General features: G+C 39.2%; 5 protein-coding genes across 8 annotated transcripts; all 5 read right to left on the bottom strand.

Moving 5' to 3' along the window:
• Positions 1–34,368: 34,368 nt before the first annotated feature.
• Positions 34,369–40,250, bottom strand: lmo4lb (LIM domain only 4-like b). Its single transcript, XM_084729287.1, has 5 exons — positions 39,872–40,250; positions 37,955–38,186; positions 37,735–37,831; positions 37,238–37,396; positions 34,369–35,051 (listed from the first exon to the last, which is right to left on the bottom strand). Exons 2-5 carry the CDS (start codon positions 38,167–38,169, stop codon positions 35,043–35,045), a joined length of 480 nt encoding a protein of 159 aa, XP_084585413.1. The 5' UTR covers positions 38,170–38,186; positions 39,872–40,250; the 3' UTR covers positions 34,369–35,042.
• A 9,573-nt stretch (positions 40,251–49,823) lies between these two features.
• ccn1l2 (cellular communication network factor 1, like 2) lies at positions 49,824–56,711 on the bottom strand. The gene is made up of 5 exons (XM_084729286.1): positions 55,705–56,711; positions 55,330–55,543; positions 53,466–53,828; positions 51,927–52,129; positions 49,824–51,037 (listed from the first exon to the last, which is right to left on the bottom strand). The coding sequence occupies exons 1-5, from the start codon at positions 55,771–55,773 to the stop codon at positions 50,735–50,737; spliced, it is 1,152 nt and encodes a 383-aa protein (XP_084585412.1). The 5' UTR covers positions 55,774–56,711; the 3' UTR covers positions 49,824–50,734.
• A 13,698-nt stretch (positions 56,712–70,409) lies between these two features.
• LOC146320864 (uncharacterized) lies at positions 70,410–76,916 on the bottom strand. Its single transcript, XM_084729652.1, has 7 exons — positions 76,740–76,916; positions 76,440–76,618; positions 75,586–75,664; positions 74,627–74,745; positions 73,102–73,180; positions 72,639–73,007; positions 70,410–70,863 (listed from the first exon to the last, which is right to left on the bottom strand). Exons 1-7 carry the CDS (start codon positions 76,914–76,916, stop codon positions 70,588–70,590), a joined length of 1,278 nt encoding a protein of 425 aa, XP_084585778.1. The 3' UTR covers positions 70,410–70,587.
• Positions 76,917–83,060: 6,144 nt separating this feature from the next.
• On the bottom strand, positions 83,061–111,153 carry fkbp15b (FKBP prolyl isomerase family member 15b). 3 transcript variants are annotated; one of them, XM_084729284.1, is made up of 30 exons: positions 110,969–111,153; positions 106,464–106,567; positions 104,678–104,756; positions 104,361–104,430; positions 104,199–104,273; positions 102,681–102,779; positions 102,331–102,480; positions 102,152–102,220; positions 100,948–101,091; positions 100,609–100,763; positions 100,463–100,511; positions 100,267–100,383; positions 98,574–98,658; positions 98,352–98,452; positions 98,167–98,254; positions 97,862–97,971; positions 97,671–97,769; positions 97,440–97,534; positions 97,156–97,258; positions 95,804–95,836; positions 94,900–95,071; positions 91,130–91,266; positions 90,699–90,854; positions 90,388–90,540; positions 88,836–88,928; positions 88,561–88,674; positions 88,109–88,216; positions 85,354–86,006; positions 83,412–83,520; positions 83,061–83,242 (listed from the first exon to the last, which is right to left on the bottom strand). In XM_084729284.1, exons 1-30 carry the CDS (start codon positions 111,016–111,018, stop codon positions 83,165–83,167), a joined length of 3,648 nt encoding a protein of 1,215 aa, XP_084585410.1. In that variant the 5' UTR covers positions 111,019–111,153; the 3' UTR covers positions 83,061–83,164. The 3 variants fall into 3 exon arrangements, with proteins under 3 accessions (XP_084585410.1, XP_084585411.1, XP_084585409.1); XM_084729285.1 differs by lacking the exon at positions 95,804–95,836; XM_084729283.1 differs by lacking the exons at positions 83,412–83,520; positions 104,361–104,430; positions 104,678–104,756; positions 106,464–106,567; positions 110,969–111,153 and having other exon boundaries at positions 104,199–104,313.
• A 4,385-nt stretch (positions 111,154–115,538) lies between these two features.
• On the bottom strand, positions 115,539–123,393 carry fgf17 (fibroblast growth factor 17). Of its 2 annotated transcripts, none has more exons than XM_084729281.1 (5): positions 122,754–123,393; positions 122,628–122,664; positions 122,192–122,336; positions 120,160–120,266; positions 115,539–116,010 (listed from the first exon to the last, which is right to left on the bottom strand). In XM_084729281.1, the coding sequence occupies exons 1-5, from the start codon at positions 122,783–122,785 to the stop codon at positions 115,720–115,722; spliced, it is 612 nt and encodes a 203-aa protein (XP_084585407.1). In that variant the 5' UTR covers positions 122,786–123,393; the 3' UTR covers positions 115,539–115,719. The 2 variants fall into 2 exon arrangements, with proteins under 2 accessions (XP_084585407.1, XP_084585406.1); XM_084729280.1 differs by having other exon boundaries at positions 122,192–122,369; positions 122,754–123,392.
• Between the last annotated feature and the right edge of the window lie 20,786 nt (positions 123,394–144,179).

The raw sequence follows: 144,179 nt of genomic DNA, 5'->3' as shown, positions 1-144,179 counted from the left end.
GAACCGTGAATATAAGCCTCACAACCTGACCTGCACTCACTCTGCCCAATAAAGGTGAAAAATGCCTTAAATATCTTAAAATATTTTATTACCAAGTCTCTAATTCAGCCTAAATTGTGAACAGAGCTCAGCTGACTCACTCAGGAGGTGAATCTAGAACAGGAAAACAACGTGTTTGTGCCAGTTTCATATGGTATACGTCTGTGCACTGCACTAGTGTTGAAGTATGCACAATGCTACAAACTTAAAAACAGCACAAACAGCTTTAGATTGTGTTTTAGAGTGATTTTTGGATGAATGTTGGCAGTGTAGCCTACAGGTACACAAGCATACTTCTTGTTGTCAGTTTTAAGTGTGAACGTACAGCTCTGCCAACACAGGGTGAGAATTAGAGCACAGTATGTGAATGAGACACACAGTAACCATGCTACAATTAAAGTCTGTGTAAAGGAAAAGGGAGTTTTTCTTCTTAACACCTTCTACATGTTAGAACATAGTTGCTAAAAAGGTGAAAACACTGAGAACTACGTAGTACTGAATTGTGGACAGTTAAACTGTTGTTCATGGTTCCTGTGTTCAGTATTTTTTGGGATGGACCTGAAACATGGCTTGGTGATGTGCCGGAGCCATGGTCCCCCAACACTACGAGCCCCGTCCTCTGGCTCTGCTGGCTCAAAGATGTCCAACAAGGGCTTGATTCCACCAGACACGACTGTGTCTCCGTCAGAGCTGATCACAGTCATGTTACACAATTCTTATGATTCCACCAGCAGCTTCAAATATGAGTCAAGTCTATTTTTGACAGATGCTGCATCAAGTTGCACAAAGCAGACTGAGTAGGCAGGACATCAGACACTGAACCCCCATAAAGAAATTTGTGCATTTTCAAAATAAAAGACCCTGTGCAGACTTGATAGAAGAAACTGTTTAACTAAGTCCATGGCAGAGGACCAAATCAACAGAATCTGAATTGGGTGGGCAAAATGCAATGCTGCTGAAATGCGTCAAACACTGATACAACCTGCAGCCGTGTGGAGGACGGATCAAAACCACGGTGCAGTGCTCGACAGAATGTCCATTTTTTCAGCTGGTGTTTGACACTGAGACAGCAGAGCAGACACACCCCAGCATTTCATTTCATTCCATTTTTTTTCACAATTTTGAGGCCTAATTTTATGTACTTAGTGATTTTTTTAAGCATTTAATCTGGCTGGGCGGGCATATTTCTGTGGTGTGACATACTCAGAACACACATTAATTGTTGCTTTACACGATCTTTAAAGTGCTTTATAGAATATTTTTGGCTTGTTTGTAGCAAAGAAATCTGTTACAAACTAACAGAGTGACCTGTTGCAGCAGCTTCTTGTTTTTTTTAAGTCAGTCATCAGTGATTCAGTGGAATCTACGTCTGATATGATGATGTTAACACAACTACAGCCAGTGAATATTTTTTATTCACTTTGAGCTTTCATTTCATTCTAGTGTGGTGTGGGAGGATTTACTCCCCCGTTTAACTGCTCATTAGGGCTTTTATTATAATATAATGATATAATTAATGTAGTCATTCATTTAAAGGTGCTACAAGTCATTCTGGAGAAAGATAGTTGATTGCTGAGTCTCATTCCTCAGCTGTCAAACTGATGCTTGACTCAAGTCAAGGCAAATAAATCTCTGGAGCACTGATTATGTGATGACATGAGAAACACAGCTATAGTGTAAGTGTCCATTGTTGGCCACCCAGTCAGTTAACATCACTAACATCAGTTGATCCAAACTTTAAAGTCCATTCAGATCCAGTGGTGATCATCACAAAGCCGCCAGGTTCAGCAGCTGCAGCCTCCTCACATTATGACAGGTTGTGATAGTTTGTTCTGCTTTGAGGTAATGTATTGTATTAGTATGAGCATTGGGCAGCAAGCTGTGCAAACAGAGCGGGCAGGATGTGCTGGGATTGATCTGAGGCTAAAGGTGGGGAAGTGGTGCCAACAGGTCTGGACCCCACAGAGTGGAACCAGTCAAATTTGCAGTTATTTGAGTTTAAACTAAGCAAAGGTTAATGGAGTTTGTGACTTTGGGAACGTAACTTTATTGTTATGTTCGATAATAAAGAGAGAATTGGTGGGAAAAATCCAGTAATTGCTGCATTCTCTCTCTGTGTTGCTGTTTTTAACCCACTACTTTATTGTTATACAGGCCCTTCTCACACACCCGTCCTTTATAATCTCATGTGACACATGAAAGTTTGTTGGCAGGCAAAATATCTGCATCATGTATATTTACATGCCTGCAAATATTATTTTGATATTACAGTATGTGAACTGCACAAAAAACAACAATTCCATTAACAAGAGTTGTGAAGAGTCGTTTTTGTGAATTCTCAATTGTGATTGGTTGATCGTGGCACGCTACAGTCTGTTATTTCTGAATAATAGTTGCAATGGATATAGTTCTGATCGTTGACCTAGTGCAATCAGTCAATTCAATTCAATTTTAAATCAACATTTTATGTCAAATATTTGATTTTTTAGTAAGTAGCCATGAAATATACAGAATAATGTACAGTGAGCGGGTCATTATTGCACAAATAAACTTCTTCCAGGGGGGATTCAAGATCTGCAGTATCCTGTCAGGATTTATTTCTGTTAAGGGCAAACAAAGTGGAGGACGCAAATTGCAGACAACTTGGGGGAACCAGTTCAAAAAAAGTTTCATGAAATGAAACAAAGGCTTACAAAAACACAGGGAGGTAAAAATCCACAAAAAAGGGCAAACACAAAAACAGTCCAGGAAAAAAATAACACAGGAGACGCAGGAAGACATGCACGGGTAACAAATGAACTGACAAAGAAACAGAGAAAACACAGGGACTAAATAGACAGAACCAAATTAGACACAGGTGGACAGACAGGTGAAACTAATGACAATCAAAAAGGGCAGGAAAAGAACAAAGACAGGAAGTAAAGACAAGACACGTGAGGGAGGACCAGGACTACAACAATAAAACAGGAAATGACGAACAAAAACCAAAACCATGACAATTTCACCATAATTATCTGTCTTCTGTACATTATTGTCCTCAGGGCTGTGTGTTGGCAACAATTTGATGATACTATACATGTCGCAGGGGTTACAATTCAATATATTGTGATATATTGTTATACTATAAGCAAGATGATATTTTGCGATTTATTTCATCTAATATCATTCTATAAAGAACAAACCATCATATGTATAACACTGAAGTTTTTCTTGCAATCAGAACAGTGAAGATAGGTGATAGCACTGCTATCTATCAGTCAGCAATTTAAACACAACACAAAATGAACCACTGCCACCAATATTTGTGGGTGTCATGATATCATGAAGCAGTGTTTTGAGAATATAAAAAATTATATTATCAATATTGTCAATATTTTGTCACATTCTGACTTGTCCATGGCTTAAGAAAACGTGGAGATAATGTGGACTTCATATACCAGGTGTAGTCTTCTGGCTCACTCACTAGTCACGACTTGCACTATCATAGCATCCTATTTAATATTGATAAAGGAGATCAGTGTGAATCTTATGGGGCTCAAATGGTAGTTTTTACCACTAACACAGGGTATCATGTGCAAACAACTGAATTCCATTTGTTATCTCCAGGTCAAGAGACAGAGGAAAATATTGTCAGTCTTTAAAAAAGAATCAGAAAGGCACAGCCCTCAATAGTGCAAGAGATTATCTCTGATAGGTGAGATTAATAGTGAGGGGCTATTTTTCCTCTTTGGATATATACAAAAATTTAACTGAAAGATTTGTTCTCTCGTTCTTATGACCATTTCAGACCAAACATGGCAGTTAAAGTTGCTGATCTATGTGAAGCAGAAATAGATAAGTTAATATCCTGATGAGGATTATGACAACAACAACAATATACTACTACTAATAATAATAATAATAACAACAACAACAACAACAACAACAACAACAACAACAACAACAACAACAACAACAACAACAACAACAACAACAACAACAACAACAATAATAATAATAATAATAAGAAGAAGAAGAAGAAGAAGAAGAAGAAGAAGAAGAAGAAGAATGCTGTGTAACAGGCAGTCAATTAGCCTATTTTTATGCCCATTGAAAAAAAAATGTTGGATGAAGCAGAGAAGTTTAAGCTCTTCTTCAAGAAAAGTGGCAGCAAATGAGTGTGTGTCATTTTTAACAACCATACATAACAACCAACCTTACTGGACATGACATGATATATGATGATATATGATATTAAATGTGTTAAAAGGCATTTACCTATGTTTTAAATTTGATTGTTTTTTTTCTAATGAAAATTGGGCCTTTTAAAGGTTTCTGTCAAATCCATCAGATTTGTACAAAAACATAATTTAATCAGGCATGAAAAGGGTTAGCTATACCCTAAGGACCCTTTAATTGAGAACAGTTAATTGCAATAACTTGTCCTGTTTAAGTCTCTGACTCAGCCTGTACACACAGCTCCATGCCACCTATCAGGCTGAGCAGTCCTGAGTCTTTCACACTGATCAAAAAAACGTCCATCCTCGTTCCATCATGTTCCTCTGTGGGAAAGTGGAACCTTCCTGACCGCACTTTCATTTTCTTCAGGCACTGTCTGAGGTTTCTCTTCACTCTTTCATTTTCCTGATCTCAGGCATGAACGTTGCACACAACGTCTCAAATGAAGGCCTTAGTCGGGGGTTTAGTTATAATGCAGCCATTAAGGGAAGGCTTAGCAGTAAGCTGCACCGACAGTGTTTTATGTGTTGGTGTAGAGAGGTGTAGTTTAGGTTTCATGTTATGAGTTCAGCTTAGGTGGTCTCGGGTGTTAGTGGGGCCGTGGGCTGAGCAGGCAGCTCGGGGAGCTTAGCTGGGAGGGAGCTGCTCTCCTGCTGCAAATCAAACCAGATGGGCTCATTTATGGACAATTAGCAGTGTGCTGTGAATGGAGCGCCACTGACTCACCTAGCGTTGTTATTATTACAGCTTTTATCTGAGCTCACGAGAAACCTGGCGGCTCCTAAATTGGCGTTTTGATGCATGTTTGACCCCAGATGCGTGAGGAAATTGGAGACCTGGTCCTGAGAATGGGAGCAGAGGCGGGGCTCAATGAATAGCTCCGGGAATGTTGACGGTTATCTGTTCTGTGCTGTATGACTGAAGCACAGATCAGGTTTGGAGACGGGCTGAAAACTTCACACATTAAGAGCAGATGTGAAAACTCTGCACTTCCAGATTATCACTGAAGAACAGGAAAACACCACAGCAAAGGAAGCAGGGCTGCTTCTAACCTGGCTTTTCTCATCGATGCCCCACTCTTAGACATAAGTGCTCCAGTAGGGTTCTTCCTGAGCTTCTACACTGAACCATTTGCTTCTCAAGAATACATTTTGAAGAAAAGGTTCATCAAGGGATCTTTTTCATCCAAAGAATGATCTTTGGAAGTTCCTCAAAAATGTGGAAATGAAGAACTCTTTTTGTCGGCAGTTTGTCAAGGGTTCTTTGTAGAACCCCCTTGATGGGTTCTAGATAAAACCCATGGAATATTTAAGGGTTCTTGGTTGAACTCTTGGTGGGTTCTAGATAATACCTCTTTGAATATAAAGGGGTTCTAGGGTGGCTTCTGGATGACACGTTTAGAGTATAAAAAGGTTCTTGTCAGAACCCCCTGGTTGGATTCTTCTAAGCACCATTAGAAGGTGAAAAGGTTGGACCCATTTCACAATAGAAGGATCCTCTGTTGAAGCTCTGGTTCTAGGTATAACCCTTGATGTTGGGTTCTAGGTAGAACTCTCTAAAATGGTCCCAACCTTTATAAAAGGTTACACCTTTTACCTTTTATAAAGGTTCCACCCCTTCAACCCCCTTTGGAGAAAGGGTTTGTCAAGGGTTTTTTGTAAGACCAAGGGTTCTACTAAGAATCATTTTCATCCAAATAACCCCGTTTGGAAGAAGGCTTTTTTTAAAGCACCCCTTTGGTTGGTTTTAGATAAAACTCTTGGAATATAAGAGGGTTCTTGGCAGGAGTCCCTGGGTTTGGGCATTAGATGGTTCTAGATATAACCATTTATGTTGGTTTCTAGGTAGAACTCCCTCAAAGTGTTTCCTCCTTTATAAAAGGTTACACTTTTTATCTTTCACAACGTTTCCACCCCTTCAACCCCTTTTGTGGAAAGTATTTGTCAATGGTTCTTTGTAAGACTAAGGGTTCCATTAAGAGTTCTTTTCATTCAAAGTACCCTTTTTGGAAGAACAATATTGTTGTTCTTTGTAGCTTAATAAATAAGGTCCCTTTCACTGGTTTTCATTAAAACCCTTGGAATATAAAGGGGTTCTTGGTAGAAGTTCTTGGGTGGGTTCTAGGTAGCACTACTGGAATACAAAAAGGTTTTTGACAGAGCCCCAGAGAATGTTCTGGATGGAACTATTACACTCTAGAAGGGTTCTCTGTGGAACATCTCATACAGTGGCATGAGACGGTTCTAGGTATAACCCTTTATGTTGGGTTCTACATAAAACTCTCTGAAAGGGTTCTGACTTTTATAAAAGATTCCTTCTTCCCTTTCATAATGGTTCCACCTCGAACCCTTTCATAGGCCTTTTCCACCAACAAGGACCCTTCCCAATTCCGGTCCATGTGCCAAATGTTTTCTACCTTGACTAGAATGGTTCCATTCAAAACTGCTGGAAACATGGGCTGGCTTACTAGATACCACCACAGTTCAAAGACTTTTGAACGGAACCAGTTCAAGAACCAGAGCTAGTTTGGTGGAAAAGGGCTTTCTTCCATAGAACCCAACATGGAAAAAAGTTCTACCAGGAAGGAAAAAAGCATTCTTCTACTGGGACCGATGAACCCTTTATGGTTCTAGGTTCTCTATGGTTCTAGTCGGTGCCTTCATTTCTCAGAGTGTTCCCTGCAGAGACAGGAGTGTCCTGTTACTGAAGGGGGGATCGAGTCCTATGCAGGAATGTTGCTCGTGCCTCCCCCCTCTTTCATCCCCCCTCTCACTCTCCTCTAATCGTTCCCTCCATCACTTCCTTGGCCTTTGCTTGACTCCCTGTGTGATGGTCCACTTCACTCTGCTCATAAACAATGCCCCCAGCCCCTTCCACACCTTCATATTTCTGCCTGCCTGCGAGCTGCAGCCTCTCACTGCCTTCCACCTCAAAGTCATATCAGACCTTTTAACAGTAATTAGTTGAGGGACTGCAGCACAGCGAGATATTTCCCTAATTCATGCCCATCTCTGGGAGAAGGAGAAAGGTAAGGTAAAGCTGTGTTGGTTGGAGCCTGCTGAGATAATGACAGGCTCATCATACACATCCAAACAAAGCCAACACTTGGTGGAAAAAAAAGCCTTTTTGTTGTCTTTATTGTGTGCAACCGGCCTCACAGGAGAAAAGGAACAAAAAGGAATCAAACCAGCTGCTGCACACATCTATTGTCTGAGTACATACGCTGCTCAGATCAATGCAATTACAACTATGAAAAGACTGTGCTTCTCTGGGAAGGTTGTTTCTGCACCCAAACACTGGACTTTACCTCTGAGCGGGGGTGTTCTTTCCTCTCACTGAGGAGGGAGTCATGTTCAGCGCAATGGTACGTCCCGAGGGGTATCAGCCACCAATGACAGCTCAGCGTCGTTTGAAAGCCTCTCAATGAAAACTCCTACCTCTAATTGTCCCTGCAATGCTTATCAACGCTGCCAATCCCAACTAGAGCGGAAAGACAGAGCAATTTTCCCATTACAGCGGGAGCAGAAAATGGAGGAGAGATGAGGGAGCCCGGTGTCTCCAGAGAGCAGTGCAGATGGCTTCATCTCGAAGTTCAAAAACACAGACAGGAGGGATGGGATGGGGGGGGGGGGGCGAGAGACGCTGAGCATGCACGCTCACAGTCGCTTGTAATGTCCTTGTGCGTGCACAGCCCATGCGCTCTGACAACATGCAATCAATTAGCTTTTAACCTCGTTTCTTCAGTTCCCTTCAAGGCCACAGTCGCACAATGCGGCCGCGGAGGGTTCATGTCAATGAGTGCTGAGATCATAGCTGTTTTAAGCTCACTGACCCCCCACCACAGTGACTGGAGAAGCCCCGCTTCAACAGTGTCTGTCCCGGGCTTTGATCCCCCACGATCCAGGCAGAGGCTCCACAGACACTCACATGTTTAGACTTCCTGTCCCATTATGGACTTTTACATTAAAGGCTCTTGAAAAATGCATATAAGATATTAAAGTGTCTCATTAAGCATCCACTAAGATAGGAGTGAAAATTAACTATTAGATAACCTAGTTAAAAAACTCATTTTGATGTTTAGCATGCAATTTCCAAGACTGTGTAGGTGTAGATGTTTTTTTTCACTGGAGAAATCATAAATGATTGTGTAGCATTTTTAACATCTATATCTGCTAATACAGTAATATCAAGCCTAACCATCCAGCAGAACTTTATTGTGAATGTCTATAACACAACCTGTAACCCCACATCCTGCCAAACACTGGGACATCACTGACAGCAATGACAGTTTTCTAACAGCTAAAACTGACGACATAAAGGCAAAAAGAGTCAGCGGAGACCAAATTATGGACAATACATCGTCAAAGGCAGTGTCGGACCTCTGGGAGGATTTTGTTACACTGAAATACTGTGAGAATAACTTAGTCAGTGGCTTTGCTGCTCATAAAAAGTTTCAAAAGTATTAGTTTTTGATGGCTGCAAGCTCGGCTCATCGTCACCATGGAAACACATGGACAGCTGCAGCAGCACAGGAGCTGCGCCAGTTAAGAACACAAATAAGTGACAAGTGAGTGACTGTAAGGGAATTTGATCACGGGTGCGGGTTGGGTTGTGGGGCAGATTTGACTCAGACAGTAAATGTGGGAAATGGGTCGGTTGTGATGCTCTGCTTTGGTGATGGTGATTTTGGTGTGAACTGTCCCTTTAAAGCTATAATATGTAACATTTCTACATTAAAATGTCTAAAACTATATAATCTATATTTTACTGAGTTGTGTACTTGCATTATCCCAAATGTTTCCAGCAATGTACAAACCCAGAGAAATCCATAATTTATTCAAGATAACAGTGTGTTTCCTACTAGCCAGTAGTTGCAATAACTTCTGGTAAAACACAGGATACATCAAATACGTAAGAGAGTGAGGAAGGAAGTCAGCAATTATAACTAAACATAACACAAATAAAACTTCAAAGCATTACCTCGACCAATACATGATTTCTGACATGCCAGATAGATTGCGATGATCCCTATGCTACTTCAAGATGTCATTAAACTGTCTTTTTTTCTTGTTCTAATGTGAGAGAGACACCTTGAAGCAGAACTTACATATTGTGTATTTAATGTTGATTTGTGAAAAGTAAAATTGCTGGTTTTTTTCAAAGGAGTCCGGAGTGATACGCCTTCACATTCTCTGTTGTTGAGTGAAGTGTACAAAAACCTATGCTTAACATTTGCTCACTGTTATGTAACTGAGACCCTAAACCATATAGTTTGAAGGCTGCCGCGGATTTCCAGCTGCTTTAAACTCAAAGGACGAGCCAGATTTCCTCTTCAGTCTGCGTCCATCGGAGCACAAGAATGCAGCGCCACTGTGCTCGGATGGTTATGACAACAAATGGCGTCCTGATAACATCACATGGTCCAGGATTCAACTTGAGCTTTACCCGCCATCCCAGCAGTGATGAGATTAATCTGTTTACCTGCTCTCTTGAAGGAATGTTTATTCAGACACATGCAACTGTGTATACAGTTCACCACAGCAGCCCAGGTTAAAAATGGTACAGAGTGTGTGCGTGTGCGTGAGAGAGAGAGAGAGAGAGTGTGTGTGTGTGTGTGTGGAGAAGAAGTTGCCTATACTAAACTCTCCCTTTATTATCAATGCAGACATCTTTAAGTGTCTGCCGTCTGGCTCCACCAGGCTTATCAGTTCCTCATTGGCTTACGCAATTACAGAAAACACACACAAAAGTGTGTAGCTGCTCATACACACTCAAAGCCATGCTTGTGTGCACACATACACACACATGCAAAGAAGCATTTAGCAGCCCACTTAAATCCAAAATAGATCAACGTAACCTCCTCGAGGCAGCGGAGTGGTTGCACAGACCGTTACAGCAGAAGTCTCACAGGCCAAACGGACAGCTACATGCAACGCTGCTCGTTTTATTGCAGAGAATTGTCAGAGCGTCGACCTACCAGCCCAGAAATGGAGCTCCGTCTCAGCTCCCTCCCGTTCCTGAGGTCACGACCAGCAGCATATACAAACAGAGCAGAAGATGGGGCCAGAGATTGGTGGAGGATGTTGGCCTGATCTTTTATCTACAGCACCTTCACTGAGAATAGAAAGTTCAGTTTAACAGCAGAGACACTCAGAGGCACACTGACTCTGCAAACCTCAAACTGTCAGGCCTGTTTCTCTGAAAAGATGTGAGAGTAACAAAGTACATTTACTCAAGTACTATACTTAAGTATGAATTTGACATACTTTTCTGCTACTTTATACTTCTGCTTCACTACATCTCAGAGGCAAATATGTAAGGCATAATGTACAGTGAGGTGTTTATTTGGTAATAATGACCCACTGACTGTATATTATCCTGCTCATAGCTACTTTTTCAAAAAAAAATAATAATTGAATTATCAAGTATTGAATCAAGCATTTAACATGCCCAAGTAGTAATGTACTTTTTTAAAGCTTTTTTTTTTATAGATTCAGATTACTGAAACGAAATATAATCAATACATACATTCTGATGTGATCATATGATCAAAGCATTACATTATAACATTTACTGGCTGCAACATTAAAGCAATGAACACATCAATACATCAATCCAATAATTTTATTCTGAAAAGGTCGACTAGTGCTTTTACTTTGGTCATTTTTTGATGTTAAAGGGGCAGTTCAGATTTTTCTTTAGGTGTATTTATTGATAGTAGGTGTATTAAGTATAGTAGATGCCAGATGACCCGTCCCCAGTTTAGCGAAGCAGAATGGGGCATTTGGATGGACACTTAGCCATTAACTGTGGACAGGCTTAGCAGCAAAACTTAGGTAAAATGATTGATTTTGCCTATGGAGTTGGTTTGGAGAGAATAATGTTTGTTTGATATAACTACAATTTCCCATCAGAAGTGGCTGTCTGACTGCAAAGTAAAATAAATAAAGTGCACATTTTCTTCATATTTGTACCAAATTATGAGGGAAAAAAATTAGGCAGATGGGTCCAGTAGTATGAAAGATTAGCTACAGGTAAGCTGCAGGTCTAACCAATCCCTTTCGTACTTTTGTTCTTTTACTTAAGTAGCATTTTTAAGGCAGAAGCTCTGCTTGTAAAATAGTGTAGTATTATTTTTAAAAGATAAAAAAAGTAAAAGATTAAAGCACTTCTTCTACAGCTGTCCTTCACACAGCCTAGACTTGAACAAAACAGTATGAGGCCACCTTGTCTACCAGGCCTTCCTCAGTGTGTCCATCTGCCTACTTCCCACACAACTACCAGCACACAGACACACACCCATGGCCTCCCTTTGTGGTAGCTGTGCAGGTGTATGGGTGCTGATAAGAAGCACGGGTGCCCCATGGTTCATTGAGGTGAGGCCGCGTTGGGCGAGCTCTGCCCTTGGCCCTATGCTGGCATTTCCAACCGGGGGAGGTTCCACCGAAGGGGGCAAGAGTGATGCTGCTTATCAAGGTGGGGACTGAGGACCAGGCGCCCAGCAGAGCCACGGGGACTTGAACTTGAAGCCCGAATCCCAGCATCTCGCCCAACGTCGTCTGGCAGCAGGGCCCTTCTCGAGTCAGGAAACCCACAGTTCACCACTCTCACATACCCCTCCCTCTGTGAATCAGCACTGAGCACCTCTCACCCCGCTCTGCTATGATATCTCTGGCTGAAATGCCAAGCCTCATACACACACTCACACACACACACACATACAGTGAAACCACACAGTGACATTTCAGCTGCACCTCCTCTGATCAGCATCCTCCCCTGCTTGCACTCAGCTCTTCAGGATTGTATAGATGGTTGAGTGGTTGTAGGTTGCAGGTGGAGTGTTAACTTATCCGTGCATCAAATGTGTAACCAGAAAAATGGGGTCGCACTTGTCAACAAAAGGACATTTTTAAGTGATATTTATTTTATAAAGGGCAAAATGCCTGTGGCACTCCAGGCTTTATCAGTGTGGATAAGTAGTCCACTCCTGTCTTGTATAAAGTACGTGCTGATTGTAGACTGAGTAAAGTGAACTACATCAAATTGTGTTTAGAGGCATTTTAACCCAGCCAGTAACATTTGGTTTAAAAATGGCTTTGATGCTAATCTAAGGAACATTTGACTTTCATTGAAAGGTGAATGATGAAAGCCCACTTTTTTCATGTTGTTAACAAGAGAATTATTCCAACCCCCATCTATGTCTAGGCTTGATTGAAGGTGAAAGGATGTCTTTTTCATGTCGACAATCAGACAGACAAAAGTCAGAATATATTTGAATCAAATCTAATGGACTAAACATGGCCCAAATTTTACTGGGGGAGTCTATCTTTGGGCCAAAACGGGCAGATTAAACACAGTCCAAATTTCAACTTCTTATTTTTGGTTACATTTAACGAAATCAGACAACACGGTAAAGTGTTTTTAGACTTTAATTTAAAGATGGTAGAATTGCTTACAAAGTCGATGTGAAGACCTAAGTGGAATGCAAATAACTGTAGACAAGAGGTGCACAGACATTAGCTGTTTGTGAAGCAGCTCTGACGGCTGGTCTGATCTTGAAACTTATGTGAAACTAGTTCAGGCAGAGATAAGAAAGAACTTTTTATAACACATGATCATGCTGTATGATTTAATTGTTTGAGGGAAGTCTCAAAGATTTGGAGCAGCCATGATGATACTGCTGAGAGACCTAATCCTTCTGATAAATAGATGCATGAGTATTAGATCTATTCTTAGTGAAATCAACAATACCAGACATTGTATAATTAAGTATTAGCCAAATTTTTGTGAATAAGTAAAGGTGAATATTTTCCTTGTGTTCAGTCAGACTTCACCTTAAGGGCCTGTGTCCACCAAAGCATTGTTTCCCAGCTGGAAACACCAGATGTTCCTCTGAAAAAACGTAGCTGAGATGCTTTGATTGCTATTGTATAGAATATCCATGGAAGTAACAGCTAATCTGTGGGCTGCAAGTGTGTGTTAACACATACTGAATGTAAAAATGTTGGTACAGAGTCGAGTTCTTGCTCTGTTCCTTGCAGGGAGGGATGAGGGGAAGGCTGAAGCATGTAGGGAAAGAGGACAGACCCACCAGCCTATGCAGGTCTATATTACAAAGGCGACCACTTTTCAACTCTCAGTGACTAGAAAAAAAATGCCAAACTCATACAGTATATATTTTCAGTTTACCTCATCCAAACTAGCAATTAAGGAAAGATGTACTGACTAAATTAAAGGGTAACTTCAATATTGTTTTTAACCTGGACCCTATTTTCCCATGTTTTCATGTGTCAGTGACTAATATTGACAACAATTTTTGAAATTGGTCCAGTACTGAGGGAGAGCGCTGCAAAACTAAGCTGCAATGTGCAATTGTCGTCACAGCACATTTGCTAAAAGTACCTTTTGTCAATTTTGTCAAAGTCTGTTTGCTTTGAACTGAGCAATAAAACAGCAGTTAAGAAAACTTATCTTATCTTATCTTATCTTATCTTATCTTATCTTATCTTATCTTACAAAAAGGTCTATTTCTGTAGGGTTTCTTTCCATAATATTGAATGACAGAATGATGATCTGAGCCTAGTCCTAGCACACCGGATGTACACTGTGGGTATAAGTCCTGCCACTGGCCACAGTATTGCAGCGTATGCTCATCTATCTAAGTCCTCAGGAAACAAGAACAACCTCCGTGCTGCAGCCTACAAGCTAAGGTAACAGCTGTTAGCTTTTCTTTTGTAGTAATGTACTAATTTTAATGCCAGAAGTCACCTCCTGATGTTCAAACGTTACACCAAAACAAGTTTCCCCTCGACACTATTTTGCTGCAGCGCCGTTGCCGCATGGTGGGCTTATCTCTGCCCAAGACTTGTTGATTGGTTTAAAGAAATGCAAACAAGGCGAGACGTTTTTTTCCCCTATAGCAGCACGTGAACGTGTGGAACCAGACGTCTCTCCAGCACGGAGTGTTGTGGAGAGAGCTTTGGATATGGGAGACTAATCTGAGCCTCTTGCTGGCGAAACAAGCACTTTTACTGGACACACTGATGGTGCACAGGTACTGCGTGGGAACACAACTCAAATTTTGCTACAGACACCAGTAGCCTTCCTCAATACTGGACCCATTTCAAAAATTGTTTTCCCCATCAGTCCCTTAGACACAAAAACATGGGAAAATTTGATCCAGGCTGAAAAATACTTACACTTTAAGATGGTTACTTTAAGTTAAACACAGCAGCTCAGCAGTACTGTATATAGGCATTAGTGCTCCTCAATACTGTCCACTGATTTCCCTCATCACACTTCTATTTTCAGCCCATACACCACCACATTGATTTCTTATATAATGAAACACATTTTAAAATGTGATTTGGCAGTTATAAATGAACCATTGGGTGTCAGCTTTCTAACTGGTCCCCAGTCGATGTAACGGTGTTAAGTTATGAAATTCACTGTGAACTTTAAAGCTGCTGAGGTTAAGACTTCATTTGACATGCTCATTGTTTGAAAATTCACGTTTCCGTATCAAAATTGAGTAAATATAACCAGGAAGTCATTTACAGGTGAAAAGAGGCTCTGTTAAACTTGCTATAATATTTCCAGGTTGACAGAGATCTAATTAAGGTCAATTCATGTGCATGTATTGAAGTTTCTATTGCAGCATCCCATGTATTATTTCTCCTGCTATGTTTTGCTGATGCTTCAGCTAGCTTAGCTCAGGGGGTGTCTGCAACCCCATGCTGAGTCGAAACACAACGTGGCAGTCCGAACCCCACCTGCTCCCTCAGTTCATAGGCCTCAATTAGGGAACAAGGCTGGGATGTTGTGAGTTAACTTTAATGGGCAATAAGGGGATAGTGGCTTTAAAGCCTGGCCCTCTGGTTGAGAGCTGTCGGGGTTGGAGAACTCACGTGGTGGTGGTTTCTAGACAAAACAACCGACTAGTTTAGAAAACAGATGTGTTTAGAGAAGGTTTGTGTCTGTAACAGTGTGGTTTCTACATTTGCTGATTTACATATTCCAGATGCAAGCTGGGCTGAGATAAGAGTCATGAAACTCTTTCAGATGTTGCTCTGTTACCCTCTATCATGCAAATAATTATTGTGTTTGCCTGTTTGGAGATTGAAAATTTTTACTGGAGAGAAAGAAACAAACAAAAAATCAGTAATCAAAACTATAATTCCGATATTCACTTTTCAATGTCACTCTGTCCAATAGTGAAATGAGAAGATCAATCTACTGCCTGTATGGTACAGAGCTGATGTAAGGAAACCGTTAGCCTAGCTTAGCATAAAGACTGGAAACAGTTAGCAAAGCTCTATTTAATACCTCAAAATCTCACTTATTAACATTTCATTTCATTAACACTTAATTTGTTTAACACAAACGGTATTAACACTACTTAAAAATGGCAATTTCTCATCCCGTGCTGGAACTGTTATTTGACAAACAATAGATCGTCATCCACCCAGAGCTTCTGCCACGTCTTCAGCTACCCCGGGCATCGCCTTAGATTCACATACACTCAGCAATGGAAGTAGACAAAAAATGGGCTACAGCAACTGAATGGAGGGATATGTGAACTTGTCAGCCAAGTATTCCACACCGAAATGTCTCAACAACATTTGCATAGATTTCCATGAAATCTGGTACACACATGATTGTAATAACTTTTCATCTTGCACAGCCATCATTTAAAATTTTTAATTTGACCTATCTTATGACCAAATTCCTACAGAACTGATGACATACCCATCAGCCTCAGCCTACTGTTTTTTTTATTGTGCTAATATGCAAATGTTAGCATGCTAAGCTCAACATTAAATAAAGATAGTGAACATGGCCAACAATATACCTGTTTAACACTAGCAGTGTTCCCAGTGGGAATATGTTAGCATTTAGACTGTCAATCTTGTTGAGATGTTGTGAGATGTTTCCCTCTGCCTCCAGTCTGAGGTGAAGTCAGGGTGAATCTGAAGATGCTGAGCTACTTCTTGAAGTTGAGCTGAGTTTGGTGAACTAAAATAATCTATAAGATTATAATATGTACTGCCTCTACTTGCCTTTTTCATCTAAAACATATTCATTCTTGAGAACTGGGACAAAAACAGTGATTGATTTGATTAAATGTGGATGTCAGCTCAGATTTTCCATCTGATGGAGCTGACATCTTACTGAGCTGACAAAATGTAATTTTTTTTTTTTTTTAAAGTTTCTCAGAGTTCTCTTAATGCTAATCAAAATATACATTTTTAACCATAATTCTTATGTAGCTTTGATTCAGAAGTGCTACAGAGTTGATATGTTATGGTTGAGACACATCTGATAGAAATATTATTTAATGAACTTGTTGAAAAATAGAAAAGTTTACCAGTGCTTGAGCAGGATTCCCACCTTTTTTAAACTAGGAAGTGAGGTGGGGATCCTTTTGGTATAGCTAACCCCTTTTATGCCTGATTAAATCATGTTTTTGTACAAATTTGACTGAGTTGATGGAAATCGGGGGCCCAACTTTGTTTTCATAGAACACTAAATTTTGAAACAAAGATGATTATAACTGCACAGTGTTATACCTATGTTATCAGTAGGTTGTTAGTTTTAGATTTTGAAGCTTTTAGCACTTTTTTAAATTGAAGTTGTGAATTTCTGTATGAGACTTCTGGCACAGATGAAATTTAGAAATTAATTTGAATTACATGAATTACATATATTTCATATAGATAGATCAATTCCAAAAAAATGAACAGTGTTGGTAATCATAATTTTTTTAACGTTTTTTAGGGGTGAGACATAATTTGTCCTACTTCTCAAGAATGAACAGATTTACTGGCTTTGGTAAATATTCAAAGCATGAACTTTGAATATTTGCCAAACAATTTAGGCATTACATGAATTTCCCCCCTCAGGCTCAAAGAGGCTGCTCTAACATAAAGTGGTAACAACAACAGCCAATATGTCCGTCAGCAGTTTGTGCATGTTTCCTTCAGTGAGACACTGAACCCCCATCTGCTTTTGTTGTCAATGAGAAGTTGAGCCTCTCACACCAGTAAAAGCTCAACCCAGATCCACAGATGGGGCAGTTTTTCTGGCTCCTGCAGCTCGCTTGCATCGACTTCCTCCGAGATAAAAATAGTCTGACATAAGGGGAATGATATATGATCTCAGTCATTCATCTAAATTGGACAAATGAGGCCCACACGTCTGAGCTGTGAAAGACCCCCCCGATAGGACTGAATGAATGGGCCAATGTGTGGGAGGGTGTGTGTGCATGTGTGTGTGTGGGAGTACATGTACACACACATTCAGTATGTATTTTCATGTGTGAGGATCTATTTATTTTAATGTGTGAAAGTCTGTCTGTGTGAATGCCTGCGTGTGTGTGCATGAATATAAACATTACCATTCCTTCCATGACCTTCCATAGCATTAGCAGGACTATCTGTGTTCTCAGAATGTGTGCATGCGTGTGTGTTTCTGCACAGCTCTTTGTGTGTGAGAGCGAGGCAGTGAGAGGCAGCATTGTTGCATCTGCTCCTCATTAAAGGGCGCTAATGAACGCACGTGTGTTCCACCTGGTTCGGTGGAGTGGGGGGTTGATGAGGGCCTGGCCTTTCCCAGCTCTCCGATCGTAAAAACTGTCTCAAGACAAACAGGGGAGCTCGTTCCCAAGACGCTCATCTGACAACAGTTTGGCGGTTCCTCCTCTAATGATGAAGGTGATGCTCGGCGGCGGCCCTGCTGGGCACAACTGTGACTCTACCTGGAAAAAAATAAGGTTCCCGTTACAGAGGCGGACTGAGAAGAGCCGAGGAAATGTCTGCGGGAATTACACTGCACAGTGTCTGTCAGGTTTTTACTGGTGGACGAGTGTTCAGACACTGATTCGAATGTTTTTGGACAGAATGTGCCAGTACACAATGTGTTAGGATGAGCTGAGATCTTGTAAACATCTATTGGAATATTGATCTGCTCTTCACTCACCCAGCAATGTGAATCCTTGTTACAGCTTACTGGATGAACAAGCATCCAATATTTAAAGGGTCACTTCACACAAATTACAAAAGAAAGTAAAGTATCTAGCCGTGTAGACAGCTTTCATTTTGTTTGTGCAGCTATTTGAGACACCTGTATTTGAGATCATTTGTGGACTCAAGGGAGGGGCAGGGAGGGTGATCACCCCTATCTTTGAAAAAATGCAGCAAGTGCCTCCTTGGATGTCTCTATGTCAGATAAAATGTGATAAATCCCCTCTAGAGTGGCCCAATGTGCTAAAAGATGCCTCTCTAGTGGAGAAAATTGTGGTAAGGTGCCCTCTAGAGTGCCCATCCTGTGGGGAAAAAAACATGAAGTGCCCTCTACAGAGCCTTTCCAGTGGAGAAAACATGCTAAATTGTCCTCTAGAGCAGTGTTTCCCAACCCTGGTCCTCAGGGACCCTGCCCTGCATGTTTTAGATGTTTCCCACACCTGATTCAAATGACCAGCTCATCATCAAGCAGAAACCAGATAGCAACCTGATCATTTGAATCAGGTGTGTTGGAGCAGGGAAACATCTAAAACCTGCAGGGCAGGGGTCCCTGAGGACCAGGGTTGGGCCACACTGTGATAAAGTGTTCTCCAGGGTTCTCCACCAGGGGAGAAATAGTGGTAAAGTGCCCTCCAGAATGCCCTTCCAGTGGGGAAAATATGCTAAATATCCCTCTTGTGTGCTCTTTCCGTGGAGAAAACATGATGAAGTACCCTCTGAAGTGCCCTTCCAGTGGAAAAAACACACCTAATTGCCCTTCTAGTAGAGAAAACATGATAAAGAGATTCCACTTGATTTCATGTTGAAGCAGATGTAAGCGATGGAGAGGGACGTAGCAGAACAACCTTGCTGTGGAGAATAATAAAAGCAGAAGCAGAACCGAGTCTAGATGGGAACATGGGGGTGTGGCAGTCAACATGGTTTCTCTATTCTTCAGTGAGAAGTGGAGGTGAAGTTTTAATAGTTTTAATATGTCACCCATAGTATGCAAGCTAAAGTTAGCCACAAGGACCAGAGTTTACCGTTGCTTGGCAACACCTCTCGTTCACTTCTGTACTGATGTAATCATCCAGATTTTAAATTGTGAATATTAAACATGTTGGAAATCATTGGGGTGGCCCTGATGATTCAAAAAACAAATCAGAGGGGTGAAGATCTGTAAACTGTGAACATTACTGCATAGTCTGGGCCGAACATCGGCGCTGACCTCAGATCCGTCCCAGATTCCTCCTCTAGTTCTCGGAAGGGCTGAATCTGCATTCTTCCTGAGATCCCCTTCCTTTCTCAGAAGGGTGAGGAACTAGAGATTGTGATGGATTTGTGTGTTTATTTGTTTGTTATTTGTACACCCTGCAGCTTTTTGGCATCTTTCTATCTCTCTCATTAAATGAAACTGTGAGTTTTCCCCCAGAAGGGGGCGTGGCCTTGGCAACAGTGGCTTGATGACATATTGGCTGTCTGATGTGTAGTTGTCAGCCTACTTTAGCAACAAGTAATTTAGCTATCTGTCCATCAGGTAATTGCAAATCACTGCAGTGCACGCCCTTATGACATTCAATGACATCTTTATGACAAGTCCAAATGGCACCACTTTGAAGTGAAGGAAAGCATTCATTAAACTGTTACAAAAGAATTTGACAGTGTAATAAAACTTAACCACATCTTTGTGACAAATACAAAATGTATCTCTGTATTTGAGATGAGGGAATAATTCATGACACATCATAATGGTCTCATGACAGCTTATGTCCAAACCAACCACATATTACAGTTTCATGTATTGTTAAGGCTTAAAGCTAAACAGTATAGAAATAATGGTAATAGGTTTCCTAGTTGAGTCCTATGGTATGTTGCTATGGCAACATTTCATTAAAAATTACATAATTGAGAAAATAACAACAGTCATAAACATTCATGAAGAGCCCTTAAAAATAAAGTGTTACCTTTTTTTCTGTTTTCTTCGCTAATTCCCAATTAAAAATAAAAGTTAGCTTTTTCTATTACTGAGTTGTCTCATTGAGGTGGACGAGTTTTCTTTAAGAAGATGCTGTTCATGAGAACAAATAACTTTCATAACAGCAACAAATAAAATTCAAACCATCGCAATACAGCGATATATACAACGATCAGGCATAACATTATGAACACCTGCCTAATATTGTGTTGGTTCCCCTTTTGCTGCCAAAACAGTCCTGACCCGTCGAGGCATGGACTCCTCCAGACCCCTGAAGGTGTGCTGTGGTATCTGACACCAAGATGTTAGCAGCAGATCCTTTAAGTCCTGTAAGTTGCGAGGTGGGGCCTCCATGGATCGGACTTGTTTGTCCAGCACATCCCACAGATGCTCGATTGGATTGAGATCTGGTGAATTTGGAGGCCAAGTCAACACCTCAAACTTGTTGTTGTGCTCCTCAAATCATTCCTGAACCAGTTTTGCTTTGTGTCACGGTGCATTATCCTGCTGAAAGAGGCCACAGCCATCAGGGAATACTGTTTCCATGAAAGAGTGTACATGGTCTACAACAATGCTTAGGTAGGTGGTACGTGTCAAAGTAACATCCACATGGATGGCAGGACCCAAGGTTTCCCAGCAGAACATTGTCCAAAGCATCACACTGCCTCCGCCGGCTTGCCCTCTTCCCATAGTGCATCCTGATGCCATGTGTTCCCCAGGTAAGCGAAGCACACGCACCTGGCCATCCACGTGATGTAAAAGAAAACATGATTCATCAGACCAGGCCTCCTTCTTCCATTGCTCCATGGTCCAGTTCTGATGCTCACGTGTCCATTGTTGGTGCTTTCTGTGGTGCACAGGGGTCAGCATGGACACCCTGACTGGTCTGCAGCTATGCAGCCCCATACACAACAAACTGATGCACTGTGTATTCTGACACCTTTCTATCAGAACCAGCATTAACTTCTTCAGTTTGAGCAACAGTAGCTCGTCTGTTGGATCAGACCACACAGGCCAGCCTTCACTCCCCACATGCATCAATGAGCCTTGGCCATCCATGACCCTGTCGCTGGTTCACCACTGTTCCTTACTTGGACCACTTTTGATAGATACTGACCACTGCAGACCAGGAACACCCCACAAGAGATGCACTTTTGGTTTTGCTCTGACCAAGTCATCTAGCCATCACAATTTGGCCCTTGTCAAACTTGACAAAATGTTCACTTGCTGCCTAATATATCCCACCCACTAACAGGTGCCACGATGAAGAGATAATCAGTGTTACTCACTTCATAGTTGTTATGCCTGATCAATGTACACGCATTAAAGTGGGAATTTCTGTATAATTCCATTGTTTTCCACCATGTCTTGCTGAACTAGAATTACTGCCCAGCAGCTGTATGTCTCCACCAACCAGTCAAGTTTCCATTTGCATCCATGGCTGTCCAGAGTGTATATTTTTGACATATGTGATTCCAGTGAATCATTTCCAGGTAGAAACATGCTGTCTTCACTTAGAGACTACTTTTACAGAGGAGGACAGAGGACTGTCGTAGTTAAGTTGACCTTTGGCCTTTTGGTTATATAACGTCATCATTTTATCCTGTTAGATATTTGTGTGAAATTTTGTCATAGTCCAAATGGATGTTTGTACCAAGTCTGAAGAAATTTGCTCGATCTATTCTTGAGAAACACATTCACAAGAAGAATGGGACAGTCATGAAGTCACCTTTGACCACCAAAACCAGTTCATCTTTGGGTCCAAATGGATGTTTGTGCCAAATATGAAGAAATTCCTTAAAGTCTTGAGATATTGTGTTCACAAAATTGGGACAGACGGACAGACAATCCAATAACAGAAGGCCTCCAGCCATGGCTGTCGCCGGCAAGGCCACATAAAAATAACTTTGTTCCTAACGCACTCTCTGAGACAAAGTGCCATACAAGTAAAAGCAATAAACCAAAATGAAAAAAGCGATAAAAATGAACAGATTATAAATCACAGAGAACAGTAATAAAGTGAACACATAATAAAATGACAATCAGAAAGATGATAGCAATCAATCAAACACAAACAAAACGGGGAAAAGTTTGTCAGAGTTTGTGGAGTGATTTGCAGGAGGTGACTGAACAAGTCTGGCAGCTTCTCCAACAGAACAGGAGCCCTGCTGAGGAGGCCACTCTGTTAGGCACTTGTTTCCACTGTAAACCAAGTTGTCGCAGGATTTCTCCTCTAATGAAGTGACAATGGGCTGCTTTATTTCAATAAAACTCCAGAAAAGATGACAGTTTTTCACATGATAAACTCCTGACCAACTGTTCAATAGCATTACAGCAGAGGACGAAGCAGATCAGCCATCATCCCGCTCTGCAGTCTGGTTACGGAGACGGTGTGTGTGTGTGTGTGTGTGTGTGTGTGTGTGTGTGTGTGTGTGTGTGTGTGTGTGTGTTCTCTATCAGCAGAACACTTCAGGGAAAAAGGGTCTAAACTGGAGCTTCAATCACTTTGCAAACAGCCTTCTGCTCGTCTGTGAGTCTCTGCGGTGAGCGGCTCTCCCTCGGGTGTCTCCCACAGCCTGCTAAGGTCGGTATTGATACAACACCCCTGTGTGTTCCCTGAACACAGGGCACTGCTGGGAACATCATCACCACAATCACACAGAGTGGAGGTGCAGCCTTTTCAATGCACCATTACTAAAGACAAACATGGCCTTGTGAAAAGCTATTGACAGATAATATTTGGAGCCAGTATTCAATATAAAGTAGTAATTGTTGCAATCGCAGTTGCTAATTATCAGTTAAAAAGTGTAACCTAATACAAGTATCACAGTATTAAAATAATGTAATTTGATTACTTTCCAGTACTTTTGGATTACCTCAATACCAAATATGGTGAATTTGTTTTGCCTATAATGTTTTATGTTCATCAGTTTTTTTTAATTGTCTGTCCATGAATGTAAAATATGTTATACACACTTTACACTCTAACTTTACATGCTAGCAAGTGTTCTGTGTCGCTAACATTCATGAAGGCGTTCAACCTTTTTTATTTCCAAAGAATGTACTATTAGCCAGCACCAATATGACAGACAAACAAAAAGAGCAAAAAAAGTAGACTTAGAACTGCACAGAACCAGACAAAACAAAAGAATAAATTAGATAAATAAATGTTTGAAAAAAAGAGACTAAAATGCTGACAAAGTTAATGGCAACATTAACTTCATAATCCATAATTTATGGTGTCTATATAAAGGCTCTAGCTCATGAAGTCCAAGTTTTAAAAAAAAAGTGTAGCAAATGTCCTATTGATCTCCTCTTGAATAGTAAAAACATAATGGAGACCAGAGTGTTTGAAAGATATGTCCCTGATTATTTTCTTTTTTCCAAAGTCGGTCACTCTAATGATGATTGTGATAACTGCTCCAGGAATAGCTGAGAAGTAGGAAGGTATTCATTTCTCCAAAATAAAAGTATACATTTCTTTGCTTAATATGTTATGGTAATTAATACTGCATTGTTGGAAATCGGGTGTATAATTTAATAAATACAAACAAAGATTTAATTGAATTAATGAACTTAATTCCAAAAATCTTTCAACAAATGACATCGCCAACATCTTCATGAATGTTCCTTCCGCAGTTTTGCATCTTGGACAGCTGGGTGTGTCCTTTTTGGATATTTTATGCATTTTTATGGGGGTGAGAAAGAATTTATGCATGAACTTAAAGTTAGTTTCCTTGATATTGCTACTTGTAAATTGAAAATGTATTCTTTTTAACATTAGTGGTTGGTCTGTGAAGCTAACATTAGCATTTGGATTGTATAGATAACGTCAGTGGCTGGTTTTAGCTGAAAATGTTTCTTCATAATAGATGCTGAGTTCTTGGGTGATGACAGCTGAAAGCAGAGCTGTCACTGTACTGTGATTTGCATGTAATCTATTACTCCCCAAGCCTGGGAAAGATCTACCACACACCACCACCCTCAGTGATCAACACTGTCTAACAGGCTCCACAAAGTAAGCATTTGAAAAAGGCTTTTTTTCTTTGTCTAATGATTTTTGGAGTCTAGCTTGAGTGAATTTCTTGCAGCCCTTCAGCCCTTACAAGAACCATACCACTCTGTTTGAAAGTTTTAAGTTCCTTCTATACTTCACATTTTTCTAACCATTTTTATGCTATATGAGTTTATATTTCCTACTGTTTCAGGAATCCATTGGGTTTCATTCACATCATATGGTATGAAAATCAGCTTGACTCTTGAAATGTGCTTCAGTTGCATAATCCATCAACATCAAGCAATTTTTGTCAATGATACATTACCGTGATGTGATAATTTGGTTTAATCACAGATTGATTTTAGAGGTCTACCCTGCGTTATCATGCAATGATTAAGTCATGCATTTCAAGAGCCTGCTAATTGATTTTCACACGCAAAAATCAATGGATGTATGTGTCATGTGAAAGGAGTTTTGAACCTACAGAAGAGCTCTGTGCATAATTGCAGCATTTTAGCCTTTATTACCAGTTCTGACAGCTGTGGGGGTGGGGAGGGGGGCACTGGCCACCCATGAAATCTGATTGGCCATCCCATTATCCTCAAGTATGATTGGCAGGATGTATGAGGCCTACTGTTAATTTTTTTTACAATGTTAATTTACTTTATGGATCATTTTATGACATAGGGTTGTATAATGAGATGCTAGTTATACAGCAAATTGGTAAATAAATGATAAATAAACATAATGAAACTATTTTTCATGGAATGCTGGATGAAATCAGGAGTCTCACAGGCTGAGGATAAAGGAAGCATAGAGGTACAATGTCTTTTCTTCAAAGGAGGCATGGATGCTTTCTATTATTTATATGGTGCCACTCTGTTGTGTTGTGATTGGTAGGACTATTTATCTTTTGAATAAAAATGATAAACACAGGAATGTAAGAAACTATATACTGTTTAATAATAAAAATAGATATAAGAAATGGTAAATTTATGCAATTCCAACAAGTGTGTGCATGCTCATTTACACAAGCCCCTCATTATTTAGTTACTCAAAAGGAAATCTTGACACGACTCATACTGCGCTGAAAGTGATCACAAAAGAGTCAAGTAATTCAGATACCTGAATGCAGAGATGCAGGACATTAAGACATAAGAGAGAAACTAAACTTCAAGGCACAGAGATTCAGTTAGAAGCTACAAAAGTACTGACAGCTGAACTTAGACCGGTGTTTAAACCGGCTCTCCTGCATACACACATATGTTCACTCTCAAACAGAAGGTCCATCTCAGGCGTGACTCGGCTCAGCTCAGTGCGTTAAAAGTGGTAATGGTAATGAGAATCAGACCAGCATGGTTTGATTCAGAATGGCAAAAAGCACCCCACTGGAGCCACTTTCTGTATCAGGACCTACCACAGAGATGGTTTTCAATATTTTGAGAGGTGCTTACACGTCTGTTTGTCTGTCTGTGAACAGATTTTGTCAACGTAATGGCATCACAACTGTGCAGGATGCAGTCACAAAACAGTTGTGTAGTTCTGGAGTTTGGAGATAGGTGTGGTCCAACCAGTACTGAGTATTCATGTAATAATGTAGTAATAAGCACTGAACACTCGTGATTCAGATCACGCTGACACGTGTGCCATGGCTGGTGTGATCCCATCACAAGAGTGCTAACTGATTTTCACACCGCACAGAAATCAATCAAATCAAGATGAATTTAGCAGCCAAAGAGACATATTTCTCTCAGGGGTTGGTGGAGACCAAACCAGAGCTAACAGAAGGACCACTGGTGTTAATCTAAAATGAGTGCTAATAGAGCTCCAGTTCTGGAAGTGAATTTCCTGTTCATTCACTTCACTGACATTTCATAAAATCCTTACAAGAGTTTTAAGCCTGGAACCAAAGCATCAAACTACGAGATGAATTGCGAACAATTCTTGAATTTAACTTTTGGCATTATTATAGTCTTTATATTGTTAACAACAGTATAGAATATGTTGTATTTTATGTTGTGTGTGTATATAAATTATATTCAATGATTTGTGGTAGCTGCCTAACCGCCTGTTTGCTGGGGCAGAAAACAGTGTGTTTCGCCAATCAGAGATGGTGCTGTTGTGCTGTTGTTCTTTTCCATGGCATCATGAATAACACATATTTTTCTTAAAACAAGGACCTGTGGCTTCTACAAGAGAATATGCCATAATTTCACAATCTCTTACCTCACGGTGATGATTACGAAAGTATGATTGATAATCTAAATCCTGTATTTCAGAATATGAATGGGAACCTCACTGTTTAGCTCTACGTTGTTCTGTGTCTGCTGGATGTGTAATAAGCACAACTTTACAATGTCAGTGTTGTATTTACAACTTCCCCTAAGTGGTGAAGAAAAAGTCTAATAATGCAGCTTTAAAGGGAAAATTGCAAACATAAGTTGTTGTTCAGGGTTGTTTCTTTGTATAAATGAAAGTGCACTGGTTTGCAGTTTGTGGCAGTTTATTTCTATTTATCAAGGCTGATTACTTGCAACTGAGCGTCAAGCTACAGCCTTATTCAAAATGTCTTGGACTTGAACATGAACATTGAAAATTGTGTTTGTAGATCAGGGCTCAGGTGTTTAGAACAGCAGCATCAAAGCTTCTGTGACCTAGTTATGGACTGAATCATAGAGAGGATGGTTTATTTACTACTGTACTATCACTGCTGCTAATGCTACTCATGAAACAAACTCATCCATACATGGTTGGAGTTTGATCTAAATGGCTCATTAGTATCTTTTCCAAACACTACCAGTGTAGCACTGATCAATAATTCTCTAATAACTCCATCATATTGACGACACTGACGGATAATGAAAAAACAGTATCAGCTTATTATCATCCAACCGATGCATCATTCTAACCATAGTTGGGACAGTAGAGGTGGAAGAGACGATCCATTTGTTGACTCGCATTTATCTGTTTCTGTGTGTCTCTCTATCTCTGAACACACTATTCCTCAACCGTGTCCAACGGTGACAGCCGTGGGTAATGACAGTCGAACGCTCGCTCGCTCCTCATTTACTCGGAGCTGGCAGTGTAACAGTTCGCTCAGAACTCTTAAGTGCTTGTTAATTTAATATGCAAATAAGTCTCTTGTCAATCTGAATGCATTTTAATGAAAAAGCTCCTGCTTCCACAGGGCGGGGGAGAGGTGGGGAGGGGGTCCTGCAGGTTGACTGTGTGTGTGTGTGTGTGTGTGTGTGTGTGTGTGTGTGTGTGTGTGTGTGTGTGTGTGTGTGTGTGCAGGGGAGAGAAAAGGGCCAGGGGCAGGTTGAACATAAAGCACAGGGGAGGTAGGGCTGAGGAACAGCAGTAAGACACTAGCTACATAATATTTCACTAATAACCAGAATTACCCAATCAGAATCTTGTAACTGCCTCAATGAGAAGAGGCTGGGCCAATCCAGCTCAGTTTGAGAGGGGTGGTGTATACCTTTGATAATCTGTTTAATTGGAAAATAACAGTGCCAAATAACAAACCAAAATACATACAGGGCTTAAATAATAACGCCCTCAAAGTTTAAACGCATCAAATACCCTGCACAATTCAAAATAAGGCTTAAGCTGCATCTGCCTTAAATCAGCAATTTCCTTTTGGGACTTTTGTATCAAGGGATCAAATCTGTTAGCAGTGCTAACAGATTTAAACAACTGAAAAACAGCTGAAAAGCTAGTGGGTGCTGTCTGATAACATTAGTACTGACTCACCGCTGAATGTAGAATATTCTAACAAAGGAAATCCACTGAGGAAGCCAAGTGGAGAAAGATGAAGTGACCCTAGACTAGATCCGGGCAAAATGAGGCCCAGTGGGCCAGATGCAGCCTCCAGAAAGGCTTCATGTGGCCCACAAGGCCGTCATGGAAATAACAACAATTAAAAGTCTAGCAAAGACAGTAAGTAGCATTTTGCTTACCATTAAATGGTTATCAGATCTTTATTTTGAACGGGGTCAGTGCTGTGATCATAATAATGATAATGAACTGTAACTTTATTCACTCAGTTCTGTACATCCATGTTGTTTTACTAACTTTAATTGAGTAATATTTTAGCAATGTAACAGTACTTTCACACAAGTACACATACAGACTGCAATGATAATAGCAGCAAAAGCAGGAGAAGAATGAGATAAAGACAAATACTCCTTGCAAAAGTATTCCTTGCAAAAACTATGCAGAGTATTAGTTACTTTTAACTGTTGATGTCACCGTCACCTCTCTGAACTCATTTTGCAAATTTTGTGTGTTACCCCACAATCGATTATTCATTAATAATTTATAAGACAGAAAACACGTTTATTTCCTTATTTTTATTTTTTGGTCTTTTTTTCTCATTTTAATTCTGTGGTTAATTTTCCTTTCCATCAGACAAAACAAAGTTAGTGAGGTACAATTACCTTCATGACTACTGATTAAATATCCATGAATGTATTTTTAATTAGTTACATTTTTAACAACAATTAATTCATTAATGATTAATCATTAACATCCTTACTCCAAATGTGTGCTGACATAGCAATGTGGGTTTTTTTTGTTTTTCATTTGTGTGTCCTGGATTTTATTGGCCTGTTTGTAATCAGATCACCTGATTGGCTACTAAAATGCAGATGAAATGTTTGGATATTAATTCAAATTGTACTCAGTACTCAACTATGTTTCACTATGTAGATTAGTACAAGTAAAAGTACACACTTTAAAATCTACTCTTAGAGATAAAAGTACCCAAAAAACTATTCAATTACAGTAACTTGCATATTTGTAATTATTTAACAACACAGGCTATTAGAAAAACAATGCTGCAAATATGGAGTTGTTATTAATGGTTAACATCCTAATAAGCACAGGACAATGTGGCTAGAAATATTTTCTCATATTTGATATGTACTATGCAGTTTATTACTACTTATTCTGAAATTTTAGATGATTTTTGATTTCCTTCTTTATTTTGCCTGATAATGAGCTGATTACGCAAATTTCCCAACATGCAACTCTTGTTGAATTGAGTTTCATCCACTAGGCCTATAGATGGCATTTCAATCGACTATATGAAGCACCAGTGCTTGGTCCAATGGACTATCAGGTAAGGTTACATCTGAAATTACCAACAGAGAGTAAAACACAAAACAAAGGTACCATTTGGTACTAGTACCAGGTACTGCTACTTGAACCAGAATGGTACCCAACCTGTGTAAACAGTTAAGCTTTCTGCCCCAGCAAACAGGCGGTTAGGCTGAAAGACATATTGTCTACGTAACCGCAGCTACTGACAACATATGAGGGACAGAGAATGGAAGCCCAGATGGCACATATCGAACATACATGGCGGCTTGTTGCAGCCTGAACATGTGTAACACATGGAGGTGACGGCGCTGTCACCTCCGCTGTGGCCTCCTGTGATCTGTGTCAGCCAGTGTTCCCAGCAGATAGAGCTTCAAAACACAATCCGGGGTTATGAAAGGGAGCAAACACAAGCATCAGCCTGCACAAACATGATAGAGAGAATCACACACGAACACACACACACACACACACACACAATCCTCTACCCACATCCCTCTGTTAATGACAGACCTCAGCTCAACCTTTGCCTACATATGGGTGGCGCAGTGTGCTGAAAGTAAGGTGAGCGTGTTATTGGGAAGGTGGGGGGTGGATTGCAGGCGGTGTTAAGTCAAGCAGGAACCCTCAATGTTGCTAATTTATTTACAGATTTAATTAGATGGATAGAGCCCTCACAGATATAAGAAAGAGAGGAGAGATGTTGCCAGCGTTACAGCACTTTAATTATGGTAGCAGGCTCCTGATCCCTGCGCTCCGCTGTCTGGGGAGCCAGTTAATTAAAATCCTCATTATTTTACTTTTAATTAGTTCCCCCCTCTTTTGTTTCCTTTCACCATATGGCCGTGTTCCGTGGTCAAATTAACGTAATTGAGCTAATTAAGCCGATCACTTTAATTATTCAAAGCGTTCCGATTGGCCAGGAGAACTTTTCTCCCTCTCCCCTCCCTGACATTCCTGTATGAGGCTCAGAGTTGTAAAGTCGCTCTCTTTGTCATTATGCTCCTCTGCTCCCATGCTGAAGGCAGTGAGTTATGGCTGCAACATGCCTCACTTCCTACATGTTCTAGCACTGTCTCATGTTTCACTCCTGTACCGTGCAGGATATGCAGCTCAGGAGACCTCAGCCAGCTCAGAGAGAGCGTTCAGAAATCATCTGAACATTTAGCACACTATGGTCAGGACAAATTACGTGTCTGTAGTTGTTGTAGCTACTTCTCAACAGTCATCTGCTGCTCGGGGATCGGAGCAACCATAAATAGCTTTGGCAGCCTGGGCGGCTTTCAGAGGGATTTTCAGCACAGCTAAATGCCATACACATCTCTCAGCACACTACCATTGCATTTACATGCTTTGGTTTTGAAAACGGTGACAACCAGATGGCAGTTTTACTGCAGACATACTTAGGTTGAGCTCAGTGCCTCAGGGTGGACAAGACCTGTCTATCAGCATTCTTCTACAGCACAAACTCCACACACCTCTGTGCAATCCTTCACTCACAGCTCATCGGCCTATTCTTCCACTAATGCAGAATCATTTATATCCATTTAAACACTAGGAACCTCATGCTAAAACTATTGGAACTAAGTTTTAAAGTTAAACTAATCTGTTTTTATATATGTGATCTAACAGTAGTTGCTTTGACTTGAACCCTAATACTCCTCTAGCAATGGGAATAATAGCTCAGTCAGAATAAAATGTCTCATGTAACCACTTTAACTGGAAGAGACTGGGCCCATCTAGTCCTGATGGGAAGGAATTTAAGTTAAGTACAAACTTTTGATAGGAAATAGGAAAATATTACAGCCAAATGACCATGTAAACGCTTCATCCAATAATTGCTGGTTAGAATAAATATATTCTTTCTGTGTATTTCTGGCCCACGTCAGCATAACATGACTGATTGAAGAAACTGGTATGTAGCTCAGACAACTTGTAAGATTATTGTGTGCCTCAGTGGTCGAAAAACCTCAAAACAACAAGATGTTCAAACAAGTTTTGAAAAGATGAACGAAGCCTGAATCCAACAAACCACTGACCAAATCAAAAACTGTTGTAAAAGTCTGACAGCTGCCTATTACAAGGCTAAAATTAAAAATGGCGAAAGTGGTTCCAATGCAGCCAGTTTTGATTCTTAAGGTCACATACTGTATGGAGGATCTTTAACTTTGTATTAACACTCAGAAAACAACTTCCTCTTCCTCCTCTTCTGTTATATTCCTGGTAGATCTAATCAGAATAATGTCAACCTAACTGAAATATGCTGTCCATGTATTTGCTCCATGTCAGTGTAACATTAGGTGTCATGAAAGAGTTTTCAGGAGGGGCAGAAACACGGCGGTGGCAAAACAAAAACTGGTCTGTAGCAAAGATTTAATGATTATTCAAAGCCTCGATGGTTGAAAACCTCGAAACAACAAGATGTTCCAGTAAGTTTTGAAAAGATGAACGAAGCCTGAATCCAACAAACCATCGACCAAATGAAAAACTGCTGTAAGTCTGAAGGGCTAAAAATGAAAATGGCAAAAGTGTTTCCAACCCAGCCAGTTTTTTTTTTTTTTTTTCTCAAGGTCACATATGGATGATCTTTAAATTTGTATTAACAGGTGGAATCCACTTCGTCTTCCTGATTAAAGGCTTTGGGGTGCATAAACACGCGTCTTATCAGATCATTTTACGTTGTATTTTGCGTCCATGTAAACAGTTACATTTCTAATCAGAATCATTTAGAGAAATACTGTCGATGTAAACACAGCTAATGTACAGCATGCAGCTGAGGACAGCTTTTACACTGTTCTACCCACTCAGCATGAGCCTCTTCTCAGAGAACTCCATGAAGCATGCACTTTACCTTTCTAGTTTGTTTGGAATATATAAAGCATGAGTAATGACAGGCATCATAGCAGAACAGACAGAAAGTCAAACCTCATCAACTCCAACTCCATAAGGATGATGGTGCTGACCACAAAATCTCTACACAAAGCCCAACTGAACTGGGTACTGTAATGTCCTGTACCTGTACTGTACTTTTACTCAAATACCGCAGGCTACTTCAGTACAATTTTGAGGTGCTTGTGCTTAACATGAGTATTTCCATTTTCTGCTACTTTATATTTCTACTTCACTATGTCTCAGAGAATCCAAGCTAACCTTTTAAAACACCAGAGTCACACAATAACACAAACAAACTAACAGATGAAAATGACTGATTTTGCCAGTGGAGTTTGGTATGGATAGAGCAATATTGTGTTTCTCTAACAATGGTTTCCTGTTGGAAAAAGCCGTATGACAACAAGGTAAACCAGTAAAATATTCTATATATAGTGTACACTTAAAATTACTTTTTTAGGAGTGTAAAACACATTTTGCACAGCACATTGCTTAGTTTCCTACACCAGTACTCCTGCTGCTTCTCCAAACCGAGACCGTGTCAACCGCCATCTATACTGACTATGGATAAGTACCTCATACAACCACACTTCAAATTATCTGAATTATCCCTTTAAGACAGAGTCAAAATTTAGGTGACAGTAAAGTGAGAGTTATTATAATAATTTCATTTTGAAAACATTCCTGACAACAGTTATTAACCAAAGTGAGAACTGAGCCCCGTGTTCTCCTGCTGTTCAGACTCAGTTCACATCTGGTGGCACAGAGCACACTGAACTGTCACATGTGTCAGCTAACACCAGCACCATACCCAACTCCAAAAACGCTCTCCACACATACAGAGTCCTAGCTTCTGGCTGACCGACCATCGGATCATCATTAGAAGGAAATTGGGCTAAAGACAGGCAGCCATCTTGGATCTGTATCACAGGAGCGTCTGGGCAAGAAGGAGGCTTCGCCGGCCCTCTTCCTCTTCATCATGAGCATGTAAAAATATCCTTGGCATCATCTTGTGTCTTCACACAGTGTGAGGTGGAGGAGCTCAGGCAATTACACTCATCTGCATGTGTTAATATGATTAATTAGCAGGAATAAACACTTTCCTATGACACAGGCTACATGGTGAGCCACACACCTGCAGAAGCTCTGATAAAAGACAACGCCTCATGGCAAAGAGCCTTTTCATGAGACCTGCTAATTGGCATCTGAAAACGTTCCGGCTAATTAGGAAAAGGCAGATGAGGCTTGATTAGTTTGAATGCAAAGTGTAACTTGTGGTGCGGTGGGACTAGGGAATGTGCCGAGGTTTTATTTCTTCACCATCACGATACAAAGATAATTGTAATTGTGATCATTTGCATACGTTAATGAATTTGCGTGACGCTTCTTGATCAGACGTGGAATAAATAATTGATGCAGTATCAGCACCTACCATGACAAGTGGGACGTTTTGAAATAGCTAAGCGCATTAAGGTGCGAGTTTGATGGCTGCCATGCTCCCAGGCAAGGTGTGAAAGTGGAGCAGATCCTATCTGCTGCATCCTGCTCGCTGCACACTCCATCGCTAAGATTAACTCCCAGCCTGCGATGGTATGCTGAGACTTTAAGTTTTTACATGGCGTTTAAAAGGCGAAGCGAGCTAGAGCGAATTAGATGCAGCTCGGGAAAATAATTTTCAGAAGCCATGCAGAGAGTGGCAGAGAACAAAGAGCTCTGATGGGAAACAAACCAGGCTGTGTGGGAGCTTTAATTGGAACATGGTAAACAGTAAATACATCAGATTGTTTCAAATGCCCTGGATGTAGAGGGGGCCACTCCCCTTTAATTAGCCTGCTTTCAGATTAGGCTTTATTAGAGGCAGGCAGGCAGGCAGGCAGCCACCGAGCCAGTCAGCCACGGGATATGCCCCAAGTTCAGCCTCCCAGGAGCTCCAGCAGCACAGATACAGGGCTCATGTTTAATTGCTTCTGTAAATGGTCAGAGCTCAAGCCCCCTAATTCCATTCCTCTGGGTAATCAGGCATGTTTTCACCATACAGGGCTAAAGAGAGTGAGGGAGACAGTCACTTCCACCAGGCTAGGTACCACGCCACTCTGACACTGCCCGCCAAGGGGCTTCCAAATGACCTCAGCTCGCTTTGTGACATGTTACAGGAAAATCGTTTTAATAGGATTTTTTGTTTTTTTTTTCCACACACTGAACAAGCATCTGATAAAGAAATAAAACTCTACAAAACAAAACCTTCACTGGATCATTTCAGTTCTTTGTGCAGGGCGTCTGGAAAATTAGTTATCATACGTGACAGCAACGTTTTCCTTGAGTGTTCAGATTAACATATACAAGAGAGAGAGATCAAGAGTTCATTAAAAGCACTGACGCTCAGGGGAAATAATGCCACATGGCATAAGCAAAGCTCTGACAGTCACTTTACAGCAGTCCATCAAACATTCATTCAAGCGTCTTTTGTTCCCTCTTCCAGTTGGCGCGGGCTTTCATCGTCATTGTTTTCCTCCAGCGCTCTCTGAGTCCTGATGGAGCCTTTCGCCAGTGCGGTCCACACACACTGTATGTACAGTAAGTCTTTGCATGACGCACAGACCACTTTCACATCGAACAACAACATAAATGGGACTTTGTACGCAGTATATAGAGTCTGATATGGTGACAGGCAGGATAAGTTGGTCCTCTCCGGGGGAAGAGAGGCGGGGCAGTGATGAGGAGAATCCACAACGACGGCGACAGTAGCAGGAAGAGAATAGTGCACCGAGGAGAAGTGAAGCTCGGGTGGAGAGGAGAGGGCAACACGCAGGAGTCCTGCCCCTCAGCATACCTGCACCCACGACAAGAGACAGGGGAAGGGTCACTAACATTCAGCTTTAGTGGTTGTGGTTGTGTCAATACAAAGTCTAATTGTTCTGTTTCCTTCTTATTCAAGAGTTCTCTTCATTTAAAAATTCATTGTAGCTTATAGCTGCAACATTTATTTTCACAATTCATCGAATAATCGTTTAGTCAATAAAATGGCAAAAAAAATTGTGAAAAGTGACATCTTCCAATCGCTTCTTATGTCCAACCAACTGTCCAAACGCCAAAGACTCTATTTACTGTCATAAATGATAAAGAAAAGCAGCAAACCCTCACATTTAAGAAGCAGCAAATGTTTGACCTTGTTGCTTAAAAAAGACAGAAATGATTAATTGTTATCAAAATAGTAATAATAAATAATAGGCAACAGATTTTCTTTCAATCTTCTAGTCACCGAATTGACTTACCATTGCAGCTCTAATAGACGCACAGATGAAAATCTATCATATACCATTGTATAATATCTATTTAAGCATGAATTGATCTAAAACAAAATACAATGTAGCATTTTTGTTCTTCATATGTCTTGGCTTTTTGATCATATTTCATTTTTAAATGGTAAAAAGAGTGTTCAAACTTTTGCTAAGTAAATATAGCAATACCACATTACCACACAAGATGCAACAATGAACTGATTAATCCATTAGTTGATCAAGAGAAAATTTATTGCTAAACTTTATTGTTGATCAATTAATTATTTCATTAATTTTTCAAGCAGAAAAGTAAAACATCTGCTGATTTCAGCTTCCATTTATGACAGCAAATGAAGAGTTGGTTGAACAAGACAAGCAAACTGAACATGTCCCTTTGGGCTCTGAGAAATTGTGATTGGCATTTTTCACAATTTTTGGACATTTTATAAACTAAAGCATTAATCATGAAAATAATCGACAGATGAAACGATAATGAAGACAACTGTTAGTTGTAGCTCCACCACAAAAAGAAAGAAAAAAGTTAATTACAAGTTAAAGCATTCAAAATGAAACTCAAGTAAAAGTAAATATTAGGCCAATAGTATTAAGAACAGTATATAGTTTAAGTATACAAACTGACAGTGATCATTATGCAGCAGAACAGTGATTGTCAGTGTTACGTTGTGTATTGTTAGCAGTGTTGTAGCTGGTCAAGGTGAAGCGACTTTTAAACAATCCTACATCATGTGGAGTAGTTTAATCTGAAGCTGTAGGCTTGTTTTATATGGTTTGTATGTAAAATAATAATAAAAAGTAAAATGTTTTGCTATAAAAGGTAGCGAGGTAGGAAGCATAAAATAGCATAAAATGGAAATACTTAAGTCAAGTACCTAAAAATTGTGCTTAAGTACGTTTAGTACATGTACTTGTGACATTCCACCTGACACTTGTATATACATTATCTTTTTCATCTATTCTTTTTACTGTTATTTTTCAAACTCTTACAATTAGGGCTGCAACTAGCGATTATTATTATTATTATTATTATGCTGATTAATCCAGCAGTTTTTAAAATGGGGCACAGGGACCAAGAGGGGTCTTGGGTGGGTTGTAGGGGGTCCCCGACAAACAGAGGCACTGAATATTTAAACATTCATCACATATTTTGGAAGGTGGTACAACAAGTGTTGGCCGTTTTGATCAGTTGTAATTTACAGCTATCCTAGTTTGATAATTTATTGACTACTATGACTTTTTTTTTTTTATCTTCAAAGCTAAAATTAAAAAAAATATCACTGAGAAGGTATTCCTGAAGACAAAATCCTCTCAAACATCCAAATTATTCAGTTTACTGTCATAGAGGAGTAATCAGTTAACTGTGACTTTTTCTTTAAAAAAAATACTCAAACCAATTTAAATGAGTATCAGTTATTTGACAATTAATTTAATAGTTGACAACTAATCGATTCATTGATTAATCAGTGCAGTTCTAATTATATTAGTTGTTTTTTTTTTCATTCCTGCATGGACACATTGCCATGGAAACACCGTTGTTTGCATTATGAAAATAAAGCCGCTGATTTTGATCACACCTTTTCTCACTGCATCGTTGTCTTCATATAAATAACAGAATTTTTACTTTGTCGCACAGAGATATTCATACAGTATGAGGAGTGTTTAGGCTCTGCTGCAAGTACAGATGGTTCTGTAGTGTCATATCAGCAAGCCCTTTATTCACCTTCTGGTCTGTCAGCACGGAGTTGCTCTGAAGTGGAGGCAGGTGGCTGCTGAGCAAGGCAGCGCCGGGTCTGTCATGCTCACAGAAGATTGTACCGTTGATGTAATGGAAGCGATCGCCCGGCATCAGCCTGTTTCTACAGGTGGCACAGCTGAAACACTGCACAAAAGAGATGGAAATTGATCAAATTCAGGCCATTAAAAACACATTTAGATGCAAAAATCTAAGAAAAATTCACCTTGAAGTCACCTAATGAGATAAACTAAAAAAATGGATGGATACATATAAATGAAAAATATTAAATACTGCATTCTAATCTGATGTAAAAACACCTTTAAAATGTGTCTCAAAGTTTCAAAAGGAGATGGAGGGCACAGTTCCTGATACTGAGGGGACACATCTCCCCTTCTCACTGTCTCTCCCCACCAAATCCCAGATGTTCCTGTCAAACAAGCAGTGGGAGACAGAGCACGCTGATGTGAGCGCTGGGGATTTACCTTGAGGTGGTAAACATTTCCCTGCGCCCTCATCACCATTTCGTTGGCTGGGATCGACTGGCCGCAGGCGCTGCACGCCCCGCTGTGCCCGAACAGTCTGCAAACACAAAAACACAGATTGCTCAGTCTGTACGGCCTCCAAAAACTAAAACCAGCAGCTTCATCTCCCCCTCCTCTTTCCCACCCTCCTCCTCCTCTGCCACCTCTTCCTTCCTCTCACCTGATGTAGTCGCTCCGACACAGAATCATGCCCCCTTTGCTGTAGCAGGTGGTGCCAATGTCCCCCAGCTGGGCTTGGCAGCAAGAGCACTTGAGGCAGCGAGTGTGCCAGTAGCGTTCCATGGAGAAGAGCAGGAAGCGGTCGGCGATCTTCCCCCCGCATCCTGCACACGACCTGGGGGCCGGCGGTACGCCTGGCGCTTGGCTGTTCACCATGCTGCCCTCAGGGGCTCCTGGACACACAGGAGAGACGTTTGACAACTGAGACAGGTGGAACGGCTACACCCAGCTATGTCCACTTTACCAACAGAAAGTAATGAAAAATGTCTGAAATAGTCATCCTTAAAAGCATAATTTTGGGGTAAAATATGTTTATTTTAGTTTCAATTTGTGGATGGTGTTGTGGATGTTCTGGTCTACTTTTTACTAAGGACCAAAAAACTCAAGGTACTTTAAACAACAATACGATATTTTATCACAACATGAGAAAACAAACAACTAAAATAAATGTTTTTTTTATATAAATAATAAATCTGATGTTACAGCATTTTTTTTCTGTAACTTAAAATGCTTCTGCTTTCCTTCCATAATAAAATAAAAGTAGTCAGCCATGAGCTAAGCATGTGCAAAAAAGAAATGGCATGTCTTTGGCACTGAATGTTTGAATTATGAATGTGCAACTGCAAAACAAAAACAATGGAGCAGTCAGTGGCAGTCTTTTTATCAAATAAAATAAATGAATAACATAATAAACCATGTAATATCATAATAGATATTGCCACAGTCTGATACAGTATTGATACCTTTTTACTGCAAAATGGTAATATTCCATATATTGTTATATCCTTACTCTTTACCTTTATTTGTTTATCTTTGCTGTCCTTGTTCTGAGCTGTCAGGTCTATTCTGCTCCTGTGTAAGTACATATACTTGGCCAATAAAGCCCATTCTGATTCTGATATTTATTTAAACCATATTAATTAAAATAATTACACAGAAACTGCGCACAGAAACTCAATTTTTGTATTTATGACCACACACACATCAAAAGCATTCACACTAGCTTCAGCCTGACTGCAGCTGATTGATAACATGGTCACTTTAAGAGCTGTAACAGGTTGACCTGAACACTGTCATACCGATCAATACTGGAAGGAATAACACAAACATCCCCACTGATACTTTGACTACAGGAAGCAGCAAATAAAATGTCACATATGATAGTTTTGTGTTTAATCTACAGCTCTAGAACTTCTAATACATAAATATTATTATACAGGCTTTAATATGATGTCAGCGATATATTCTGATGGAAAGTCACCAAATAGGACTTTTTGGAAGAGTGCCAGTAGCGTTAATGACACTAAATGCAACGTTTAAAGAATTTCAAGTATTTTATTCTGCATTAACTATTTTTTCACTTTCCATAGTAACATTTTTTTTAAATAATCGTGATATTATTTTTGGATTATACAAGGAAACACAGTGACATTGCTCCCCTCAAAAAAGGGCAATACATTAAATCTTGTTACCGATTCCAATTCCACCCTTCCTTGTGCGACAGTACAGAATTAAACAAAGAAAAGAACAACAACAACAGATAGAGTATATAATTTCCACAAGGGAATAAAATCAAATGAAAGATTAATATTAACAATAATAATAATAACACATGACACCATAGGCGTCATGAAAAGAAAAAAACAGACATGGAATAACATAAAATCAAATAGTAAATTATCAACTGCATGTACTATATACTTAGGAAATAAAAAAAAAACGTTATTTAAATGATTTCATCTTCTTTGACATGCTGTTTACAGTCAGGAGACGGTACCTTCAAGTGCAGCTGTATTTAGAAACGCGCGCGCGGATGGAAAAGGGAAAAAAAAGAGTAGTAGAAGAAGAGACGTGTTACCTTCACGAGCCGAAGCTTTTCCCTCCTGTGTTGAACTTTGACAAGGTTGAAAGAATATTCACAAAAAGCTCGACACGCTTAAGTTAGAGTTTGTGCACCACACTCAGACTCGACACGTCCTGCTCTCCATGACTCTCCAGAAAACAGGCAAAGCAACACAACATGAAGCCCGGGACGGCGGCTCGGTGACGGGACTAGTTGAGCAAACTCTCCCCGCCGACACGCAGCTCCGCTCCGCTCATAAACAACTACATGAAGCCGCGAGGAGGAGACATGACGCAGCTTCTCGTCTTCCTCAGCTGTCTGTCCATCAACACGCCTTCTGTCCTCACTTCTCCTGTCTCGAACGCTTTTGACAGCAGCGACACTATTCATCAAATTGCGCAAGGGGGCTATTTAAATTACCGAGAGGGGACGCAGCCGACATGAAGCGCGCAGCAGCCAATAGGAAAGCAGGGGGGGCGTGTCCGCAGTCAAAATGATTTATGAGTTTATAGTGGCTTATTAATATGCACATTCACATCCCCTTAAGCTCCCCATAGTGCTTGTTTGTGTGTGTGTGCGTCTGAGTGTGTGTTTGACATGGGAAACAGCAATGAAAGCAAATTACAAATTATACAGTTTTTTATATTTTATATCGATGTTGATCATCAATTCCATTTTGAGACTGAAAAGTGTACATTTTAATGAATGTTCAATATGTCTTTATTAATCAGATAATAGCCTTGAAAATAAAATAAAATTGAAAAAAAATTAATGAAACAATGTGTTCACTTGGGCTATCATAGGGGAGACTGGGGACAGTAGCAGCATTTCTCTCAGTTACTCAGAGACTATTTGGACCAACCAAACAGACCAATCAAATCCTATTAAACTTACATCTGTCTCCTATTCTGCATACCATTTATAGATAATGACATATAGTTTACAATATTTATTTGAAAGGAAGAAGCCAGACAAGAAGGACAACCAATAAGGGGACAGTTGCAACATATTAAAAATATATTAAATTTCACTGATTAATTTTTGCTTTTTTTCTCAATGAGCACTGTATTCTGAAAATGTATATTTTATAGTGTTATTTATCTATACAACTATTATTTATCAATACAACAAACTTTTATTAAATACTTAAACTATCCTTACAATGATTTGTTTACACTGAAAATTACTGTTGTGTGGTTTGTTTTGATAAGGCTGTTTAGTTTGGGGACAGATGCAATAACGTGTTGCAACTGTCCCCACCCTATCCCTACCCTGCTCCCTAACATCATGTGCTAGCTAGACACATTGACCTTGACTCATGATAACCATGTCACAGAGTCAACAAAACAAGGATTGAGACCAAGCACATTTTCATTAATTCATAATCACAAAATATAATGTCAAAAATAAAATGATCTAAATAAAAATCTCCTTCTTCTTCTTAACTGAGTAACATACCAGTGTAACTGTAAAGTGGTTCCCAAACTGGGGGGTGGACCCCCCTGGGTGTGAACAGAGCCACTGCAGGCGGAGCATGGATAACCAGGAGAGAAATACAGAGTGAAATAGAGTTAAATAAATATGATTTATGTAGGGAAATAAACAAACAGGAGTCTACTGATGCTATTATACTGAATTTAATTTCACTAAAATTCAGCTTGAGTCATTTTTTAATCACTTGCTTTCCCAATTATTGTGAATAAGTGATAATACCTGTAGGGTAGGGGGCCTGAATTTTTTTCAGTTTCTGTAGGGGGTATGTCAAACAAAGTCTGGGAACCACTGCTGTAAGTTTTGAGGAGGAAAATGTAAACACAGGCTTGTTTCATCTGATTTCAGAGAGTCCACCCCTGTGGCAACTATTTAGATTTATTTGGGCCAAATAGAGGCATCAGTATTAAACTGAAACAGTTTTCATAGCCAGTTAAAAACTCCTTGGAGTAGCTTTAAATTCTTTGACATAATCTGTCAAATCAGATGTTATTTTAGATATTTATCGACTAATTTCATTATCAAAATAATAAATTACAATATAAGTTGCTCATTTGTGTACAGTAATTCATCAGCCCAATATTTATTGTGTATCCCTAATTATAAGTTTAAAAAAAAAAAAAATCAATAGATAGATAATATTCAAAGTACATATAACAAAATTTCTTTGCCATATGTATATAGATGAATCCAGTGTGTTTTGCCATCTTGTCGTGCCACCATTGCTGCGGTGGCACGTTGTGTCCATCACCCCCGATGTCTGCTTGTCCTGTCTAGAAGGGAACCCCAAATTTGTGAGACTCTTGCAAGATTTTTCATCAGTTCAGTCAGAATGTTCATTCTCACAAAACGTTGTGGGTCTGAGGTTCCCTTCTAGAAACCATGTCTGCTGGCAGTGACAATATGGACAATTGGACTGACAACATTAAACAGCCCCCCAGCAACTGATGAAGGTACCTTTAAAGATGGTGGTGTTAATGTTCTTCAGACACAGTTAGACATAGTTAGACATTGGTTGTAACTATAGGCAGAAATGGATTATGGAAAGGAGAAAAAATGGACCACCTCCGTCACATTTAAGAGATGGGGTACTGTGTAATACATATGTGTATGAATACACATTTTTCATCAGATATTAAAGATTTTCAGGGACAAAGTTCCTTTCTGTTGTTTTTTTTTGATCCACTCTGACATATGGTGGTCCTCTGTACACTCAGTGAATCTCTGTAGAGTCTCTGCTCTCTGACAGCAGCTCTCTTCATCAAGTAAAGGCTTGACTATTTTGCGTTCTGCCTTTTTAAAAAAAATTGACAATTTAGACATTGTTGTCAAAAGTAACATTACATAAAAAGTAAGTGTAAAAGTTGAAAATTGTAAACTTCTTATGACAGACTGCATTCATTCATGATCAAACTGTATGGACACGCCACAGCAGCAATAGCTCCTTGTTAACTTGTGGTACTTTGTCGGATTCATCTATACAACTTATGATTTAAATGTGTATCACTTAAACAAAGAGGCCAGTTTTATACCTGCATGTTACACACAATATTAGTACAGGGTTAATGAAATGATGTGTATGTGTGTGACTGTGTGTTTGCAAGTCAATATCTCATCCTTCCATTATTTATTTGATACATCATTCAAATTAACAGTCATAAAAACTGCAGTTGTCAGATAGTCCTTGGTACTTTGCCAGGGGGGTTGTGAAAAGTTTTCAGATTAATTCATGTACATTCTCATAATGTAAAAATGCTTTGTTTGCAAAAGGCTTCCTCAAATATTTTAATTTTAAAATGTAAAATACTTCATAGATTACCTCCTGCCAGTCACCCACATGTCACCTATTACTGGTGAAACCAGCTCTCTCTACATGGCTCTATGAGTCCTGGCATACCAATTATACCAGGGACATACATGAGGGGTCCCTGGTTTATTTACTATCATCTGACAGAAAAATGAGAACCTCTGTTTTCTGGAATATGCTGGTGGACACACCAGTCCCCTCACAGAAAGGTCAAGTTCCTGCTGAAGCTGATAAGGTTCATTGTTGCTCATGAACACCTCAGCAGGTCAGGTCAGGTCTCAGCAGCTCCTCAGCAGTCAGTTACATCAGCACAGGTTTGTACAGCTACCTGTCACCCTGCTGTACTTCCAGTTGAGGTCCAGTAGAGGACAGCATCCTACAGTATAAGGTTGTAAGGAGAAGTGGATAGGATTCTTAATCTGATAGGCTGTCAAATAAAACACTCAGCGTTCCAACTCAAATTCTGATTTCTACTTTCATTACAAACATTACAGTTTCTTATTCCTGTGTTTAAATGTTGTATTTCAGAGCTAAATATAAACAGAGTGACACCATACAAATATAATGTAAAGCTTAGTCCTCAAAAGGAAACTTTGACCCAGTTGTACATCTATCCTCAGGCTGTGAGACTCCTAAATTCACACCATCATGAAAAATATTTTTATTTTTATGGATTATTATCAAATCATGTGGGTTACATTCAAAAAGTTGGTGAAAACTAAGGTCCCGCCTCTTACTGGATAGATGGCCAATCATACTTGGGAGGTGGGACATGGGGAGGCAATTTTTTCTTCTGTTCCATCACATTTCTGAGAGAAATATTGTACTTTTACTCTATTACATTTATCTCACAGCTACAGTTACTAAGTTACTGTAGCCCTCTTGCTACCTCCATGAGTTCCCCCAGCACAGACACACAGATTTAGCTCTCAGACTATAAACTTTATCTTGTGACTCCTGTGGTCAGCTCAAAAGCAACAAAAAACCCAGGTAGTGTTCCTCTTGTTACTTGTTGTCTCGCATAAGTTGAGGAGAGTGTACCATCAGGAAACCATCAGCAGGTGTGCAAATCAACTCGCCTGACACTACTCTCATGACCCCCCCCCAACCAAAATAAAAATTGAGCTTAAATCACCAGATGAGTAATCAATTAATTGATTAGTGAATAAATAAAATAAAAACAATCAGTGATTGCTCTGATATTTTTTTCATCAGTGATGTTTACATTTGTTTAGACGCAAAGAGTTAAATTAATACAATCTTAAAGACATTAAAGCAAAAAGAAAGATGATAGTAATTAAAGTAAATAAAGTTCAATTTTTTATTTTTTATTTTTTTTAAGAAAAAAGGTGAAAATAACTAAAACATTTTATATATGGTGGGAGTTTGTCACAACAACAGAAACCTGATTCACCATATTTTTTCAGTCATTGAATTTTTAAATTATGAAATTAAATCATTGGTTGCAGCTCTGTATAAAACAACCAAAAGTAATAAAAGTGATAAGATATCACTGTAGCCTATATTTTTTCTCTGTACTGAATACTTTACTTTTGATACTTTAAATATTTTTACTTAAATAACATTTCCAATGCAGGACTTTCACTTGTAATGGAGTATTTTGTATCATGGTGTTACTATTTTTACTTAAGTAGAGGTAGAGTCTGTGGGATTTGTCGGAGATCTTCATAAATGCATCAGGACATCAAATACCAACATTGTGGGTTGGTGAAATGTCCCAAGCAGCAAAATAATGAGGAAATCTAAGAAAATACAGGCAGAGAGCACCACCACACACTGACAGTGGGTCATAAGTGATAGGAAAGGGATTATGTAAGATAAATCTAGGCTTTTTTTTTTTTCAGGAAAAAGTTGCAGATGACACATTTAAAGGATGTGAGTAGGTCCTCCACCACTGGGTCCAACTGTGCATATGCTTTCCTAAAGTCACTGCAGTCGTTGGCATAATATTTGAAAGACATATGTCCAAAATGACAGAGTGAGTGGAGCAAGATGATTGGACTAAGAATAAAGGGAGCAAACACTGCAGCATCAGCATCATCATCATGAGCAGTAGCAGTGGTAGTTGTAGTTTTAGTGGTGGGACTTCTTTGAATCTGTTTTGACGTCACTGTGTTTACTCAACTGAGAAGTGTCAGTCTAAACAGGATCCTTTGTGGACTTTGGTTCCATAAAACATGTTCACTGTGACACAAAGAGGATGAGTCACACATTGGTTCTCAGCACAACAAGCCAATAACAAGTCATATGGAGATGTGTGTTATTATTCCACATTGTGCTGAAGAGGAACCACTTGGACACATCCTCTGTCAGAGTGCATGGTGGTGGCGGCGGAGGGATTTCCTCTGCCGTGGTCGGTGCGGCGGGCCGAGTCCAGCTTCCACCGCTCTCTGAGGCCTCCGTCGATTTCCGACACATTTCCTGTTCCTCTGTCAAGGCTGTGCTGAAAGTCACAGCTCTCTGTGAAGCTGGACAACACCTGTAACTTCCAGTCTGGGTTCCCAGCCAATATAAACCTCTGTGGAGCGTCGCGGCACCGCTCGCTGCCAAGACAATCACATTTATGAAGCCCCCTCACTGTGATGTGGACACGTCCTTCCATATCAGGCTCTATTTTCTCTCTCTTGAGGGTAAGCACCTCAGTGTCAGCTGAGTTTTGTGGTGTTAGTGAGTCATCTGAGATATCTCCACAGTCCACAGGTACTGGACTGATGGAGTTTGGAGCAGAAAGAGAAAGTCAGCAACTTTGTCATTTCTCTGTGGAGATCTATGAAAACTGAAGAATGTTTTTTCCCACTTGTTAAACTTTTTGACTGCACTCTATAATGTCAGATAATCAGGTCATGGAAGAGATTATAATGGAAAGTCCATGGACAAGTCTGAAATTATGTAAGTCATGGTCAGTAACCACTCCAGTTTTCAAAATGGAGTCCAGGGACAAACAGGGTCCATGAGAGAGAGCGAGAGAGAGAGCGAGAGAGAGAGAGAGAGAGAGAGAGTGTTTTAACTTGTGACACATCAAACCAGTTGCAGTGGATGTCTGTTTTTCCTCATGACTGTCACCAAGTGCTTGCTCATGGTGGGACAGCCCACCCCAACCCCAACTGGAATCCCAAAACTCCCAAAACAAAGCTCACCCAGGTGAACTACCAACTTTGATAACACATAATATGACAGATGAGAGAGGAACTGTTACATAACTGTCATTTCTTATTAGTGAACTTAATTACAATTAATTTTAATTATTATTTTTTTTTTACTCAGTGCACCGTATTCTGAACTTGGAAAAACTGAAAATGTGTTGCACAACTGCTGCTGGTTTCCTGATTACACTCTCTCCATATGATGCAGTAGTGTGCTGGCCCTCAGATGACTTCTGCTCCCACAACAAGAGGAGCTCTGCCTGGGTTTTCTGTTGCTTTTAGAGGACATGTGCTGCAGGAGCCAGTCAGCCGCAGACACGTCTTACATTGCTGAGTTCTGTTGTAGTCTTTTGAGCAGGTGTCACAAAATAAAGAATCTTGTCAGAGAGCTGGATCTGTGTGTCTTAAACTATTAAATTACAGGCAAGCATGCAGTTCAACATGTATGGAGTTATTGTGATCACTCTGAGATATCTCACAATTTTTTTTAGGAAATTAATCTTGGCAACGTAGTGATCGATTGAGCTTGACCAACAATTGAGCCTCAGTGACTATTTGGAATTTAGCAGCATGAGAAACTCCATCTGAAATGTTTCCCCAATACCTGCAGCCTCTGATTCTCATAGGTCCATGAGTTTCACCGAAATGTCAGGATGGCTCTTAAACAAATGAGCGGTCAAACGTTGTCATGGGACACCAGCTTTCGTGTACAACAACTCTGGACGGATCACTTCCCTGAATTTACACCGAGCAGACAAACATCGTCATCGGGGATAATGTTGAGCGCTCTGAGTCAAATGGGAACCAGTGGCGCCATCAGTGACGTCAGCAGATGGTAAGGAAGTCTCCATGGTGAGATGGTATGCCATGTGTGCTCTTTGGTTCCTGCCTCTCGGCTGGATGGCAAAAGAATTCAGCCTCGTCTGACCGATGATGTGTAGAGGGAAACTAATATCTGAGCTGCTGTCAGTTGAGTTTAAGATCAACAGTCCCAATAAGAAAATGTACCAACATGTTATCCAGACCAAGTTAGAAGAGCCATGATGAAAAGTGTTCAACACACCAAAGTTTGCTCTTCTGTTGGAGGAGAAACTGCAGTCAGAAATGTTCTGTGGACAGGTTTTAATACAACACTTTCTATGATGCCCATGTCTATAATGCATCACCATGTATTATAAACATGCTTAGAATGTATTATATTGTGCTTATAGCAATGTGTGTTTTTTTCAAGGGTCATAGTACAGTATAATTGTTGTAGTTGTAATACATTAAATAATTTCATAATGCTTTATAATCACTGTTATAAAGCATTATAAAATGATGAATGTAGTACAACTAACAATATTAATGATGAATCATCAAACAATTAATTGGTATTAAAGATTTAACTGAACAGCCCTTTTGAGGATGAGCCTTATTGTTTTATTATCCTGTTCATTTAAATTGTTTGTGCTTCATAAATTAATCATTATAACTATTGTGCCACTAGAATTGTTTCAATAAAACTTAAACTGAAAAAAAGACATGCATTTTGTAGCTTATCAATTATTAATGCTTTTTGATTAATTAATTGTTAACATGTTCAACTATCAATTAAGGAAAATGCACAAAATGTGCAACTTTAATTATTACAATTATGTTTTTTGGGGGTGGAGGCATTGCATCAGTGAAATGCAGATGTCCATCATTACATTGTTCATCATCAAAAAGTTATATAGAATTTATATAAAATTGGAGTACTCAGTTCTGTTATGACCCCTTAAAAAATAAATAATTTTACAGCCCCTTTTTGTGTTGTTCTTACATAAATGTAATATTTTCTCCTGTTTCTCTCGTTTAGTGTAAAAACAAAACAATGAACAAAAAGGGCTGAAAAGCTCTGTAAAGATTATTCTATAACATTTCACTTAATATTTAAAAAATAGTATAAAAAAATATATGTTTTCCTCTTACCTTTAGTGCTATTTATCCATCTAGATTTTTTTGGGTGTGAGTGCCAACTGTATCACCGCATACAAGCAAGTGTGCATCTACTCGTGGACGAGAGGTCGTGACAGTGTGGGATGTAAACATTAATGGTGTCCTCCTCGGCTGAGTTGTAATATTAGCACTGCTGGGCGAACCAGATCACAGTGACATCAGCCGCAGATATTCATATGGTCGTACATCCGTGCCGCTAAAAAAACACAACTTACACATTGACTTCCAGTGTGGAAGTATATTTTCATTAGTGTATAATCATAAGAATCATTGTGTTTTCAATATGTTAAATGAGCCCTTTATATCTACAGAGGGAGCAGGTTCCATAGAGGGTGCATGTTTCAACAGTAGCCTGGGACAGACAAACCAATCACCAGCTCAAGATGTGGCCTTCATATTTTCTGCAAGTTTCACAGCCACCGTAGGTACACTTGGATGGGAATTGTGAGGGGGGGGGGGGGGGGGGGGGGGGGTTTGCAATCTGCAAGCTCACTGCTAGATGCCACTAAATCCTGCACACTGGTCCTTTAAATTTACTGAAAATATTCACATTCCCTAAAAAATCATTTAGGAGTGATACATTTTCCTAAGCTTGTGCATGTAGTACCTACCAAGCTGCTGAGTCGGGTATGATCCCACACTAAATATCTTTAGTCCAGATGCAGCGGAGGCTGGATAGTTGGTAGAGATGAAACCCACACCAGTGGTACTGACTGGGGCAGTCAGGAGGTCAAAGTGTTCCTCATTTCTCTCAGGAGGAGGCAGGGGCCAGGGTGAGGAATCTGGTAGTCTGGCGTAATGTTTGTGCTCCAGAGCCAGCTGAAGCATTGTGTAAGGCCACGAGGCAACATGAACGCACAGCTCTGCCCGTGTACTGAGTAGTTCTGTGGTGAGAGGACGACACTAAAATACACTCTTATTTATGTATCAAATACATTTAAAGTGGCATGGAGGTCTACTGTTGCATATTTAGTTGTTTGAATTTGGAGAGTAATGATCATTGTTAAAGTAAAATTAGCAACAGAGGAGGTGCAGATTTTACAATCAATACCAGCCCACAGATGAACAGTCTGTAGCTTTGCTATAGGTCAAGGCTGCAACTCTGCCAAAGTTAGTGAAGTTCAGTTCCACATGAAGTGAAGACATGAATTCAAACATGTGACTGTACTGTTACCCTGATATTCTTACCCTGACTTATTATTCCTCATGTCTCAACCTAACCAAACCAACCAATGAAGGCAATAAGTACTAGCCAATCAGAGGCAGAGCAGGGTGGGTATACACAATGCACCCTGTACCACAACACTGCAAAAAATGTAAAGCTCATATTTTAGAGTAGAGTGTCTAATTGGACTATCCAGTGAATTTCCCACAACATTAATTGAGTCTAAACAGTACAGAAGAGTTCCGTCATTCTTACATTTTTTTGTTCTATATTCATGCATACAGACAGGTTTAGAATATCACTGAAAACAGTACAGTTTGAATTACAGTAATTCAAACATTAGCCAATTAATAAGGCACATTACAAGTTGATACGTTTTTATTTAATGTACAGTAGATGTACAGGAGTTTATAGACAAAAACAACCAATGAACACGTGTAACATGTCTTAAATATATAGCATCATTTCACCCCTCAAAATGCAGCAATGTATGTACACTGTGAAGGACACACAACACACAAAAAACATAAAATAAAATCACACCCCGAAAAATGAGGTGATCCTAGAATTTACCACTCCACGACTAAGAGTGAAGTCTATACACACTGTATGCTTTCATCTATATACTGAAGTAGCATAATGAGCACATTCTCTGTAAACTCTCTCCTGTGACAGTTTCTCATACTTCAAACACACACACACACAATACACTGACAAGACACACACTTAATGACTTCCACAATCAATATGCATGTAGGAAACATTGTGTCACAAAGGACAGGCAAAAATGAACACATGGTCCCTATAGTCACTAATGAATATGTCTTATGTCATCTAGTTCTTTTTCACTCATTTAAAATGCATGTTCATAATAATTCCCATCACTTCTTATAAATGTTCTCTGTCTGTTACTGGTCAAAACAACCATCCCTCTGTCTGACAAACTGTCCCACTGTCCTCTGTCGAGAGGACACAAAGTTACAAATAAATAAAAGAAGTTTCAGTAAAGCTCTCTGCCAACAGTCCAACACACTGCAGTGTGTGTCCTCGGTGCTGCACACACCTCCAGTGTGGACAAACTGACGTCATTGTGGCAGCAAGCTTAAAGTGCAGGCGAGCGTATTGCTTTGTTGGGGGTGGGGGTGTCAGGAGCTCACCCAGCTGACACACAGGGAGGCAGGTGGTGGGTCTGGGGTTTGAGGAGGAGGAGGGGAAGGTGGCAGAGTCTGTGCCCAGTGTGCCAGGCCGGGGCTGAGCATGCTGAGTCAGCCTCAGTGCTTGAAGGTGTGGATGTCATAGTGGAGGCTGACTGAGGGTCTGGACGGCCCGCCGTGTGTCGGACAGCTGGTGCTGCAGTTGCAGCGCTGAATCCACATGATGTTCCTGTAGAAGCTCTCTCCATCTAAGCAGTGGAAGCGAAGTCTCACGGTGCGAGAGAGGGAGGGTGTGCAGCAGCGGCCATCGGTGCACGTCCCACAGGTGCGAGGGCGGTACTGCCGTGTTGTCGAGCATCCGGCGAAGGTGATTCTGATTGGCTCCTGAGCACGGACTGTTCGCTGACACTTCTTCCCTTTCTGGAAAACAGACACAGAGCCACCATTACAATGACATCATGAGGCTCCTGTTCAGTACTCATCACGGGACAATACAGTGTTAATTGTTTCATTGATATATTTGTGGAAGATGATATCAGCACCCAGGTGTAAATAGCATTGTTGGCTTTTTAGACCCTGAATGAAAACAGCCTAGCATGGCAGGTGTCCATATCCAACAGTGCTATTTGCTCCTGGGGTGTAAATAGCCTTGCATGGCAAAAACAAGTACCCAGACATCTGTAGCCAATGTTGCTATTTGCACTCAGGGTGTAAAAAGCCAAATGGAAGGGACAAGCACCCAGGTATCTGTAGCCAAGTGGCTATTTGAACCCAGGTTGTAAATAGTCTATCATGGCAGAGACAAGCACCCAGGTGTGCATAGCCAACGAGCCTTTTTGCAGCCGGGGGATGGCAGAGACAAACAAAAAAGTAATTATGTTACCTAAAGTAAACTGCAACTGAAAACTGAAAATGACAATTAAAATGATGAAAAGAATAATTCAGGTTAATCAAAAACTCAAAGGACAACACTGACATCTAGTTTCAAGCAGGACTCAAACCCCAGTGTCCCAGGGTAGAGTCCTGTTTTTAATCCATTCATCCACAACAACCTTCTCTCTACAGAGACTTTACTCTTTACAGCTATAGCTGTATGACTGTTTTCACCTGGGTGCAAACAGAAATTATTTATTCATTTTCCATATTTCATACTATGTGAAAGTCACATGAACACAAAGGACTTTAATTGGACTGTTCATAGAAATTTTTTAAGAAAGTTTTTAATGTAATACCTCCTAAAATCCTCCTAGTATTTTATGTTCACCTCCAGTATTCTTTTCTCTCCTAACGGCTCTGTTTTTTAGCGTACCTTGATAGCTTTAGGGAGCTGCAGCTCACAGTGCCGGATCTTGCACAGTCTGGTTTCTTTGATCAGCTGACACTCTGGGTTGTCATTGGTCACACGACTCGAAATGCCCATCCCACACGTGGTGGAACACTCGGTCCACTCTGTGGTTTGTCGGAAACAGCTGGATTTGTAGAACTCCTCAGACATGGGGAACGACACCATCTCTGTGGGAAGGCCAAAAAACAAAAGGTGATTACACAATCAATCCCAGCAACCATTTGGTTATTATGATGCATTGCCATCTATTCATGACCTTTATTTTACATTATGCTTATGTGATGCTATTTTTGCCCCAGTACTCGAGGAACCAGGGGTAGAGATGTCAGTTGCTTGTTTTGTTTTACACATTTGGATCCTGAGTGTGATATGGGACACACATTCATGTAGTGTTAATGCCAGGTCAAAATTTTCACTTGAAACAGCATTGGAATCTGAAGTGTTTACATCTCTAATGAAAGTAGCTGGGTTGCACAAAGATTCCAACAAGGATTCATTATCAAACCTGACCCAATTTATTTTTTTTAATTTTAAATGATCTTTTACCACACTTTTAGATTATCTTAAAATGAAGACAGATTCAGTTTAAATCTCTCTTTGAACCTGTTTAGTTTTTACTCTGAAGTGGTTTAACTTTTAAAATAGCTGCCTTTTGAGATGTATTGAGCAAAATAATCAAGCTCCTTGATGAAGGTTAAAGGACAAATTTAATCCAATGAAGTGTTATGATGTGTATCTTCCTGTTTTCACTCCATCATTCCTCCATAATGATTTGGCCAACAAGATTTTCACAAAGGAGGAGAAATTAGAGCTTCTCTGCTGAGCCGCCATAAGCACACTGACCGGACTAACTTTTTTTTTTAAGCTAGCTAGCAAATAATAACTTTCTGTTAACTTTGTAGCTTACTAGCAAACATTTGTATGTCTGTAATGTTTTATTAAAGAATACAGAGCAGCTGAAAGTTACCCCCTCAATTTTATACTGAGCTACTACTTTCCTTCATGTTGATTAAACTCAATTTAATTTCAGTTTACATCACTAAACTAAACTAATCAATAAACTACCAAAAACAGGTTATTTTTACTTGTGCAGCAGAGCTGTTCTTACTTTTAAATCTGGATTTACTCATTTTGAACCTAGTTTTGCTGAACTCTGATTAGAAGTAATCTTAGATTAAATTTAACTTCGTTGGTCTCAGAGGAATGGCCTGCACCAGTGGAAGCAAAGCTCACACAATTAGTGTTACACCCAAATGCAAGTCATTGTTAGTCAGAAGCTTAATATCTTTCTGAATCTAGTTAAAGAGAGATTCTGAAGCAGAATTTCATAGGACTCCTTCAGCCATGCAATTGTATCATATTGTGGAAAATTTTGTGTTCAGTGTTTTTGACACTGAGCTCGGTCCATCTCCTGCACATCAACATGAAAAAGCTCACTCAGACCATATTTAGTGCTGGTGGAGTGTGAGGAAAAGCCGTGCTGGGATAAGCTGTGATGTTTACCTCTGAATGTGTTCCCTCTGGTGGCAGCTGGGTGTCGAGGCTGCAGCTGGGTCTGCAGCAGGGCACTGATGTGGTTGGGAAGGGCCTGGCCGTCTGGCGGGGAGGTGTGTGTCAGCTCGTCTGGCTCCTCACTGATGTGGTTGTTGTCGTCACACACCCATTCCTCGCAGCAGCCGCCCTCGGACCTGGCCAGCCGGGGCCGTGCGCAGCGCCAGTCGGGCAGGGGCAAATGGTGAGGACAGAGGGGCATGCAGCCCACCACCCCGTCTATGCAGGTGCACTGGTGCTGGCAGCTGGGCTGGAAGTCCTCGCCGTGCTGGTATACCCGCCCGCTGAACTCACAGGGCAGACCCTGGTCCTCAGCTGTCAACAGAGAACAGGAAACAGAGCTGTGAGGAGACCTTTGATCTTCAGACAAGGACACTGGAGAAAAGCTGCATGGAAAAACACATCTAATGCATATCAGTCTGTGGGATCAAACTGCACAAAGACATTTATTTTCTGAAGTGGATATTTCATGATGTCAAGCTTTTTGAACAATTTAACGGGACTGTATGAAGTACCTATCCATAGTCAGTGTGTGGGAAACCACTGTTATATTGGCAAAATATCTCTCTTTCCAAAGCCACCAGGCTGCTTTGGCAATAACAGTAATTTTATTTAGCAAAACATGGGACTTGCTGGTCTACAGCTGCCTCGGTCTGTTAGCTTGTGTAACTTCTGTGTTTTAAAGGGTAAGTTCAGATTCACCAAAGTCACCCAGATACACAAACAAACAGGTCAAGGCAGTGGTAGACCTGCAACTCCTGTGTTGAGGAAAAGTGTTTTGACTTTTTTTGCTGCTGACCCTGTCCACAGCAGAACATTGCTTAGCTTCCTACACTAGTACTCCTGCTGCTTCTCCAATCTGGACATGTGTCAACCACCATACACTGTAGGTAATACACTGACTATGGATAAGAATCTCATACAACTCCACTTAAAAAAGTTCAAACTATCCCTTCAAAATGGTATACTAGTGATTTTGTGTTGTAATTCCACATTATTGCGCAACAGATGTGGAAATAACCTGTTTGTCAGTCCCCACTATAGGTCAATCGTGTGGATGATACAGTTCCCATAATGTAAATTAATGGCACCCTTTATTAGACCCTTCCTGCTTACATCTTTAAAACTTCACAGCTCCTGTTTGTAATGCAGATTTTCTTCCAAAATAACCCTGATGACATCATCAGGGTTATTTTCTCAGACTTTAAAGAGCTCCAACAGAGCCGCAGAAGACCTTTGCAGCTGTCTCCACAGGCTGAGCAGTACTTCACACAGGAATCCCAAGCAAACTGATCATCATATGTATCATTCATTAAAAAACTTCTTCAATATGTAAATATTTGTTGACAATGAGGTTGTAAAAAGTATCAGTACAGCAATACTTTTTCAATACCACATTTAAAACAATACAATACTAGCATTAGTACTGAAAGTACAGTAGCCATAAACCAGTAAAATCAGACAGCGTTCAGTGACTATTTCAGTACCAGCACTGTGTGCAGGTGAGTAATTTAAAAAAAAATTATTTGCATGCTTTTTTTTGCTGTGGTATCAAAAGAGGTATTGAGTATCTTTTTTTAAGCTAGGATTATAAGAAAGCTTATAATTCTGGTAAACAGTCAGCCCTGGTTGATAAACCTGATTATTCACCATGTGACTTGTACTGGCAGCCATTGTTTTCCTCCATCAAAAGAGTGAGTAACATTATCTAGTCCAGTGGTTCAGAAATCTTTTGGCTTGTACAACTTTAAAGTGAGTGAATGTCTACTTGTGACACCTAATGACATGTGAGCTTTGAAACCAAAGAGTGCCTTACCTCGACACAGTCCTCTCTCTGGGTCTCCTCCAGCCCCCAGATGGCAGCGGAGCCCCTTGATGTGATCGCAGGGTTCGGTGGCGCTGCAGTCCTCATTGAACTGCCTGGCACAAACTTTGCAGCAGCCACAGTGGTCGGTCACCCAGCTGACGCCCGGTGGGCAAAGTGGGGGCAATGGGGCGCAGGAGCACTCGGCTGGGCACTCACCCTCCACCTGGGGAACAGGGTCAGAGGTCAGATCAGGGTGTGTGACGGGGTGTGGATGTGATTTTAAAGGACAGAAATCAAACGATTAAGCTGGCTGCTCAAAACTAGGAAATGTCACAAACAATAGTGAATAAAGATCAGTTCAAAAAGCAAGTGGCAGAAACTCACCATCACTGCAGCGCTGGCCAGCACAAACAGGGTGGAAATGATTTGCTGCAGAGTAACAGGGCTAAGCATCCTGATTACAGCAGATAAATTAGAAGAACCAACTGGCAAAACTTTTTAAACCAATAAAAGAATTATAGAGGTTGTCCAAATCGACCTTCCAGAGTCCCAAGAGGAGAAAAGTCCAGAATAAAAATGTATCCACAGTTGAGATTCCGTCCGTGCACCCAGAGGTACACCCGTCTTGCTCTCCTACAGTATCTTGGTGTCTGCACAGGTCAGCACAGCTCAGCTCTGCTTCATAGAGAGGTTTCCCTGTGCGGGGCCTGTACTTATAGAGACACATGCTCCCGCCCCTGCGGTGATATCATCGACTCTCCTCTCAAGACTGGAGGCTGGAGAGTGTCCAGAGGGAGGAGGTGGTGTGAAGCAGTGACAGAGACGTGCTTAAATCCCCTCAGGGAGAAATGTCAAGGTGTCAAAATGTATGCAAGAGACTAATAATTAATAGTAACGGGTATAAGCAAGCAACCAAAGAGTGATTCAAATGCATTGCTCTTCAGGCTTTGGGGGAACCCCAACCCTCCCACACACACCCAGGGGTATTATATAGGTCAGGTCTGCAAGTAAAAAGAAAACAATGGTGGGACAGGTGTAATGGAAAACCTGAGTAGGGAATCCCACTTATTTAAGAGGGGAAGTGGTGATGTGGAGAAAATCCCTGTGAACAAGTCTTCCAGCAGCTCCGGCCAAGCGTCCCGGCTCCGTCCTCAGTGTTCTGCGGGACGCTGTGTGTGCTCAGGACATCCTGTGTTCCCTCCATCTCTTTCCTAATGGGCTGCATTCCAGGAAATACAGGCCCGTCCTCAGGTTCCCATGATTGGTAGGAAAAACTCTGCATTCCCATTGTCATCCCAGAGGCACATAAAAAGTGTTTTGTTGGAGAGCAGGAAGGTGCTCACATTAAGCGTTGGCTCGCACTGTCATGAAACATGGGAAATGTAATTTGGCGTGTTTGATAAGGCTGCTGAAGGTCTCCCCTTGTTCCCTAAAAAACATGCTGTACAAAGTCTGCAGAGAGAAGATATATATATCATAATTATATAAGAGCATATATATATATATATATATGAGGATATGATGCAGTAACTACGCATTACATAATTACAGAATAACTGAGGCTTTCTGTGGGACCTCTGAGGAGGACGAACATTTTATAGCAGTGATTCCCAGCCTGAGGGTTAGAGAAATCTACAAGGCGCCAGATGATTGAAGGGATAAGAAAGAATATTTCTGTTACATAAAATTATGTTTTTGACCAAAACAATTGCGCATATGTAAGCTCCGCTCAGTAGCTGTCCTGGGGCTTCCTCAGGAGACAGAATGCCCAGCTGTCATGGAAATGTAGATGCTTTCTCATTTTCCTGTGCACTTTAAAAGGACCATCATGTGACATTTAGCGGCATCTAGTAGTGACTGCAAACAGCTTGCCTCACTCTCCCCTTCCAAGCTTGTAGGAGAACCCACAGTGGCCATAAAAAGTCACAAAAGACCCTCTCTGGAGCCAGTGTTTGTTTCGTCTATTCTGGACTACTGTAGAAACATGGCAACAGAACACAGCAGATTTCATGGAGGGGGACCTGTGCCCTCTGTGGATGGAAATGGCTCATTTTAAGGTAACAAAAACATGTCTTTTATTTTCAGGTGATTATACACTAGTGAAAGCACTGAGAAATATTATATTCCATTCCTGCAAATAAATCCTGCTGAATCTTACAAACTGAACCTTGTCCATGTTTGCACCATAACTGCTCTGGAGATTGAAAGGGACAATGCACCCCAAAATCAAAAATACATACACTGGTCTGTAGTGCTATTTATCCGACTAGATAGTCGAGATGGCCAAGTTGTCTGCCATCTCTCCAATATAATGGGAAAAAGCACTCATAGCACAAAAAAAAATGTTCAGAAAAACCTTTTTTTCCAGAAGAAAAGAAGGTAGTTCTGGTAGTGTCCATCTTCAAAAGAATGTAGTTCCAATGTGAAACTGTTCACAACAAGCTGTGTGGATTATCTTGAGTAACCGGGTCATGATTTCTGGAAAGAGAGTTTTCCAAATGTATTTTGTTGGCGTTTTGAGCACCAAAGGCTGAGTGCCATTTTAGTCTAATTATATTGGAGAGAAGGCAGACATCTCTACGGCAGATATCTCAGAAACTCTGCTGCTCACACTAGAATTCTAATTCTGGTGTGAGTTGCAGAGTTTTTTTTATCCATCTATTTATCAGTGTTATTTAGACAGATAAATGATTCTACAGGTAAGGGGCAAATGAGTGTTGATTTGGGGGTGAACTATCTCTTGAAAGTGCTCAAAAAAAAAAAAAAAAGAAAATCTGCATTTTCATGACACCATCTATCTACTGAGAAAGATCATGTGACAAGATCAAAAGGTCCAAGTGAGTGGGTTTTGTGGTGAGACTGTTTTGTCTAACTTGTTACACATAACAGAGTCGAGTCCATGCCACCTGATGAACGATACTTCAACATTTACTTTTTTTAGCCCTGTTTTGGTCTCCACTTATTCTTGAAGGAAATATATGGCTCTTAAATGCTAAATGCTATCCTCACAAGCTAGTCTCTAACTTTATCTGTCTATCTGAGCTGAGTTGATGCTTAAATGCTTCACAGAGCTGAGGTCAACTGCAGACTTGGGTAATAATTGTGTGTTCCAAGTAACCACATTCACAGTATAAACAGCCATCTGACCCATAAAAATACTGATCATATTTGCTTTAAGGGGCCACAAACAAAAAGTGTGGAAACCACTGATTTATAGTGATGAGAGAACCATTATTACCATCAATGTTTCCACCATGGGAACTTTCCTCAGAGACTAGAAACATTTGGAGAAACTCAGTGCGTTTCCACCACAGGGACCAGGGTTTACTTAAGTTCCAGGAACATGATTTTACCCGCAAATAAGTCTTTGATCAGAGGGTAGTTTCCAAAACACAGAACTTTGAGGGTGGGGCTTGTATCACTGAATATTTTTGATTGGTTGAGCACTTGCATACTAGCACTTTATTTCAGTCATTAAAATACTTTTTCATTCGTCAATGGACTAATTAGCCTAATCTTTGCAAGCCTTCTGACTGTGGTGGAAACAGACAATGACAAACTGAAGGAACCTTTTCATTCTTTGAAAAAGTAGCTATGGCTAAAGGTTCTGTATACTTCAGGTGGAATTGTGTTGTGATGTTTTAAAGGTGAAAAAAGACCAACCTGGAAGAACTCAATGTATTACCATAGGAGGGACCAAGGTCAAAATTAAGTTCGTTGGACATTATTTTATCCCACAAAACGTCCCCCATTTTTTATTGGATGAGTACTTGCTTACTAGTATTTTATTTCAGCCACCATTTTAACCTGCAAAAACATGCAATGTGCAAAAAGTTTATTTTTTGTTTATTGTGCTTCAACACATCAACATGGAGTTACAGAAGAAAACACTCGACAGATGGACCAACAGTGATCGTTGTTTAGTCGGATGCAAACATGACATGCAGAAACGTGGACAAATTAGTCCTCTGGTGAATGAAAAAGTAACATCTTCGTTGGTTTTTAGATCACAAATGCAAAACAGACAACAGTGAGCTGAAGGAACTTCTAGTTCCTTGAAAAGTAGTTTCTTAGAGTTCTGGGCCCTGATGTTTCAGAAACCTTTCAACTTTCTGACATTAAAGAAGTCACATTAAAGATGATTTACATATGAAAAAAGACTAACCTCAGTGCCCCACAGCCCACCCTGAAAACCTCATCAAACTTGCTACTGAGACCAAACGTGTGGCCTTCAGGTTCAAAGCTGGTCCCACTACACACAGCTCACTTCCTGAGAGCAGGTGCTGCAGCTCCACACTGAAGCGCTGATGTTACTGTGTGCAGAGAGAGTGCAGCATCAAACCACATGCAGACACCCAGACACCCGGCCGGCTGGGCTGTAAAACCACTGGGACGCTGTAGTAGGGGGAGGTGGCTGGGGTGAGATGGGGGGGTAGGGGAGAGAGCACCTTGTTGGGCAGCAGAAGGGAGGAGGGCAGCAGTCTGGATTCTTGGCATTCCTGGCCCACAAAGGCAGGATGTGTGTACTGGCCACGCTGCGTCGGACACTGATGGAGGAGCGGGAGGACGGGGGAGTTGAGAGGGGTGGGGTGGGGGGTTGCCAGTTTGGCAGCCTACTGCCTGGCCGTGTGCCAACCATTGTTTGTCAAGCCAGGCAAACATTTCCAAAACACATGGAGGTCAGGAGTTGTCGGCGATTCATCACGCTTTTGCCCCCCTGTTTGTTTTCTCAGCTCGATATCTGACACCAGCCAGCAGCTTGAAGAAGCAGTCGTATAACGTGTTTTTAAAACTTCTAAGAGTTTTTGTGTGACCACTTGTTTAAAGCCAAAAAGTATCTTGAATTTTCCTCAATCTGCTCTCACTTTGTAACCACAGACTGCTTTCAGAGTGAGGTTTCCTTGAAATGTGCTAACAAAAAGGGAAAATCCTCCTTCAGTCACACTTTCATATCAATCCAAAGGATAAACAGGAAGTGTGTGCAGCATGCAGGAAGAGGTGCTGTAACGCCTGAGTCAATCACAGAGGACTAAGAAGACACAACAGGAACCAGACAGCAGTGAATGGATTAGACAGTTTATATTGGACTCAAAGAAAATCTCATGAAAGGCAAAGTATGAGTTTGTACAAATTAAAAGAAGCTCATAAGTGGGCTCGCTGGTTTACATAAGTAACACTGCTCCCAGTGTCCATATTTGTATGTCCTTGTGCTTTTTTTAGTGACAGCCAACATTAACTACAAGCATTTAGGGACTGTAAAATGAGATTAGCATACTCTGTGTGACTGTGTGAACATTAAACAACTGTTTCTGTAACACATCCTTATACCTAAACAACACAATATGTTGATTATCAATTACTCCTTAAAGAACATATTGGCGAGTACCAGCAGGGACAGGCTTACCAGACCTTAACTACATTAAATAGTTAAGTACATCATGTGACATAACTCATGTTTAGGTAATAAAATTACTTGGTTAGGGTTAGGAAAAGATCACAGTTTGGGTTAAAATAACTACACTATGTCTGTGACAGACATGACATCACTCAGGTTACATAACATAACTAGTTGTTGTTGTAGTATGTAGTTTACATAACTGCAACAGTCACAGTTTGGTTTAGGCAAAAACAATCACTTGGGAAAAGTCATGTTTGGGTTAAAATAACTATGTTATGGATGTCACATGACGGAAATCACTTGTGCAATGGAAGTGACACGACAGACATCAAGTCCATGCCAAACTTTAAAGTTATTAATTTCTCTAAATAATTACATTTACTTTTTGTTCCACACAGGGCTTGAACCCTGGTATCCTGGGGAAAAGTCCTGTGTTTGTTTGTCCTATGCTTGTTTGAGCCATTTGTCCACATCACCTCCTCTAGATGTGAGGTGCTGTCATTTGCAACCAACATGCATGTGTTTCTGGTGAGGATGGGCTGGTTGCAGTAACCACGTTAACTGTGTGTTCACAGTAATACAGGGAAAGCTAACTGGGCTAGCCAGTTAGCTTTATACTTGAGGAGGCTAATGACTGATGAGGCTGATTACTTAAACCACATTACAGTGGTACAATAAATGCACTTAACAAGGCAATGTAACATCATGAACAATTCAGAGAAAACTGAGTTACTGTGCAACATTGTCTGTGACTTCTGTAGTGTAACACAGCAGAAACACAGCAGAGAATGAGCAGAAAAACAAGGAAACAGAGAGGGACAGGGTAGAGAAAGAGACCAACCCTAAAACTTTACCTTGCTGTCAGACAGTTTTTTCCGATGGGAAACCACCTTTATATAAACCAAATAACGCAAAAACAGTAAATTTCCTTCACAGAAGACAGGAGGTGCTGGTCTACTGCTGCCTCAGTTGGTTATTTGTGCTATTGTATAACTTCAGTGAATCCAAACTAACCCTTTAAAACACCAAAGTCACACAATAACACAAACCGATTAAGGGAGTGGTATACAAGCAACTTCCTTGTCTGCAAGGTAAAATTACAGTTTTTTACTGTGGGAGTCTGGTGGCTTTGGAGAGATTGATATTTGGCTTATATAACTAAGTTTCCTGTTGAAAAATGCTGTCTAACGGCAAGGTAAAGCTGTGAAAATATTCTAAATGTAGCATACACTTAACTGATTTTTTTGGGTTTCTAAAGTTCGCTGCTGACTCTGTCCACAGCAGGAAATTGCTTAGCTTCCAACACTGGTACTCCTACTGCTTCTCCAAAATGGGGGTGCGTCGACCGCCATCTGCTATAGGTAAAACACTGACTATGGATAAATACCTCATACAACAGCACTTCAAATAATGCAAACTGTAACATAATGAAACTATAACCAACATTCTTACGTGCTTTTCTTTACCATCCTGGTTGTCTGTTTATAGTAGATGCAAGAAGAACTAAGAGGAACACCTCAACACATTTCACACATTTGCACATTCAAGTAGCAAAATGTACATTTAAGTTCAGTGTGGAATCAGCTGTATGAGAGTGTGTGTGTGTGTGTGTGTGTGTGTGTGTGTGTGTGTGTGTGTGTGTGTGTGTGTGTGTGTGTGTGTGTGTGTGTGTGTGTGAAGGCTGCACACCAGCCCCAGGCATGACACCGCCTCCACAGGTTACGTCTCTGGCACATTCCTCATGCTAGTGTCCTTAAAAAGCTCCTGGTACACTGCAGTCATCACTCATCCTTCTGTTAGCCTGAATGGGCTCCATTTTTCCCTCCATACACATACTGTCTATACTGTATACACCCATACTGAGCACCCAGAGCTGATCACCAGCTGAGTATTAGATTTCATAGATGAGTGTGAGCAGATTATGTCATGAGCTGTGGTGCGTTTGGATGCCCATGACTGGCAGCGGGCAATCAGCCCTCTGGTGCCTGCAAATATAAAGCTTTCCTTCATTGCGTTCCTACACATTGGTATTCATTTCTGTACTTCTGGTCTTCATTAAAACAACATTATGTAACTATTCTACCTTAAAATACCAGCTTCAAAATCATTTAAATGGTACACTGACTTGTACTAAGGAGAATGGTGCCTCTTTCATTCCCACTTTGAGCCCCAAATGCCTGTTTTTGCACTCTGTAACTTGGGTTGCAGAGTAGGATCTCAGTGCTGGATCATATTTTATGGAGAAAATGTTTTCTGGTTTTCCCTCCAATGTCCCAGGCTGCTCTGCCGCACCTCCTGATGGACTCCTGGCCTCTTTCCTGATGGACAGATAGCTTTACTTGTTGCTAAAATAACTGCTAAATTGTGCTAGCTGAACTAGATCGGAAACTTGCAGCACCAGGGGAAGGTTAGTGTTTGTGTCGCTAGCACATGAGCTTGGGGCCGGGGGAGTCCACGGGGAATGCTGGCACAGAGCAGTCCCAGAATGAGCAGGCAACAGGCCCGGAACCAGGCTCAGAAGCCTTTATGGACATCATGTCCTCAAGTCTGGGGACAACTTGGGCAGGCTAAATTAAACTGGACTTTAACCTATTAAACATACAGTCCATGGCACCAACTCGCAGTTTGGACTGCTGTGCTAATTTTTTCACATGCAACTGGTACATATTGCTCCTTTAAGTGCTACTGTTTAACAGGTTGTTATGGTAGAAAACCAGTTACTTACTTATTTTACAGAAGTTAATATACATGCTCTGGAATCACCTTCAAACATGGTTAACATATGTATGGAAAACATTTGCATCAGATCTAGAAAATGTAGAAGGTGTCTGACAAGAATAATTTAAGTTAAACGTACATCTCTCTGAAAAGATGTGTGAAAGATGGAAAATACATACTAAAATATAAACTACAAAGCATTGCTCCTACAAAAGCACCCATCTGGAGAAATTTGTTCCATTCTCACTTCCTTTAACAAGGCTTTGGTTGGATGGCTTTTCATTAGCAGGATGAGGCAGTTCCACAAACTCGTAAACTCTTGGGATGAATAAAAGTTAATGAAAAAGTAGGCTGGTCCTGCATGTGGTGGCTGCAGGTGTGGCTGTCCTGCAGCCACATACAAAAGGGGGTCGTGATTTGAGCTGGCAGGTGCCCAAGCAGCGGGGCAGAGGGAAGCTGTGGCCTGCACATTCCTCCACAGCATCTAATAGGAGTGATGACAGCAGGGAGCACAGAGCAGCAATAACTGACCACAGTGCGAGCAATAACCTGGCCATTGTGTGTCTGGCATGAGCAGGTGTGCTGCAGGTACTGATGGACATATCCCTTCCACACCGAGGCTGAGGTATGCAACAAGTGGGTTTAAAGGTGCTCTGTGGAGAATTCTTGTAAACAAACAAAAATTATGTTTACATTCAGTGTAACTCATCAAAATGCATTGTGTGTATATGCAAACAAATGTGTCAAGTACATTTTCTTCCTCATAAAACAACTGTAAACCCTATTTTTTAAACATATTAAATCTAATATTGTTCACATTCACATTTACTAGTCCTCTTCTTCTTTGCCTTTGCTGGCACACTGTAGTATATATTGGTGAGTTACCGCCACATGTTTATCAGTAAAATAGTGTGACACCACTCACACAACTGTGCATCATATGCACCCTCAGCCTGTTCTCACTCCCAATGCATCAAATACAGCAGTTTGATCAGATGCTTATGCACTGTAGGTACTAAGGCTGGGTGAAAAAAAAATAAATTAATTGATTTGAATCATTTTTACTTTGCATGGGCCGATATCGATTCATAAAATCCCCAAATCAATCTTTCATAATGTCTTTTCTAACGTGGATGTGTGGTACAGCCTACAGTTTTAACCCTGTTAGCCTGGCCAGCCTTTGGCGTGAGATCTGACTGATGCACTGCAAGGTGGTGGGAGGGGGAAGACCACTATATGGCTCCAGCCAGAGAACAGAGTCAGCAGTTGTATTTCAGCTGCAGCTGCATATGCATGACTTGTCACTGACTGCAATATTAACTAAAGCATTTAATGACTGTAAAATGAGACCAACAAACTCCCTGTGTGAATACTTAACAACTTTTGCAGTGACCACATTAACTGTGTGTTCACAGTAATACACGTCAAGCTGGCTAGGCTAGCCAGTTAGCTTATCACTTGGCAAGGCCACAGGCTACTTACTGAAACAAGTCTTTTTAGAGTGGTCCAATAAATACACTTAACATCGACTAGACAAAGCGACATCATGAACAACACAGAGAGAATCCAGTTATTGTGCAACACAAGCCTGACAGCACATCGTCTGTAACTTCTAGTCTACGACGAAGCCAGAAACATTACAGATGGCAAAGTGACAGGAAGGAGTGAAACAAGTGCATACTTTCAAAGTAAAATTTAAAAATAAAAGTCTCGGAAAAAAAAGAGATTCTCTTAGAATCTCTATCATATCCAAGCAAAGTTGGTATTGTGATTGAAATACCCCTAACTGAATCAATATCAATATTGTGTCAAATCAAATTGAATCTGGACCTGGTGAAACAAATTAAATCTATTTGGGAAATCTGAATCGATGCCCAGCCCTTGTAGGTATACCACTAACATCATTTCTGGAGGTGGGCCTTGAGCGTCATGTATTGATGAGCCATGACAGACAGGTGACGTAGTAAAAAGAGCAAGAAAGTCCTTGTACATTGGAAGTAGGGTGGATGCATGAGTCAAAAAACACAGGACATTCACCCTGGAAACTGTCACAAGTGAAACCAAAAATCACTGTTGGCTTCTTTTTAAGTCACATAACATACATATGTTACATACTTGAGTTTTGTACATGAACTTACATAACTAACATACTTATTTTAACCCAAACCATGATCTAAATTCAACCACATAGTTTTTGGGTGCAACATATTTATAATGACTTGCACTTAGCCATTAAAGGCCAAATACCAGTGCAGCACCAAAAGCCAAGTGGCCTTGTCCCTAAAATGATGAAATTCAAAGTCTGGTGTTGATGCCAATTGGCTAACAGGAGGCGTGGCGATGGGAGTAAAAAAGATGCATAACTTCCAAATGGATTTACAGACCAGCCCAGTGTCTTTCCCAACTTGTCACATACATATTTATCATCACCGCTCTGCAACTCATACAGAGACACACACGGTACCCACTAGCAGCTCAAAGCAACACACCAGGCTTTTCAAGTGACTTGAATGTAAACCCATCTGTCCCTGTATGAGACGCACCAGGCTCTCAGCGTGGTATAAATAGAGAGAAAAGTCCACATCTGGAGGAGGTGAGGTAGATGGATGGCTCAATCAAACATAGGACATTCACCTTGGAGACCGGGGTTCGTGTCCCATGTGAACCCAAAATGTTATTATTATGTTATGTTTGTCATGTGACTTTTTTTTTGCTTCAGTGATGTCACGTGACGTACGTAATTAATGCAGTAATTGTGACCCCAAACATGGTCGTATCCCAAACCTAACCAAATAGTTTTTCAGCCCAAGCCTAACCAAACGGCAAACCTTTCACAATGTTAGATACAGCAACATCAGATGGAAGGGTGGTGACAAAACATCTGTATGTGACGAGTCTAGATGAAAACAGGTTGCACAAACTTGCAAATGATTTTGTGGAATGGTTGGTTCATGAGCAAAAGGATAACTTATGAACTGGGGGCCTATAATACAAAGAAGCACAGCATGTATGTGTGTGTGTGTGTGTGAACGCATGCATATACAGGCCCGCAACTAATTGCAGATTTATGTTTGTTTCTAAAAACTGATACCTAAAGGCCTAAAAAAAAGTCAAACTGATTTTTGCAAACAGAAAGGTGGGTAATGGGTGGAGACACCCTCCATGACATCCCAGGTTGAAAACCAAAAAAGGAGAAAGTAAAGCAAAGTGTTGGCATACACTGTACCAACAAAGTATGTTTGCATGAAAACACACTGAGTACAATTGAAGGAACAGCAGGATTGAGCTAAAAATGACAGAGGCCAGAGCCATCAACACAGATGCTGCCTTTCCCTGCAGTGGATCTGACATTTCTTAAACTGCACACTGCATATTTAGTACACTAGAATAAACAAACTGGTATTTCAAAGGGACTTTAGTGTGGGAGCTGGCTGTGTAGCCAGCTGACAGAGAGTGTCCTGTTAGTGGGCAGGGGAAAGGTGGCACCACTACACAGCGCTGCCTGTGATTCAGAGGGGAAAATGTTATCACAGTAAAGCCGTAAACAGAAAACGTTCCAGGGCTCCCCTACGGGAACTGGGACACAAACACATAAAGCTCACTGTGCCGCAGGCTGCTGGAAAACCAATATACAGTAAATGGAAATTAAGTCACTTTTAATCAAGAAATGACAGCACAGAAGCTATTGTATGTGTGAGTAGGAAACAGGCCTGGATACACGCAACCTTGACGTAGCAGCTCACTGCACAATTTGTCTCCTTCAGCTAACTAGCGAGATCATTTGTTTGCTCAGCAGCTAGCAGCATGCACTAATACCCAATGACAAATATTCAGTGTTATTGGCTTCTAAAATTAGGCAGGAGTGTTTGCGCTGATATTCGACTGGATTGAGGTCATTTATTCAAAGGGCTCTTTGAAATGTCTTCAAAGTTTGGGGTGTGAAAGTCTTCAATCATTTCAAAGTGAAAGAAACAGACCAACATGGATGGACAATATGCTTTAGAGCTGCTGTTGAAATCTAGACCTCTCCAGCATCAATATATCACACATAAAGTCAGGTCATGGTTCTCAGTAAAAACATTTTCTGGCTACATTAAAGGGCAACTGGTACTTTTCAACCTGGACTCTATTTCCACATGTTTTTGTGTCTAAGAGACTAATGACAACAATTTTTAATTGTTTTTTGCTGCTGAGAGACTCAGCATGTTCTTCTTAGTGTCTGACAACTTTATGGAAAGGATCCCTACAGAGAGAGACCTTTTTGTTAAAAACAAGAACCTTTTTATTTAACCAAAAACTGCTGTTTTATTGCTCTTGTCAAAGCCAACAGACTATTTACAGAAACAGTCATTTTATCATCAAAAAACACATTTCATTCAAACTGGACAGAAACAAACTCAACAAAAATGTCTTTGCTTGTCTTTCCACTGTTCCAACAATCACCAACTGTGGTTTCTCTCCGCTGTTTCTCTGATGTCCGAACTCCCTCTCGCTTTGGAATTCAGTGAGTTCACTATGAGCTTCCCAAGTCAAGCTCCTTACAACATTTGTTACAACAGCAATGAAGTCAACGCAACAATTCTATATTACAGTGTTTCAGTGCTTCCCATAATGCTATCAACATAGGAGAGCTTCTAAAAAAGGATTTAAATATCATGGGGCAGTAAAGCTCAACACAACCCCAACATTTTAGGTTAAGCAGTTCTTCAGGGTGGCCAGGTCTGAGTGGCTGGGAAACAAGAAACTGGATATGTTGTATACATTTTTTTTTTTTTACATATTTCTTATCTTCTATTTTTCTATATATTGTTGTATACAGTAGTATCATGCACATATTTTTTTTACATACTTACAATTTCTATTTTTATTTCTATAACTTCTATATGCTTATATATACACTTCTGTTCTTGAATGGGAGCAACTGTAACACAACCAATTTCCCCCTGGGATCAATAAAGTACTTCTGATTCTGATTCTTCTTATTAATTGAGTCAACATTTTAGGGTACGCAATTTTATTAAGGTTTTCAGGAAGCTGGTAAAGCAAAGGACTTGTCACTAGAGCTTTGTTGGCCAATATTATTATTATCATCACAGCTATATCAGTACTGGTGTGTTTGTTGTCCATTGGACAATGAAGTTTGTTGTTAAACTGTAAAATACCCTGCCTCTATTTGATATATATCTCATAAGGGTTTAATAAGCACCTTTGAGGGATCATTGGAAAAAATTTGTTTTGATGTATATTTGGGCTGCAACTGATGATTATTTTTTATTATCAATTAATCTGTCATTTATTTTTTCAATTAATCAAATAGTTGTCAGAAAATGGTGAAGAATGCTGATCAGTGTTTCCCAAAGCCCAAAGGCCAAAACAATTATTTGATTATCAAGATACTTGTCAAATTCATTCATTCATTCATTTTCTGTAACCGCTTAGTCCGTAAGGGTCGCGGGGCTGCTGGAGTCTATCCCAGCTGACATTGGGCGAGAGGCAGGGTTCACCCTGGACATGTCGCCAGTTCATCACAGGGCTGACACATAGACAGACAACCACTCACACTCACATTCACACCTACGGGCAATTTAGAGTCACCAATTAACCTAGAATGCATGTCTTTGGACTGTGGGAGGAAGCCGGAGAACCCGGAGAGAACCCACACAGACACGGGGAGAACATGCAAACTCCACACAGAAAGGCCCTGCTCCAGCCGGGGAGCTGGGGGATCGAACTCAGGACCTTCTTGCTTCTTGCGGCAGTGCTAACCACTGCACCACCGTGCCGCCCTACTTGTCATATTAATAGTCATTAATACAATGTAGCTCTGTATCAGTCAGACTCTACTTGTCACCAAGTGGCAACTTCCGGAGCTGAATGGCTACTTGAGGCTAGCTCCAAAAACAAGTCAATCCCACAGACTGATGGAGGCTGAATTTTTATATAACTTGCCAGTTAAATTATTTTTTGACTTAAAATTGTGGAAAATTAGAGGAGTAACACTGTGACACCATCACAGATGGCTAGCCACTAAGTAGATGGTTTATTTAGCCACCTCAGCTCCACCTCTTTGACCATTTGGACATTTTGGAACTGCAAAGATGGCGATGGCCAGAGCTGGATAAAGCCACATTGTCTCCATGATGTTACCATAGGCCAAGCCCTCTATTTATTATACAGCTATACCATAATATCATAAGCCAATGCATCAAAAAAACAAACAAACAAACAAACAAACAAAAAAAAAACTTCAGACTGTTTGAACATGGAGTGCTGGACTACACATCACACATAGTGTAACTACATCCTCTGGCAGAGGACTGAAGAGCCGAGCAAAGCTGAAACAACTAAAGAACACAGTGGTTTGACAGTGACATCATGCTACCAACCGCAGCAACAGACACATCAGCAACAACAACACACACTCATTTGTTATGCTGCCAGACAGCCAGTCTCAATATGAAAACCTTGTAACTCCCTTCACAACACTGTGAGTGTTCTTTCAGTCTCCTGACACAGCCTTTTTTTCCCAATAAAGTGGGAAATTGTCTTGAATTGACCTACTGGAGTGCATTAAATTATACAGGTTGATGATCTAATATGTGGCCCATTTAGTCTTAATTCTATCAGGGGAGATGTGTTCTTTTCTATGTATGATCCATAGTTACCTGCTGTTTCATTTGTTTTACATTTTGGGCTGTTTTGTCTTTAATGATTTTATTGTCTTCCCAGTTTCTACAACCTCTTCTCTGACCTTACAATGACCTGATTCCCCCAAAGGGATTAAACCAACCATCCAATGTTAAATACAGCAGAGATAACTGAATATCATGTGACTGGCCCTGAATTAAAAGGATTAAAAAATATATTATCTAAAATTATATTCCAAAATATCTGATGTCTCTATCAAAAAAAATATCATCCATGTTAATCAGTCAGTGAGGCTTGTATTTCTGTTCTGAAGAGTTGTCTTTTTTTGCTCAGTGGTTCAGTTTTTATGAGCTTCATTAACTCTACAGTGACACCTAGTGCTCTACAGAAACAAAAACCGCAAACATGTTAAAGATCAGGAACCAAATCTGATCTCTAGCTATTCTTGAGCTCGATATTACACGTGATTTAAGGTCAACATATGCTCACTTTAATAGACTGATTTAAGCATGTTTATGAACCTGCTCACACCTGCTGTCAGGGTCAGGGTTGAGGAATGGGACAGGGGCTCTCAGTTTGCAGTTACCTGTGGTTAAAGAGCTCTTGGGCTGGCGGTGCGAGCTCAGTATGGGGACTGGATGGAGGCAGCATGGGACATAGTCTGCCTTGTCCTCTGAAGATGAAGGCCTCTGACACTCAAGACCAACAGGCTTAGTTGGTTTCCTCCACAGGGACGTCTGTCTCTTCAGGCTCTCCCAGTCAATCTCATCTGCTCCTGTCTGAGTTCACAAAGCAGAGAAAAAAGTAAATACAAAACTGTCTCAACCCACATTGACAATAACCAACCTGAATAGTTTGAATATTTTGAGAACAAATATAATAGCTGCATTTGAATCACATTTGTCACAAAATAATGACCAAATGTAAAGAATTTTAGCTTTGCAGCATAATTTCAATTTTAATTTTATACACTGACAGAAAATTAGACACACAACAACACAGCGTGCCCCTTTACAAGCTGTCCTTGGCTCACATCATATAAATTCTTTAATTCATATTTGTGCACAAGCAGCTGAGAATTAATTTTTTCCAGCCTTCCTGTGCTAAGGCCTGAGCAATCAGGGTACGTGACCAAGTATGTGACCAACATCCAGCCTCTACGTGAGATGTTGAAAACACCAAATAAAGCCATTAGAAAAGTGTTGTGTTTGTGATGCCTATCAGAGTTGGCATCTCTGGAATCCGATGCCCACTCTCACTTTTCACTTTCTCTTGCACACTCGCAGGAGCTGTTATTGATGGAGAAATGCACACATATACTGTTGGAGATGTGTGTAATTGGGACCAACTGAGTGAGTCTTCACATGTGCTTTCAAGATAAGTCAAATCACTGACAGAGGACTGAGGGTGACAGGATTTTGGTCAGAGACATTCTGAGGCCAGAGAATGATGTTGAAGCGATGCTAACAAAGACTGAGCTTGACATTACACATAAACCAGAAAAGCCTGCACAACAACTCTCATTTCTCTTTTTCTTCCTTTATAAATATTACTAAAATAATACAAAGTCTAACAGGTAATCAAGCCATTTTTCAATGTAATCCATTTACAAACACCCCCACTATCTTCTCCTTATTCACCTACAGAAGTTCATAAATTGGAAAAACTAATTTATTCCACCTAATCTGGCAGTGTCACACACTGTTCCTGCTCTATTTTGGAGTTACACCACATGTTTACTAAGGCTGCATAATATGATATTGTGATTATTTTGACTGAAATTACAATTGCAAGATACAATATGATTAGTGGGACTGATCATTTCTGCATGACATATTTCATTTTTACTGATAAAAAACAAATAAAATCATGATGATGTGATATTTGTTGAGGTCTCCACAACATAAACGTTTTTTTTTTCATCTGGAGAGTGAGGTTTTTAGGCCAGGTCATCTCTGCAGCACTACAGTACCAAATTATAATGTTGTTTTCTCACACATTTTTCCTTTTTCAAAAAAATTGCAATTTGGCTCTGATTCTGCAATTTCGTTATTGCACTTGGCCATATTTGTGATTTCAATAAAATTGTGATTACTTGTGCAGCCCTCATGTTTACACTGAGTGAAAAATTCAAATCCAACACCCTGTGTTTTTATAGCTGCATCATTCCATCAAACAGAAATATTTAAGATACATTAGTCATTAATTTTAGCATATTTCTCCACAATTCAGCCTACCATGTAGTCAGGGATTGACGCTAATATTTTTATGCCCTGGCAAAAGTACATTTTTGTAATCCAAATGTAAACTTGTGTAAAAACAATATGATTTTAAGACAACCCTCCTGAACTGTGACACTTGTGTGTCCACTTTTAGCATAAAGTGTGATGTGGTGTTTGAAAGAGCTTTTGTTACTCTGTCAAAGTGTTGAGTACTCTTGTCTCTCACACTATGTTATTTGAGTGTTTTCTACCTTATTCTGTTTCTTTTAAAGATTTCAAGATCTGCAAGACCTGTGACGCCCAGAAAAACACAACTAAAAGCTGACTTTAACCTTCAGGTCCAGTTTATGTTTGGAGGAATGGTGCTCTTCTTGGGTGTGCCTCCTCTGTATCCTCTCCCGGACAGGCTGAAGGGCTCTTGGATTATTCCTGAGGTGGAGGTTCTGGGTGGACCTGGGCGTCTGCTGCTTGTCTTTGGCCTCTGGGGCAGCAGCCACAGTTTGACCCACAGGAACAAGACGGTTAACCTGAGGAAGGGCAGAGGCCTTCTTCACCTGGAGCTCACTGTCTGAGCCCATCCAGGACAAACCAGGATCTGCCAGGTCAGTGCCCGTCTCTGATTTCAGGGAGTCCTTCCCTTCCTGGTTCAACTGAGACTTCAGAAGAGCTCTCTTTCTTGACTTTTCCTTTTTGAGTCTTTTCTGCACCACAAAACACATTTATGGTTGAACTTAACTGCAGAAATTGACTTCACAGGTTACACACAGTCTGTCTGTAAGGTAACTTGTTTCTCACCTTGTGTTCAACAGACTTGGTCATCTCAACAGGGGGGAGAAAAGACAGTTTCTTGACTGCCTGTCGAGGAGTCTTAGTCCTGTGGTGAAAAAGACAAATGGTTACAGCAGGCCAGTGTTATTAGTGGCTTTAATAATCAGAAAATTCTCCATCATAACAAGAGATGAAATAAAAATGTAAAGGAAGATAGAGTGCAAAATATAGGTTGGTACTGAAAATACATTATATTTGTCCTGTTACACTGTCTGACTGTATTTTGGTACACAGTGTTTTGCTTTATATTATGCTACAGTATGACATATTAAAGGCTTAGTTTGGATTTTTTGAGGTGAGATTCTTCTCCATAGTTAGTGTATTATGTCCAGTAGATGGCGGTTGACATGCCCCCAGTTTGGAGAAGCAGCAGGAGTACTGGTGTAGGAAGTTAAGCAATGTCCTGCTGTGGACAGGGTGAGCAGGAAAGCACATTGCAGACACAAAATTCAGTATCAGTTTAAGTATCAGTTTATATCTAAACTATTTTTCATCTTTACCTTGCTGTCAGACAGACTTTTGATTCAGGAAACTACTGTTCTATGAACCAAATATCACTCTCTCCAAACCAACCAGATTCCACTGTTAAAAACAGTAAATTTAACTCACACAGGAGTTGCTGGTATACAACTGCCTCGATTGGTTAGTTTGTTTCTGTTATTGTGTAACTTATGTGAATTAAAGGGTTATTTCAGATTCATAAAATTAACACAGTAACACAAACAGATTGAGGCAGCAGACCAGCCACTCCTGTGTTCTGCAATGTAAAATTACTGTCTTTGGCAGTGGAGCCTGGTTGTTTTGGACAGAGTGATACTTGCCATATATTAGTGATTTTCTGTCAGAAAAAGTTTGTCTGACAGCAAACTAAAGCAACGAAAATAGTCTAAATATTGCGTACACTTAAACTGATAAGGATTTTTTAAGTGTCTAAAATAAGTTTTGCTGTTGAACCTGTCCACAGCAGTATATTGCTTAGCCATCTACTGTAGGTAATACACTGACTATTGATAAGTGCCTCATACAACAACACTTCAAAAAGACACTACATCATTATAAGAGATGGCATTAGTGCACAATCTAAAAGAAAATGAAGTTAAAAATAAAGGCTTGTACAGATAATATTCAATGATTGTGTTTGTTATGTTACTCTTTTTAAAGGGCCATCTACACATAGAACTAAACTGTAACTACAAGAAATATACTTCTAAAATCATTCTAACTCAAGTGGATGGGGGAGCCTAGACAGTAACTTTATAGTTGTGATGAGACTCCACCGTCCACTTGAGTTAGAATGATTTTAGAACTACATTATTCATAGTTATAGTTGGTGTGGATGGCCCTTCACTGTATATGCTGTTACATTGTCTTTCACTTTATGTCATGTCAGAGGACAGAATGTTAAGTTGCGTTACACGTTCATCAAATGCTATGTTGTTTCTTCCATTTTGTTGCATGAGATTATGTTGTTGGCAGAGGGACTGTTCATCACCTGTGTCGGGAGTCATGAGGTGGAACGTAACAAGAACTGGGAACCCACATCAGTATGGGCTTTGAGGACTGGGCAGTACTGGTGTACTGGGGCAAGGGGCTGATGTGGACAGTCCATAGCTGCAATAAGTAGTAAGAATTAATAATTGTAATGTCAATAAAAAAAAATATTTTACATGTAATAGCTGGTGATATATTCTATATTATTAGATATATATGATACAATGGAGTTTCTGGGAATTCAATTGAGAAACAACAGATAAAATGATCACATATGAATGTCTGTTTTGGCTATGCTAGTGAATAAAACATCTGACAAACCAAGAGATTTTATCACATTCCTGCAAAATCCAATATTGCCATGAAGCAGACGTGCTTTTAACAACAACAAATCATCTCGCCTCTGTTTCTACCCTTCTTCTCTTTTCTTCTGTCTCTCTACATAAGGCACTTTCTCATTTGAAAACTGCTACAGATGGGTGATAAATAAAAGGGAAAACAACAAAATGAAGCACTGTTCCACCACAAGCCTCAAAAGCAGCTTCAGTGCTTCTTGTCACAGATTCTCCACAGCTCTGTCTTCAAAAAGATTTGGTGTTCAATGATGGTGGAGGACATAGTCTAACATGTTGCTCCAAAATGTCCTATAGATGTTCAGTTGGACTGAGATCTAATGAATGTGAAGGCCATAATATGATTCACATCATTTTCCTACTTATCAAACCATTCATTGAGTACTCTTTTGCATGGAAGCAATCCTTATATTTCTGAACTCATTTATTCAGATCCATGTGGTATATTTGTCACCATTCTGTATAGAAATAATATTTACCTACTTAGCAGCATAATCAGATGTTACATCTTTACACATCATTGACTTCAGATATGTGTGGAAGTCCTGTCTCTATATTTTGCTCTCTGTATTACTGTGTAACCCTCAGAGATGTATGCAGAACCAACCTGGACTGTCTTGTTTTCTCTGTGTGGATCCAGATGAGTTGGCACGGCTGAGCTGAACTTGTGAATTTGGACATTTTCTCTGCAGTGAAAGAGATTATTTACTTCAACAATTTACATCTGTCATTCACACTAGTGGTCGATTGATATAGGTTTTTCAGTGGCCAGTGCTGATATTTAGAGAGCAGGGTGGCCAATAGCTGACATACAATGCCGATATTAAAACAAAGAAAGTCAGATATAATTTTGCTATGCACAATACAATCTAATATAAATGATTATCTAAGCCAGTAACATGCTGTTTTAGATGGTAATTTTATAAATGGATGAAATAGAAAAATACATTGGATTATGCTGTAGATTTCAGAAATGTTCAGACATGAATACAGTGGGATGCATGCGATTATTGAACAGGGTTAGAAACTCAATTTTCACCACCTTCCCAAAACTGATAAGGGTGAGCACTAACATTGTTAACCACATCAGCCACACTCACAAGACTGCCTGCTGCCAAAAATGTCTGTATCTGCAAACAAGTGCAGGCATTGGCCAATACAAGTTGGAGGTGGGGTGGTCTCTTGGCACCTCACAATTCGATGTCAGTCCAGAGGGCTATGATGCCATTATAAAACGACTGTCAATGTATCTAGAGTAGTAGTTTAGAATGTAAACACAATGCACGTTCATGTCCATTATGTTTCAAGTTCCAGTTGGTCTAAACATAAGGAACGTACAGCCTTACAAAATTGTTACAGCTGATAAAATTCTGATTATTAACTTTTCTGCATGTAAATGATACCACTACTTCATGCATAATCAACTCTATAAATATAGCAGAATTAAAAAAAACAACATACTGTCTTCTTGGTCCCTCTGGTAAAATCACCTGGCTGATCAGAGTGTTCGTAGCAGCTTCTGAGAAATTATCTTCACTTTTAAGAGGAAGGACCTCAACAGGATCAGGCCACTCTGATGCATTCACCACAGTGATGATCGGAAACCTGTCCTCTGATAACACAGAAAGATAATGATATGACTTCTTTTACAACTGGTCCATCAGATTAAATATACTGACAGTATATCAGCAACACATGCCAGACATCAAGTCAAAGTAGCAATTTGACTTGATGGCTGAAATTTTTAAAAAGTAGGGTTACATGAGCCTTACAAGCCTGCTCACCCTCAGAGGCTGCTGCTGACGCAGGTGGAGGGGCCTTCACCTGTCGAGGTCTGCCTTCTCGGATCCGCTGCTCAGACTGCCAGCAACAAGTGTGGGTGCACAGAGGCTGGAGACAGTGAACCTCATCCAGAGTGGGGCTGAAAGGGGTGTCCATGCGCAGGATGACAGAGGGAGGCTGTAGCAATGCCTGTCATTCAATCATAAAAGGACACAGAATTTAATAATAATGTGGAACCTGTGTGCAATGTTAGAGATGCATTGCTATTTGTTGTAGGGAAACTGTTTTTACTAAATTTCTGAGTTTTGAATTCACAGGAAAACAGCATGGCAGAATCTCCCAAATAATGGAAATGAAAGGTGACCAGTTTTCAAATTGAAAAAACAACTGGAAAAAAAACAAAACATAAAATGCTTTCATACTGCTTGTCTGGCATAATCCAATACTCCTAAAGTCCCAACATGCTGTTTGCACACTGTCACAACACACACGCACAGTTCAGACAGTGTGCACATGAACAGTGAAGATTCAGACTAAAAACATGGTGTAAATGACATTTTTTTTAGTCAAGTTGGCATGTCAGGGTTTTACAAGATTTAGATTACAGCAGGTGAGCAGTATGGAGGCATTTTGTTTTGTTGGTTTTTTTACATTTGAAAACACCACTCACTATTCACCATTCACTTCCATTGGTTGGGAGATTCTGCAACACTGTTTTCCTGTGAAACTCCAGCAGTGTTTTATGGACTACAAAATTACACCTGACCTTCAATTGGCATGAGGGTGAGTAGATAATGACTGAATTGTCATTTTTGGGTGAACTATCCCTTTAAAGTAAACTAAAAATGCTTCCCAACCAATGACTTACTTGTATTAAATTAAAAAAATCTTTGAGTTAAGAAACAAAAAAATGTATTTCAAACAGTCTAAGGGAATAATGGTTGATAATTTATTATTTCCAACTGCAACCATTTCATGTTCCAGCACCCAAATAATGACAAATCAGATTCACAGCTCACTGTTAGGATTTTTTTTTAAATACACAATTTCTAAAACTCAAACATTTACGTATATCTGGAAAAGAAAACTGTTTTGCATTTGACTTAAAACTCTTGCCACTTACCTTGAAGTTCCTTGAGTTTTCTCAACTTTTTTCACAGGTTTACTTCTATATCTCATGATACAGTGTTTTTGAGAATCAATATAGCATGGGCCTGACCAATTTTGAAAAATATCTTATTGCGATTATTTTTACTCATTTTGCAATTACAATATGATTTGCAATATTAGAGGGAATTACCATTTTTGAATCATCATTCCATTTTCATTGAAAAACATGTTCTGCTCCTCTGACAGAAAACTGAAAATCTTTGCGTTGTGGACAAAACAAGACATTTGAGCATGTTGGGAAACACTGTTCACTGACATTTTCCAGACCAAACAACTAATTGATTAATGATAAAAATGAAATTAATTGATTATGAAAATAATCATTATTTGCAGCCCTTCAAAGATGTCCTCTTAAGTCTGCAGAATCTCCGCAGCACTATAATAATTTTACAAACAAAAATCGGGTTTTAACAAATATTGCACCTACTGTGATTTGAAGACTGCAGTAAAATACATTGCAATTTTGATTAAATTAATATTAATTGTTCAGCCCTTATACAGTATCACAAAACCTAATACGCTATCATATATGACACTCAAGTGTATCAATATTTTCTTGCAGCCATAATTTGCTGTAATTTCTAGATGGACACAATTGAACAGATATGGCCTATACCAGTCACTCCCAAACACTGGGTCAGGACCCACAGGTGGGTCACAGGAGATTTTATTTGGGTCCCAAAATAAATAAAGGACTATAGAAGAAAACCAGCTAATTTAAGATTTATATCTACAAATAAATCACAATGTGTATATAGTTTTAATGATGAGAGGAAAAGACACAAGTCTGTTAATTCTGCCTACATGCACTTATTTTGTCTCATTTATGAAGTAGACTAAAATGTCCTATATTGTAATTTTGGGAAACACTGGCCTATACAGTATGACTGATATAGAGATGTGAGGTAAACTCACCGCATCTGATTCACAGTCTTCCAACTCAGCAAGCTTTAATTGAGTTCACAGAACATTCTCATGGTGTGATTTAACATGAGGTCTCACAGAGTCACATAGTTAAAATGTACGTAAATAGTTTTAAAAATATAAGTCTTTCTACTTTCTCTCTACAGTAGAGAAAAAACATAACATTTTCTGCAGTAGAATTGACTGGAATTACTTTCTTTTCTTCAGGAAAGAAAGCAGTTCCTACATGAAACTGCTCACAACAAGGTCTGTGGATTATCTTGTGGAACCAGGTCATGATTTTTGGAAAGAGACACTGATTTTAAATTTTTCAAAAGTGTTTTTGGTGCCATTTAGTCCCATTATACTGGACATAAGGCAGATATCTCGACAGCTGATATTTCCTAAACTCTGCAACTCACACCAAAAAAAATCTAGATGGATAATCAGCACTTAAGGTCAGGGGAAACGTCTTTTTGAATAAGCAAAATACATTGAGTCTATTTTGATAACTTGACAGCCCCACCTGAATGATATACTTCACTTAAAAGTACTTTTACCCCACTGGTCACCCAAGTCAGTTCATCCTGAGAGACATGCAACTGTCTGAACAAGATGAAGTTTGCTGGCCATACAGAACACGTGTCAGCAGCATTTACACTATCTATCTGCAGTAGTAGTAGTAGGTCTATTTTACAGCCTGCCATACCTGCCATACCAAAATGGTAATTAGGTTAGCTGATAACAGATGTGCACAGCCATTTTGTCATGAAATAATACAGATTAGCACAGGTGTTGCCAGTGATGCTAATTAGGGTTCCCTTCTGTTGATCATGTTGTTTCACCGGAAAGGGACTGATACACTACACTGATGTTTAACTCTACTTTTTCATATCAACATGGCTGCCGCGAAAAAATGTCTTTTTCTTCTTGACAGAGTTTCATGTTACACCTAAAACGAGCTCTAACATGCCCGTCTGTTCGCCTGCAATGCTAGGTCAGCTAACTAAAGCTACCCTACCTATAAAGTTTCAGGTCGACTCTCCATTCTTTTCAGGAATCTCTACTCTACGGGACATTTAAAAAATACGTTTTAACATGCAGTTTGGTGTATCATTTTATTTTTTCACTTTTATTTTGAGTTTAGCTTCGTCTCATGTAACTTTATCCACTAATATAAAACACTTACAGCTTACCTTTCAAGTGACTAATCAGATGTTTGACCGTCAGCTTTATGCAATCTGCTACAGTTCATGCTGTGTTGCTTAGCAACTCTTTAGCATTACTACAGTCTCGAGCACCCCCTGCTGGCCTCTGCCTGTCATCCACTACATAATCATCATCACGCACAACTTTAATATAATGTTCATTATCCTGTGCTATATTATTTTTCTATTACGTTTAATTTTTACTTTAATTTTAATTTATTTGTTTTAATTTTTTTTTACAATATTACTTTTAATTATCATGCATAATAGTGTTTCTCTTACGTTTGAAATTATGTTCATTGTTAGGTGCAATATTATTTTTCTATTGCATTTAATGACGTGTCTCAATATCATGTTTAAATATTACTTTTCATAAATAATTATCATGTATAATATTAAGTTTAAAATCATTTGCTATTTTTACATTCATTATTCGGTGCAATATTACTTTTTCTCACCTCTCTATATCACTTGCGATATTACTCTGTAGGTAATTGCCAAAAAACCTCTTTCTATTTTAAGCTTACTTTTATACTTATCTTACTTCCATTGTCATTCTATTAGGCACTATTTATTTTTACTTGTACTCCCTATTCACCTTACATTTCATTTATATTTGATGCTCTATTGTTGTTGTTCTTATATTACTGTAATTTTGCAGCAATATGACACTTTCTTTCTTTATTTCTTTTGGGATTAATAAAATTGTAATTCATTTTTATCAATGCATTATTAGTTATGTAATTAATGTAATCTTAAGGAAATTGTGAATACTGTTTGAACAAACAAGGAAATCTGTGTCTGCTGCATCTGTTTGTCTGCCCCTACCCTCCTCATAATGTGTGATACTTTAAATTAGGAACCATGGCAAACATGAACTCAATATTTCTATCTGTTATAGGGTGCTAATGGGTGCTTACTGGTATTTTTAAAAGGCACTTATTAAAACACAAACAGAGAAAAATGATACAAAGGCATTTGAACAAATTGACAAAGTCGTGAATAATGAGAACGATAGAATAAAGCACCTGTGAGTCATGACAAAAAGTATATCTGGAGGGTCTGTAGGTACCCTAGTTGGTAAGATTAAGGTTAAATAATAACTGATGAACATGCACTTCCTTTGATAATCAAAAAACTGACAAAAAATTCAAGTACTTAAGGACAACTTCATACAAATCGCCAAACTTGTTTATTTTACAAGTCTCTGATGTGTCTAATTTGAAAGTAAATGCTAACCTTCACAGGAAAATCCACCACTTTTCATGTGGATATCCAGTCTGTGTTGATGGTAAATGTAGTCACCTGAAGCAATAAATTCCTCAGTGCTGCTATAGTGACAGAGAAAGCTGAGTTCTCCTGCTCAGAGAGCTACCCTATTTTTAACCACATTTATAGAATAGTAGTACTTTCTGATTACATAATACTGACAGAATGAGATACTCTACTTTTAACCACAGTGTTAACTCAATCACTGGGAGTGTTTCCTACTTATACTGTTATATAGTTTTATTCCAGCTTTATTCCATACTCCGTTTATATCTTGATTACTTATTACTATATTGTTCCTATTTTTATATTTCTTCTTGTTTATATTGATCCTATTTCTTATTTTTTTTGTTCACATTCCATTTACTTTTTTATAATTTACAGTTTTTATTTGATGCTTCTTTCTAGTTTGCTATCCACTGAAAACACTGAAAATTTCCCTGTTGTGAGACTAATAAAAGATTATTTGATTTAAAGGGGCTGAGTGTAGCTACTAAACAACGTGTTTTTTTGCTCTGGTAGGTCATTAGGATCGAGAGGTTTAGTTCATCTGACCAATCTGATAGGAAGAGCTACTAGTGTCCTGAGTGGGTAGCACAGTCAGAACACTGGTAGTGCCTACAGATACCAGGATGCTTTGCACGTGTGCTTCTGACACACACATTGCTGTATCACGACCCTATAGCCTATAGTTATTACCTTGTTGGCCAAAAGCATAGTGGTAGGAGACAAACATACTCATCTTGCATGACCCCTGACTACCCAGGGGAGGAGACTAGAAATCCATGCTGAAATAGCCTATAGGTCTTCCTTAAAGGGACAGTTCACCCCTAAATCAAAAATACATATTTTCTCTGGCCTATAGTGTGTAGTGTTGTGTTTAGCTGGTGTGAGTTGCAGAGTTTTGGAAATATCAGCTGTAAAAATGTCTGACTTCTCACCAATATATTGGGAATAAATGGCATTCTGCTTGTGGTGCTTAAAGCACCAAAAAAATATTAGAAAATTTCAAAAACAGTCTCTTTCCAAAAATCATGACCTGGTTACTCGAGGTAATCCAGACCTTGTTGTAAGCAGTTTAATGTCCGAACTACTTTCTTCCTAGCAGAAAGAAAGTAGATTGTACTGCAAAAACAAAGTAGTTTCTACATGAAACTAGGTCTGTAGATTATCTTGAGTAAGAACAGCAGATTTTGCAGCAGGTAAACTCAGTTTTCTCAGGCAATATCACAGCACTGAGGAATTTTTTGCTTCAGCTGACTACATTTACCATCAACACCGATTGAACATCCATATGAAAAGTGGTGAATTTTCCTTTTACCACAAACAATGAACTACTGCAGACAAAACTGATTGGACACGCTTAGCAACATGCCTCCATGTCATTTATTTTCTGGAATGAATTTCAGGTTAGCAAAAATTGTGTAAAAGTTCTATTTTTAAAGCAGCAAGCTATTAATTAAAAACCATGAGATGGTTGAGTCTGAAACCACTGATAACAGGATTACTGCTGATTCAACAAACTCTTCTGCTACAGTGCCACGTAAAAATCACCAACAGATATCACATAATTAATGACAAGTATTTGCTTTGATTCTTCTGTGAATTTACAGGCTTGTTATTTCAACCAGAATCAGCCTGGAACTGCAGCTTTGTTCTCCAGGATGATCTGGTGGCAGCAGCAGCTGTCAGTCAGCAGGACAACACAGAGGTGAAGAGCCAGGCTGTCCAACGTCTCATCATCAGTTCATCAGCAGAGGCTCCTCTCGTCATACTGACAGCTGGTAAAGCACCCTGCGCCTGGTTTTTAGTGTTGAAAATCAAGACGCAGACTTTTATTATTGGGGTTCCATCTCAGTTCAGCCAGTCCAGATCCTCATCGTCCTCATCATCACCAAACAGAGGGGCAGGAGGGGGGTGACCCTTCAAGCTCTGGACACAAACAAGAGACATGAAAACATGAATTCTGTCCATCAGCGTTGCTCAGAGAGAACAGAATTCCATCTCTTTAATGTGGTGATAAAACACAGAATTTAACATTGAGACAAAACACAGGGGGGTTGGAGGATGACACAGGAAGCTTAGACTGATCCTTCCTCACCATCTCATCCTCCTCTTCTTCCTCACTGGGTGCTGCGGGGGGTTTGGCAGGAGTTGTGATCTGGAAAAATGGCTCCTCTCCATTTTCCTCACCCATTCCCCCAGTCAGACTGAGAGAATAGCAGAAAAAGAGTGGGGGCGGAAGGGATGTATGAAGAAGGAACATTTAACAAGGGAAGTTAGTTTGCACAAATACATGCACACATTAGTAGAGATGGGGGGGGCACAAATATGTTAGAACTGTGGTCAAGTTAAATGAAATCTTGTCAGTAACTATACGTCCTATTGGCCTTCACTATTGGATCTGAGAACATGTGAGCAAGTCTACAGGTCAAAATGTCTTCATAAGATTTGATCTTCATATGATCAAACAAAAACTGGCAACAAACAGCATATTTTATTTACTGGGTTCCAAAGCACTTAGTCCCTCCCACCAGCTGTTTGTTTCAGCTCATCTCAGTGCAGTCGGGACTTTTTGCCAAATCTCAAATTCAGTGATGCTTGTTGGTACCACAGTTGTAAGCAAACAATTTCTAAAACTTTGTGGTGCATTCAACACATATGAGACAAATGCTAAAGATCACATAATATATGAATAAGTCAAGAAAAATCATTTGGCACTACAAAGTGATCTTGAACATGTCAACAGCAATAGTTTTCAAAGAAGTGGTTGAAGGTTATCAATGTTTTCTGAGAGACATGCTTTATCTGTAGAATAATTAAGGTTCAACTTTCTGTTAAGTTGTATTTTTTTAATTTAGTGTCTATTCATGTCTTCTTAGAACAGTACTCGTTCTAGAGGACTGGGACAAATCATGTCCTATCAAAAAAACTTCAAAATGATTTTTACAAACACTCTAATTCCAATTTTCTGGTGAAAATGTATTCTTCAAGGATTTATATAAGTGAAATATATAGAATTTATGAAATGTTTTGGTTTGCTTTCTAAACTTGCTCTGTGCCAGAAAACACAGACAAAAATTTAAAATCTAAATTTAAAATGCGCTATTGTAATAATGTTTGTTTTAAAATCTATGAAAATGTTGGTGCTTTACACTTGTGTCCCAGATTCATGTCAACTCTGCCAGATTTGTATAAAACATGATTTAATCAGGCATAAAAAGGGTTAGCTATACCCTGAGGAGTGCTGTCTCACTTCCTGGTTTAAAAAAAGCAAGAATACTGCTCAAGCACTGGTAAACTGTCTATTTTTTGACAAATTCATTCAATATTGCTATCAGATGTGTCTCAAACATAACATGTCAACTCTGTAGTCCTTCTAAATCAAAGCTAAATATCAATTATGGTTAAAAATTAAAAACTACGTAAGACGTCCAATCCATCAGATTTTTCATCTTTCTTATTTTTCTGGAAGTGTGTATTTTACATGTTGTCTCCTGTGAGCTGTCTGACCTGTCTGCAGTTTCCCCACTGGGGATTTATAGAATATAATGTAATCCATTACAGATTTGATGTGTGTGAGGCCGGGCATCACACAGAACAAATGCGCATTAGTTTGGAATCTCTTCTCATCTCTTCAGTCTTGATTTCCAAGTGGTGCAGACTAAAATGTATCTGGACAAACAATCAGAGCAATTAAATGTGACGTAAAGGTGAGCAACACATGTAAGTTGGGGCTGTGCTTGATTTTCGAAGAAATGATGGCCTGGTGACAAACTTTCTCAAATTACAGTGAAACAGTCACCAAAATATGTTTCTGAAATCATTACCGGTCACTAAATGAATCATCTTCAACATCTCATCCTGATGCAACCACCTCACCACCAAGGCCAGCAAAATCATTGGTTCACCCATTAGTTCATATTCATCTGGTTCCCAGGCTGATGCATCAGTGCTTGTGCATCACCTCCTCCAGTTGTCTGACTGGTATCACTGGAGGACACACCAGACATAGTAAGTTTTCAGTAAGTGTCAGGACTCACCCTGCTTCCTCTCTTGGGTTCTTGTCCTGATGAGCCGTCGGTGGTGGGGGCGGGTTGGCTGGTGGTCTGAAGGCTCTCTGAGAAGCAGCATTCATTTCTCCAACATTGTCCGCGTTCTCCTTGTCCACCTTACTGCTCACAGCAACAGAGTTCCTGTCTGACACAGCATCCTCTCCGTCCTCAGGTGGACTCACAACAGGTTCATCATGTGGATCTGCAGACTTGTTGGTGTCTTTGTCTACTGTGGAGGGTTCAGGAGCAGCGTGTTCTGCCTGCTCCTGCTGGACTTCAGGCTCTGCTGCTGCTATTGGTGTCTCTTGTGGTTTTGATTCAGTGGATGAATCAGTGGCTGCTAATGTCTCCTCCTGGCTTTGTGTCTTTGACTCACTTACTTTGTCCGTCTCCTTCTCTGCTACTTCGTCCTGAACCATCTGAGTCTCACTAACTTGGTGAGAATCTGATTCATCCACATGTTCTTCTTCCTCTTTAACTTCTCTCTCTCCATTCACATGTACATTCTGATGAGTTGTCTCCTCTCTTTGTCTCACATCTTCACTTTCTTCTTCCTCCTCCTCTTCCTCTGCTTCCTCTTCATTCTTACTTGACTTAAGTGAAGATCTGTCTGTGCTACTGAGCAGCTGCAGGGTTACATTCTGGAAGAAAAAAAATTATATGACTGAAGGAAGGTCATCAAAACACATGATAAATACTACACTACAAGCTAATATCAGCTAGTGAGAGTCATTTTTGCCTCAATGCAAAAACCACTGATAGCTGATCAACAGTGAGTTTACACCTCTCATAATGTGATAGATGTATACCACTAGTGGTATCAACACACCTCCTGGATGATCTGATTACAAGTAGACAGCTCACCCAAGACGCATGGAGATGTGATCACTCAGACCACATTCAGAGGTGGTCTGGGCCTCATGTGAACACATTCTGTCAGCAGAGTGTACACAGTGCGGCCTGAGCCACAAGACCAACTACACAACTGATGTCCTGTAAGTCCACATGAAACAGCTGTCTGATTTCTATGTAGTTCACTCTCTCTCTTTTCAATCTGGATGGGACTTCCTGGTTAAATAAAGGTAAAATTAAGAAAAATAAACTGTAGTGCAAGTTTGTGTTTGGGCTCTCAGCAAATGATTTCACTCTTAACCACAAGATCACCGGACTCTCTTAAAAAATCATGCAATTTTGAACTTTGCTAATTAGTTATGGCGAATCTTAATCATCTGTGCATTTTTATCAAATCTGCATTAAATGCAAGCATTTTTGTATTTCCTTGTAAAAATACTGTCAGTCACGGCATTGCTGTACCGGTGGCTACTCTGTGTCTGAATGTTTCAACTGATTTCACCATTTACATTAATTTACAAAAGAAGACAACATCTTAGTGTTGTGTCGAATTTTAAAAATACAGTGAACAGTAACCAATACTACTTCCTTACTTCCTAGATGTTTAGTCAGGGGAAGATTAAACTTTGTGTCTACAATAGATTCTTAATCATGTGTGCCTTTTGTTATAATCAGCATTAAATGCAACACATTAAGTTATTTCTTTCCTTGTAAAGCTGTTTTACCTGCCAACATTTAGCAGCTGTCTGAACACATATTCTACTGACAGTAAACATGTCAGAGTTTTACAAATACAGTAAAAAAAAGCAGGCAATTTTTTGAGTTGCTGAGTTAGGAGAAGCTTTATAAACTTTGTGAATCGCTGTCTACAACTATTTTTTAATCATTTGTGCCTTCTTGTACATTCAGCATTAAATGCAATGCATTAAGTAGTTTCTTTCCTTGTAAAAAACAATGTCAGTCATGGTATTTCTGTACCAGTGGCGACTCCATGTCAAAATTGTGTCTATCTGCCAACATTTACACTAAATTTATTACAGAAGACAACATTTATTTGATAGTAAATATGTCATATTTTACAAATACAGTAAACAGTAACCAATACACTACTTCTTCTCTCATGTGCAGAGAGTCCCAGTACTCCCTTACAAGAAGGCCCAAATTTGAGTTGTTGAGTGAGTAGAAACTTCATCAACTTTGCAAATTGGCTAAGGCAAATTCTTAATAATTTGTGACTTCTTGTACATTCATCATTAAAAGCAATATATTGCTTTTAATTGTAGCATTGTTGTACCAGTGGCTCTTCCTGTGTGAAGAGCTTCTACCTGCCAGTATTTAGCAGCTGTTTAAATACACTGTTTCAACTGATTTCACCAGTCACACTAAATTTATGAGTACAAAAACATTTTACTGTCGGTAAAAATGTCAAATTTTACAAATACAGTGAACAGTAACAAATATAGGCTAATTCTTTGTCACCTGTGGCGAAAGTCCCTAGGCTCCCTGAAGAAACCTCACAATGTTGTGAGTTGTTGAGATAGAAGAAGCTTTATAAGCTTTGTGAACCACTGTCTGCAACAAATTCATCTTATACATTCTGCATGTTAAACATTAAAATATTTCTTTGTATAAAAAAAAAAGCGATTTATGTGCACAATGAGTGGTGAAGTGAGTTTGGATCACAAGTTTTCACTCAAGACACATGTATTTATTTGTTGTAATGCCAGATGTGAACATACAAACTCAGAGTTGCCCACTTCTGATCAGATCACACAAGACGCATGTTAATACCAGGTGTAAACAGGCTCTTTTTCATCCATTTGCAAAATGTGATGAGATGTATTTTCATTCCTGACATTCCAGACTGCCACAGAAAGTCAACAGTACTCACCTTAATAGTAGTGACGATCACCCCCAGCACAGCCTGGCCACTGTAAGATTCACTGAGATCAAACTCCCCTCTCAGAGAGTGAAACACTCCGTTCATCACACGCTTCACCTAAAAAAGAACACACAGCTGCCTTCACTTTCACTGCTCAGAAATGATGACTGTGAGCTCTGATGTGTAGCATTAGTTGGATAAATCAATTAATATCCTCTACTTATCTGGCTACACCTATAAAAACACCTATAAACACAAAACAGGGCTGAAGGCTTTGGGATTGGGTCTAAAAATGGGAGGGACTGAAAGCTCTGCTGTCCTTCACTGACATCTGCTGGTGGTGATGTGCTACTGCTGTTATTGACTTTTTTAGTAACAAAACAACACTCTGCACACCCTCAGTTCATTGTTCTATTTGTGTTTTAGTGTGTGTGTGTGTGTGTTCATGACTGACTCCTCACCTCTGCTGCAGTGTCTCCTGAACTCTCCTGCTCCGTCAGTTTCTTCTCCAGTTCAGCCACTCTTCTTTCCAGTCTCTCCCTCACAGCTCCTCCCTGCTGCTCTAAGGCTGCATACTGACAGAGAATAACATAAACACAATATTTTTCTTGAGGAATGAATGGCAGTTTTGTATGTAAATATGATGTAATCCCTGACGAATGCATTCCCTGCCAATGATGACCGTTTAATCTAATTAGAAGCTAATTAGAGGCTGACAACGAGTCATCCATCTTACTTTTTCCTGAAGAGCCTGCAGCTCCTCAGTTTGCCCGCGCTGTTGGAGCAAACTCTGCTCTTCTGAATCTCTCGACTGTTTCAGAGCCGCAAACTGTTAAGAGAGAGGCCAAAAATAAGACAATCACACAATCACACTTACATCATACTTGACAACTTTTTCTCGTTTTCCAATGATGACTGCAAGTTTCAAAAATTCAAACTTAAGTCTTTTAAAATTTTCCAAATAAGAAAATGAAAACAAATAGACCCAAATATCTGCCTGAACAACTATATTTGACTGAACATATCCATTATTTTAAGTGTGCTTTACCAAAGAAAACCAGGTGTTCACTCTTCAAAAATATAAGTTCTGTTTTTTCTTCTACTTTGTGAAATGAACATATCTAATGCTTTTTCTACAAGTAGTGATTTCATATTTAAAAACATAACAGCAGTCACAACTAAAAAAATTAGATAACTAACAGGCTAATCAGCTTAAATGGTTGGACTTTTAACTACTAAGCTGTTTTAGCTTTTTCATCTAACTTACTAGCCTACAAACATTTCAGCATACTTTATATATTTGTTTTCTTTGGTATCAGCTCCTTCTGAGCCTTTGAGTTTTTTGGCCCTGGTATTAAAGAGTAAGTTTGTATTTTTCAACCTGGACCATATTTTCCCATGATTTTGTGAATAATGTGGTGCAGCAGTTTTTGAAACAGGTCCAATATTGAAGGTGAGCCAGCAGAAGTGAAACTGAGCTGCAACGTAATTGCAACTGTGCGCTGTTCCAACAATCACAAGCTCTGGTTTGGTTAACCAGATAAACCCTTATTTCACTGAGTTCAATGTGAAAATATTCTGGCACTACACAGCATTTCACTGCTGCTTCTCTGATGTCTGACCTCAGTGGAAGAATAAGTTAAGACAGTTTTTGGTGAGGTTTATTTTGCTTATTAATTTTGAATGAAGATAACGATGGCGGTGATAAAATTACTGCGTCTTTAAGTGGAGTCTGGTGGGTTTCGCAAGAGCAATATATAATATGGGTTTCTGCTTAAACGAAAAGGATCTTACTCTTTAACAAAAAGGTCCGTCTCTGTAGGAATCCTTTCTATAATGTTGTCAGACATGTAGAGAAACAATTTGAACCACCTTTTAGTAACTTAGACACAGAAACATGGGAAAACAGGGTCCAGGTTGAAAAATATCAAAGTTATCCTTTAACCGTTGAAAAGTGAAAAGTTGTGTTCGAGGGTTTTCATATCACCCAAGCAATAGTTTATGTTATTTTAAATTTGTTATATGTTATTCAAATGTTTAAGGACCTATTACATTTATTAAAGCATAAAACATGAATGGCATATCGTGTACTAAGCCTGCTCTGCATTTTGATCTTGTCCTACATGAAAAGATAAAACAAATACTTATACCATTGTTGTAAAGAAACAGTCCTATTAAAAGAGGTGCACCAACTTCACTAAGATGCTGGACTCAACTGACCCTGATGACCTCATCAGTGTAAGACCAATAAGATAAATTTTATGTATGTGTTTTGTTAACTTATCCACCTTTTCCTGTAGCTGGGTTAGCTTGTCCTGCAGAGCATCTCTCTGCTCTGTTAGCTCAGCCAGCTCTCTGCTGTGCTGCTCTTTAGCAGTGGCCAACATCTGCTCACACTTCCCCTTCCACTCGTCCTCCAGCTCCGCCTGCAGCTGAGACAACTGCAACACACACGGTACAAGCCATCAGTGTTGCTATGTATGGCCAGTGATCTTCTGATCCAAGAGAGTTCAGAGAGAATTCAATTTATAAATTTATAAAATCAGCAGATTATCATTCATTATATTCTCAGCTGATGAACCCTTTCATTGGCTGCTACCTGTTCAGATGCAGCGTTGTCCGTGCTGGTCCTGGCCTTGCGAAGTTGAGCTAGGACATTGTCCAGCTCCTGCTGGCTGCTTTTGCGGAGCTCCTCCACCTCCTCATCCCGACGCTGACGCTCAGCCTGCCACTTCTTCTTCCTCTCTGAAAGTGTCTGAAAGGAAGGGAAACCAACTGTTTTTCAGCATTTACATTTTAAAAACTCCTGCTTGAATTCTTTATAAATCTGAATACTTTAACTTGAAAACAATGCTCTCGATTGCCATTTGCAAAAAGTGGTGATGTAAGCACTAATGTTCAGATTAGAAGAAATAAGGAAGATTACTGGGAAGCTACAAAACCTTAAGAAAAAATTATTCTCATAATAATGGACTTGCCTTTTAATGTCCACCTTTCCCTGACAGAAGGACAAAAATAAAGTCTACTCACTCGTTCTAGGCTCTCTTTATCAGTCTTGAGGTCCTGCAGCTCCTCCTCCATGTTGTTGACTCTCAGCTCCATCTCTTTGCGTCTTTGCTTTTCTGAGCGGTACTGAGTCTGGGCTCTCTCTGCTGCCTCCTTCAGCTCTGAAACACACAAACATAGAACTGTTAGACGAGCATTTCTTTAAAGTTAACATGACTCAGTGTAACATTCTTTATTTTCTGCGTTTCTTTTGCTTTTTACACTCTGGGGCCATGTTCTTTGTGCATGGAGTTAGCTTGATGTGACTGTTGATTATTTGAAACAAGCAAAGTTTATGTGGAGCTGCTGTCAAAGCAACATGTTCAGAAAATCCAGCGAAATTCACACATCTGAGTAACACTCCCATTTTCAGATTCTAATGATATAATTCTTCAGAGGAACCAGCAGAGAAATGTTGAGCAGACATTGACATTTAAGGATAGATATGGTTCTCCTCTATCAACAAATCACATGACCAAAGTCTGATAGATCCACTCCATTGTTGTCCAGAAACTTTTAAAACACACCAGTGAGTCACATTGTAGCACTGGGTTACATATTCCTTTATTACATGAACACACACTTCAGTTTGTTTCGGCTCAGTCCCACACACACACACACACACACACACCGTCCTGCTGCCAGAAATACTCACTAGAGCAACAAATGTGGATTAATCTGCCGCTGAAAACAGTCACCAAAAATACCCTCTCTTATGTTTAAGTAATGTTTCATAAAAGCTACAGTGACCAGCTGCTTTTATAAAATTGAAACTATATATCTGAGAATGTTGAAAATAAGAAAAAATCAAGACTTACACTTCCATCCTGTGTTTAAGAAACACATGAGATTATTTTAGCTATTTTTAGTTAGATTAAATCACGGAGAAGACGAGCTTGAGCTGTTTAAGTAAGGTGTTAATTCAACTTTATTGTCATTATGTAGCCCATGATGTTGATCTGTATTCACATTTTACCAAGAGATGTTGCAAATATTTTGTCCATCTCATTTATGTTATTGAGGGTGGACATTTCATTCCAAAATCAAAATACATATTTTTCCATACATTTTGAAATCCACTAGAAACCCAAATCCCCAACTGCAACCTAACTATGTAATTTAGGGTCTTATACACATACAGTGGTGGCCACATCACCTATTGGTATAAATTCAAAGCCTCTAGAAGTAGTCTTGAAGCACATGTTGCTCTTTGAACATGGCTAAGGTGGTGAAGGAGCTAACGAGTGAGCAATGGATTTGAATAAAGGCCCTTTTTGATGCTGGCTGGAGTTACCGCCAAGGACTTAAGATGCAGTCCAAGCACTGTAAAGTACACGTTGAACTGCCATGATGCCACCAATTCACACCAGAACCGAAAGAGGAGAGGTAGAAAAAAGAAACTTTCAGACAGACAAGTGACACATCTCAAAATTCTGACCGAAGAAAGACCTCATGAGAACTGTGTGATGAGATCAACACCACAATGACTACTGGTGCAATAGTGTCTTCAAGAACTCTGTGTCGGAAAATGGGAGAAGAAGGACTTGTTGGCAGAATAGCAGCAAATAAACCATTACTGAAAGAGAAAAACAGAATGAAACACCTGAAATTTGCAAAAGAACACAAGAAACAGACAGAGAAAGATTGGTATAAAGTGTTGTGGACTGAGGAGTCCGAGTTGAATAGTCTGGCAACAAGCAAAGAGTGTACGTTCGACAGAGGGAGGGGGAGAGATATAAAAATGAGTGTCTCTTGTCAACAGTAAAGGGGTAGTATTATGGTGTGGGGTGCCATTTCAGCCTCAGGAACAGGAACTTAGTGAAAATTGATGTCATCATGGATAAGAAAGTATACCACAACATTCTGGTGAGGCACAGAGTACTATCTGGGAGTCATCTTATTGGACCTGGATTTATTTTCCAAGAGGACAATGACCTTAAACATTCTTCTAACTATTGCCGGAACTACTTGTGAGAGAAGGAATCTGCTGGAACATTTGGAATGATGGACTGGCCCCTTCAAAGTCAGGACCATAACCCAATTGAGCAAATTTGGGGCAAGTTGAAAAATTAACTGGACAGATCTATTGTACATTCAAAGGAAAGCCTTAGGCTTGAATTGAAGAAGGCATGGGATAACATTAGTGTTGAAGTTCTCAGGAAATATTTTGACACTATGCCAGAGAGATGCGCTGCTGTAATTACTGCAAAAGGTGGACATACCAAATATTAAAGTTAAAAGTGGATTAAAACAGTAGGACTCACTTCATCTGATGTTTGTTGTGCTCAGAGCAGCCATCTGCATGTTTCATGAACATTATGAAATTAAATCATGTTTTGGAGGTCAATAATTTCAGATCTGTCAGGTGTTCAAATAATTTTGGCCACCACTGTATGAATAAGCATCTAAAATGTATTAGAAATTAGTTTTAATCCAAATTCCACAGTCCAGTGTGAGTTGTCTCACCAAATGGGTGCAACAAAACCTCTCTGCTCTGTCCAAATCTGTCTCTTTGTGTCTGAGATAAATCAACAATGGGGAATTGAAGCTGTGAAGCCCAGTTCTTTTCCAAACAAAAAAAACCCCACAAAAAACAGCATTTTACTTCACAGAACATAGGACTTGCTGGTCTACCACTGCCTGCAGAAAATAACGTTAATTAGGATCTGAAGTAAAGTGTGAAAACACAGAATAACACAAACAAACTAACTAAGACACAGCAGTAGACCAGCAACTCCTGTGTTCTGTGAGGTAAAATTACTGTTTTTGTCAAAGGAGTTTGGTTGCTTTGAAGACAGCAAAGAGGGCGGCTTCAGTTCTGCATCAGATGCCAACTGTCTGATGCAAACTCTTGGGTACCAGAAAAGACTTATCATTGCTGGCCTCACTGCAGCCAAGAAATCAGGCGCTACAAGGTGGAAACACCCTGATAAAGTCTCAGTGAGCAACTGAATTCTCATATGCTCTGATATAATTTACTTGGAGTTGTCCACTGTTTGAGTGATTGGAGTCAAAGCATCCAAGATCAGGTCTGTGGGTGTCAGCAGCTGAAAATTTCAAGGAAGATATCCAGCAATCTTTCCTTTTTTCCATTTCCCCCCTTATTTTTGTCCTGTTCTCATTATTGTTTTTTTTTAATTAATTGCTGTGGCATATTAAATTGATTATTATTGTATATTGTGTTTTCCAAAATTTTGATTAAACAAAAAAATTGATCACAAAAAAGAAAAGGCTGTCTGACAGCAAGGTAAAGTGATGAAATACTCTGAAAATAGCGTACACTTCAACCATGTGTTTTTAAGGTGTCTAAAATGTGTTTTGCTGCTGACACTGGTACACCTGAAAGAAACACCAATCAAAACAGGATCTACCACATCTACACATATTCTTCAACAGCGAGATTTGCTGTATTTTGAAGCTTTTAACTTCTGTGGATGGTTTATGAGACACCCAGCTTTGGTAACATATATGCATTTTTGCTATTTCCATAACCTTTAATTATATATACTAAGCATTACAATCTAAAGCCTAAAGAATTACCATAAAGTTGAAGACCTCTCTAAAACAGCTTCAACAAAAACTGAACATTATAACCTTTATGAAGGTAGGGTTTATTTCAGAACTGCTGAATTAGACTGCAATACTACGTGTACCTAATAATCTGGCAACTGAGTGAAGACAAACTATTTGAAAGACAACAGATCAAATCAATTTTATTGCAGTTGTCTAAACCAATAAAAACAACGTGAACAAACCTTCCAGCTGTGTTTCCAGGGCAGCGATGTGCTTGCTGTGGCTCTCACTGTCCTGCAGCGCTGAGCTCAGTTTGGTCTGCAGCTCCACGGCCTTCTGCTGGTGAGCTGAAGCCTCCAGCTGCAGCTGGGACAGCCGGGCCGCGGACGAGGCCAGATCCTCCGTCAGACGAACCTGATGGAGACGCAAATCGGACAGGAGGAAGAGTGAGAGGAGGGGATGCACCAGCAGCTGTCTACAGTAAAGTCAAACCCAGGCCACATAAAGACAGTGGAACAACAGAGTGACAGCCTGGATGAGTGGCTACTGGTGCTAGTGGTGTGAGCAGCGTGAGCCTGTGGGAGAAAAATGGTGAGTGATGATGACTGATGGAGAAAGGGGCAGAGGGAAAAAGAAGAAAGAAAAGTTAGTTCAAATGCTAATGAAGTATGATATCAACAGGATGATTCCAGAGGCAGCGGTCAGATCAGGGTCAAACAGTAGTTCCACATCTTTCTTCACATTTTGTGCAGCATGTTTGGGGAGTTAGTGTGGAGTCATCAGGACAAACCAGAGAGTCAGATCAGCTGAATAGTCCCAGATTTGTTTCCAAAATGATCTGAAAGCATTTACAGAGATTGTCTAAACCTACTACTGTCTTCTTAATTGTTTGGTGGACTTCACCATTTCTTGTTTCAGTGACCTTATCAGCTTTGATCCTTTTAAATGGGCATCACTGAAGAATTATTTTGAGGAGAAAGAGCAGGTTTTTCTTACCAAGTTTAAAAAGTCCATGCCATTTTTTTTGTCAAACTCAATGAGGAGCTGCTGGTATGAAAATAAACTTTTACTTTGTAATTTCTGTCTTATTTTGCAGATACTATTTGACCCGAGTCTGGTAGCAGTACACAGAGAAAACAGGCTCACCTGGCCGGAGCCCAGGTCCTGAGGCAGTGCATGCTGAGAAGAGAGAGCAGTGAATGCTAGATTTTCCTCAGAGCAGCACAGCAGCGCAAATAACCAGGCAGAGAGCGGTTGGCCAAGAGTGAGGCACCTGAGCATCATTAACATGAGACAGAACCAACCCAGTCTCCACTGATACTGGTATATATGAATTTTATCACTGAGTGAAAATCTTAATGTGAAATTCAGATTGTGTAGATGTACTCAAATGTAATGCTTATGTCTAGTACAAATCAAAGAATCAGTGTTCAGTTAGTGTTGCAAAGTCATTTTGCCATTCATCACTTTCCTGTGAATGAATGGTAAAATAGTGAAAAAAATGTAGAGACTGTAGCGAGGGACAGCTGCACACTCACACCAGATTTCATTTTGTTCTCTCTCCAGTCTGAGAGATGGTAACAAAACACATCTAAATAAAACCACCCACAGTCTTTAAAGGACCAGTGTGTAGGATTTATTGGCATCTAGTGGTGAGCTTGCCGATTGCAAACACTTAGAAGAATCTCCGGTGGCTGTGAAACTCCAAAAAACATGAAAGGGTTTATCTAGAGGCAGTTTTTAGGTTGTTCATTCTGTGCTACTCTTAAAACATGGCAATCTAATATTGTGGCCTCTATGACAGAGGATCTGCTCCCTCTGCAGATATAAAGTGCTCATTCTAAAGTAACAAAAACACAACACTTCATATTTGGTGATTATACACTAATGAAAACATACATATATAAAATATATACATATAATAAATATATACATTTCTGCCATATTTCTGCCAATAAATCACGGTAATCTTACACACTGGACCTTTAATTGTAAAGACCCCCACCTACCTTAGTGCTTCAGCCTAACAAATATACTGGATTTATGAGGTTTATACAGATAAGTGTGCACCAAATGTATTTTTTTTACATTCAAAGCTTCTACAGTTTTCTGAAGGAAGCTTAAAATGTCTGTTGTTATATTTTGAGATCATCACCCTACAAAAAACATCCTCAAACAAAATCCTTGATTTGAATTGAAGTTATTCACTGAAATAAAAGAGCTGAGCTCTACTTTGGACCAGTCACTGAAATGCTAGAGGACAGTGGTGAGATGCATATTTCTCCAGGCTGTCCAAAAACCAAATCCACAGTCTGAAGGTAATTCACACACTGCAAGTTGCTTAGTTGATGTGACACTGTCTCCAGACCAGCTGCACTGATTTAGCATCTCTGACCACATTTGTAAGCAGACAAATGATAAAAATACCAATACGAGCGTTGCCATGTTTGTTATACTCACTGTTGTTTCCTTCTTCACCACTAAAAACAAGTCCTCACCTTGTCCTGCTCAGCCTGCAGCAGTCTGGCCTGGTTCTGTTCACTGGATGACTTGAGGGAGTCGTTCCTCTTCTCCAGCAGCAGGTTACTCTGCTCCATGTACCTGGATCACCACAACACCAACACGTTACATCCACCTCAGACACTCTTAGACAACTTCGATTCTTTCTTTGAACTACACATCTCAGTTTAGTTTGTTGTTTGTCTATGTAAATCACAGTAAGGCATGATGTTATGGCCTTTGTTCAGCCATAATTGAGACTATTTGCCATTTTCTGACTCACCTCTGGTTCTGGTTGATGAGTTCCCCGATCTTGCGGTTTTGCTCCTCAATGCGAGAGCTTTTCTCAAAGACTTCCTTCTTTAAACATTCGTTTTCCTGAAAACAAAAGAGGAGTTTTCAGAACACAGTTTGAATCCTTACAGGTGCCAATACCCTGTAATAAAAGAATTAATTTAAAAACCAGTAACAGAGCCCCTAAAAACACAAGGTACCGTACTATTCAGGCATGTACCTGGACAATTCTTTGGATGTTGTGCATTATCATGGAGGTTTCCATCGACATACTGGGCATGGCCATGGTAAGACTTCCCTGCCGTTGAAGGTCATCGATCTGTTATAAAGTAAAAAAAAGAAGACCAGACCAGATGTATCTCCTTTCTGTTAAAGCCACTTAATGAACACATTCTTGCACAGAGTTTATACCTTTGAGGCCAGCTGGTCCACTTTATCTGCCACTTTTCCAACAGATAAGCGGATCTCTGTGTTGTGTTGTCGGGCTTCGGTCATCAAGAAGGAAGTCACATCATTGGAGCCTAAAGAAAACAACACAATCACAGTTTCTCCATTTTAATCGAACGCAAAACTGCATTGCAGCTGTGCAGTGTTATGAACTACTGAGGCTGCAGAACTGCATCATGTAACAGTTAACACATCCTAAAGTCACTCCAGACAACCCACTAAATAAACCTAACACTCAGTTTCTTTGTAATTGAAATGAATGCTCTCACCCATGTACGGGACAGTTTGTGCAGGGTAGACTTGGCCAACAGGCTGCAGCTGAGATGGAGCTGCAGAGGTCTGTGTGTAGGAGTAAGGCTATGAAACAACACAATGCAATGATATAAAGACATATGAGCAGATTTGCTCTGACTGTATGTACATACAGTTCATACAAAATGTGGTTAAATCTCACCTGAAAGGCATGGCTGCTGCCTGGCAGTCCAGGCTGTGGGGCCGCAGTGGTCATAACAGGAACTAAGGCAGAAGGTGGGGCTGTGTGAGGATGAGGATGTGCTGCAAGAAAAAATGAGAATTTAAGATTGTTAAACATAATGTACAGAAAGGTAAGGAATTGTGTCCTTTGTAATCCGGAGCTGCAGGAAGAATACATCAATAAAGAGGTGAAGAAATGTACCATGTGCTGAAGCTGGAGCAGCAGTGGATATCTGCACTGGAGATGGAGCTGCAGGCCGATCCTTCGCTCTGCTGCCACTGGTGTCCTAGAGATCGACACGGGGTGACAGAAACTCAGTAATGACATTCTGTTGCTGAATATGTGAGACACAATCAAAAAAAGAGCGGTCAACAATCAGTGCAGCAGAGGCCAAGATACCCTGACTTTAAGCTGCTAAAGTACAGGACAGGCTCCAAAACATTGGATCCTACTCTTCCCATACAGTCAAAAGCATCTTTCAGTAGACCCTCCATGTCTGGTAAATTCTTACATCTATTTAACTCCAAACCAAGTTTTTAATGCTACTATGCTGATGAAAAATTTGTAGTCTCTAAGCACAGATTGCTCAAGTGATGGCAATATACAACTGCATTATACTTCAATATTATACTACTCCCATGACTTATGAACTGACTTTGACATTCCAAAAAGTTATATTTTTCTGCACAGTCTTTTTTTGGCTAAATTCTGACATTCTGTTGCCTCAGCTGATTTTTTCCAAGCTGAATGATTAAATTATCTTCCTTTATCTTTGAGCTTTTGTGCAGATAGAAGCTGGAGGCTTTCATGTTTCTCAAAATAATGTTTTATAGATACATGCCAGGCTTACAAGAAAACGTCAAGCAAATTAAAGCATTTAAATGATCTTCAGACTTTAAAGGATAAGGCTGCACGCATATGAATTCAGGCAGTAAATGGCAGATGAATAACACCTTCTGGACTGCATGGGAAAAACAAATAGACAGCCAAATGGAATGGAAAGATGCCAAAACAGATAAAATATATTAAATAAAAATATTTCCTGTGTAACTGTTCCAGTAAGTGACAGTAGTTTAGTATTAGTCATAATTCATAGTTCATAGAGTAATATCCAGTTCAATCATGTGGGAAGGCAAAAAGTTAAATATTTTAACTTTGAACAGAAATGCCATCTGTCATTACCGGCATTCTCTGCCGACCTCACCTCATCTACCATCTGCTTGAAACCATGTGAATGCAGCATGAGGCTGGTGTTATTCTTTATTTTTCTTACTTTCAATAAATCCTATTAAAAGAGCAAAATGTGTTGCTGACCTTGTTGACATAACAGGCTCTCAGCCCTAAACCTGCTGGTTCCTACTGAAGACATACATCTTAAAAACATTTCACAAATTTGTAGTCTTTTGAAAAGCCTAAATAGTTTCCTAAAACAGCTGCCTGCTGTAGCTTTTATCAAACATTACTCAAACAAGAAGAAGTAACAGATTTGTTATGGACTATTTTCAGCAGCAGACTAATCCACAATAGGATTGTACTGAATATTTGGGGCAGCAGGATGAGGAGCATATGCCTATGTGGGACTGAGTCAAAAAAAACTCATCGACAAAATTTATTTATTTATTTAAATCCTCTGGAAACACTTTGAAGGAGAACCCTTATTTACAATAGTGGTGAGGTACAGACACAGGATAGGAATACACGCAACTAAAATCATCACAAAAGCTTGGAGACAGCAGGATGAAAACTTGGTACTGAAGGAACATGATTAAGATCTACCAGGCTTTGGATTCACACATGATACTAGAATACATTAAATGTTGTTTTTGGTCTTTTCTTGGAGTTTGCTTACATCTACAGAAAAAACTTTCTTCCCTGGATTGTGCCAATAACCCACCTCGAGCTCTGAGTCACTGGATTCGGGCTGGCTGGCCACTCCTGTCAGAAAAGGCAACATGGGCTGACCCATCTTTGCCATGCGCGAGATCAGCTTGGCTTTTGTGGCATCTGGATTCTGAAGTTAGGAAAAAAAAACATCAATAAAGCTGCAAAATAACTTGTACAATTAATATTAAAGTAGGCAAAAAACTTACTGCCAGCTGTTCGCTGAGCGAGTTCGACTTTGCACGTAGTGGTGGCTCCCTGGAAGAACAAAGAAAAAGGCAGAGACAAATCAGATTAGGTGCCAAAGGAGTCAGAGGATAATGCTGTTAACAATTTCCTGAGTCTTAAATCTCACCCTGGTATGCCTGGACCTGAGGCGGGTGTCTGTATCCGGGGCTCTGGGGCCAGATTCTCCACACTAGGGGCTGGGGAGGGAGCCGGGGAGGGAGCAGCAGAGTCTCTGGAGCTGGCGCTGGCCCGATCAGACCCACTGTCCTTGGAAAACTTCACCTAAAGCAGGAAAAAAAACAGAACTTGACTTCACTTCACTTCACTAACATTACATTAAAGTAAAGAGGTCATGTGGGAAGTGCCAGCTCTTTCAACACAGGCAACTGAAAGATTCATGTGACATTAAACAGCTCAGGTATGTTAGAAAAGGTCAAATAGAAGAGCAGACCAGGAAAGGTTTTACCCGTCGAAGTTCTGCTTCAAAAATCAGAGTGCTGTTTGACGGGATGCGGTTGGGGACTCCCTTGGATCCGTAAGCCAGGTTGGGTGGGATGATGATGAGACGACGGCCTGCCTTCTTCATCCCCAGCATCCCCTCCTCCCAGCCCTGGTCACACAGAGAGAGACAGGAAGAGGGGTAATGAGGTAATAACATAATCATATGAACATGATGCAAATACACTTCAGCAGGTCATTTAAAGCTAGTTAATTTCAAACAGTTTTACCAGATTAGCTCCACTAGTAGAGGAGCAATAAGAGGATTAACATGAATGAAGTCACCAGAGAGGAACTTCTCAAAAATGAGAGGAACTAACATCAGTTTAACTTAATAAACATTGGTGCAAAAACTTTCAAAGGAACTACTCCTGTAGGGAAATGTAGAACTCATACTTAACTACAAAAATTCCTCTATTGCTCTTTTTTACTTTATTGTAACGTCTATACTTCTGTCCGAGTTGGGATCCTGTAATGACTTAATTTTCCCAGTGATCTTATTGGTCAGCAGGCTGTTAAAGGTAAAGGCTAACTTCAGTATTTTCAACCTGGACAATATTTTCCCACAGTTTTGAGTCTAAGTGACTAATAGGTCCAGTACTGAGGGAGACTGCCGCAGCAGTCAGCTGTGAAACAGGCTGCAATGTAATCCTTATGGTGCAACTGCACACCATCAAAGTACATCCACTAAAAGTGCTTTTTTTTGCCACTGACAGGCTCAGATTGTTATTCTAGTATTGGAAGACATTATAGAAAGGATCCCTACAGGGATAGAACTTTTTGTTGGAGTGAGATACACTTTCCATCATATTCATCATAGTAAAATACACTTCATTCAAACTCAACAGACACAAAATAAAACTTATCAAAAATGTCTCGGTTTACACTGTCTTTCCTCCAACAATACCCAACTCTGATTTGTTTGAAATAAACCCTTAATTCACAGCAGAACCAAGGGGAAAATGGCGTGTTGATCCAGAAGTGGATCAACACTAACTCAGTGAATTAGAGTTTTCAACCAAACCAGAGTCTGTGATTGTTGCAGCAGTGGAAAGATGGAGACAGTTTTGGTTTGTTTTGGGCACTGCAGCAGTAATCTCACATTGTGATAGAGGCCCCAGGGTAAACTTCGAATAATAATAAATTTTAAAAGAAATTAAATTTTGACTCACTTTGATCACTTTTCCAGCTCCAACCTTCAGTCGTAGCAGCTTGTCCTTGTTCTGGTTGGAGTCAAACATCTGAAATTATATTTAAGATTCGGTGAGTTGGGTTCCATCATGTCTGGAAAGTCCACAGGAACTGGTGCCAAAATGATGACACTGGTTAAATAACAATGGAAGTGTGTGACCTGTCCGATGGCGTGGTTCTGCAGGAGCCAGCCTGTGTACACCACCTCCAGAGAGTCTCCATTCTCCACCGCCTGGCCCTCACCAAGACTCAGATCCTGGAACACCACAGTATCTAGCGAGGCTACGCTGTTCGCTTTCGCCAAACATACCTGATGCACAGAGAAGAAAAGAATTAGTGTCTATTAAACAATATACTGTAGCTAAACCTTGTATTTAATTGACTTCAGGAGGATAAAGGGGTTTTAAAGATGAATCCTGATATTGTGGATTTTGTGCTGTCAACACAGACAGTCTGTTTACTTAGTCACACACTTAATCTTGGTGGCAAATCTCATCCTGTGCCACTCACCTCTTTGCAGAAGTCTGATGAAACTTTCTCTGATTCAAACATCAGGGACCAGTTCTGCCTCTGGTCATCATAAAAAGTGCAGTAATTGTTGGACTGTACCTGCAGGAGGGAAAGAACATGTGGTCAGGAAGACAGAAAAGACAAGATAATGAACACTTGGGCTCATCATGCATCTTTTTTCATAATTTTTCAAGTTCTATACTCTACAATCTGATCATGTGTCTGGAACATTGATATGTTGTTCTTGTTGTTTGGTTTAGTTATTTATCTACTGAGTGACAGACTGATATGGAGTCTGGAGTTTACTGTCAAACTTTTTAAGTTTCATTATAATCAACTGATATATTTCAGAGGACAATTATAAATTTAAAGGGGAGAAAATTGTCACATTTAATAAAGGTTTGATTTCATATTTTGCTTGCATAGCTATAATGGAAAGAACAACTATAATTTTTAAGCTAAAGATGTTTGGAAGGAATGTATTCAGGCCTCCCATTCTATTTCTTTACAACATACACAGAACACAACTCATCCCAGAAAACCTCTGTTGTGAATTCAGGGTAAATTCACAGCTGAAACTAACATACATTGCTTTTGGAGTTCTGTTCATAAGATATTAGTACAATTAAAAGCACAATGTTTGCAGGATCATTTTTACTGGCACTGACACCCAAAGAAGAAACACTGGAGTCATTCATTTAAGCTGCTCTACAAATGATTTGTTTTAACAAGAAAAAGCAGACAACACACAGCTGCTATTAGATAAAGAGTTAGTTAGCAAACAATTATAGACTGATTTAATTTATATTTAAATGATGTATAAAATACTCAAAATAACAAATAATAATAATAATAATAATAATAGTAATATATAATTAAATTTGGCAATAATTCTGTTTCCCTATTCTTTAAATAACAGTGAATAATAGAATGTTTAAAAAATAACTTTGCAAAATTAGTTTTACAAAGGCTTTTAAAATATTTTTTGTTGTCTTTTTACTTATCTTATCATATTCTACCTCACTATTCATTTCTCTTTTGCTCTAGTTTTTACAGTTTAGATTTTGTGATTTCGCTTTAATTCAAAGACATGTAAGGCCTCAGTGTGCCGCCTAAAAGATGAATAAAGTCCCAGGAAACAGGAGCTCTGATTGGCCAGATGTTTAATCCAATTATAACATCTTATTAAATCTGTCAACTTATTTACTAATCTAAATGAAATAATAGATTGTCTATAAATGTTTACAAAAAAAAGTAACCCCACTCTCATGTGTGTTAAATATCTATGGCTCTTCTTGTGTACTCTATGTTGACAATGAACAACAATAACAGATAAAAAACTGATAAATGACTTTGTGTGATAAATCTCTAAACTTTATTTATTTAGGAAACACAAATTATCCAAATGTGCTTCCATACACTGTCAAACTTCCCACCCATGTAAGTGTGAGATCTCTTTAATGCATCAGATTATGTGCTCATCCGTATGTATTCACCATCCTCTCTGTCTCTACTCACCGTGAAAACAAAGCCCACATGGATCTTGGCAGCGGTCACTTGTTTCTGCTGGCTCAAGTACAGAAGTAGCTTGTACTGCAGAAGAGAAGAGGTGCATTATTCATAAAAATCAAAAGTCACACCAGTAATCTCAAACAAGTGACCAATTAGCAAAGCTCCAACCTCTTTTGTCGTGTGGCTGCCCAGCACGGCTGCTCCCAGCTTGCCCTGCTTCACATACTGTCCGTTAATACTGCACATGGGACAGAAACGGCAGAAAGGCTTTTCACTTGACTTGGTATAAGATGATTTGGGAAGTCGTGACTTTACTATGGAATTCATTTTAATGTTTTTAAGCTTCGGAAAAACTGTTTCACGTGTAGAGTTAATAGTTACAGCCCACTGAGTTTTTACATTCAGAAAATACATAAAGGACGCTGAAAAATTCAACAAAAAACATCATGAAAGTGGTTTTAAAAGACTGAAAACAGGCTCCTCACTATCTGAAGGCTTGGACTGCTGTGGCGCTTAACACTGCAGGAGCTCCAGGTGGTGCAGCTGGTTTCTGGGTGGCTGGTGCTGTGAAAACAGACATATTTCAGTTCAGTCTCCACATCATGACTGAACATTAAGTCAGTGACTCTGTTTACAAGCACGCTCATTTTCCATTACTGTTCAGAATATTCCGAATTTGGTACAGGTCATGTATACAGTATATTCTGTTTGGATATCCTTAGTTAGGCCGATTCTGGATACAGTATTTTCTGACTAAGACATGTGGGATATGCAGATATTATTCAGGTTTTAGGAGACTTATTGAGACATGTATACAACACACTCAGAATGTGTGTCTCAACTGGGGTTTTATACCACAGATTATGACATGCATCCTTTTTCCTGCTTATGGTGAGCTCTGCACGTTATAGACAAACCAGGGTAGAGATGAAAGTACAAAAGAGAAGCCTGCATTTCTGGTCGGATGGAGAAGCACACCTACTTCTAAACATTATGACAGACTTAGATATCAACAGGTGTTTGGATATGCTTTGGATGTTATATAAAACATAGTGTAAACCGTAGGGTATACGTCATTACATGAATTGTAAAAAGCTGCATGTAAAAAGGAATCATTTACAAACACTATACATGCACAAATTTGTCCTTAAATTATGCATGTGAACATTTTACACGTGAATCTGGGATCGATATTTTCTTACCTGAACTGTTCGTACTCTACGAATAAATTTAAAGCTGCCTCAGACCATGTGTACACATAAATGATTAGGGCCCACGTGTCCTAGAAAATGCTGAAACACACCTTTTAACTAAATGCAGAGCCTATCAAAATTGCATTCATTAAATAAAGGCTTTATTAGGAGTGTTAAGAGTATCCTATCCTGATGCTTTAATACAATTTTATTTTATTTTTCTTGTTTTAAAAAGAATAAAAATGATTAAATAATAATTATTAGTAGTAGTAGTATTAATACTATTATTATGCATTGCCATTTTCATTCAAATGAAATAGTAAATCTGACTATAACTGAATTGTGGTCATTAATTACAAAAAACACAAGCAATTACAAATATCCCCTTATAGTCATGAAATAACTAAACCCTGGGTGAAAATCGTTGCTGAATGTCATCACTTTTAATCTCATTTCTTATCCCACTCAACAAGTTATTGCAGTCTCTCATCTTGGACACATCAAGTGGTTCTTTTTCTCCACCTGCTTCCTTCTTTTCCTCTGATCTATTATTCTGTTTTTTCCATTAACTTGAACATAAAACTGCCTTGGTTATTTCAGCACACGGAATCATTTTTATAAGGGCCTTGATGTTTTTTCTTTTGCCATCATCACTCCAGAGGGAACCCTGGATACCACCTCTTATATTGTGCATGTGTGATCGTGCGACCTATAGACTGAATGGAGTAAGGGAGCACTGACAGAGAGCTGGGTAATCAAAGACATTAAAAGTTATTTCCAGATTGTTTCACAGGGATTATGCTCTAAGCACCAATAAACACCCCCACACATCACAGCAACACCTGATTTTGTCTAAATGTGACGTTACAACAACCTCACTGCTTTCTCCATATTTCCTCTTCTTAAACTGACTCAGGTGACAATTTTGCACGGGCATTTACTTTGTGCGCACAGCAGGAACATTTCTACGCACATTAGTGAATGAGGCCCAGCATCTTTTGCAGAATAAAGGCAAGCAATAGAATACTTTCTGCATGTAAACACAGTCACTTATGTCTCTGTTGTGATGGTCTCTCACCTGAATTGGAGCTCTTTCTGGGCTGTTTGGGTGCTGTGTACTGGAACGACTCGTTCCCCTGACTGGCTTCTTGGTCTAGTCCAAACAGGGAGGCCAACTTGGCCCTGCAAGGAGAATAAGTGTAAAGATCATGTAGATATAGGTATGTTGGCCATGAAATGTATGATGGATACACTCATAGAATATAAATATCTTGGCCTCAGATAGGCCTATAAGATACAGCCTCTGACGCAGTACTGACTGTACAGTCACAGCTCCAACTCACATGGGTAAAGCTGCTCATACACTTGATTTCAGGGATCTCAGGAGTTACTGTAGCTGCCTGCCACACTTCCACAGCTCCTAACACCAGTTTAATCCACATGAAGGTTTAAAAGTCAACTCCACAATGAGCAACATTATATTCTTTCTCTCTAAAGGATTCAAGGGTTCATGTAATGGTCATTTTACAACACAAGGTTGTACAATGAAATTTAGGTTTGTGGAGATACTTCTGTATCTCTAGCCAGAAAGCAGCAGGATGAACAGATGAACAGACTGCACAAACTTGCATTGAATCATTTAGTCTAAAAAGATCTTAGAAAGGGGATTAAAAAAGGCCATCACAATTTGCAATTTGCATTTTTGTCAGACCAAAAACCATAGATTCTCATTCAACAGAAAAAGAAATGTTAACTCACAGTCCACTTACTAGATTTATCTGGAACGTTCTACCTCATATCATGGTCTTCCTCAGCAGATTAAGTTCACTTAGCATTGTTTTTTTGTTGTTGTTGTCATTGTTGTTTTGTCAAACTACTGATTCCCAAGTCAAGACTGACCTTTCTAACTTTCTTATCTGTCTATTATTTTCTTGATTAATCAATTTGTTGTTTGGTCTGTAGAATGTCAGAAAACGGTAAAAAAAAAAAAAAGAAAAGAAAAAAAAGAAAAAAAGAAAAAATGGTTTCCCAAAGTCCAACATGACATTCTCTTGTTTTATCCACAACCCAAAGAAATTCTGTTTACTATCAAAGAGGAGTGAAGAAACCCCAAAATACTCACATTGGAGAAGCTACTTGATTGATCGACTAATCATTACAGCTCTTGAACTTTCACCCACTACTTGGTTTTCGTTCATTTGCACTCATATAAAGCAGAAATAATCGGCAACTATGTTTTAAAAAAAATTGCAGTGCAGAAACAACTCGATCATTACTACATCAATCCATGCTGCAACATCATTGCAACTACTACCTCAATCACAGGCACCGATGAGATCAACCCTGCCAGGTTAGACCAACATTTCTGTAAAGTTTCTGTAAAGTGGTTTCAAAACAAGACCAGTCTGCCCAGCTAAGTGTACTGACCCCTGGAACTCCTTCCACTGGTAATCACTGGTGTCACCCAGTATGGACATGTTGAAAGCCTTCAAGCCCTCATCCCCAGTGGTCAGGAAGTGGGATGAGGATGGGCAGTCCGCTTGCATGTGTGAGTTAAAATCCTTCTAGCGTACGTTCCAGCGTTCCTACCCTGGGCTGCCCCTGATCTCTCTGTCCCCGGTGCAGTCACACCAGCGTGGTAGATTCAACAGCATAGCAGAGCTCAGACTGAGTGCTAGGTATTCACTGAGCGGAGATGGGCTGTGGCAGAAGCCTTCACCTTACTCCTCTAACAGGCAGCATGTGAGAGGAATTAGCCGCCATAACACTCCTCCTCCTCCCTCTGAGACGGGGCCCTACACTGGCTGCTCAGTCCAGCAGCTCAGACACACTGTGCTGCTGCTATCACACAATGATGTCAGTCTGAAAATGTGGCAAAGCTGGAACTGAATGCCTCATAATTGAGAGAGGTATATTAATAGTGACTGAATCATAACGAAAGGGTCACAGTTTGGATTCCTGAAACATCTCATTTATTTGATAATGTCACAACAACCTACATTTTAAATAGCTTTCAGTAAATACACACAAACAGAAAATAAAGAGGGTTCCTACATCTCTTTCCAAAATCAAACTCAAACACATTTCAAACACTTTCAAAGTGCATTTTAAAGCTTTTTCAGCACCTTACAGCTGTGTAAAGTGACATATTTATACATGCATTATATATAGTATACTTAAAATGATTTTGATGATCAAATGAAATCAGATCATATTGAGCTATAAATAACCAAAGTTATGTTTTGGAGCTGCAACGATTAATTGATAACTAATCTATTATTAAATGAATTGCCAACTATTTTGATCAGTGATTAATGATTTTGAGTTATTTTTTAATAAAACGTCCACATTCTCTGATTTTCACCTCTTAGATGTGAATATTTTCTGGTTAATTTCCTCCTCTTATGAGAGCAAACTGACTTTCTTTGGGTTTTGGAAATAAAAAGATATTTTAAGACAACAGCTTGGACTTTTGAAAACGTGATCAATATTTTTCACTATTTTCTGACATTTTACAGACCAAAACACAAATTGATTAATAATCAATTAATCAAGAAAGTAAATGAAAGAATCTAATCTAAAGAAGAAAAAAATCTTTAGTTGCATCCCTTTAATGTTTCATGATAGAATTAAAAAAAAAAAAAGAAAACCACAACAAATTTCCATGTTTCAAAATGTGTCACCTGTCTGTAAGTAGACTTGGACTATAGAACCTGAACCAATATAAAACAATCACTCAAAAAATATGAGACGAATTACTTCAATTCCAATAAAATCCTTTTCTTTTTTTTTGTTTTCGAGACGACAACCTCTCCGAATGTTGTTGGTTGTTCTCTTATTTCAGACATATGTTATAAAGACTTATTATTAAAGTAATGCAATGCACTTTCCAAACCTTGAAAACATTCAATTAAAATTCGGGAATTTTCAAGGATTTCCAGCATCCATAAGGACCCTGAAAGCTACACATTGCTCTTAATTACAACAAATGAACAGTTTTGGTCTTTACTCTGTACTCTAACCATCTTTGAGTGCTTTGAGCTAGCTCTGAAACACTTCAGTTAACTGTAATTTAAAGAGGACAGCTCATCCCAAAATCAAAAATACATATTTCCCCACTTACCTGTGGTGCTTTTTATCCATCTAGATAGTTTTTTGTTTTGTTATAAGTTGCTGAGTTATGGAGACACTGACTGTAGAGATGTCTGCCTTCTCTGATATAAAGGAACCAGATGGCACTCAGCTTGTGGTGCTCACAGCACCAATGACCCAGTTACAAAAGATGGCGTTTCATGTTGGAAACTACACCTGCCCACCATATCGCTACTGGGACCTTTTAGCTCAGCTGAGGAGGATGCCATTAATGTTTGCATCCCACACTGTCACGAGCTTGAGTCTCTTGTCCATTGGTAGATACACATTTCCTTCTGCACAGTGACACAGTTGGCAGGCATAGTTTGGTGGAAAGAAAACTGTTCCAAGATGAAACTGCTCACAACAAGGTCTGTGGATAATCTTGACTAACCAGGTCTTGATTTTTGGAAAGAGACGTTGCTATTGAGTTTTTCTAATTTATTTTTTTAGTTTTGAGCACCACAAGCTGAGTGCCATCTAGATCCATTATAATGGAGAGAAGACAGACATCTGATGACAGCTGATATCTCCAAAACTCTGCAACTCAAACCAAGACCATCTAGATGGATAAACAGCACTACAGGTAAGAGGGAAAATGTTTTTATTTTACTTATTTATTTATTTTATTTAGAGTGCTTTGAATAACTAAATAGATATAAACTTTTTAAATCTTTGAGTGCTTTGATTTAGCCCCAAAACGGTTTTGTTGACAGGGACTTTGGTTAATGAGACAGTAATGTAAAAACTTAACAGGAGACAGTCAGCAGAGGTAATGAAGGCATGTGATAACTCATCAGATCAGTGAGAGCAGACCAGAAATGCAGTCGATATGAAATCAGTGCAAAATCTGACATAACTTGCTATAATGCTCCATGAACTAGCCACTTATTAGTTCGTTACACCTATAATATCATTAATTCTCCGTATGATGTAAAGATTTTTACACGTTAAAAAACAAGCATGCAGTTAGCTTTCCTGGAATGTTCCGCTCTCTAATTCATTGATTTAAGTCTCATTAAATGTCTAGCAGTGCACTGAGGGCTCATACACATACATGAAAATACTTTTAGAAATATCACAGGTCATTTTCTAATTCGGCATATATATATGTTCCTCTGAGGGAGTTTAACTGATATAAAATCTCGTCTTTTGAAGTAGTTCACAGTGCTTCTCTTGGTATTTTGGTGGAGGAACAAATATGGACAAAAAAATATTTTATACATTTAGTAAAATATGTGCTTCAGTGTGGGGAAAAATGCAAGCCGAATAAGAGACGAACTTACAAAGAATGGAGTTATTTTATGAAAGACATTACCTACAAACTATGTCGCAATAAACTGCCAAATTTTGGAAATGAAATTTCCATACAGGACAACAGCTAGCTTAACCTCGGCTAAGCTAGTTAGCTCGCGAGCTAATAGCATTAGCCTCACAGACAGACAGACTCACCCTCCTGTTGGAGACAAGAAGTCTCCGTCCTCATCGTCTCCGCCAAACATCTTTACAGTCTGAAACCTTTTCTTATTTAATAAAATAATGCACTTTAATGGCCTAGCTGCTTTAACATGACTACTTTGTTTAACTGTGGCTTCCCCTTCCTGTTTTTGGTGGAATCAGCTGACTTTCCACCTGACCCCAATTCAATTAGCCGTAGCTGCCACTAGAGGGCGCCAAACACCAGTGCAACATTTCAAATGAACAGCAATCGCAGTCACTGTCAGTGTGCTCAATGCAGAAAAATGTCTCCTTTTCAATTTTTTTGACAACAACATGATAACTATATATACACATACATAGTTAAATTTTGTAAAGGACTGCAACTAATGATTATTTTCATTTTGATTCATCTGCTGATTATATTCTCCCTTAATTGATTGATTGATTGTTTGGTTTTTGATCATATTAAATGATTTTCTCTCTAACCACTCCAGCTGCATTTGTAAATTTTCATATCTTTTAATTGTACAAACCTTAATTTGTAAAGTAAATAGTGAGTGAAGCTGGCAACACAGTAGAGTAAAAAGTACAAAAATTTCCAAACCTGAAGTAGGATAAAAGAATATACAAGTACCTCAAATTTTTACTATAGTACCTGAGTAAATGTACTTAGTTATAGTCCACCACTGCTTGTAACAGGGTTCAGTCCTGAGGATGAAGGCAGCACAAGGTCATCCTGAGTTGAAAGTGCTGCTTAGTCAGGGGACGCTGCCCTGGAGTCAGCCCTGACCTCTGACCTCACACAACGGTACAGAGGAGGACAAAATTTCTTAATATAGAATCAATAATTAAGGGCATTGACATGGCATAAATGACATACGAAGAAGAAATTAAATGAATAAATAAAAACTAAATTCCTCCCAGGAATAATTGGATGGAATAAATGGACCTTACATTTGGAAGAGGGCGGTTCAAAAAGACTTCTTTTACATAAGTATAAGAGTACTAATACCATAATGTAAAAATACTGTATTACTGATAAATTAATATGTACATTACTGTAATGTTACAGATGGTAAAGGGGGGATTTTTGTACTATATACAGGTAACCTTTCAGTTTCACAAAGGGATCAATTAAGTCTTATCTTTACCCATAATAATCACCATAAACACCACAATCTAATTGTTCATCATATTAAATCTGAACATGCAAAGTAGGAATCAAAGTTTGTAATTCTTAATATCCTGATCTTACCGAAAGTGTTGCCTCAAGTACAACTAAATTAATATGATTTATTTGACTTGAAAAGTTTATTTGTTTTAAATTATTACAAAATTACTTAAACTTGTCGTTTCAAATTCAGTCAATGAAAAATAAATTTAAGGCAATTTTAAGACACTAACTTTTTTCAGTAAAAATAGTTTATTTTTACAGTGTCCATGTGAACACAACAGCCTTACCTGAGTTTTATATATGATATCTATTATTTGAAAGAAATGCAATTTATTTGACATTAAAATCATCGGCTATCAAATGTGGCTCATGTTACCCCGGGTCCCCTCTGCTATATGGAAGAGGAAGTGCTCCCACCAACCTGTTATCAAATGTTTTTCTGTCATCATGACATAAATAGATGTTATTACACATAGTCAATGTTAATTCAGCCTGAGGCTCATGTCTTCCTTCTTTGCCAAGTTCATTAAAAGAGCTTCATTGTTTGGCTGAACTCCAAATAGCGTTTTGATCTGTCATAACATTGTGTCAGTGTCTGCAACACGCTGATCTAATACAATCTAATCTGATGTGTGACATGAGCGTCAGTGTTTGAACGCTCTCTGTGCAGGTTGTTGATGGAGAGGCTGGACTCCCATCCTGCTCTCCTCCTTTCCAATCCATCATTTCTATATTTCACCTTCATGTTGGTCCAGAGTAGATTGCCATCAATTATTTTCCTATTTTAATATTTTTTCATCCTTTAGTTGTTGGTGCTGGTTGTGCCGCTATTACTGGCCTCACTGTCATTTACTAATTTGTTGGCAGTTATATATATATTCTGTACAACCTGCAACACTGGAAAGCCTCATAGCTTCTCCAGTACCATCGTTTTAGCCATGATATTTGTATCTATTTATCTTAAAGTTAAAGGACCAGTGTATAATATTTAGAGGCATCTAGTGGTGAGGTGGCAAATTACCACCAACTGAATACCACTCGCCTCACCCTCCCCTTCCAGGTGTGTAGGAAAAGTGTGGCAGAAAAACTCACAAAAAACCCAAAAAGCCATATCTAGAGCCAGTGTTTTGTTTGTGTTTTCTGGGCTACTGCAGAAACATGGTGGAGTCCACGGGACCAGGGTCCTCTGTAGATATAAAGGGCTCAGTCTGAGATAAATACAACACAACAATTCTTATTCTCAGATTATTGCACATATAATATTCATTGGCATATATAAAGTATGCTTTGAATAATATATTTCATTTCTGCCATATTCTGTCAATAAATCCCCCTAAATCTGACACACTGGACCTTTAAGTGCTACTATGGCCTGACAGAGTATGAGTTAGGAATCAATACATTTTATCACATTAAAATTTAGTTTAGCTTTTTGTTTCTTCCTACAGGTCCCTTTTAGCTGAAGAAGATTTTGTGCCTTTCTAACATTGCATAGTCATATTTCATCTCTAAAATATATTGTCAACACATAACTTGGTGGTCTCAAAGCATTTTAAAGGAACAGTTCACCCCAAAATCAAAAATGCATATTTTTCTTCTTAGATGTAGTGCTATTTATCCATCTGCGCTGTTTTGGTTGCAGAGTTTTGGAGATTATTGGCCATGGAGATGTCTGCCTTCTCTTTAATATAATAGAACTAAATGGCGCTAGTCCTGTGGTGTTCAAACCACTAAAACATACAACAGCAAAGTCTCTTTCCAGAAGTCATGATCTGTTTACTTAAGATAATCTTAAGACCTTGTTGTGAACAGTTTCCTTTTACAAACAGACTTTTTTTTTTACAGCAGCCACATTGATATGAAATAGCAGGGTGAACACTATGATGATACTAATTAAGGTCCCATTCCATTTAGCATAGCAGAGCCTTTCAAATGAGCCAGTATGCACAATCACTACACCCTGACTCTGTTTGACCTGAATGGAACTGAATTAGTATCACTGGTAACAGCTACATTTACTCTACTGTTCCATACATTGTATTGTATTCACTACTGTATGTTTGTAGATATTTTTTGAGTGATGTTCCTGCAGTTCGCGTTCAAATGTTTGGTCTTCTTCAGAGCTCTTTCAGTTGTTCCATGTTGTTTTGAAACTCAAAAATGACCCAAAAATGAAAATTCAGTCATTATCTAATCACCCTCATTTTGGGTTGAAGGTCAGGTTTAATTTTTTAGTCCACAAAACAATGTAAGTGAATGGTGACTGAAACTTTAACATAAAAAAACAGCCAAATAAATATAAATGCCCACCGTCACAACATACACACCCAGTTCAGACAGTGTGCATGTAAATGTGAACGTGGCTTAATGATCTACAGTGAAGATTCAGGCTGTTTGAAAACTCATCACCATTCAATTTCATTGTTTGAGAGATCCTGCAAGGCTGTTTGCCTGTTTTTTTGTGGACTAAGAAACTAAACCCAATCTTCAATCAGCATGAGGGTGAGGGTGAACTATCCCCTCACTGGGAAACCTGTCTAACATATGGCATGATGTGGAGCTGAGTGACAATTTTATGATGGGTTTAAACTTAGAAATTGTGGTAATTAATTGTGATATCTGTGTGTTTTGGCTACCGACTTGATTTTTCTGGTGAGTCGCGACTCAAAAAGGTTGAGAACCACTTTCTTAAATAATAATCTAAAAAAAATTATTAGTTTTCTTCTGAGAAATGAATGAAACACTTGGATATCGGCCTTCTGTATATTTTTCAAAACTGTTTTCCTACATCCCTCAGAAAAGTATTTGGCCCAGATCACAGAAAAAGCAATCTGTCTTAAAGGGACAGTTCACCCCAAAATCAAAAATACATTTTTTCCCCTGGCCTGTAGTGCTACTTATGTATCTAGACTTTTTTAGTGTCAGTTTCAGAGTTTTGGAGATATCGTCCATAGAGACGTCTGCCTGGGACTAAATGGCACTGTGGTGATCAAAGCACCTAAAACAATACATCAGTAGAATCTACTGGAGCTACTTTCTCTCTACTAAAAAGTAACTAGTTCCAAGATCTGTGAATTGTCTTGAGTAACCAGGTCATGATTTCTGGAAAGAGATGCTGGTTTTGAATTTTTTTTTTTTTTTTTTTTTTTTTTTTTTTTTTGGTACTTTCAGCACCACAGACTGAGTAGACATCTCTATGGCCAATATCTTCAAAACTTTGCAACTCACACACACACACAAAAAAAAAAAATACATGGATAAATAGCACTCCTGGCAAAGGGGAAAATATGTATATTTGATTTTGAGGTGAACTGTCCCTTTAAAGCTAATAAAGTGTTTGTCATGCCACAGTCAGTATCCCTTCATCCCTCAGAGCTCCCCACCAGTCAACACATACACACAGGACGATTAAATATAACCCGTCTTCTTTACTCTCTTTCAGTATTTACACATGATCATTTTACAGCAATATTACTTTAGATTTATGGCATTTTAACCATCTTTTACCTATCAAAAATATACAAAAATAAAATGGCATCTGTTTCTTCCTATATCACAACTGTCATCAGTCCATTTCTGCTGCTGCATGTTAGGAAGAGGTACGTGATTTCCTGTTCCGCTTCGCTCGACGTGTGGCCGGAAATCGGATGAACTCAAAGTGTTTGCTTTGGTCCGTGTTGGGGAAGGGAGGCGGGCCCGTGTGGAGCCTCTTGATGAAATGGACCTCTCTCTGGTTTTCCCTCGTCCTGGACGCTTTGATGGGCCTCCCTTTCCTGGTGAAAGCCACATACCAGCCCTCATACTTGGCATTCTGGAAGGCTGTGTAATTGTTCTCCAGTACTATCTCTGTGAAGATACAGTCCCTGCTCCGACCATTGGGCTGCGTGAGGACACAGAAAATCTTATGTTAGAGCCAGACAGCATGAATACAGACAGAAACTTTCCGATTCATTCATATACATGTCAAATGAATTCCTCTGCATCAAACAGCTATATTATTAACTGACAGAGTTTTGATTCTTTTTTCTCTATCACAGCCTTCTTAAATGTCTGGTGTGTAAGATTTAGCAAGATTTATTGTCAGAATATGGCAGAAATGGCAGATAATATTCATAAGTATGTTTTCATTAGTATATAATCCACCATAGGCTCCCATGTTGCATCACCATGTTTTTACAGAAGCCCAGAATGGACAAACCAAACACTGGCTCTAGCCTTTCACGTTTTTCACAAGTTTTGTGACCACCGTAGGTTCTCCTGCATGCTTGGAAGGAGAGGGTGAGGCAGTGTGTAAAGGACCAGCATGTAGGATTTAGTGGCATCTGAAGGTGAGCTTGCAAATTGCAACCAGCTGAAAACCCCTTGTCTCACTCTCCACTCCAAAGCATGTAGGAGAACCTTACAGTGGCCGTGGAATTCAAAAGGCCCTTTCCAGAGCCAGTGTTTGGTTTGTCTGTTCTGTGCTACCATAGAAACATGGTGGCCTCCATGGAAGAGGAATTGCTCCCTTTGTAGATATAAAGGGTTCATTCTAAGATAACAAAAACACAACAATTCTTATTTTCAGGCAATTATACACAATGAAAACATACTTGAATATTAAAGATCATTTCAGCCATATTCTGACAATATTCTCCTGTAAATTATTGGTTCTTTAAAGTGAGACTATGTAACTTTTGAAAGAGGAAATAACACATTCTTTGTATACATGAAAAGTTGAAGTTATAAGCAATAGACAGGGGTTTTGGTGCTACAGTCTTACTTGTTCAGGTATACACAGTAGCTTAGGCTGGCTAATGTTAGCTAATATAAGCATTAGTAAATGTGTTATACAACTCAGGTTTCTATAACACATTTACTAAAATTTATCCATATTCTTTTACTCTATTGCTACACATTACATATGTATACTATATACTATATATTTTATCTTTCTTGTATTTTGCAAGAAATTTTTCACGGTTAAATCATCTTCTGTGCAATAATAGGGCACACAGACACAGTGGCTTTGCGCTCCTCTCAGTAAACACCCTCCACCAACCCACTTCATAATAATCCCCAACAGACTATTAATCCATACCTGCTGCACTGCACTTCATTACTTGACTACTGTACTATGAGTATTTACTTGTGTGTTTATTATATTTTTCTGCTGATAACTATATTTCTATACTTAATTGCTTATTTTGCACTTTGATACTCTATATATTTTATTGTATTGCTTTCATACTGTACATTGCCTACTTATTTTCTATTGTTCATTTTGTACTGTCACTTTAATTACTATAGCCTTCATTTTTGTACTTTATTCATCTGCTATCACTATGATCTTTATTTCTGTCTATTTATTCTTTGTAAGTATGCGTGATGATGTCTTATTGTGACTGCACAATCACAATAAAGTTCTTGAATTAACAAAAATAGTAGCTTTATACTGTGAATTGTCCTGTGAATAAACTGCTTGTTCTCTTAAGATTGTTCTCTATACAATTTTGTCTCAGTGCAATTATCCATTCACAAGGCAATATGATTTATATTTTTTCTCATAATACAATGTCACACACCATGTATGCATTTACAACATGTCTGTGATTATCCTGCTCAATTATCCATATAATATGACATTTATCTGTCTATATAGCCATATTTTTTCCACATATTCATATGTATATATTGTGTATACTATGAGTGTGCGTTTTCTTTCTTTTCTTATATTTTTATTCTATTTTTTTCTTGATCTGTACTTTCTGAGCTGCTCTAAAATGTGAATTTACCCATTGTGGGGTCCATACATTTTATCCTATCAAATTAGATAAATGAGAAATTAGTTAGGTCTGTTAACATTTACCACAATTTTCATTTGTAGCCACAGTGGCTGATGTTGAACTTAAGTTATAGTCTACCCTTTCATTACTTTCACATTTTTAAACTAGTATACACACAGTAAGCCTATTTCTGGACTATCATATTTGTCCATTAAATATGAAGTTACAGACAGTGGTTGGTTAGCTCAGCAGCCTAGTTCTGTCCAAATTTTATTTATCAAGCAACTCTAAACCTCACTAGTTCAAATGACAGAACTTGTCCAGTAAAACAACAACACTATTGTTTCCAGGCTAAATGTTTCACTCTGTTTCATGCTAAGCTAAGTTTACAAGCTGCTGGTGGTAGCTTCATATTTACCATATATACACGAGTGGGGTATCAATGGTCAAATCTAACTCTCAACAGAAGTCAAAAAGACTCTAACATATTACTTATAGACATATGTGATTTACAGGTAAAAGTGTATCTAAATAGAAATAACTATCACAGACAGGGTGTGACGACAGTAGTTTGAACTTTAAAGTGAACATTAATCTCATCTTGACTCATGTAGACCTATTGTCTCTCGGTTTTAAAAGAGTCAGGACCTGTTGGACAGTGTCAGTCTTTCTCTGGGTGGACTTTTTTTCATCTTTAAACAGACATTACAGCAGCTGCCACAGCTTCTACACTTCTGACGCATGATGAGAAATAGATTTATGACTTGTCATGTCAGCCAGATATGTGTGAATCCATCTTTTCCATTTCCCTGAAGGAAGTGGAGAGCTGACACATGACCAAACACACAGGCAGTGCAGACTGGGAGCGTACTTTCCCCTCGTTGCTGTCAGCTCTGCACGGCCAATAAGACTGAGCGATTATCACTCAGTCCTGAGAGGACTGCTCCTTTTTTCCAGCACATCATGTCCTGGGGTGACTGACAAGTTATGAGACTACAATGACAACGGACTGGAGCTTTAGTGTGGGAGCTGCAGTGTGTATTTTAGTGGCACAGATGCCAGATGTGAGCCCTTTGAAGAAGAAGACCCAGCTCGCGAATTTAGATTTTCCGCCATAAGTGTTTAATTTCCGCACGTTTTTGTTTCCAGTTTCTTGTTGACTGGAGAGCATTTTGTCCACTCACAGAGCTGATATGACTATAAACACTTAACGCATGTGTTAAATTAACTCTGATTGGTTGGGACTGAAAGAAATAGCATATTTTATCTGTATGTTTGGCAAATTTTAAAAGAAATGCCACCTTGTGAAATGACATTTTGCCTTAATGTACAAAGATTATTTGAAGCTGAAGCATATTGCTGCCACACCAGAAAAGAAAAACAGATCAGTGCCATGTTATAAAGTGAAACATTCATTGTTATAATATGATATTTTTCACGTTATATATATATTTTCATGTCGTTACAATACAAACTTATCATGAAACTTTTCTGCGTTTCATGAATTGTTGTATAAATTACATAAATAGCATATTGTTACTGGAAGAAGTTTATTTGTTATAATGTAATAAGCTTGTGTGTCTTAAACATGAAAATATCATAATGTGAAATACATGTTATAACAATAAACATTTAATGGACGTGGTGATATAATATACTGTTTATCATGTTATAACATGAAAAGTTTTATGTTATAACAATAAGTTATCGTGTTATAACATGAAAAATTTCATGAAGTTCATGAAGTGTTTCATGTTATAAGATAAAAAATAGTACATTATTACAAGAACATTTTTGTTATAATGTGATAAGTCTGTATGTCTTAAACATGAAAATAACTTGTAATAACATGAAATACATTTTTGTTATCACATTATAACGTGATGCGTTTCATAATATAACAAGATAGACATTATACTGTTGTAACAAGAAAAGTTTCTTCTTATAATGTGATAAGTTTGTAAGTTTTAACACCGTGAAAATATCTTATTATAAAATAAAAATCATCTTGTAACAACAATAAACTTTTCACATTATAATGTGATAGTGGTCCATTTTTCTTCTCCTGACATGGCATCAATACTCTGATGTAATTTGATACAAAAGAATTTGGCTGCTTAATATCACCGTAATATAACTTCAAAGTTATTTTTAATTCATTTAAAACTATTCCATAGTAACTAAAATCAGTACAAGTGTTTGATATCTGCTGCCAAGTGGCTCCTTGCTGTCAAATAAAAGAAATCCATAAATGTGTGTCGTACCTTTCCAACAAGTTTCCCCTTCCGGTTCATGCAGAGGTAGCGGCCACTCTCTGCGCCTCTTATCCTCACTCGACTGCCAAACGTGTCCGTCTCAACAAAAAGACGAGCTGACAGAAACAGACAGGAGAAAGTGAACTGGCTGAAGGGAAAAAAAGAAAGTGAAGAAAAAAATACCACCAACCAGGCTCCCTTTATAAACAAGAAGAAGAAATATGAGTGAAATGTAAATCTAAACTTGTAGTTCCCTTGATGAATATTATTTAGACTAAACTAAAATCTCTTTTCATTGACTCTGATGCTCAAATAGGAACAAGTTCTACTTTACTGCACAATGTCACACATAAACAGCATTTGAGGTCTGCTACATGTTTATTAAAGTTTTTGGCCTGCATTTAAAAATTTCCATTTTGTCAGTTGAGACCTTATGTTACTACCTGCTACTACAAGAATTACATTTTATTTACTAGTAGTTTTAATAGTTCTAGATTATAATAATTTGGTATTAAATTGTCAGTTTCTCAGCTGAAACTACAGACTGACAGTAGAAACTGTTGACATTCATTCACTGACCCAGGTAAGCCTTGGGAAATTGCACCTCTAACACCAATTGATTAAACAAATGTTATCACTGAACATTAAAGAGCCTCACTGGAAGCAGAATATACATTGTCAATTGAATTTGTCCTGCAGTCAGTTACGGCCAGTGGCCATTACAACAGCCTTGTGTATTGGAGCTGCAGAGACAAAGGACTTGTTCTAATCAGCCGCTAATTCGCTAGACGATGTCTTCATGGGTACAGCAGGGAGGCTGAATTAACATATAGGCCTGAAAACAGCTCACAGAGGGAGGGACGCGCATGCTGGAGGTGAAACTGCTGGTTGTGCCTCAGGACGTCAGTCCCCAACAGGGACTTTGTGGCTGTGGACAGCACAGCCACAAAGTCACATAAACTTAACCTGTGTTCTATCGAAAGTTTTCATTTCATCCCTCTGAAGAATGTCTTAACATATTTTTTGCCATTTATTGTAGGCTGATCTTTGTTTACCAAGAGGTAGATCACTGCCAATACATACAGGCAAAAAAACGTTACTGCAGATTTTATATTCTGACTGTTTGAGGCTGAATTACTGGAGGTTCTGACTAACCTTTGTAATATAAACATGTAAATATCAGTCTAAAGTAGCCTCAGTTTGTACATCTACTGTTATATACAAGTAACAGCTAAGCATCTGATTTTCTGAAAATTAATTACCAAATGATCTTTGAACTATCACAATCTAAAAATAGTGTCCACTGACTGTGATTTCCAGATGCAGTCAAAGATGGTGGCTAGAAATGACACATCTCCCTGTTCAAAAAGCCGTAGCAGTTCTTATGATATGTTGGTATATATTATAGACCTAGTCGATTAATTGACTAGTTGATCGGAAGAAATAGTTACAAACTGTTTTCTATAACCAATTCATTGTTTCAGTAAATTCAGTAAACTGTGAGGATTTGTAGCTTTTCTTTTACATTTATTGGCAGCAAATGCAGAGTCTTTGGACTGTTAAGAAGACATTTTAACACATCGCCTTGGGCCTGGAAATGATGCCAGGCAATGTCACATTTTTTGCCATTTCTTAGACTAAAAGATTAAAATAATTAGCAGATTAATCATCAGTGAAAATGATCTTTAGCTGCACCCCTAATACACTGATGTTCTTTACCAATATCTCATATATAGGCATTTCTTTTTACCTGGATATGCAACTTGAGAAATGCCTGGAAATACCTTCAGGACTGCAGTGAAATGGTCCTGCATGAGAGCCATGTCCAAATCTGCTTTTGTCCCAAATTAAAGTACATTTAATTAAAATATCTGACTGTATCATTTGTCTTAGACGCACTTTGGTTGTAAATGACAGAGTGAAAAAGGCAATCTCTCTGAGAATTGCTGAAGGATCCCTGAGGAGCTCCACAACAACTCCATGGCAGAAGACACCCCAAAACATGTCAAAAATGTCCCACAAGCTGAACAGCAGCTCTTACCGTACATATTCCCATCCTCGGCGGTGGCGGTGACCCTTTTGCCCTGAATCTGGACGTGTTTCCCGCTGGTGCGGCTGTAGAGCTGGTAGACCCTGACCTGTCTGCGGCTGAGCTGGTCCGTCACTGCGCCCTGCGTCCTCACATACTGGTTAAAATTAGGAGACGGGTGATTCTCCCCCTTTTTTATGCAAAGGGAAAAATAAAATACATAATTTTTTTCTTTCTAAACTGAGGATCTGGGATAAAGAAATATAGAGCCAATTTATGAAGAAAAAAAAAACATTTGCACAAATCCAATTTCCCCTAAATTTAATAATATCCATTATATTAAGAAGCGAAATATTGCAATATTTCTCTTTAGATTCTACTACTCCTACTGTAAGATAATACACTGTAAGTATATTTTATATTTGGAAAAATGTTTTTGCGCGCTTACCTGAGCATGGCACCACAGCACGAAAAAATGAAACGATCTGCAGGAGTAACAATGAATAAAGAGTTATTAAGAAGTCATTTAGTGGCAATCATACAATCATAGTGTCAGATCTGTCGGTGGACTTACATGTAAATACAGCGCCGGTTTATTCCATACATTCTTCTTTTTATTTCATCCGATCAAGAAGATTCTTGAGGCAGATAAATCCCAGAAGGATGCGGTAAATAAATCCACACAGTGCTGACCTGTCCATCCACACCGACAGTCTCTGATAGAGAGAAGCACTCGGAGTTATTCCCCTTCACATTTATCAAAAACCTGATCCAGCTGAGTGAGAGGTGAGGAGCTCTTCAAAAGATCCATCCACAGCAGATACATCCATTATTTTATAGATTTTTATATATATAAAGCAGGTTAAATTAGTCTTTCCATCGCCTGGGTGAAATGTGAGGGCTCTGCGCAGGTCTGCTTGGGTTAATTCCAGGTTTTGAAAAGCCCTCTGTGTGTCTCACCGGGATCAGGCTGCTCACTGGTTAAATGTTGAAAGGCAAAGTCCCTCCCTGAAATCTTTCTGCTGTGGGTGGGCACATCCACAGGAGCCCTAATGATGATTTAATATGGTGAAGCACATGTGCACTATAAAAGAAATCACACTCTTCAAGATTTGCAAAAGCAAAATAATATTGATAATAATTCAAAATCCTAAAGTTAAAGTGAAAAAAATGAGTTAGAGGTCCAAGCCTATCTCTGTCTGCCCTCAGATCATTACTGCAGCCCTGTATTTAAAAGTGGTAGCCTAATGACACCTTATGGGTGTGGCAATGAGGTGTTAAAGAGAGCATGCCCCCCACCCTCTCAGCCCCCACCAAACTCCCCTTTTATCTTATGCTAACTGGTCACACTTCCAGCCCATGTAAAAGGAGGCCAAAACAAATCATATAGACAAAAGGCCTGTTTCATCTTAATCAACATCCAGAGATGAGCAGAACTCTGTCTTTCCTCTGACGCTGACAACAGTCCATCCACAGAAAAGAGAAGCAAAGAAAAAGTTATTAAAAGTTGGTCTATATTTTAGTTGCTGCTGCCAGAGGAGGCATACTCTGTAAAAAATAAACTATTGTTATGTGTCCAGGTTGCCTTAAAAGTTTAAGTTGATTTAATTTGAAAAGACAAGTTGAGGTAATTCTGTAAAAAAAATACACTTTCCTGGTCAAATAACCTTGCTGTGAGAAAACACGCTTAATAAACTTAAGATATTAAGTTGCAAACACTGCAAACAAATTTGATTTCTCCTTACATTCAGCTCATCATTTCAAAAGACTTCAAGTAAGAAGAATTCATGCTTGTAAGTTCTGGACTGTTCTGAGAATAAATACTACAATTGTTTGAATTAATTAACTAGAATAAATAAAACTTGTATATTTAAGTCAAAACTATTCCAAGGAACTTTGATTTTTTGATCTTTTTGATTTTTGTGGCCCGTGTGGATAAAAGCTGCCATAACCACAAAATATGTCAAAAATAAAATTATGTAAATAAAAATAAACTGTTATGTGTGCCTTAAAAAGAGTTAGTTAAGTGAATTTGAAAAGAGAAGCTGAGTTACTTTTGTAATGAACATTAGACATTTCTAATCAAATAAACTTGATATTAATTCAGTTGTACTTCAGAAAACATGTTCAACAAGCTGAAGGTATTGAGTTGAGCCAACAACTCTTCAGTCACAGTGATGAATATTACAAACAAATTTGATTTCCTTTTACATTCAGCTCAGCATTTCATGTTTATAAGTTCTGAGGTGTTCTGACAATAAATACTAGAATTTGTAAATTTAATTAAGTTGAAAAAGTAACATTTGTATATTTAAGTTAAAGCTACTACAATGACCGTTCAAATTCTGTTGGTTTTGAAGACCCCTGTGGATAAACAAAATATGAACAAAAATCAAATTATTTAAATAAAAAATAAACCATTAATATGTGTCCAGCTTGTCTTGTTCTGATTCAAAACAATAATCTATTGTAGTCAAATAAACTTAATTCAGTTGTACTTAAGAAAACATGTTCAATAAACTTCAGATATTAAGTTAAACCAACAACTCTTCAATCACACTGATGAGCTTTGTAAACAAATTTGATTTCTTTTACATTTAGGTCATCATAGCAAAATATTTCAAGCTAGGAGAACTCATGTTCATAAGTTATGTTTATAAGCTCTGAAATGTTCTTAAAAAAGTTTAATTAACTTGTGTAAACTTGTGTATTTACTTTAGGTTAAAGCTACTACAAGGAGACTTTATATTGTGTTGATTGTTGTGGATAAAAGTAATAGTGTTTCTATAGATATAAAAAGGAAAAAAAATACAGTCAACAATAAAATTATAAAAATAAATATTGCTAGAAAACTTTTGACAGGAAAAATGTTAACATGGACTAATTTAATAAACTGAGACTGTTTCATAAGCAGTGAAAAAGTCCTTGTAGTTGCTTTAATGAGAAAATTTCACTTGATTCCACTTTGATTTTTTACAGTGTATTTTGTGTCCATGAACAACAGTGCAACATGAAGCTTCAAGTGCCCTCACATCTTTACCCTTCTCACGTTCTCTTGACCCCACCACCACCACCGTCACCCCTGTCTGGGGCAATAAAGTGATAAAATGCAGCAGTTAGGCATCTCTGACATGTTGCTCTGCAGCAGCAACTGATTCCACTTGTTGATGTCACTTCTTACTGTAAGACACTGTCAGCCCATCAACCCGTCAATCAGATCTGCTCTCGTATCACAACAGTCAATATTGTTTTAGTCAGAAAGCTAAATAGACATTTAGTGATGGGAGTGATGTGGACTGAGACCCAGGGCATGGGTCAGCAAGAGTGTGTCTTTGTGTTTTTATTTGCACAAGGTAGATGTCCATATTGCTGGTCTACTAAAGCCTCATGTCACTATATGATGTTGCAGTGACAGATGTGGAAAAACCACAGCACTTGCTGTCCAAAGAAAATGTAAGCAGGTCAAGCATGATCATATCTGATTATTGTGGGAGCTACTGATGATGATTAAAAAAAAAAATAGATCCTGTGAGTGATTATAATGAGAAAATTTCACAAAATGATGACTTATTCATCACTCAAAATATTAGTTAGTATGTCAAAATAATAAGAAACTTTCTCAAAATGCTGTATCTGAGAGATTTCAACGATCTTATAAAATAGTAATAATACATTTTATTTATAAAACACTTTTCTTGTTACTCAAAGACACTTTACATGAGATAAAAGATCTGCGATGGAACACACTAAAAAATAGAAAGCATAACATTAGTCACAGCTCTGAATGGGTGAATTTTGAGCAGTGATAGAAATGCACTTTGAGTGAGTTGTTTCAGAGGGAGGGGGCAGCTATGGAGAAAGCTCTGTCTGCCCAGGTCTGGGGCCACATTTATTTATTTAAGTTGACTGCAGTCACGCTGTGCAACATGGATCTAATAAACGTTGGTACAACATCAAGAGTGATGTATGGAGACTGTGTGATGATGACACTTACTAAATCGTAGGTTACAACACAAGTCAAACATAAGATAACATCATCGGCAAAAAGAAAAGAGGCAACTTGAAACACTTCTGTTGCTTTTCCGCCAACGCTTCTGGCCGTGCTAAGTCAGTGCTAGCACAACCTGCCTCCAAGTTGGCCACAGACAACCGGTGATGTGCCTCCCTTCTGCCCGTCAAACAAACAAGTGGTGTGGCATTCACCTCGTGTGTCCAGGAGAGCAGAGGGAAATAATTTTCTTAAAGTCTCTTTATGTTCAGCTCTCAGTATTTTTGTAACTTCTAACAGAATCTCTTTTTTTTTCAAATGTAGTGTCTCTCCTGTGACGCTGTTTGTACTTTCAGGTATCTGCTTTATTTTACAGTTTCATATTCAGTCGGAGTTGTTACTACCGTTACTACTGATAAAACCCCCCAAAAGAAAACATTTCCTGGTTATGCTGCTTCATAATAAAAGCATTTAAATTATAAAAGAACAAGGGACTTATATTGTGAAGAATTTAAGGAAACTGCGTGTTTGTCCCAAAGACATATATGAGCAGTTTATCCACCGCTATACAGCAGCTCGACTTGAGCCTCTTTGAGCTCGTCTTCAGGTAAAAGACACACCTTTAAGCTTGAGGTAATGTAAAGTATTTGTGATATGATATCTGATAAAATAGCACACATAAACGTATGTTCTTTCCTGTTGGTTAACTAGTAGATGTAGGTTGTAGCACATGGTTATCCAAAATTGTTAGGCTTTTGTCCCAGGCTGTGTTTAGTCACCGTGAGAATAGCCATCTTTGATCCTCTCTTGCAGTGCAATGTAGGACCAGTGTTTGGTGCCACAACCAAAGAATATTGTCACATTTCATTAAAATTAGTCATCTCTCATCTGGGACAGCCCAAAATCACACACACTAAACCCAGCATAAGTAAATATAACTAAGTAACTCATTTGCAGGATCTTCCTTTTTTTCATCACAATGGTAGAAATGGACTTCCATAGACTGTCTGTATACGCTTAAACATAAAAAACACTTTGCAAGAGTAAACTTAACAACCGTATGATTGATTAGTGGGAATTATATGGCCAACTTACATGGCCATAAAGAAGCTATGGGCAAAATAAAACAGTAAATAAAAGATAAATATTAATGGCTTCATTTTTATTTTTTTATGTTTCATTTAGCAGCAGAAGTGCCAGACTTCACACCACCCTCTGTTGTATCGAGCCTTTTCACTGGTTTCAGTCCAACATTGTGCTGCAGCCCACACATGTTATAAAGCTGTAAAGCTGTTAAGTCTTCCTTCAAGAGGCAACGTATTTTAACATCGGTTTATTCTGGATTTCAAAAACTGCCCACATTACTGCACACAACATATTGATCTACCTGTCAGTCTCCGGTTCCATCTTGCCCACATGAAGAACAAGGCTCAGAGACATTTGGGGTAGAAACTAATCCCCAAGAAATTTGTTGTGTCATTCAAGTTGTTGAAATGTGGCTCCTGAGGATAACATTGTTGGACTGTCTTTAGTCCACTAGCTTGAAACTACTGACCAGATTGGCATCATATTTGGTAGCCAATGCATATTTAAGGCCTACACAGAGAAAGTTCCTATTATTTTTTCAACATCAAGTCATCTTTATTTCTGTGAGCAGCTTTGATTAATGACAAGAAATCATCACACCAACATTCAGATACCCTAAACATTTCTGTTGCTATTCATGATCCAGAAATAATGAATCCCAACACCACCACATATCCCAAGTCCCAAGCTTTCAGTTTCAAGTCCTAATATAACAGCCTTTTTGATTCTCAAAGTTACTTAGCTGTTCACTTAATTTTAGCTAGGTATTAGCTCAGTAAACATGTTAAGATTAGCCTTGACTTATTCTTTGTGCAATTTAAAATTATATTTGAACCAGAACTTTAATTCTTCATGTTTCTCTCCTAAAACTTGATTGGATGCTGTCACCATAAAATGAAATAAAACTGTGAATAATTAGCATAAAAAGAGATTAAAACAGATTAAATTCAAACAATATGGGCGGGAACCTGAAAGCATGGCTCCAGTGCTGGTTTCTTCAGCGCAGACTTTGAATGACGTCACCAGTGTAAGATGGCATCCATCTTTATTTATGTTGATGATTCAAAGTGGATATGGCAAATTAAGTGTAGACTTGCTGGGAATGAATAGCGTTAACATTAGTTGATTCAGCAAATGAAGGGAAGTGAATTGATTGGTGGATTCAAACTTTTTAAATAATAAACTTTGTGGGTTTTGGCTTTGGGAAGGGTATCAAGTATTTTGAAGTCAAAAGGCTAAAGTTCGAGTTGCACATCTTTTCAGTTTTGTCAAGTCCAAAATCATCAAAGTCCAAGTCATGTGACTCAAGTCCACACCTCTGCCTATGCTAGCATTGCCTCATAGAACTACTAGCATGGTTGTAGACCACCAAATCAGTATTTTTTAAATCCTATTGTCAATTAAATAAATACATGTTAAAATAGTCTGTCTGTAGTCACCACTCAGGCTGTCTGTACTAACACACTTACAAACATGTATCACATGAGTGATGCTGAACTGTAGATCAGTTGTTGGTCATTTGGTCAATTCTACCACAGGAGTGATGTCTGTTTCTTTTCTCAGTAAAACACCAGCAACAGGTTGACTCGGCCATCAGCAGCAAAGTCCAGCATGGGGTGATCGAGCCTCAGATTAAAAGGCAGATGAAGATCAGTTAAAAACTCAACATCCAGAGACATGAACTTTTAAAAGAGCATTACAACTGAAGTGATCAATCAATCAACCCTGAAAAAAACACACACTTTGAAGTAGTAAAATTGGTATAAATAGGTGGAATTTATTTGTCTTCATACTGGTGATCATATTGGATGCTGTCAGAGACAAATAGTGCAATACAGGGAGAATAAATGCTTTACAGATTTTTGAGCAGTTGCCAAATTTTCCAACACAGTCAAACCCGTTTCCCATACAGCTTGGGCCTTCCTCGGGGCTACTGTAGCTCCAGTGACAAGTGAAAGGGGAACTGGTGGTCTCCAAACAGCTCTGACCACATCGTAAAAATCTCCGCCATAAAGAGCAACTGGCCACTCTTTCTGACCCTGCAAAAATAGAGGGAAGGGTTCAGAAAGTGGGTGGTCCCCCTTTATGAATGATCAAAAGAAGAGAAAAGTAAAAAAGAAGAAAAAAGAAAAGGAGGAGGATTCACTTGGACGAGCAGCCTGCTCCTCATCAGCAGCAGCAGCAGTGGGGCTCTTCATGTCATTCCCCAACCCACAATCAGGTCACTCAGCCTGGGAATGTGAACAAAACAGTCATCTGTGATTGTACTTTAGGCACTATTTTATGTGGATGAACACTCGAGTTCTACGCCGAGAGGTGAAAATGTACAACTCTGCTTATTACAAAAGCTGCTGACCCTTAGGTATCGCCCTGCCATTTGCAAGCTGACCATTTGAGCTTGCCAAATTTGACACAGCTGACGCAGGCAATAAATTTGAACTAGTTTCCCCACCCCCTTTATCCATAATGAGTGCTGCCCTGCAAAGCCTTTGAACACACACACACACACACACACACACACACACACACACACACACACACACACACACACACACACACACATGCACACATACCAGCAATCCTAATGTGATAATCATGGGATAAAGTTGTATTATATGATGAAAGGCACAAGCGACACAGAAAATAGTGAATCTGCAGAAGTGTGAAATGTGTAATGATGTCTAAAAATGTAAAATTGCAGGTGGGACTGATGTGTGTGAATAACTAAAGAGGATATGTAAGGGCTAATGGGTGACAGACAACATTGTCAGAGTGGCCAGACTGTGCAAATCCCCTGAGTCCCCGAGCGCTGGGATGTCGGACAGGTGATACCCAAGTTGCTGATCCATGATTAACACCCGCCAGTCGCAGACAGGCTCTGACTGCTTCATCTACGGGCCAAGAAGCTGGGAACATGTCAGACTTCAAAACTAATAAAGTGACTCACACAACTGCCCTTCTCGCCGAGAGGGAGGGAGGGCGAGGTTACGAGGGGCGGTAATGAAAATAGCCGGACATCCAGCTACGCCGAGGCTACAGAGTCAGACAGGGCCCAGCATCTGTGTTATTTTTAAGGAGCAAAATGTCACTGAGCAATGAACATGCTCAAGGCGCATATCTAACAGGGTTAGATGCAAGGTCACGCCAGAGCCAGATCGCTTTCTGAAGACAGACGCTGTTGTAAATGGTAGTGACACACATGCTGCTGCTTTGAAGTCGTAACCCAAGTCCCTGAGAAATTCATTGTTAGCTTTTAATTGATTGTGCTGGTATGTGCACATGGACTCTCTCTGAGTGGTTTGCAGAAAACATCTATTATTAGCCAATATCTAGGCTATTCATGGATATTCAGCAGACATTTAACAGCATTTGAAGCCTGTATATCTAAAGAAATGCCTTTTTTTTAGTTCACTCTGTTCACTGAATGTGATGTTAGTAAGTTATGAACAGTGTTGCCAGATTGGCTTGATGCTGTCCAGCCCAATAACTGCTCAAAATCTATAAAAATCTGTATAAAAGAGAGTCGTCAATAAACTAGGTTTTTCAAGGTTTTTCAGAAATTGCGAATCACAGCAATCACAAGAGGTCTTTGTACATACAGTCATAAATGTGCACAAATATTAGGCTGATGGGTCCACTAGTACAAGAGATTAACTGCAGACAGGCACACAGACAGCCAAACACACGATACATGTTGGCGAGCTGTCTATGAACTTACTTGAAGGAGTTTTATTGCACATTTTTGGCAAAACAGCTTTCCTAAGTTCATTTTGAACTAATTACATTATGTTATAACTCAGGAATGCAGTATTTTAAGGTTGTATGTACCTTTGGATGCTTTTCTGTGTATAAAATTGATAATATGTTCTGATTTATTTTGGCACGCTTATCTCATATAAAGGTCAAATATTTAAACATGTTTTTTACTATGGTGATTCTGCCTTATTCCAACAACTATCTTCACAAAACTCAAAAGGTACTCTTGAGAATCTGTGGTAGGGAAAAAAAGCATGCAAACAATTTGACCTCTGAACACCAGCATTGGAAAACTGGCCATTTATTAGAAATTAGTTATGGATGGAAAAACATGTGACCTCCTGCTCCCAGAGGACACATCAGGCCATTATATTTGACTGGTTTGGGATTTCAAGGACTCATTGATAGCCATTTTCAAGATTTATTCTGTCATCAGTTGACGGCACTGCAGACATATGTCACTGATGTCACTGGGCCTCGCAGTCAAAACACGTCTCACACCCCAGAGGAATTCTTCAGAGACATCCTTTCAAAATAATAAAGAAGAAACAAGTATACAAGTGAAGTTCTCTTTACTTCACAGAAGTCGACAACAGCACAAAAGTCATTACATAGAGTGAGACATAAAAAGACACCAAATATACAGTTTAATGTTGTAAAATATACATGTGCAAATAATAAAACCAGAGATGGGAAGGAACTAAGTACAGATACTTTGTTATTGTGCATAAAAAGATTTTTCAGGTGAGTATTTATTTTTCTGACAACTTTTGACTTATACTCCCTACATTTGAACACAAATATCTGTACTTTCTGTTTATTAGATTGTCAAAACTTTAGTTTTAATGCATTTGAGGGGAATTATCGATTATTTTTATGTTGCATCACTGAGTACTGTCTTCCCAACATCAAAACTGATTTCAAACTAAATGGATGGAATAATAACAAGAGAGAGAAGATGATTACTTGGTGCATCTATCAGTGCATATCACAGACAGCAAACCTAACAAGATGAAAACAATGCAAGACATGCAAGAGGAAAAACGATGTGAAAGACATAACAAGAAGAGAAATGATGTAAAAGACATAAGATGTGGCAAAAATTATGTAAAAGATGTAACAAAGCAAGAATGACATAAAAGACTTAAGATGAAAAACATAAAAGATATAACAAGACGAAAAAATGACAAAAAAGATGTAACAAGACATAAAAAGATAAACATGATGAAGACAACGTAACAGACGTAACAAGACAAAAATGGGGTTAAAAAAAACACAACAAAAAAGACAAAACAACATAAAAGATGTGACAAGATGAAAACAATGTAAAAGAGATAAAACACTAAAAAGATGCAACAATATGAAATAGACAAGTGGGAGACTTGACCACAGAGTAAAGATGAGGTTCAGTCAGAACCGGTTGGCCCAATACGCTCACTATGCAAATTGCATAGGGCCCTGCATACACAAGGGTAAAGTAAACTTGTGTTTCCTCCTCTCAGAGTTTGATATCATTCATTCACAGTAGTGTTAAGTTGATGTGATAGTTTGCAGTGTGTGATGCTCCTCCCTCTGTCTGTCTAACCGCGTCACATGTAAACATGTGTTCATATGTGCATGTACACTGTCCTGCAGCATCCTCTGTGGAGACCTGTCTGTCTGATTGTCTGTCTGTCCAGACAATATATGGTTATAATGTTACCTCACTGAGGTGGCCAGGGGTGTAAAATGTATACAGATATTTTACTTTATCAAAAATACTTAAAAATACTTCACTATAAGTAAAAGTCCTGCATTCACAAAACCCGACTGAAGTAGAAGTCTGGAAATATTATCAGATAAATGTACTTAAAGTAAAAGCATTCATGTTGCAGTAAACTGTTCCTGTCAGTGTTATTATGTCTGATGTTTCTGGATTAATATTTTTGCATTAATGTTACTGCTGTTTACTGCTGTAGATGTTTAAGGCTGAGCTCATTTAACTACTTAAGAGGCCACTGTTGTCTACAGCAATGCATCATGGTCTATAAGACCATCAAATGTCTGTAGCATCACTGTCCTGTGAGAACCATGTATCTCTAAAATGTCAGAAAACAGCTGGCTCTGAGTTCAGTTAACTTTGCACAAAGACAGCCAGCACAAATGTCCTCAATATGTCTCTTTCCACTGATTTCCAATGTTAAAGTGTAACAACAAATGTCACCAGAGTGAGAAATAAAGTTCAGAATTAGAACTGTGCTTCTGATGAAAAATAAAATGTTTTCCTCATGTTTTTTCAGTGTCTGCTTGTGATTTTGCTGATTTATTCCAACCTGGCATGGGGTGACAAACATTCACCCCTGGGTGCGAATTTACACGCTGTCAGTCATCTTTTCTGGCTGCTTCTGAAAGCTTACAAATACATGCATTTCATTTAGTATACCACATTACAAGGTAAATTTGTTTAAGCCTGAATTTGATGACAGCAGGTTTTTTCTTCTGAATACAAAAGTGTCTTAAGCTTAAAAGCTTCTTTGACATTAGTATTTCTTGTCCCCAGCATTGGTTTTAAACCACACAAAAGCACATGTTTGTATTTATTCATGTGGAGTGTAACAAGTTTCAGAGCTTTTCCATAGTAATAAAGAAAGCAAAATTCATTATTATTTGACCCAGATTCCAAAACCCCAAGATATTCAGTTTTTACTTTTATTTAAGATGAAGAAAAGCAGCAAATTCTCATCATTTAGAAGTAAAGGAGCAATGTGTAAATAAATTATTGCCACCTGTCAAAGGTAACTCCAAATAGTATAAAGCATATCTCCAACATAACTGCTAACTGCTGCTCACTATACCCTCTGCAATGACTAACTTTGGCTGTAGCTAGGCCACTAACCCTTAACCCTGTAGTGTCCTTTAGTTGACTTGAGTCTGCCAGAGAGGCAACATGGAGCCAGAATGTATTTGCATTAAAGGAATTAAGGATTTATTTCAACCTAGTCCTGCACAGCCAGATGTCTCTCCTCAGTGCTCAGTGCTGGAGAAAGGTCTGGCTTCTTGTACGCAGATTTTCCCATAGAGGAAAAAAACACCATGCCTTGTTTACATTTCTTTGAACCAATCACAAACGTCTTGGGCAGAACTAAGCTCAGGATGCAGTCACAGTGCTGCTGCACAATAGTGTCCAAGGGGAACTTGTTTTGGTGGAAAACATTCACGTTGGGAGGTAAGATCTGGCATTAAAATGACTATATCACTGCAGAGGAAAAAGTAATGTTCAGAGGTTGTTTTTGTTTCCTGGGGATTTTTAAAATGTAGATGCGACCAGCAATGCCACCAGAAACAAAGCACCCAATCACAGGCTCATAAGCAGTGTGCATCCAGAGAGTCTGACTAATTTCAGCCAAACCTGAGTTGGTGATCACTGAATGGTAGAAAGAGGTGTTTTTGGTGGGTTTTATTTTGTTTCTGTCAAGTTTTATTAAGTGTGTTTCATGATGAGGTAACAAGGCAATTCAGCTCAACTTAGTTCAATAAAAGAGATAAACATGAATTTAGAAGGTGTTCAGTTTACATGCAATAGTTGTAAGGACATTTCCTTTCTTGACATTTTGCATTTAGTAGACTAAAAAAGCTCCAGACTATTGCCTGTTGAGGCACAGAGTGGTATTACTAAACAGGACGGGCCGGGGCTAACTGGTTAGAATGCTAATTTCAGTAGATATCTTTACAACACATTACATGGACAAACGTGACATAACATTCCATGTTAGATCATTTTAAGAACATTTCAATTAAAATTCTTACCAATTATTCCTAGCCATGTTTTATGTAATGCACCTTTAACTAGTAATCTATCATCAAAAGAGTTGTTGATTAATTTACTAATAGCTCTAATGATCTCCGTGTGCATACATAATTCTCAAAATAGAGCTTAAAAATAGAATAAAATAAAATAAAATAAAAATGTTGAGACAACTCAAAATTTCAAGGCAACTTACTGCAAGAGATTTTTGAGTTTTGAGTCCAACTGAAACTCTTAAGTTTTGAAATAAACTAAGAAAAAGTTTTTCCAACCAATATGGTTAAGTTGAGATGATTTACTTTTCTTTGTTAAATAAACTTGAATCTTTGAGTTTTAGAAACTTGTGTGTCAAAACTTGGCCACAGTGAGCTGTGAACCTTATCTTCATTAGACAAACTGAAAATATTCACTTTCATTTCAATGAGTTTACTCAGTAATTTTTCTGAATACATTTTTTGGGTTTCTAAAACTCGATTTAAGTTGATCTAAAGAAGAAAAGTAAATTTTTCCAAACCTTTTCAAAACTGAGTTTGAGTTGGGCTCAAAACTCAAAAATCTATGGCATTAAGTTGCATTAAAATTTCAATTTTTTTTTTGGTTTTACAGTGAATAATCTATTTGTATACATTATGCACATGGTGTGTGTAATAGCTGGTCTTTAAAAGACCATATACAGAATGTATTCATTCTTTGTATTCATAAATAACAAACTGGGTCAGTGTTCCCAAAACACAAGTAGAAGTAAATGTGGTTCCCCTGCCTTACGGCCTCCTTCCCCTGAACAGCCCTCCCTTCCCATCAGCATGGCTACCCAGTCTGGTCTGGTCTGGTGAGGGCCGGGGCCCCCGGTAGTGATTGCTGGGCCCCAGTGCCAGCTGGTGTGCTGCAGTGGAAGGGCTTGATGTGAGGCTACAGGCAGCAGCTGTCTGCTCCCTCCGCCCCTTTCAGTTCCGATCTCCGCTCTGCAGTTCACACCTGATCAACAACGACTGCACTTCACACAGGAATTTTCCATTTTCTATTTTCTGTCATCCTCCGTGCCTCGGCCCCACCCCCCACACCACACAACGGCCCCCAGACCAACGGCAAGACAAGTGGTGCCCTACAACTCGGTGGCTGGCGACAGCGACAGCAACACCAGCCGGTGACACAACAGCATGCCTGGTATGTCAGGCCCGCTCCCATGACTCAGTTGCTGTGGAGGGAACTGAGTGTGACTGCAGGTCCTCTATTGTTACCGAAAGCTACCAATGGCAAGTCTGATGAAAGACAGTGAAAATGCTAACTGCATAGTCAACAAGGACACAGTGTGAGGAGCTAAAGTTTATCATTAAAGGTGCTATGATTAGCCTTTTGGCATCAGTAGACCGTTATCATGTTGACTTTTAGAGATAAATGTATTTACCCTGAACAAATATGCATAGAAGTGAAGATTCAGTCACTTTGGGCCTGTATATAGTGTTTGATGCTGTATGCCAAACACTACAAAGAACATCTAAAAGACCTTGAACATTCAAATTTTTAGGATTACAGAAATGGTGGGGGGTTTTTTTTGGCCCTAAGATGCTTTTCTTTGCTTCCATAATATAATGTTTCAAGACTGCCCCCAACAGAAAACAACAGCTCTGGTAATTTATTTTAATCCTTAAATTGCCCAAAGTTTATGTGTTTTCCGACAAGCAACCCCTTGTGGCTGCTCAAAAGAAGACTATCCTTTCTCAGAAATAAAAGTGGATTTACTCTGACGTTGGTTAGTTGGGCAAGGGCTTAACATTAATGGTTGCCAAGTTTCCATGAACATCTATTTTTAGAAAATGGTAACCAATTCTTTTTTGCTATCAGTGGCAACCACTTTTTAACAACAGACTATGCTGCATTGGCGTTGGGGTGTTTACGTGCATGTGCACAGGTATCAGTGGCAAAGCAAAATAAGTTGTTTGACTGTGGGGTGAAAAGTTTGACTAACTAATGACCAACGCATGAAAGATGATGTACATGCTAATGTTGGTGTCACTTGGGGGACCCATGATCCAAGAGTTCAGTGCTGAAGGACCACTGGATCTATGGTAACAATCAGCACAAAAGTCCAGAAAACCAAACCAAAACACAGTTAGCTTGACAACAACTGCACTTCTGGTATGAATTTGGTTCTGTCACCATTAATTTTATGTTAAAATTTTTATCATTAAGCTGCATAATAACTTAATTAATCAAAATATAAGCTAACTAACAATGGCAACCATATTTTCAGTGTCAGCAACCAAAAGCTGATACCTGGTTGCCAACCTGGCAACCTCTCTTAAAAGTTAGTGATGAGCATTAACACAGGATGCATGTTTATTTGAACAGTCCAGAAAAACAAAAAGTTTGATTTCAGTTTGATCCTGCAACCATCTGAGCCAAACAGCTGATCTGTTGAGTGATACAAAGGGCAGCAGAAGCAGGCACTCCTGTGCACAGGAATATACATTATGATGGAGAAAATGTAAGTGCCAAAATAAAAGGCAGTGGAAAAAATGTAAAGTTAGTGTACACTGAAAAACAGATATTGATTTTTTTTTATGTAGGACCTTATAGTAATGCTTCAATTTCAAGGTCCATTAATTTCATGGTAAATAGTTGGTAATTACCAAGTAATATATTTGAAATTTCTTAGATTTTAGCCCCAAATTTCATGGTTAAGTGTGTGATAATTAGCAAGTACCATTTTCACTTGGTTGGTGGTAATTACAAAGCAATATGTAGCACAAATTACCCTCAAATTTCATGGTATGTGAAAATTCACATACCATGACATATTTGTGGGTAATGAGAAATTTCAAATATATTACTTGGTAATTAACCCTATTTACCATGAAATCACGGGACCTGGAAACTGAAGCATTACTGTTTTTATTTATGTGCCTTAAAAAATAAAAACATTTTTCTACTGACCCCTGTCTGGGTATTCAGATTGAAAACAGCAATTCAATAAAACTGTATCGATGGGGGAATGTTATTTCAGGTAGAGGTGAGATGATGAAATACAATCAAAGAAGGACCTTTTGAGTAACAGATCCATGGGTTTGAAAGCTCATCATCATTTTATCTTTTGTCTGGATAATCACAAAGTGATTTAGCAATGTCTGCTTGCATGTTTTTGTGCGTCGCCAGATGATGTTGCATGTGTATAATATGATATGACAAACTATCTTACAAAGTAACGCTGTTGTTTCTCAGTGACTGAGTCAAGTGCTGTGGATGAACACAGCGCTGTGCTCTTACCTGGCTGTGACCTCCACAAAGGCTGCCATCGACCCCAGTCAATCTCTCCTCGCTTCTCACCTCCACTGGCCCCTTGTCCCTATCAAAGCCTCCTTCAAAGCCAATGAGAACCCAGGCACAGTGGGCCTGCTAACTCTAGTGCTGGGGGACAAATGAGTAGAGTCACTCAGAAAGCCATCAGTCACGTGTTCCACAGACATCATGACAGAAACAAACAAGGCTGGTGCTCCTCCAGCTAAGAGGAGGGAAAACTGCCATCACTTGTGGAGATCAAGACAAGCAAATGTCTGCTCTGTCTGTCTCAAAAAAATGCCAAGTATACAAAATTAAGTCTCAAAACCATGAAAAAATGTGCAGGTTTCTCTACTCTGAAACAGTGGTGGCATGTCCGCTCCACTGTCTTGGTGTCAAATACCGCTATGACCTGAACATGACCTGAAACATGGACGTTCCATCTAGCAGCTGTATTAGACATGTCCAGATATGTTTGAGCAACCAGAGCAGGATGGTATTTTTTCACTTCTGTATCCGGGTGTTGGAACTGAAGTGAGCTGAAGTGAACTGCTGGGTTGATTTGAAGGTACGTTCATAACTGACCATTAGGGAGGGTGAGGGGAGGCAGCGTCATTCATGTGTCAGTTCATGGGGCTTATATAGTGCTGGGGGACCATGGCTTCAGCTTGTCACTGAACCATGTTTCATGTCCACCCACAAACAGTTCAGTACCACATACTTCTTAGTCTTTTCATGTTCTCAGCAACTGTTTTCTAAGAGGTATAATGCACAGACTAAAACAACTTTTTACAGTCTAAAAATCTATGATCTATGAAATGTCTACTGCTGAAATACTGCAAAGCCAACCAGACAGTTCTGCCTGTATAATAATGTGAATGAGTGTCTTACCTGTGCAGGAGGAGGGGGTGGGGTCAGGTGGTCATGGATGGAGCAGCGTAACAGGACACTCTCAAAGACAGCACTTAAACACTTTTTTAAAAAAAAACTACAAGTGCCTCTCTTGTTTCTGCTCACCTGCAAAGCACCGGCATCAGGCCCCGAGCAAGTCACTACAGGACCCATCATTGCGACTGCAAGCACCAAAGTGGTTCTAACACAGCAGCAGTGATGGTTAGTGTGCCTCATATCATCCCTCAATTGTCTCCATTAGGCCCTAACGTGGTGGCATTAACGCTCTCAGAGGCCTGGATCTCACTTGAGTTGTCGGTGGTGAAGTTGCCTCTGTCTAAGGCTGCTCTGATAACAGTGTTTGATCTTGTTTGGTTGAGTAGAAAGCAAACAGTGGTGGGGGTCAAAGACGTTTGCAGTAATGCCATTAGGCCACTCAGCTGGGTCACAAGTGCATGAACTAATAGGGTGATGGCAGTGGAGCTTCAAAGAGGAGTTAGCACACTATTATGCAGCAGATAATTGCTTTTAATGACTCTATAATTGAGTAAAGCTGTTTTTCATGATAAACATGTCACCTACTGTGGGGAGGATTAAGTATCATGTATCTAGCAAGGGAAAATAAGTTGTTTAAGGTGACATGCTGTGTCAGAAAAACGAACAGGTAATGAAAAATGTCTGTTTAAGCAGAGTTTTGTCCTATAGTTGCTGGATGGCAGAAGCTGTGTAGCAGGGTTCTCCAAATGATTTCGTTTTAGATGTTTAGAGCTTAAATAATTAGTCCATTGACAGAAAATGTCCACTCAGAACATGTTCCACACATGCATGGTAGATCTGGGTCTCAAGCCTTTCAGATCTATCAAAGTGGAATGCATCCTCCAACAGACAGTATGAAAAAAAAAAGTAGTTTTGAATACTTTTTAAGGATCTGTAGTATAAGTAAGCAGTGTAAACAGAACTTCTACACGTCCATTCATTTGGGAACGTAATGCAGGCTAAACTGGGGGTACGCGGATGTCTACACAGAAAATCTATGCATCCCGCTGATGACAAAATGTCCATCACATGGACCCTCGTGCACATGAAAAGTTACCAGCTTAAACATCTACAGCCATGCTACCAGCTCTGTGAAGCTTTGCTCAGACGCAGTGGTGCTTTTAGCTAAATGCTAATGGTAGCATGACAGCATGCTTACAATGACAATCTTAACATGCTGATGTTTACAGTGTTCATGATTTTAGTGTTGCTAATTAGCACAAGACATAAATTTCAAGCCTGATGGGAATGTCATTAGTTTTGATATCTGATCATAAACCAAAGTGTTGGATGAACTAAAATGTTGACCTGATGAGTCTATAGACCAGACCTGAGCAAAATGCGGCCCAGGGTTTGGATGTGGCCCACTCCAAGGTTTCATGTGGCCTGCAAGGCCATCATGGAATCAAAAACTAAGATTAAAAATCTAGTAAAGCATTTTGTTAACCATTAAACCATTGTCATACCTTTATTTTGAAAGGGGTCTGTGCTGTGTTCAGTGGTAATGATAATAAATTGTATCTTTCATATTCACTCAGTGCTGTACATCCATGTTGTTTATGTTGCTCTTCTTCTACTTTTGCTGCTACCATTGTTGCAACCTGCAGCCTGCATGGTACACTATAAAACATCAAGTTTTGGACACTGACAACAAAATGCTGACCCACAATTCATCATATGGCAATTAAGGTGAGAACAGTATATATAGTGTCCTATATAGAACATTTCTGACCATTCCATTATTAGAGACCTTATGTCATTTGTGTCTGGCTCACGGCAGCCTGATCAGTTCCTCATGTGGCCCCCAATGAAAAATAATTGCCCACCCCTGCTATAGATTAATCTGGAGAGTGCTTTGTGTGTTTTGCCATCTAGCAGCGCTGCCATCACTGCAGTGGCATGTCGTGCAGTGTGACTCTGTATCTGTTGGTCATGTCTAGAGGGGAATGACTCTACTATTTAATCTAAATGTCCTCTGTGTAAGCACGAATGTTTGTACAGAATTTCATGGCATTCCATCCAATAGATTTTGAGATAGTTGTAGGTGATGGCTGTCAACCTGAGAGCCTGGGTCTGCTTGAAGTTGTTATAAGGGGTTTTTCCTTGCCACTGTCAGCTTAGTGCTTGCTCTTGGTAGAAATTGTTGAGATTGTCAAATATGGGGATTTTAATCTGTTTTATATGTTGTAATGGTAAAAGTCTTTGCTTCCTGGGAAGCTAGTTGGGAAGAAAAAACAATGGAAGTCTCTAAAGTATTCTTCAATATTCTCAGACTCTTAAGAGCCACTCATGCAGACAACTGTAACAGAACCGCAGTAGTTCTTACTAATGTTTATTCATCTAAATGTCCCGATCAAAATGTTCCTGCAGGGATGCAGGAGGGAGGATCGTCTCCCAGCGAGGCTCTCAGGTTCAGACAGGAGGCATCAGCAGACTGAGGCAGCAGTCAACAGCAGAGCAGAGATAAAGCCTGAGATCTGACAGCGGATACGGTTACATGTCACTTCTGATAGCTCCCAGCATTCCTGAGAAAATGTCTGCCTATACCTCACTTCAGCACTCCAGCCCCCTCTCCCCTCCTTCTCTCTCTCAGGTTGACAGGCTGAGCAGCAGACACAGGGGTCCACAGCAGGGTGTGTGTGTGTGTGTGTGTGTGTGTTGGGGGGCAGTGATGGACAAGCATCACCCCCCTCCCCATAGCTCCCAGTATAGCTCCAGTCACACTCCAATTCAAACAGAAGCAGCTCCCTGCTCTCAGGGCTGGCTGGGTGCAGACAGCAGGTCAGTCAGACAGAATCAGACACCCACTCCTGACACTGTTTGTCTTTTACACCAAAGAAGAAGAAGATGTACGAGGAGAACCTCTAATCCATCATGGCTGTTTGGGGCTGTTGGGGGAGAGGTGTTTCAAAATAAAAGACTTCTATTCTGGTAGACATCACAGAATTTTAGCTTTACTGCATTTTACAGTGTGGATCCAGAAGTTTCCAACAGGGAATTCTATTGCAGATGTTTTATTTAACCTCTTCCTCTCCACTCCTCCCACTATATACCCATGTTTGTCTTTTTTACGGGGTGACAAGGGATCTTTATGGAGTTATAGCAGGTCAACAGTATATGTCATATAGAGGTGGAATACATTGCCTGAAAGCTAGAAATGGAAGATTCATTTGAGATGCAGCTCAGCACTAATTCAGATTTAGAAAGTTTGGTAGTTTTGACACTTTTAAAGCCAAATCCAGCACGAAACCTCTTTTTTTTTTTTTTCTTTTTTTTTTTTGTGGCACGCAAGAGCTATACAATTCTATGCTGCATTACAGAGGTGCAGTGTCTATAACTGTGTGTCCCAAAATGCATCCCTGCTTTGGTATCTGCACATTGAAGGCATCTGACCCCTTTATGTTAATATGTGCCAGAGATCAAATATAGCAAATAGACATTTTGGATTAAAGCCTTGCTTGTAGGCCATCCAAGTTGTACACTTGAATGTCTGCTTTCAGAGATAGTTATCAATTATTTAATTATTACTAAAACCAATAATTATCAAATACAGGGGCAATTATGTCATATGATAACAAGTAGAAACATTACATAGGCTGAAATTTAATGCTGTCCCTTTGAGGACAGCTATATTGTTGACGTGACCCAGGATGAAACAGAGTTTGACACCTCTGGTTTGGACTGTATAAGGGTGTAGAACATCATGAGTGAAGTATATGATGGTGTTTCCCATGTTGCTCTATCATGTCTCAGAGATTGTTGCAGCATTCTTAGTTGATACAATTTATTGCACAGATTGGGTGCAAAAATGTAACCATGTTTGACCACTGGGGAATTGATAAAAATGATCAGTATCTCTCCAAATCTCCAAAAAATCGAACATTCAGACACTGAGATCTCGAAGACCACCACAGAAAAAATCATGTTGTGATCTGAGATAAAAAAAACTTTTAACATTTGGAGATTTAGGATTTTATACAGTGAGGTCAAGTTTCAAAAGTAAAATGGCCACAATGGACTCTAACATCAACACACCTTAAATGGATAGTTCATCCAAAAAAGAAAATGCAGTCATTATCTACTCATCCCCATGCTGATTGAGGGTCAGGTTTATTTTGCTGGCGCTGGACTTCACAGGGAAAATAGTGTTACAGAATCTCAAAAACAATGTTAGTGAATGGTGACCAGTTTTCAAATGCCTCCATACAGTTTGTCTGGTGTAATCCAAGTCTTCTTAAGTCCCAACATGCCATTTGCACACCACACACGCCCAGTTCAGACAGTGTGAACGTGAACGTGGCTCCAAACTAAAGATCTACAGTGAAGATTCAGGCTAAAAACATGGTGTAAATAATATTTTTTTTCAGTCAACTTGGTTTTGATTGGACCATCTGTTGTGTTTTTTACATTTGAAAACTGGTCATCATCATGGTCAGTGTTTGGGAGATTCTGCTATGAATTTTCCTGTGAAATTCTAGCAGAGTTTTGTGGACTAACAAACTAAACCTGACCTTCAGTCAATGTGAGGCTGAGTAGATAATGACTGAATTTTCATTTTTGGGTGAACTATCCCTTTAATACAGTCATGCACATTGAATTCACAAGAGTCTCAGCTTTCCATCAGACCCAAGTTATGGTATTCCAACACTATAAACCAGTGAATATTTAAATATAATAAGTGAAAATAACACATTTATCATCATAGACCTGTATACACATAAACGAAACAAAATATAAACAGGATTCCATTATGAAGAATAAGTGATCACATCCACACCAACCTCCACATTATGTATGCCATGTGTTCACACACACACATACACATACATACACATGCCAGTCCTGAACAGTGACTAATGTGGTCGTAATGCAACAATGGCTCCTCCCACTCTAACACAGGAGTGGTGAGCATGTCACATCCAGACAGTTCAACAAGTCAGTACGTTTATCCTGCAGGGCATCATGGGAACACAGGTTACAGATGAATGGCATCAGTCAAACAGGGTTTGCAATCTTCACTTATTGTTTGAGCACTAACTACATTTTATACTGATGTTTCATTTCTAATAGTCAATTAAGTATGTTTTCCTCATAATGTCATACATGATGAGATGCAATACACACTTATACATGCTCATCTGAAATTCTAATGAAATATTTTCCAGATTAGAATCTCTGTGCAG

This window comes from Lutjanus erythropterus, chromosome 10 (genome assembly GCF_056507025.1).
Source record: "Lutjanus erythropterus isolate fLutEry1 chromosome 10, fLutEry1.hap2, whole genome shotgun sequence".
Lineage (NCBI taxonomy): Eukaryota > Metazoa > Chordata > Actinopteri > Lutjaniformes > Lutjanidae > Lutjanus > Lutjanus erythropterus.
The sequence above is the reverse complement of the archived record's forward strand: the minus strand, read 5'-3'. Positions and strand labels throughout refer to the sequence as shown.

Excerpts from the sequence above, each read along its gene's own strand:
- lmo4lb (XM_084729287.1), bottom strand. The coding sequence starts at position 38,169 with ATGGTGAACAGCCAAGCGCCAGGCGTACCGCCGGCCCCCAGGTCGTGT. Across the intron at positions 37,832-37,954 it reads TGTCGGAGCGACTACATCAG|ACTGTTCGGGCACAGCGGGG; the intron begins GTGAGAGGAAGG and ends TTGTGTTTGCAG. Across the intron at positions 37,397-37,734 it reads GAAATGTTTACCACCTCAAG|TGTTTCAGCTGTGCCACCTG; the intron begins GTAAATCCCCAG and ends TCTTTTGTGCAG.
- ccn1l2 (XM_084729286.1), bottom strand. The coding sequence starts at position 55,773 with ATGCTTAGCCCTGTTACTCTGCAGCAAATCATTTCCACCCTGTTTGTG. Across the intron at positions 53,829-55,329 it reads AGAGAGAGGACTGTGTCGAG|CTGAGGACCAGGGTCTGCCC; the intron begins GTAAGGCACTCT and ends CTCTGTTGACAG. Across the intron at positions 52,130-53,465 it reads CAGAGGGAACACATTCAGAG|AGATGGTGTCGTTCCCCATG; the intron begins GTAAACATCACA and ends GCCTTCCCACAG.
- LOC146320864 (XM_084729652.1), bottom strand. The coding sequence starts at position 76,916 with ATGGACACCCCTTTCAGCCCCACTCTGGATGAGGTTCACTGTCTCCAG. Across the intron at positions 75,665-76,439 it reads CCAGAGGGACCAAGAAGACA|AGAAAATGTCCAAATTCACA; the intron begins GTATGTTGTTTT and ends CTTTCACTGCAG. Across the intron at positions 70,864-72,638 it reads AACATAAACTGGACCTGAAG|ACAGGAGCAGATGAGATTGA; the intron begins GTTAAAGTCAGC and ends TTGTGAACTCAG.
- fkbp15b (XM_084729284.1), bottom strand. The coding sequence starts at position 111,018 with ATGTTTGGCGGAGACGATGAGGACGGAGACTTCTTGTCTCCAACAGGA. Across the intron at positions 98,255-98,351 it reads GCAGCAGCCATGCCTTTCAG|CCTTACTCCTACACACAGAC; the intron begins GTGAGATTTAAC and ends GTTGTTTCATAG. Across the intron at positions 91,267-94,899 it reads CCTGGAAACACAGCTGGAAG|AGCTGAAGGAGGCAGCAGAG; the intron begins GTTTGTTCACGT and ends TGTGTGTTTCAG.
- fgf17 (XM_084729280.1), bottom strand. The coding sequence starts at position 122,785 with ATGTATGGAATAAACCGGCGCTGTATTTACAT. Across the intron at positions 122,665-122,753 it reads AACCGGCGCTGTATTTACAT|ATCGTTTCATTTTTTCGTGC; the intron begins GTAAGTCCACCG and ends TTACTCCTGCAG. Across the intron at positions 122,370-122,627 it reads TGCTGTGGTGCCATGCTCAG|GGGGAGAATCACCCGTCTCC; the intron begins GTAAGCGCGCAA and ends TGCATAAAAAAG.